This window comes from Dromaius novaehollandiae, chromosome 28 (genome assembly GCF_036370855.1).
Source record: "Dromaius novaehollandiae isolate bDroNov1 chromosome 28, bDroNov1.hap1, whole genome shotgun sequence".
NCBI lineage: Eukaryota > Metazoa > Chordata > Aves > Casuariiformes > Dromaiidae > Dromaius > Dromaius novaehollandiae.
In genome coordinates, this window is record NC_088125.1 from 5,532,380 (window position 1) to 5,670,758 (window position 138,379).

At 56.4% G+C, this 138,379-nt stretch overlaps 5 protein-coding genes across 13 annotated transcripts; 3 read left to right on the forward strand and 2 right to left on the reverse strand.

Annotated features, from left to right (window-relative positions):
• Nucleotides 1-5,445: 5,445 nt before the first annotated feature.
• On the reverse strand, nucleotides 5,446-11,117 carry STAC3 (SH3 and cysteine rich domain 3). The gene is made up of 11 exons (XM_064498663.1): nucleotides 9,169-11,117; nucleotides 8,542-8,803; nucleotides 8,327-8,424; nucleotides 8,019-8,094; nucleotides 7,840-7,937; nucleotides 7,682-7,748; nucleotides 7,380-7,429; nucleotides 7,150-7,253; nucleotides 6,617-6,668; nucleotides 6,286-6,423; nucleotides 5,446-6,194 (listed from the first exon to the last, which is right to left on the reverse strand). The coding sequence occupies exons 1-11, from the start codon at nucleotides 9,256-9,258 to the stop codon at nucleotides 6,096-6,098; spliced, it is 1,134 nt and encodes a 377-aa protein (XP_064354733.1). The 5' UTR covers nucleotides 9,259-11,117; the 3' UTR covers nucleotides 5,446-6,095.
• Nucleotides 11,118-11,250: 133 nt separating this feature from the next.
• On the reverse strand, nucleotides 11,251-78,370 carry R3HDM2 (R3H domain containing 2). Of its 7 annotated transcripts, XM_064498657.1 has the most exons (26): nucleotides 78,125-78,370; nucleotides 74,093-74,364; nucleotides 50,110-50,168; nucleotides 37,371-37,569; nucleotides 36,348-36,389; nucleotides 35,010-35,096; nucleotides 33,168-33,294; nucleotides 31,929-32,007; nucleotides 31,122-31,181; nucleotides 30,288-30,428; nucleotides 29,790-29,898; nucleotides 28,478-28,573; nucleotides 26,907-26,938; nucleotides 24,178-24,410; nucleotides 21,097-21,314; nucleotides 18,882-18,971; nucleotides 17,981-18,223; nucleotides 17,214-17,340; nucleotides 16,508-16,743; nucleotides 15,945-16,099; nucleotides 15,515-15,615; nucleotides 14,529-14,698; nucleotides 14,200-14,344; nucleotides 14,012-14,112; nucleotides 13,401-13,485; nucleotides 11,251-11,847 (listed from the first exon to the last, which is right to left on the reverse strand). In XM_064498657.1, the coding sequence occupies exons 4-26, from the start codon at nucleotides 37,536-37,538 to the stop codon at nucleotides 11,504-11,506; spliced, it is 3,189 nt and encodes a 1,062-aa protein (XP_064354727.1). In that variant the 5' UTR covers nucleotides 37,539-37,569; nucleotides 50,110-50,168; nucleotides 74,093-74,364; nucleotides 78,125-78,370; the 3' UTR covers nucleotides 11,251-11,503. The 7 variants fall into 7 exon arrangements, with proteins under 7 accessions (XP_064354727.1, XP_025971711.1, XP_064354726.1 ...); XM_026115926.2 differs by lacking the exons at nucleotides 50,110-50,168; nucleotides 78,125-78,370 and adding an exon at nucleotides 77,391-77,882; XM_064498656.1 differs by lacking the exons at nucleotides 50,110-50,168; nucleotides 74,093-74,364 and having other exon boundaries at nucleotides 78,125-78,369.
• A 1,109-nt stretch (nucleotides 78,371-79,479) lies between these two features.
• On the forward strand, nucleotides 79,480-82,145 carry LOC112992710 (inhibin beta C chain-like). The gene is made up of 2 exons (XM_026115940.2): nucleotides 79,480-79,963; nucleotides 81,389-82,145. Exons 1-2 carry the CDS (start codon nucleotides 79,645-79,647, stop codon nucleotides 82,129-82,131), a joined length of 1,062 nt encoding a protein of 353 aa, XP_025971725.1. The 5' UTR covers nucleotides 79,480-79,644; the 3' UTR covers nucleotides 82,132-82,145.
• A 6,718-nt stretch (nucleotides 82,146-88,863) lies between these two features.
• LOC112992704 (inhibin beta C chain-like) lies at nucleotides 88,864-91,115 on the forward strand. Its single transcript, XM_026115920.2, has 2 exons — nucleotides 88,864-89,195; nucleotides 89,904-91,115. Exons 1-2 carry the CDS (start codon nucleotides 88,907-88,909, stop codon nucleotides 90,662-90,664), a joined length of 1,050 nt encoding a protein of 349 aa, XP_025971705.1. The 5' UTR covers nucleotides 88,864-88,906; the 3' UTR covers nucleotides 90,665-91,115.
• A 6,201-nt stretch (nucleotides 91,116-97,316) lies between these two features.
• Nucleotides 97,317-121,378, forward strand: GLI1 (GLI family zinc finger 1). 3 transcript variants are annotated; one of them, XM_026115942.2, is made up of 13 exons: nucleotides 97,317-97,640; nucleotides 108,869-109,047; nucleotides 109,255-109,350; nucleotides 109,889-110,084; nucleotides 110,358-110,520; nucleotides 110,719-110,820; nucleotides 110,947-111,087; nucleotides 111,710-111,859; nucleotides 112,349-112,513; nucleotides 112,969-113,217; nucleotides 113,399-113,678; nucleotides 113,984-116,278; nucleotides 120,948-121,378. In XM_026115942.2, exons 2-12 carry the CDS (start codon nucleotides 108,951-108,953, stop codon nucleotides 116,254-116,256), a joined length of 3,912 nt encoding a protein of 1,303 aa, XP_025971727.2. In that variant the 5' UTR covers nucleotides 97,317-97,640; nucleotides 108,869-108,950; the 3' UTR covers nucleotides 116,257-116,278; nucleotides 120,948-121,378. The 3 variants fall into 3 exon arrangements, with proteins under 3 accessions (XP_025971727.2, XP_025971726.2, XP_025971728.2); XM_026115941.2 differs by lacking the exon at nucleotides 120,948-121,378 and having other exon boundaries at nucleotides 113,984-116,925; XM_026115943.2 differs by lacking the exon at nucleotides 120,948-121,378 and having other exon boundaries at nucleotides 110,722-110,820; nucleotides 113,984-116,925.
• The last annotated feature ends 17,001 nt before the right edge of the window (nucleotides 121,379-138,379 follow it).

Genomic DNA, 138,379 nt, shown 5'->3' on the forward strand with positions numbered 1-138,379 from the left:
AGGGGTCCCGGGAGCCCTGCCTGCTGAGGAGCCCCGGTCGCGGGTCCCCCCAGCAGTGGCTGCGTCAGGGGCCCTGCCACCCAGACGCCTGCCACTCTGATGTGCCCAGCTGGAATCAGTAATTCCGATGAACCCAGGCTAGATTAATTTTCATTTTCCCATGCAAATCACCGCTAATTAGGATGGATTTAGTTCACATCACAGGGGCTGCGGGGACAGGAGCTGCACACAGCCGTCGGTCCCCAGCCAGGCTTTGGGGCGGCTCATCCTCACTTAACGATTTGGGAATGACTTTGGGGAGCAGGAGCCAGGTGTGGGGGGGCACCGGGAGGAGCAGGGCTGGTTCTGGGTGAGTCAGTGCCTCTGGCTGCACTCGGCCCCGGCCCGGGCGTCTCACTGCCCGCCGGGGCCAGGCTCGGCGCACGGAGCAAGCGGCAGTGGAAGGGGGGTCCCAGAGCCCCTCTTTGCCAGCAAGCTTTTAAATGCAAACAGAGGTCTCGTTTGGCGGTTGAGGTTGTCCTGCACTGGGAGAAGCACGGTGGAGCCTGGCAGGGTTAATTGGGGCCTGGGTCCAGCCCCACCCAGCACAGCACAGCCCACCCTTCTCCCCCTCCCAGCTCGTTCTGATGCTGCCCATGCCTCCTGCCTTGCCAAATATTTAACTAATTAATGCTGCCCGCGGGCTCCTGCTTATGCAGCTTGTTGCAGAGCCAGGAAGGACTCCTGGCTGCCTCAGAGCAAACAAGGTGCAAACGGGCCCTCCCCTCTCCTCCCCAGCCCAGCGCTGTGCAGCCCCCAGCACCGGGTACCTGCTGGGTACTGACCCCCGGCATCACTCTACCCCACCCAGGGGTGATGCGTTGCGTGGCTGCATCAGCGCCGGCAGTGCCAGAAGGTCCAGCGCTGGTGCAAACCCTCGGGGGGGGGGAGGGTATGCAACCCTCCCCCCGATGTCCGTGCCCAAGGGGTGCAGCTGGGGCCACGCTTGGCCCGAGGGGCCTGGGAGCAGGATGGGAACCTGGTTGCCGGCCAGGCAGCTCCAACGCCATGGGGACAGGCGCAGAGCGAGGCGGGGACCCCCAGTCCCCTGCCTGTCTGGGGCAGGCAAAACATGGGGCTGGGTTAGGGGCACTGTGGAGGAGGGGAGATGCAGGGACGCAGAGGGGCCTGTGCTGTGGGGGGCTGCACTGTGCTGTGCGGCTGAACCGTGGGGCTGAGCTGTGCCGTGGGGCTGTGCCATGGACCTGAGCTGTACTGTGGGGCTGCACCATGCCGTGAGGCTGAACTGTGCTGTGGGGCTGTGCCGTGCTGCTCCGGATCCAGGTGTGACACTGTGACAAACAGCCAGTGGCAGCACCTGCCACCTGCCCTCATTAAATCCCCCCTAACGAGCTCAGCGCTGAGCCCTGGGGCTGGCTGCACTGGCACTGGTCATTACTGCTGGCAGGGATCTGCCAGCACCGGAGCCACCGTGGTCCCCTGGCCCAGCCCCTGGCCCCCCAGCCCGGCCAGCACCACGAAGCAGGGCACCACGGCGGGGACCCCCCAGCCTGGCGCGGCAGGGACAGGGGACGTGGACCACGGAGCAGCTGTCCTGGAGATGCGCAGGGCCACAACGGCTGTGCTCCGATCCAGTCGCCAGCCCTGCGGCTCCAGAGCCCCTGCCCTGGCTGCCCCACTGCAGCCCTTCTGCATGCGCGGGTGGGTGGCAAGCATGCCCCCCCCCCCCCCCCTTCCCAACACTAATATTCACACAGGGCTGCTCCTTCCCGGGAGCATCCCAGCACAGATAAGGAGGCTTGGTGATCCCCAGGGCGCGTTTAATCTGGGATGGGACAGTTAGTGGATAAATACTATGAATATGTAAATTGCATTTATGCTGATTTATGGCTGGGGGAGGGGGGGAAGAGTTTAGTTTAATGCATTTATTTCCCTGCCTTGAGATTGAGAAGGGCCCAGGAGCAGCAAACCCAGCAAGCTGGAGGAGGTGATGGAGGCAGAGCCAGGCACGGTTCGGGGGCAGCCTGGGGCCAGGTTGGCTGTGACAGGTCTCACCTGCGGGGACAAGTGATGGACAGGCCGCAGGCGCTCCTGCAGGGCGTGAAGACCCCCCCTCAGCGTGCTCCTGGAGCTGCACTGCCCTTGCACACCCCCCCCACCCATCCCCTGCCATGCCACTGCCACTCCCCTGGGATGATATATGGATCCAGCACAGGATCACTGGGATTGCAATTAATTCCTGAGTCCTGCAAAGACTCCTGACCTTTCACGCAATGCACAGAGAAATCGAGGTGATTAATCTGACAGGTCAGGGTGGGCCACACTGATGTTCCCTGTGGGATAGGCAGAGCCCCTTTGTACAAACCACCTGCAGAGGATTTTGCACCAAGACACCCCCCCACCCCCACCCCCACCCCCTGCCAGCAGGGTTACAGCTGTGTGGCTGCATGGCACCAGGCACAAGGGCGGCTGCAGAGCGAGGGCTGCCTCCCCGGCCAGGACCCCGGCTGCATCCTGGGCTGGGAATCTGGCTGCAGCCCCAGGCTGGGGCAGCCAGAGCCCCTGGGAGAGGCTGCTAGGGCCCAGCCAGACTGCTCCTGGCAGAGTGGGGAGGAGGGGGGGGGGATTTACCACTTGATTTCCTATTAACTGCTAATCAATCCAATTAAACCACACATGTGGTGAAGGCCATCTGCTTGGCTGCCAGTGGTTGGGCAGCCCCAGTGCTCCCCCCAACCCAAAGCGTGTGCTGTCCTACACAGGCCTCCCTAGAGGCCCACAAGCATTGGGGGAAGGCACTGGGACAGCTGATGAAAGGGGGTTACCCAATTTTCCAGATGACTCTAATTAAGTTATTCTCTCCATTTGTTAAATTAGCTGGAGCCTCCCCCCCTTCCCAGAGTGGTTCCTCCTCCCCACTTCCCAGCTGCAGCAAATCAGCTTGCAAACACACCCACCCACACACCCACCCACCCACACACCCCACACCCCTGCAGGGCCCTGCAAATAAATAAATAGACAGTCCTGGTAAAATTAACCATATGAGAAGCAGCAAATGAGCTGGAAAATTTTAATGGTTCAGCATTTAAAAGCTGCCTGGCAGAGGCAAGGTGGGGACACAAGTGAGCAGAGGGGAGAGGAGCAGTTATGGGAGATGTTCATTGCTCCCTGCCTTGTGCATGGGGCAGATGTTCCCCCCGCCCAATGCCACAGCAGTGGGAATCTCTCACCCTTTGTCGACGCCTCCAGACCAGCATCTCTGGCTGCGCTTGGGGAGGCCCTTTAGGGACCAGGGGCACCAGCACTGGCATGTGCCCATACCTGTAGGTTCTTTCCCTCTGCCCTAGCCCAGCTGAGTGATGAGGGCCACAAACTTCCCAATTAGCTTGTAACAAGCTCACCTGTGCCCAGATCAAGTGATGGCTAAGTGCTCGCTTTGGTGCTCCATTGCTGGGAGCTGCTTCTGCTCCCAGGCACCAGTGCAGCCCCTGAGGCCAAAGTCCCTGGGGCCCAGAGCACCCTGGATCAGGCAGAGCTGGGCTGGAGCCAGATCATCCTGTGCTCACTGCCGTGGGGCTGTTCCTGCTGCCCCATCCCTCACACCAAGGCTGGTCCCTGCAAGTGGAGCCACTGCGTGCAGCACCCCTCGATGCATTTATATGTCCTGATTATTTCCCAGGTGGAGAACATAGGAGGGAGGAAGGCGGAAGCAGTGCTGCGACTGGGGAAAGCATGAGGCTGGGAAGGCAGGGGGGGAATGGGGACCCCCCGTGGGCTCCCTGGGGCAGCCTGGGCTTTGGGGTCCCCACACAAGGGGGGTCCAGGCTGTTCCTCATTTCCACTCTGAGCCTCGCGGCCTACAGACTGGGGCAGTGACAGACGGCCGAGGGGGCAGAGGAGCCATATGCTGCCCCACAGCAGGATGGGGTGCTGGGGGCAGGGCTGGGCCCTGTCCCTGCATCACTTGCGCCCCGCAGCGAGGCCAGGCCTGGCGCTCGCGGGAGACAAGGTTCCCTGCACACACCGCTCGATGTGCACTGGTACACACACGTGCACAGCCCCACCGCGGTGTGCGCAGCCCCAGCTGCAGGCGCACGAGGCAGGCAGCCCCCCCCTTATGTGCCCCCTCCCCATACCTGGACGCACACAGACACCCCTGTGCGTGTGCACGACGCCCTCCGATCGTGGGCTGGGGGGCACCTGGGCAGGGGGCTGTGCTCAGGCTGGGCCGGGGGGGGGTCTCCCCACCTGAGGCAGGGGGGCTCAGCTTACCCTTGAAACCCCTTGCGCTCCCCCGCTTGGAAGCAGCGCTCCCCAGCCATGCATATTCATGGGGGGGGGGGGTTTCGTGGTGATGGTAATGGCGTGTGACAAGGACAGGCTCGGTGTGCGCCACCTGCATGGCAAGCAGCTCCGGCTGGCTGGTGCCAATCCCCGGCAGCGACAGGCAGCGGCCCCGGCCCGGCCCCGGCCCCAGGGGGCCCATGCCGAGGCTCTGCGTGGTGAGGGGCAGGCAGGGGCCCCTGGGCACCTATGGGGGGCTGCCCAGGGGGATGTGGAGGGGCGGCTGGGGGGTGGTATTTGGGGGCTGCCTTAGGGGTGCCTAGGAGGACTTTGGGGGTCTGCTTTGGGGGTTAGCGGGGGTGTTATTGGGGCTCTGCCTAGGGAACGTTGGGTGCTGCTTGGGGGGGCTATAGGGAGGTGCCCGGGGGGGGGGGTATAAGGGGTGTTATTGGGGCTCTGCCGGGGCGGGTACCGGGGGCTGCCCAGGGCGTTACTGGGGGGCTACCTTGGGGAGTGCCCGGGGGGAGTATTGGGGGGTGCCCGGGGGGACATTGGGGGCCGCCCAGGGGGCTACAGGGAGGTGTCCGGGGGGTTATCGGGGCTGCCCGGGGGATGCAGGGGGACTGCCCGAGGGGGCTTGGGGTGCTGCCCTGGAGGTTGCCGGGGAGTTATCGGGGCTCTGCCGAGGGGATGTTGCGGGGTGCCGGGGGGGCCATAGGGAGGCGCCAGGGGGTATCGGGGGCTGCCCGGGTGGACGGGGCGAGGCGCCCGCCGTCCGCCAGGTGGCGCCGCCGCCGCTGCCCGCCGCGCCCGGGCCGCTGCTCCTTTCCCCCGGATGCGTCGTGGCGGCGGCGGCACCGCCCGGCCCGCGGCCGGGGACTCCGGGCCCGGAGCGGCCCGCGCCGAGGCCGCCCGGTGCGGCCGCCGCGGGGGGGGGGGGCCTGCCTGGCCGTTTCCATGGCGACCGCGGCCTTGCGCGCGCGGCAGCCCGGGCTCCCGGGCCGCCCCGCTTCCCGCCTGCCCCCGCCGGTCGCCATGGCGACGGGCGGCGCGCGGCACCGGGGCCCCGTCGCTATGGCGACCGCCCTGCCCATCGCCGCGACCCGCTTCCGGCTCCCGGGGGCGCCGTCGCCGTGGTTACCGCGGCCCCCGGGCCGGGGCGGCCCCGCCGGGGCCGGGGCAGCGGGGCTGCCGGAGCCCCGGCCCGGCTGCGCCCCCAGCGCTCCCCGCCGCCCGGCCGCAGCACCTGTTTCCGCTGGATGAGCGCTGGGCCCTGCTTTTCCGGCAGCTGAACGCGCCGCGCCAGGCCGCGGCACCTGTCGCCTGCCCTCCCTGTTCGGGACCCGCGGGGCTCAGCGCCAGCCTCGGCCCCGCTGAACGCGGCCCTGGAGCCCCCCCCGACCGCGGCCCTTGAACCCCCCGACCGCGGCCCTGCCCCCCCCGGCAGGGCCTGCAGTAAGCTCCCCCAGGACATGCAGAGGTGATGCCGGCTGGGGAACAGACATGTATTGCTAACACACAGACCTGCACAGCCCGCGCCCCGGGGCGGGACCCGCAGGCAGCCCCCCACGGGCCGGGGCAGGCGGTGGCCGCGGTGTCGGGGGGGTGGGTGGGTGGGTGCCTCCCACTGTGCACACCATGGCGGTGCAGGCGCTACAGCCCAGGCAAGGAACAGTCCCAGCGCTGCCCCTCGCCGGAGCCCCCGGCCTCACGTTGCCCAGCGGAGGCGCCTGCCAGCCCGGCTCCATCCTGGCCCCAGCAGCTCCAGTGGGCACCATTCATCCGCCGCAGCTTGAGGCCAGCACCCCGACTTAGATCTCCTGTAGGAAGTCCACAGGGAAGAGCCCCACTTTGCGGCCAGTGTAGACTTTCACGTAGCCGTTCACCTCCTCGCCCTTCTGCACCACGATCTGGGGGGAAACGGGGGTGAGGCTCAGGTGCCCCATGGGGCAGGGACAGGGCCTGAGGGGCCCGGGCTCTGACCCCGCGGTCCGGCCTCACCTGATCCTTCTTGAGTGTGATCTGCCCGATCTCCCTGTTGCCCACAAAGGAGCGTGTCACCTTGTGCACCCGCTCACCGGCCCGCACTCGGATGATGAAGTTTGGGGGGAAGTAGCCAATTTTTTCACCAATCTTCCCCTGCAAGAAGTCAGTTGACGGGGGTGTGTGTGTGGGGAACAATCTGTAAGGCCCCCAGGCTCCTCCCGAGGACCAGCCTGCGGGAGGGCTGTGCCAGGGCTGGGCTGTGCCCCCCTTCACATGCAGCTTGCACTGCCAGGTCACCTCTCCCCCTGCGTCCTCCCGCTGTGTGCCTACCGGACCCCAGCCTCACCCGCCACCACTCCTCGTTGGAGTCATCCACCACTGTGATCTTCTCTCCTGGCCTGTAAAGGGAAGGAAGGGCATCATCGGATGTAGACCCTGAGACTGACACGGAAAATTACTCTTCCCACAGCTTCAGCTCCAAGAGCCCAATGCTGGGGGAGGTCCCTGGGGGTGCGCATGGCCCTCAGGCTCACGGGCAGGACAGGTCCCATGCACAAGCAGCTCGGCCTCAAGCTCGGGGCGCAAGAAATGGGCAGCACTGCATAAAGACAAACAGCAGCAGCCTCAGAAATGGCGCTTGCACACAAAGCCTGGAAGCTAGGGAGCAAGGTGGCTCAGCCAGAGCCAGGGCTTATCGTCTCGGCACTGCTAATCAGGGCAGAAAAGCCGCAAAACCCAAACCACAGCCAGCACGGCTCTGATTTCTGCCCTTGTTCGTTCATGGCACCCTCTGGGCCCAAGGGCCCTGTTGAGGTGCAGACTTGTCCCTGTCCGCAGCGCACACCCCGCATCCCTGCCAGCCTCCTGGCTGGGACTCACGGGAAGTCCAGGTCGTCTTTCTCCAGAGCTTTGAAGCGATAAAGCGCCACGAAGTAGTGAGACTGCAGATAGCCGCCACGCATCCCCGGCTGCGGCTTCTTGTTCTGGGGGGGAGGATAAGGGGGCTCAGGGCCAGGGGGCCGGGGTAGCCCAGCGGGGAGCTCCCTGCCACCTCCGATGATGTCTGCCAGTGGGGGGCCAGCAGGTAGGGGGGTGAGGAAGAGGGGTACCTTGTCATCTGTTGTGCTCTTCTCGGTCTTCTTGTCCCCTTCGGAGGTGCCTGAAAATGGGAGAAAGGGTCACCTCATGCCCCCACCCACAGCACCAGCCTCCCCTCAAGGACCTCCCATGCCCATGTCAGTGGGGGAAAGCAGGGAGCCCCAGGCTGAGCCCCAGGCTTGTGGCCCCTCTTCAGGATGCAGCCCACTCCACCACAGCCCCCCCATCCACAGCCCACCCCACCAGCTCCCTGTCCCACCCCAGGAGGGAGCTCAGCCCCACAGCCCCAACCCGGCCTGCTTGTAGCACTCACTGCCCTCTGTTTTGCCCCCATCCGGCTTCATGGCCTCGGGTTCCTCATCCATCATAGCCGCCAGCGGCTGCAAGGCAGAGTGTGGTCAGGGGTGGGAGGGGGCGGGGGAAGAGGTGGCGGGGGGGGGCCTTGCAGCAAGGTGCCAAGCCTGCACTCACATTTTTCTTGTCTTCTTGCCCTTTCTTGCGTTCTTTGTTGGCCATGATGACGCCCGTCCGGAGGGTCTCGAATACTGGGTCGCTCCTGTTGGCCGCCGCTGGGGTGGGGACATGGCCAGAGGGGCTCAGTCAGGGGGTGCAGGGAGACGGGGCCCACCAGGCACAGGCTCAGTACTTACAGAGCAGCTCCTTGACGCAGGCATACTGCTGGTCACTGTACAGGGGTGAGCTGTACGCCCGGCGAAACCCTGGGGGCTGGGGGATGAGGAGGGGGGGTCAGAGCCCAGCCCGCCACCTGCGAGCTGGGGGGGGGGACGGGTGGGCACAAAGCACTGGAGGGCAAACACCCCAGTGCCAGGGGTGATGCCCAGGTCCTTCCTGCAGGGCCGGGGGGGGGTCAAGGCACCTGGATATGGGGGGGCATGCCACTATGGTGCCTCCATGTCCCTTCCCAGGAGGTGCCACCACGGCCGGCGCGAGCACTTACGATTTTGCCGAAGCAGCGCTGCATCTCCACGTAGGACTGGCAGTGGTGGTGGATGTTGGTTTTGCAGTTCTTGCACCTCAGGCCAAATTTGTTGTTGACTGGGGGCGGGAGGGGAAAAGGAGAGGTGGCATGACCCCGTGACTGTGGGAGTGGCAGGCTGCAGCCCTGGCCCAGCCCTGGCCCCCAGCCCACCGCCCCAGTGCCCCGCGACTCACGGACGATCATGCGGGCACAAACGTCGCAGAACTTGGGCTTTTTGAAGTAATGATCCTTGAACTTGTGGGGTTTGTCATTGACAAGTTTCTGGGGCTCAGGAGGAGGCTCGAGCTCCTCCTCCTCTTCCTCCTCCTCCTCGTCCTCATAGATGTAGTAGATGGGCCCCCCAGAGGGGCTGACCAGTTCCCCATTCGGCTGTGGCTCCGGTGCTGCCTCCTCCTTGGGCTTTCGCCGGAAAAGTTGCTTCAGCTTCTGCAGCTGCTGGAGCAGAGGAGGCTGCATGGTGCACTGCGGGCATGGGGCAAAGAGCCGGTGCCCAGCTCCCAGCTCCTTTGCTCTGACCCAGAGACTCCCCTCCCCAGGTGGGGGGAGAACCCAGGTGTCCTGGGTGCAGCGTGGTGGCACAGAGACCCTCTCTCTCCCCACGAGGAGCAAGTCCCGGACACTGCATGGATGTAGGCACCCTGGGGCAAAGCCAGGCTGGGCAATGCCCATCTAGTGCCCTGCTCAGTTGGATCCCACCAGGGCACCCCAGCCCCACAGAGGGTCCTGGGGCTGAGGCAGGGACCATGCGGGGAAGGTGGGTTCCCCCTCTCACCCAAGCTGATGTGTTGGCACCCACTTACCTGGCTCTTGGGTTTCCCACCTGAGGCAGGTGAAGCTGGTGGCTCTGGCGCCTCCTTCTCTGTCATGCTACAAGGGGAAGACAAAGACATCGTCTCGACTGGGGCTGAGTCCCAGCCAGGGCAGCGGTGGCCTGTGCCCCCAACAGCCCCATGGGGATCAGACCCAGCTGGAAAGCAGCTCCCAGGCCAGCACCTCCCGCCGCCCTGCCCACGGCTCCTGCCCACGGCTCCTGCCCCAGCATTGCTGCCGGGGAGCCCCAGGACCCAGCCCAGGGCCCGGGGCAGCTGCCCAGCCCTGCTGCTGGGGATCCACTCCCAGCCCAGCACCTGCAGCTCCTCGCCATCCCCGGCTGCTTCGCGGACGTGGCGCCCAGCGCTGCCCGCAGCCACTGAGCTACCTGCACGGGCCCATCTGCCCAGACGCCTCCGTCCCGAGATGAAGTGGCAAATGGCACCACTCTTGGCCTGCCAGAACAAGTGTACCCATGGCACTGCCTGGCACCAGGGCACAGCTGTCCCTGGCTTTTCTTCCACAGAAACCCAGTGCTACCACGAGGGCAGATCTGCTCCCACACCCCCAGGATGTGCCTGATGCCACCTTTGTCGGTCGACCATCCTTACAGCCCTTCCACCAGACTTCACTATTTTTGGTGCTACCGTAACACAAGACCCCCCCTCCCCATCCCCCCCCGGGGAAACGACAGGACAACTGTCCAGGAGACGGCAAGGGGGGCTGGGGACTCCTGGGACCACAGGCACAGGGAGGAGGGGAGAGCCGGTGGGCCCCAGGGTCCGTCAGTGGAGCAGGGGCCCAGCAGGGTCGGGGCCGCCAGAGAAGGGGAGCCGCGCATGGAAATGCACTTACGCCACGTTTGGAGCTCGTGTCCCCTGATGAAATGCCCCACAAAGCTGGCGGTGGGCTCACTGCTGGGGAGCCGGTGCTGGAGCCCCTTGGGCCGCAGAGCCCCCAGACCCAGGGCCAGGCGCAGGGAGGGGGCAGCTGCCCAGCACTGCGGAGCGCCCAAGTGACAGGCCGGAGGGGCACCGACAGCTGAGCGCTGGCGGAGGCTGACGCCGAGAAATTGGAGCCTGTGCACGAGCCAGGAGGGGAGCGGGGTGGAGAGGCGCTGCTGGCTATTTGCGTTAGTGGGTTGCTGGGCGTCACAGCAACCCACCCACCCTTGGCACGGGGCAGCACCAGGGCACGCCGAGTGCTCCAGCCCTGCCGTCCTGTTTGCCCTCGCGCTGGAGGCCACTGCGGGTGGAGGGAAGGGGTGCAGCAGTGGGTCCTGCGCTCGACACTCACTGCTGCCCCACGCCCTCTGGCCCCCGTCCGGAATCCAGCCCCTATCATCCTGCCCTGCACCAAGTCCCGGATCCCAGGGGCTGGATGGGCCCCCAGGTGCCAGAGCCCCTGGAGCTATGTCCCCGTCAGGCTGTGGGTGGCAGTGGGGCCACCCTTACCTCCAGGCAGCTCTTACCTCTCCACCAGCGCCGGCACTCCAAGGCTGGCTCCAGACACGGCAGGAAGCTCCGAGGGCTGCTGCGTGCAATGCCATGGCGAGGCCAGCGCCAGCCCAACTCCTGTACCCACGCGGTGGGAGGACACGGTGGTAAGTCAGTAGCTCAGGGGCTGCTCCCCTTTACCCAGGAGAGCTATGTTCACCTGGCAGGGGACGCAGCTGGGGGCATGCCCTGCTTGCCACCACGGGCAGGTTGGGGCCAGCAGCCAGGAAGAAGAGGCTATGAGGATCTGAAGGGCAACCAGCCCCAGCTCAAAATGCTCCGTGCTCCTCTCCCAGCCTCAGCAGGGCAACAAGGTCGCACCCTCTGCATGTGCTGGGCGTGGAGCAGGCTCCGTGCAGGGACACACTCCTGTGCAGGCCCCCGACTGCCATCCCGCCCCTGAAGAGGGGGCAAGGACAGCCCCTGCTGCCAGCCAGCACCTAGCACTGGCACCGGCAGAGAACAGGAAAGCAGCATTAAAGTGACGGACAAGTTTTCTTTTTATATTTAAAAACAACCCCCCCCCAAAAAAAAACAAAAATAACCCCCCAAATAATAATCAGATTAAATAAAATGTGCAGTGAACATACCAATCAACACCTGTATGTGCGGTTCAACACAGTGCTTAACAAAACAATATACACAGGGTAGGGTGGGCGGGCATGGGCATCACTCCAAAAATTAAAAAAAAAATCAATTTCTTGTCTCTTAATTATGTTCATATAAATATATCCAGGAAGGAGGGCGAGAGGAAGGGAGGGAAGAAAGGAAGAGAGACGGCAGAGGGAAGTGCCCGCAGTCCAGTGTGCTCTGTGCCCATACATGAGCCCTACTGCGAGCTGGCACGTTCCAGCACCCGCAAGTCGTAGTTCTTTTTGGCCACACGCAGCTTGAAGCGGCTGAGGGAGTTGTTGAGGCGGAGGGAGGCGTTCTGGGCGGCCAGCGGGCTGGGGAACACGGCCACAATGGTGTATAAGGCAGCAAGGTCAGTGTGCCTGCCGTTCTCCGGAGTCCCATTGTTGTCCCCACCGCCCCCGTCTCCGCGCCGCCCCTGAGTCTCTTTGAGCCACTGGATTTTGGCACCAGCCATGGCGAGCTGGGTAAAGAGCTTGTCAGCCTCTGTCCGCGTGATGCCCTCGGGCAGGTCCGTCACCTCCAGCACTCGGCCCAGCACTGCAGTGGAAAGACAGCATGTGTCGGCCACAGGACGTCGGGCGGCGACAGCATGGTGGGAGCTGAGCTGGTCCCACATCAGGGATGTTTTTTTCTAACCAGTTACTTCCTCCTCCTCAAACTGCCCCCGCCTTCCTGGTCCCTACAGTGCTCATGCTGATCTTTCCGATACCCCCATCCTGGTCCCCATGTGCCCCACTTCAAGAGGAGACAGATATTTTCTGTTTACCCAAGGCTCTAGCAGCACCAAGCCCTCCTTGATGCCCTTGGGCTTGGCTTTCCAGTCAGGGCTTTCCTGGGTGCTCTGTCCTGCTTTCTTACCCTCATCCTGGGTGCCAGGAGGGGAGCTAACCCAGTCCTGCTGCCCTCGGGCAGGCTACACGCAGGGGTGGCAGCTGCACTCTGAACACGACCTTTCCCCATGTGCTTCGTCACGGGGAGGATCCCTTCCTGAGCCCAGGCCAGTGTCACACCAGCCTCTGTGCCTCTGCTCTGTGGTACCCAAACACCCCTGCCGCCTCCTGGCTTCAGCGCTTTGGGGCTCCACTCCAGCACTGGGGCTTAGTGGAGGCCTGGCTAAATGGATTCTTTGCTAATATTAACATGGCACATAACGAACATGCCAACCACTTCCCTGTGGCGGGGAGGGGGCCAGCTCTCCGGGAAGCAACTCTTAAAGGGCCCCCTGCAAACAGCTGCAGTCGGTGGTGGTGACACAGAGGTGACATGGCAGACAACTCTGAAGTCTCCCTTCCAGCCTGTCTGGCTCACACCCACTTAGCAGGTTCTGCATTTGTTGCGGGAAGGAGCCAGACATGTGCCTCTCCTCCCCTCTCTGACACAAGCAAGTGGAGACACCCTCCCCACCCCAGGGAGGAGGAACAGGGGAGTCCTTCCCCCTTGGAGAGAAATGATCCACCAGGGATTTCAGCCCTGGAAGCCACCTGTGGAAGATCTCAAAGCCCCACAAATATGGGGGCTGTGCAACTCCTGCCCCCACTGGGAAACTTAAGCACAGAAGAGAAGGGTCACTTTGGAAGTCAATGGTGGGAACAAGACCTCATGGGTCTGGACAGTCGCTTTCTGCTGACAACCAGGAAAAGTGCCAGGAGTTCTGCCTGCCAGCCCTACCTGCTCCACACCCCGCCAGACTTCAGCCCTCACAGAGGCAGGAATAGGGCCCAGGTGTCCTGGTGCTCATCACTGACTCCCCAGAAATAGCTCCCCACTCTTCCCCCAAAACTTTGGTCAGTGCAGGCAGCACTTAACTGGGTTCCTGAGCACCTCCTGCTCTCCCACCTCCCCCGGGGTACAGCCCACTAGGACTGGCTCTGCACCCACCCCCAGCCAGGCCTCATGTGGGCTGGGGGGGCGTTTGGGGGGAGCGGGGCGGGGGGCAGGAAGTGTCCTCCACAGCCACCCCTAGCAATGGGTCCTGGGGGAAGTCAGTGTGAGCAGAGAGGGGAGCGGAGTCTCTGCCAATGCCAAATGCACCCATGCAGCAGAGACCTGGCGGAGGGCAAAGGGCGAGCTGCCAGAGGAAGGTCACTTGCCTACGTCACTTGTCCCAAGATCAGTGGACGCTGACTTGAGGGCCTGCCTCTTGCCCCGGTTTCCATGTTTCATTCCAGTCTGTCCCTTAAAGAGTAAAAATGGTAACGCGTCACCTGAGGAGACACTGGGGCCTCACAGTGCCCACAGAGCATCCTGGAGGGGCATGCAAGACCAAACATGACTAGGCCATGACTGTGCAGGGGAATGGAGACACGTGGATGATCTTTGCACCCCTGGCACCTTTGGGATGACACCATGGTGGTATGGGGAGGTTGGGTGAGACCAGGGCACAGTCACAGCTCCAGGACACTCAAAGGACCTGGGGCTGACATCGCTTCTGGGCAAAGCTGAGAGCAGGGTGAAATTTTGGCCCAGTGTCAGGCTCCAAGGAAAACTGTTCACAATGGCAGTCCTGATGTACGGCTGGCAAGAGCATGGGGCAGGCAACCTGCCACCCAACCCAGGGGTGCCCGAGCGCAGGGCAGATGTCAGGTTCACTTCTGAACTGCCCCTGCTCAGTCTTGGGCCCTGCTCAGAGAAGGGTGCTCTGGGAGTCTTGCTCTGCTCCCAGGACAGTGAAGAGGGGGGTGGGGATCTAGCCCAACCTTACCTGGTGTGCACTGTAGTTGGGCTGGTTGTGGAGCAGGGGCGGCGGACAGATAGACAGATTATACTGCAGCGGCTGACCCAGCAGTGAGTAACGTCCGTCGCCTGCAAAATGGGAGCGAACATTTGCAGAGGGCTAAGGGAGCCACAGGAAAGTCCCGGGCCTGTGCTGTCCCCACGCCTTCCCCTTACCTTGTGCTGGGCCCATGGGCCGGGGGAACTGTGAGAGGACCGGGAGGGGGCTCAGCCCTGTGCAGACACTGTTGAGGTTGGTGACAGGAGATGGCGTCGGGGATTGGGTGGGGGATGTGATGGGGCTGTTCAACTGTGCGCTGGCCTGGGAGAGGGAGAGGGTTAGACACCCCCAGTGCTTGTGACCAGCCCCACGCCTGCCTCACCACCATGGGCTGAGCCCACTCCCTTCTCCCAGCCCATCCAGACAGTGTGGATGCTGGGGACCTCTTTCTCCCACTAGGCTGCTCTCAAAAGATGAGCTGCCTTCTTCCCAGTCCTCTCAATACCTGAGCACTGGTGTCGGGGTTGTACAGGTCTCCTGGCTTCTGCCCCCGCTGGTCCAGGCTGTAGTACTTACAGTGGCTCCACTGCACCACGGGGGGATTCTGGGGGGGCTGGGGGCCGTTGGGTACATTCAGCTGCATCACAACCACACCAGGGCCCGATGGAGACACCCCTGGGGAGAGAGAACAGCAACAGTATTGCCCAGGCTCTGTGCGTTGCTGCTGCTGCTTGCCGTGGAAGAAGAGGCAGCAACGACAGCTTTGCAGCGTCCCTCATAACGTCCCCACTGTGCTCTCCTCCACCATCCCACTTGCTCAGGTGGGGTGAAGAGAGGCCCTACCAATGCTCTACAGAAAGAGATCCCTCTCTGATATCACAGCGTACATCAGCGAGTGAAGACTTTTAATTGAGGAAAAATGCAAGCAGAGGGAACAACTTAAAGGCAACTCTGGTCACCCCTCTGAGCATCACACCAAATCTTTAGGCAAAGGGTCTAATCACAGAGCTGGGCATAGAGCCCCCAGTATCTAGTTTTGCAGCTCCAGCTCTTGCGCTAATTCAGCAGGCCCCAACTCACAACCCTGCACTGGGGACAGGACACAGGAATCCTGACTTCCGGGCTGTTCCCCTCATCCACAGCGCTCCCTCCAGTCCCATGAGCTGCCCTAGTGACACTAAGCCACGTTGCCAGCAGAGGGAGTCCACAGCCCATAGCAGCTCCCTGTGCCCACTCCCACCTTGCCTGCCTGCCATGGCAAGGAGAAGCCAGGCCCAGGCCAGCAGCTGTCCACAGCAAAGTCCCTGTGCCACATGCTGTTGACTTGCAGGCAGCTGTGAGATGTGTAAGACGAAGGAAACTCCCTGCACAGAAGCTGCTAGACTCAGCTGTGAATTGGCTGCTCTGTTCGCTGCAGCCCCCACACCTCTTCCAAAACCCAACCCAGTCTGTGCAAAATCAGTGTCAACACCAACCAGCGGCCCCTCTTACCTGAATACTGCTGTTGCATCTGTGGCGGGCTGCAGGGTGAGGGGGACTGTGGCATCTGATACTGTTCAGAGCCAGGCGGCTGAAGAAACCCCACCGAAGGGCTGCGAAGCAGAGAGTGTTCTCGTGAGGTGCTGGGGATGAGGGAGAAGCAGTCTGCCTACCTGGGCAGGCAGCCACCAGCTCCCTCAGCACATGAGATGGCTGGAAACAGCTGCCTCTGGGAGGAGCACAGAAAGCACCACACGCTGCTGGGCAGCTGTGGCCAGGAGGTGCTGGCTATGGGGGCTTGGACCTGGCAAGGTCAAGAGAGGACAAGTATCTGTGGTGCCCAGCTGCCTCCTTGAGCTGCAGAAATAGGATGTGACGACCTTCCAAGCAGGGCAGCAGGTCCCACTCTCCCCAAGGCAGGCCAGAAATACAGAAGCTTTACCTGGTGCCGTTCTGCTGGGCAGCTGGGATGACGCTGTAGTAGATGGGAACCCCTCCAGCTTGAAGCCCCCCCTGAACAGACTGGCTGGCCGGTACAAGCACTGGCTGCTGGAAGGGCTGCTGGACCACACTCTGGGACTCATTGGCCACAGGTACCTGCATGGGGAAGAGAGGTGCAGTACTGTGAAATGACAGTCAAGGGAGAACTGGCCTCAAAGAGGAGCCAGTGAGGTCCAGACAGGGTAGAAGACAGGCCAGGTTGTTGTCTACTGCAGCCGGGAGCAATCTTGTCCAGGGAAGGGCAGCCCCTGCCAGTTTTTCTGCGAACACAAAGGCCAAGGGACCAGTCACACTCCAGACCAGACCTCCTTCTCAAGAGATGCCCCACACAGGCTCAGATGCAGACACACCGCCAGTGGGCAAGCATACACGATCTTGTCAAAGTGAATGGGTCTGGGTCTTTCGCTCCATCACTCACCCACAGGAACAGGGTGCTTCCTGTGAGGCCTGCAGCGCTGAGGCCTCTCCCCAGCATCCCTTCACCTAAGCACAACTGATGCCTACCTGGTACGAAGGCAGTGGAGTGTACTGGACCATCAGGCCTTGCATCTGGCTCCCCATACTGCTCCTCTGGCTGCTGAGGAGGCCGGGGGGCTGTGCCTGCTGCACTCCCATCATACTCTGCATCTGGCCCCCCATGCTGTTCCTCTGGCTGTTGAGGAGGCCAGGGGGTTGTGCCTGCTGCACTCCCATTACACCTTGGTATGTTTGCTGCTGGTTGGACATCATCGGCTGTAAACCTGTCAGAACAGGGTTTAAATGGAGAACAGGGTTTAAATGCCTCCTGGTCACAGGAGGCAGCCAGGGACTTGGCATATAACTAGTCAAGTCCTGCTTTGCCCCCATTTCTTGCTAAAACAATGAGGAAAGGGCTTCGTTCATGGCAGACATGTGCAAAGACCTGAACAAAGCTCCTGGCTTTAAATCCACCTTACAGCAGCTCAGTGCACGCTGCTGCGTTTTGATGCCCATCCTGCTTGCTGAGACAGAAGGAAGAGACTAAAAGAGATTTAGCAGCCAGGTCCGGTTTCAACTTGCCTTTGCACAGCCCAGGGGTACTCTGCAGTCAGCAAGTCCAGCAAAGAGTAGGGGAATGGCACCTTAGGGCAGGGAAGAGCAGTCCTGCCCCAGACAGTACATGGGAGATCCTTAAGAGCCAACAGAGCTGCAGTGAAGGGAAACATGTCCACCTCCCTCCACTCCCCCTTACCAGGCTGCTGGGACTGCTGGGGGAGCTGCTGAGTGCGCTGGGAGCTGTAGGCCACTGGGTGACTGAGAGATCGGTATTGCTGGCTGGAGTTCGAGTACTGCCCAGGAGGGTAGTAAGAAACCTGAATCTATCAGAATCAAGAAAATACATGGTGAGAACACAAGAGGGAGTGGGACCAAGAAAGCTAGTCCCCCAGGGCCAGTCTTCTCTCTCACCTTGCCTGGTTTCTGCTGAAGGAAACCAAGCAGGGCTTTGGCTCTGGCCAGATGACAGCTCCTCAGGGAACTGCAGCCCCTTCCCACTCCTCCCAGCCTGCACATCCAAGCCTTTCCCAGCACAGCAGTGCAAGAGCAGGGGAGCCACAATTCTCAGAGACCAATCCTAGGGGTCATAACACCCTGCAGGACCCCACAGAGAGCTTAGAAGTGTCAGTCCTGAATCTGGGCTCAGATGGTCACTGTCCCTCCCCCAGCAATCTGTCAGGAATGGCTGGAGAGATCCCCAGATAAGCACCCTGTGAGCTCAAAGGGACAAGGGGGCAGAAATCATCCTGTGCCTAGCACGGGGCAGGGAGCTGACTTGGTGTTCTGACCTGTGTGCATTGATCTATTACAAATGAGCAGCAGCAGAAGAGGGGACCCACTCTCAAGGAGCTGGAGCTTTTTTCTGGGCTGCTCCCCAGCCTCTGTGCTGCTACCCAGCAACTCCTTGCCCTGGCAGATTTGGGCAGAGGTGCACATCCCCCCCAGGTTTGTGCATATCCTTACTTGCTGGGGAGGCTGAATGTAGCTCTGGGGCTGCAGCACCTGCTGCGTGGGGGCCGTGTGCCCTGAGGCGGAGTAGTTGGAGGTGGGAATGGGCTGCCCAGGGGATGTCATGATGAATCCTGTCTGCTGAGGATGCTGGGAGATGAGGGATGACTGGAACATGGCCGAGGAAGGATCCGGTGCTTCTGCAGAGCCCTGCCGGCTGAGGCTGATCTGCCCAAAGGGGTTGCTGAGTTCATCACCCTGCATTGGGGATAAGTGGGAGGGATGGAGGAAGGAAGCACGTAGGATGTGGCTGTTCCCAGCAGAGGGGTCTGCTCTGCTTGGAGGGCCTCTGGAAAAGTCCCAGAAACAAGACACAGCCCAAGGGCATTTTTCAGGAGCAGGGCGGGGGCACACAGGCTGCTAGGGGAGCCCAAGTGCTCGGGGAACACCTGCATTGCGGCGTCACCCCTGCGCTGCCGCCAGCCCAGTGGCCTGGGCCCCTGGGGGCTGCAGGGCAGGACCTGCTGGCAGTGCCCCCAGGGCCGTGGGCTCACGGCACCACCCGCACTCCGCTCACTCCCGCGACGGTTCGCGCTCCATAGGGCAGGGGCTGACCCAGCCCCCCGGGACCCTGGTGCTGGGCACAGGCAGCTCTTCCTGGTGCAGATCTGGGCTTTGCACTTGCGTTTCCCCCGCCCCATTCAAGACCAGTCACTCCAGCAGTGCCTAGCACTGGCAGTTCCCACAGCCTCGGGTGTCCCCTGGCCTCGGCCCCGCTGCAGTGCAGGGCCTCCCTGAATCCCAAACCCACTGGGTGCGGTGTCCGCAACATACCTGATCAGCAAAAGCTCATACAACACAAACACATCACATGAGTACAACAGAGACAGTGCAGAATAGGAAATGGGGTTTATACCATGTTGTACTGCTGGGGTGGAGAGACTGGCAAGAGGACTTGGGGGCAGGAGCTTGGAGAATACTGAACAGGCTGCAGCGCTGGGACCGGCTGAGACCAGCAGAGAAGGGAGCAAAGGAGAGAGATTTGGGTGGGAAAAGGTGTGGGGGAAGGAAGGAAGGAAGGACAGGAAAGGAGGAAGGAGAGAAAGAAGGAACAATAAGGTTAGTCAATCGAGCCAATTGCAAACACACACAGAGGGTGGGGGCATTGCAGAGGGGTGGAAAGCACAGAGACCAGAGCAGGAGAGCATTCATCTCTCTATGAAGGAAGACACACAGCCAGGCCAGTTGCTTTGTGGAAGCCGGGAAGGCTGACCATGTCCGCAAAGCAGCTCTTGTCTGGCATGAACAGTGACACAAGTTCACAAAGGTCAGCTACTGCTAGGAGCACCAGGAGAGCCGTTTCCTCCCAGTACAACCTTTGTGTCTCTCCCTCTTCACCATCCACTCGTGTGTGGCCCTGGCTCCCAGCTCTCTCTGCAGTGCTTCTTGGCCTTCCCTGCTGGTAAAACTGACTTTTTTTCAGTCTCACTCTCCCGTACAGGCCCCTCTTTTGTCTCCTGGGGGACCCGCTGATGCCTGCTTATGACAACACCTAACTTCAGCACCACAGACAGTGCTTTGGGCACTCCACTTGTAATCAAGGGACAGCACTGGCTTCCTTTTGTTCATCTGATTTGTCCTTTGGTGGGGCAGAAGGTGCATGCACATGGGAGACATTGCATTTTCAGACCTTTCACCAATAGCCAAATGAACAAGAACAGTTTTTTCAGGAGCTAAACCATTAGAAGAGCCAAACAGCAGAAGATGCAAAATAAAACCCCAGCAAGACACAGAGATGCTGCACAGCTCTGATGCCAAAGTCTCTGAACTCTACTAGGGCAGACTCACCTCTGCTGCTGAGAGCAACCTCACGTCAGCCAGAAAAGGGGGGGAAGTTCCAGAAACCTGTTATGTGTTCAAACTGCCCACCCAGGGCACTATGCTCAGTCCCATGTCATGCCACAACTCCAGACAGACATCCCTGCTAACTTTAGCTTTAGACCCTGGCTACCTCAGGAGACACCTCAAACTGAGTTGTTTCCCTTGAATCTCAGTATCCTCTGCAGACACATCCACATCCCTGGGAAGTAATCATGAAGGTCTGGAGTCAGTGCAGAGCCCGAGAACTGCAAGTTCCCTCTGTCCTCATACAAATGGTGACAGACAGCAAGGATATGGAGGAACACAGATCTACTCGCATTATCCGCAGTAAAAGCCATTCGAGGAGGCTTGTTTTCTCTTCCCACCCCAAATCATTGAAAGCTCTTGAAGTTCATCACTTTAGGAGACATCATAAGTATGGGACAATGCACCAGAAAGGATCCCTATAAAACTCAAGAGCAGGCTGTGGTCCAGCACAGACACGCTGCTCTGGTAAGGGCATGATGGGAGGATACTGAGGTCCCTTCCCATGCACACCAAACAGCTCTGCACCCACTGAACATTAGGCAGCTTTGCTCTCCAAATGTGTCCACCAGGGCTAGCTCCCACCACTTCTTCAATCCTGCAGTGATGCAGGGTCAGCTGTTGTGCTGTGCTTTCTTACAGACTCAGGAACGGAAAAATGTCTATAGGAATGACAGCCATGAATGCTTTCCAAAGGGCTCCATCCTCAGAAATAGCCCTGCGAGGCTGTGAGACATCATTTGGGTTTAACTTGGCAAGGGTCTGGAGAACACACCAGGACCCCACCCCAGGTCTACCTTTCCCCAGGACATCGGGTGACCAGCCATAGGATTTCAGCATTGGGGAACTCAAACTCAACTATCATTTGTGACAGTCCCTCACCAGGAAGGCAGCTGGTCCCAGAGGGTAACTCTGCCACTCACCGAAGTGCTACAGATCCCTTGCCAGGAGGGCTGTTGGCCTGAGCAGATATGGAAGAGGCTGGTGAGCTGAGATGTCGTGCAGCACCATAGGCAGACACAGCAAGGCCCCTTGACCTTCTCCTGCTCTGCCAATAGCACAGAGGGACTGTCATTCCCTAACAGGTAGCAAGCGTGAGGCCACCCAAATCCCACAGGGCAAGGGTGAGTCCAAGGCACCCTGGGCGTATGGTGGGTCTCTGTTTCTACCTCCCACGTCTGTGCCTCAGGAGTTGACAGAGCCCTGGATGCTGTGCAGCAACTCACCTGCGATATCATGTGGTTACTCATGGCTGGCTGCTGCTGAGCTGTGGGTGGAAGTCCTTGTGGCTGTGGTTGAGGCTGTTGTGGTGACTGTGGTTGAGGCTGCTGGGCTGCGCAGGGCAGGAGGCCACGGTTGGGCTGTGAAGAGGAGGACTGGCTGCATGTGTCAGGGGCACCTAGTACCAGACCTTGAATAGAGAAAGGCATGGCAGGGTTGGTACCTGAGAGAGAGAAACATTGATGTTGGGGGGGGTGAGTTAGATCCTGTCACTGTCTCCTGTACTGCAGCTAGATTGCATTCTGTCTGCTGCCCAAGTGGGAGCTTCCAGGCAGACAGGGTGAGCGGACTGCAGGCCAAGGCACTAGTTTGCCTTTATCTCACAGCAAAGCAAGGTGTTGACACCCTCTGGACTCCAAGTGATCGCCCCTCTCTCTTCTCCATGTCCGTGTCCACCCACTGTGTTCCTCCGTAGTTGTGCACAGCATCTTCTCCCCACCTTGACCTGTGCGTGCCCTGCCCACGCACGGAAGACCACTTTGCAATCTTTGTTCCAGACAATGTCCACAAGTCGTACAGCTATCATACCCAAGGCAGTGCCCTGACACCAACCTAGCATGCTCACAGTGCATGGACAGCCTAGCCCAGCAGTCCCCATGCAGAGCTATCAGCAACGGCCATTTGTGTGATGCTTCGACACTGCTCAGAACTGCAGGAAATTAAAAAGCCAATGCCAGGCTCACAGGATGAGCCTGGCCTGTCTTTGCCCACACAATAGTGCTTGCTTGGCGTAGCTGCTGGTAGGGTTGGTGCAGGGTGGTAAAAATAGGTCTGTGTTGCAACCAGTTCTTTGGAGGGATGTGCCTTCTCTTGTGTCTGGAAAGCACCTGGCACGAGTCAGGCCTTCTATAAATGACATGGGCTTCCTGCTGGGAAGAGGAATCTGGCTGTAAGAGCAGCACCTGCCTGATGGAGGGTACCCCACCCCAGCGTGAGGCAGAGTTTACAAAAGAGGAAGCTGCTGGGTACACTCAGGTCAGCTCAGTGTCATAAAGCAGTCTGCGGAAAGAAGCTGGAGGGCTGTTCCCAGCCACAGCTCAGCATTGCAGCTAGGCAAGGCCCCTGCTTGGACACTAATATGTCACCAAGATTAGCCCAGTTTTTTGTCCAGAACAAAGAGTGGAGTGAAGGATTCCCATTTTATGGCCATATAGACCCGGTACATGCACATCCTTTGAGTAAAGGGCTGGGGGGTCGTCTGGCTGAAAGCAATTCTTTCTCATGGCAGAAAAAACTGTTAGGAAGGCGTGCGATAGACACTGCAGGGCACCTAGCTGGCAACTGCCCTCTTCAGTATTTCAGTCATACTTCCCGAAATAAAAGGGCTGTGAAACTATCGCTTGAAGGCCCAGTAACTAACTCTGCCTCTGATCTACTGCTTTTCAACAGCCAGTCTTAAGGCACTCTGATAAGGAGCTTTGTATCGTCACCCACACTGCAAAGGGGGAAATATTTTGTTCACAGTTGCCCAGAGGCTGATGGCTGAGATGGGAAAAGAACTGTCAAGTCTTAGGCACTTCCTCCACTCTGAACAAGCAGTAGGATATGGTGGGTTTTTTCAAGAGAAAATTCTTTTTCTTTTTCTTTTTCCCCCACAGCATTTCTAATTACTCGCCATTATACAGAGCCTGAAGAGCAATTGGCTTCTGTTCCCAGGGAAGACCTGGAGGAAAAATACAGAAAGAGCAAAAAATAGATCCTCTCTTGCTCTGCTTTGCACATGCCTGGGCCAGATCTTCAAATAACTGCTCCCATCAGTTGATGAATCAGTGCCAGAGGTGGTTGCAAGAACCAGAATAAGCACAGCCCTGAGTACAATGGAAACAGGGTCCCAAGAGATGATATAGGCACCTTCAAATTACAAGACGAATGTGTGGTTTTCAAAGCCAGACTGGGTGCTAGAACAGCAACCTCGTTCCTTTTAGGCCCATCCCTTCCATTTGAATGGATTCCTGTGGAGCAGTCCAATCACCCACAAGCACCAACTTGCTTCCCCTACCAAGTAAAATGACAGCTCTCAAGCATTTGGGGACCTGCTGCCTACCAGAGAGAATGCAGGAGGGTAGACACTGAGATACCACTGGATTTTGCTCATTGATGTTGCACAGGAATTCTAACCAGCTACCATATGGCTCCTCAGTTATCACCAGACTATTAAAATGACAGCAAAGATCTGTGCTGCCTCTTCCACAAATGCCCTTCCCAAGCAGCCAGTTGAAAATAAAGTACTCTGCTCCCCACTGACAGATGGCTGGTGCTGCACCAAGGGCAGCACCTATCCTCTGAGGAAACGGTTGTGGGTAACAGACTACCAGTGATGCGTCACAATAATGTTCTGCGTGCACGGACCAGCCCTTGTGTGATCCAGATGGAAAAGGAAGAACTGATCTGGAGCAGCCAAAGTGGTCCCAGTTCCCCTTGGTGCTCCTGGAATCTTGAGCTGTATTCAATAGCTCTGGAAGAGCTGCAGCCCCAGCTCCCTGCTGTTATGTTTGCTCTCAGGACTATGCTGAACCATTCTGAGAGAATATCTTAGCCAGATACTGCTTAACACAGCCTTTGTCCGATGAGATAGACTAATTAGTAGCACCCTTCCTGGGACCTTCTTTGTTGGAAAGCAAGGAAAAGCGCTAGATGGTTTACCCTGACTGAGGAAGTCTCCTTAGGGCTGTGAGAGATCATGGGCAGCAGAAAGGAATGGGAACACAACTTGCAGCACAGCATGAGAGGGAAACGATAAAAAATTCATAGCTTGAGTCCCAGGGTATAGAACTAAACAGCGTCCTGTGTCTTGGACAACTCTGCTAAAGGGAAGTGAGATACGATAATGTGTATTGAAAGAGCAGATGATAAACCAACTGGCATATTCCTGGCCAGGTACTGAACACACTGAGATGATGCCCACCATGTCCCATAACCAGAGTCACTGCCCAGAGCTTCACAAGCACCAGTCCCCCAATCCCAGCCCGGCAACTGTGTCTGCTAGATGTCTCCTGGCAGAAGGTGCACGGGAAACTATACGGTACCTGCCCGGGATGTTCTGCTGGCAGTGCTGCCTTTGCTGCTTCCAATGCTGTCCCCCCGCGTCAGGATGGAGATTCCACTGAAGCTGCTGGCTTTGGTGACAGGTGGTCGCAGGTTGCGGATGGAGCCATCTGAGTCTGTGCTGCTCCACGGCCGAGGCTCCAGAGACTTTATCTCACTCTCTGTGCTGCTCTGACGGCTGCCCGAGGCCCGGTTCAAACTGTCCCGGTTGCCCCTGCAGAGATCAGAGGAGTTGCGCCACACCTTCAGGGGAAAGGGGCAGGAGCAGGACCCACATGAGCTGCATCAGAACTGTCACACCAGGGGTGGCAACCCTGGCCAGCGGCTGGCTCTGTTACATGGTGTGCTGGCACTGCATACAGGGATCTGCCAGTGAACAAACGCCCTGGTTCACAGCTTGCTTGAGCATGCACTGTGGAGACTCAGACACTGCTGCTCTTCCTTGGTCTGTGTTGAGAGCTTGCCCCTCACCCTTTTCCCTAGCCAGACCCCAGTCTGGAGGCAATTCCAGCAGGGTCAGAGCATGATCCCTTGCTAAAGCCCTCCTTGTCTCAGAACAGAGGCTTCTCTATGGATAGCTTTGCAGAGTCTTCGACATAAGGATGACTGGGAGCCTGCCAGACCACTTTCCGCACCAGCCCTGGTAAGGCTTCTCGCCAGTTGGAACAGCCACAGGCCAGGATATTGCTTCACTCAGAGCTCCCACTCTTCACCCTCCCTTAGGCCCAGGCCAGGTCTGGACAGAATAGGACCTTATTGAGCATCAGTAAAACACCACAAGCAGTGAGCCTGGTTTGTCAGCCCAACTGAGGAACATAAGCACAGTCCTGGGTTCCTGGGCCTCCACTGAGGGGGAGTGTTGAGGAAGGTGACTTTGGAAGAGATGCTTATACTGAGCCTGGCAGCAGCTCCAAGCAGTTGTGGAAGGGAAAATGGGAGCTTGCAATGAACTTCTGAGGTGATGTCCTGGGCCGGCGGGAAACACATGAGAGGAAAAAAAAAACTTCCTTGGAAAAGCAAGCAGCACAATTATCCCCAAACTGGTGAAAGGAACTTGACTAGGCATCCTCAAAGCCAAAATTATAGCTGACCTAACAAGCATCACCTTCGGGCTCTTGGGCTCTCTCCAATGTAAACTCTGAAGGCTGGTTTTGGGGCTGTTCAGAGAGGTGGGGGGAGAGGGAAGGGGAAGGAGAAAGGGGGGACATGTCAAGGCCTCTGCTCCAATTCAGCTGCAAACTCTGGTTCCCTGAGAACCCTGAGAACCTATCAGGCTGGTTGCTGCCAACCCGGAGCAAAAAGGTTCTCCTTTTTCTGTGGCTAAATGCTCCTCAACCTCCAGGCACACTACCACTCTGAGAGCTGCTGTGGTAGCTTCTGCCATGCTTGCTTTCCCTTAGCCTTGCTACAGCCAGTTTCCAAGTATGTCCACCAGCAGAGCTCTCTGCAGTCAGACTTGTGCTTCAGCAGCATTAATACAGGACTTTCAAGCAAGTGAAACAGCTTTGTTTGCTCTGAATGCTAGGCTTTAAGTGCAGCAAGTCTCTGGAGTTCACAAGGACATCATCTCCAGCATCAATGCTGAGGGAGCCCCAACTTCCTCAAGAGCTTATCTATCCCTGTCCAAAGTCCCAAATGATCCTGAGGCCCACACAGCCTCCCCTTCCCCACAATGGGAACCACAAAACAGTCAACAGATTAACCAAGCTCTTTAGGCTCCTAAAGCTGCAATCACAACAACAGCTTTCTTGCTGCTGGCTGGGTGAACTTTACTAAAGCCCCACAGCAGATCTGAAAACTCTACCCCCTGCCACACTACTGCCACAGCAGATTCCAACACACGGTCCCTGACATGTTAGGAGTAACCACGCTGAGGATACCAGTGTCCCTCCAAGGGTAGCCTGAGCTACGCCAGGCTGGTTCTGCATTTCCTTAGATCCTCCTGTGCTGTTCATACCCAGAGATGTTTCCTCTCTAGAGTTTTGACTATCAAACAAGAGGACAGCAGGCATGAGGGTCACTCCATTTTCATCCTGTTCTTTATCCTCTCATCCTCAGCAGCCACCAGTGCCAGACAGGGATCTGTGCAAGGTGACTCCTCAGGCTAACTTCATTCTCCTACCCCTTTCATCCACAGGAAAACAACTTAATGAGAAAATGCTGCTCAAACATGCTCCCAGTGCCCTCTGCAGCACACTCTGGTTGAAATGGGCTCCTCAAACACTTCACTGTCATCATTAAGCAATTCAGCTATTAAGATCAGGGATTAGGGACAAACCCACACTGTGAGGATGTTGATCCTGTCACTGTAAGGGCAGGGGTTTTCCTACTCTGTGGGGAAACGAGAGGCAGAATGATTTGAGAAGTGTTGGAATCCTCTGGCTTCCCCATTCTTCCCTGCCATTCCCACCTTCCACCCCTCCATTTTAATTGATGAATCAGCAAAGAAGGACTCAAAAATTGATGTTGCAAAAAATACAACTTGAATAACTTCACAAGCAGCCATGCATGGGGCAAACTTACTCAGCAGGACAATGTACAAAATAAGTCACACAGAGATACCTAAAAATCTGCCTCCGTTTGTGAGAACTAGAAGAAAAGCCTTCTTTGGAGATTCTGTCGGTTAACATCAGAAAAAAGCATCATTATAGAGTCATGCAGTCCTCCATAGAGAAAGCCAGAGATACAGTGTCCACTGAACACTACTAACCTGCTGTCAGTGAGATATCCATTCTGGCCAGTCTGGAGGCAAGGAGAACACATGGAGACAGGAGGGAAAGAAAAGGGACACTTAATAATTTCGAAAACAACAAACCCAGGCAATTTCAAAGCAAAGAGGAGCAAAGCACTAAGGGTCTGGGACTCAGGCAGAGTCTGTATTGTGCACGAGTTACGTGCTCACTCAGGAGTCTTGTTGAGCCTTTGGCACCCCAGTCCCACCTGGGTCTCAATCCAGACACATCAGGAACCTTCCCTGATGGTGGTAACTCTGAGATCTCTCAGGAGTTTGCAAATCTGAGTCCTCAACTCCCTATCCCATTGCTCTAAAGCTGGATTAGTGATGGTTGCTTTACCAGTGGAACAATCCAGGCCAGACGTGCAAGGGTCCTTACTTGCTAAATGCAGGAGTGATTATCAAAGACATAAAGAAAAGGCAGAGGGCTCAAAGCCAGCCCAGCCCACCCTGTGATAGTCACTGCTGCCTCTGGACATCAGGTGCAAAGCACTGGCTTAGCCCATGAACACAGAGCAAGGGCAGTTACCTGCCCGCCCCATGTTGTGCTAACATGGGATAGTGCCTGCCCTATCCTCTGACTGCAGGCAGAACTGTTTACTAACGTGTCTGGATGGCTTTGGGCCTGTGTGTTTAAGAAAAATCTATGGCTACAACCGGTCAGAGAGTCATCGGCTGAAGCCTGGGACTCAGCATGGTGGATGCCTGAACACCCTCCTCGGCCAGGCACATGGCAATTCCCCTTAGGACAAATGAAAGGGCTGTCCCCCAGACACTCAAAAGCAGCAGGCAAGGAGCTGGACTTTGAACATGTCCCAAGGCAGACTGGCACTTGGCACTATCCCTCATTCCATCAGTTGCCGCTTGGCATAGGATGGAGTCCTGCCTTCAGCTGGCAGACAGCACCCAACACAGCAGGGCACAGCAGCCTCTCTGTGAGCCAGATGCGTGCAAGGAGCACAACTCAGGCTTAGAGGAAGTCCATGTAGGGAGCAAAGATCTCGAGCAAGCAATAACCAAGCTGGACACTTTGTAAGAAAGGAAATAAATACGCTGCCCAGATTCATCCTCTAAAGGCACAGACCTCTGTCTGACACTCTAGGGCCAGCATTGCTTGTTCAGAAGATTGAAGCTGCAGCAGCAGGGAAAAAATGGGGAGAAGGCTGCTCCTTTTAGGTTCAGTGATTGATTTGCTGATCATCCCAGAACCCCCCTGCATGAGCTAATCTAATCTAATCTAATCTTGCTGGGCAGCAAGGGGTAAGCCTGCCTCCTCTGTCAGTTCCCACACTTCTACTGCCATGTAAAGTGGGAGAATAACTTAGGGAAGGAGGGAAAGAGCAGACTGGGGAGTAGAGGCATAGCTTCTCTCTATCTCAGTGGCTTAGACATCTTCGTTAGGACCCCTATTTCACTGGCAGGTTTCAGAAACACTGAGAAGTTTGTAGAAAATGAAATGACAAGATCTGACCTTTTAATTTACTCAAAGACACCTTCTGCCACAAAGTTCCAGTAGGGCGCGTGGCAAGTGAGTCACTCAAGCTTACCTCTCGTGCAAATATCCGCTCCCTGACTCGCTGATACTCTTCCTCTCGCTCTTCTATAGATTTGCTCCTTCTCCCATCCTGCAAGGGGAGTCTGATCTGAAGGGACAAACACAGCTCAGCTGGTCAGCAGTTGCCAACAGGAGAAGGGGGCGCAGTCAGTTGCTGGTATTTCTACATAGCATTGTAAGTGGATGTGTATTGGTGTGTCTGTGCATGATACCTGGAAGCCATGACACAGCCTCTGCTCTTTGAACCTACATTCTGGATACTTATTAGGAAGAACATCATGGAGGTCTGAGCACATCTGACCTTCTGGGTCAAGCACAACCACTATGCCTGGACTCTGCCTGATTTGGGAAGGACAGATTGGGAACATGTCACCAAGTCCTTCTGAAAGACATTCTGGTCCTAAGGAGTCAAAAGCTAGAGGCCACTCTTTAAAGGCACATGGCCAACAGCCAGCTCCTCCTGCTCAGTGATGGGTTCTGTGCTTCATGGGTAGCTGCCTTACCTGCAGAGTGCCAGCATGGGAAAAACAGACACTGATACTGATTGCAATGACCAGCTCCTTATCCTGACAACTTTTAAGTTTCAAAAACATGACCCAAAGCAAGGGTTAATGGCACGTTGGGGTGATATAAAGATGGGAGCTACAACAGCAAAGAGCATGAGATCCCTGGCAAAGAGGTCTGCCTGCCTCCTGCCCCTTTTTGACATTCAAGATTTTGTCTAGAACAGGCTGGGAAAACAGCCATGGATGGACAGGCCAGCTCTGCATTACAGGTGTGGTGCCACCTTCCATAGCCTGAAGGGAGCCGAGGGTTCAGGAGGGTTTCAAGCTCAGGTGACTGGCAATACTGCTGAGCTCAAATCCTAGAGTGTTTCATTTTGCTGATGGCTTCCTTCCAGCAGTGCTGCCAGGCCACAACGACTTCATGGCTTGCCTGGCTGTAAGCCCCAGTAAGGGGTGGGAGGAACGTTTGGCAGTGCTCAGCTCTGGGGCTTTTCAAAGGAACCCTAGCAAAACATTTCATCTTAAAGCCTAGCCCAGCCACCAGTCGCTATTCAGGGTACAGAAATGTGTTACCCTGCATAGAACCTGCACAAGTTCTTCCCCCATTTCCATGGTATTTTATAAAATCTTCATGATATGTCTGGATGCTGCCATTTGGGAGGGGTGGAAGCTTTTACAGACTACTTTTATATTCCTATTACTGCAGGAAACCCAAGAGAAATTTAGAGTCATTCTGATCTTAGAAAGGGCTCATCTGACTTCCACAAAGTGTGCAGGCACCCCTCTCCTACCCCTTACCTGATTATCATCTCGGTCCATGCTGGTATCATCCCGTTTTAGGATGAATCTCTGTGGGAACTCCGCATTCTTCTCATCTTTGATGTGCTCAGAGAACCTCTGCTCAGGGCTGCAGAAGGAACCAGCCCTTGTTAGAAGCGTAAAAATGGACATGGAACTTCATCATAAAACCATTCCTTGCAGAGAGGTGGCAAGGGGCGCACAGAAGTTGCGCCATATCTCTCCTCTATCTGACGGCAAAGGGAGGAGCTCCTGCCTTTTCTCTGAGAACTGTAGAAAGCTGGGAAGGACTTGCAGATACATACACTTAGGACTGGAAGTGAAAGATTCTTCAGGCCCCTCCAGAGGAGATCAGCCTTTCTTATGGAGGCAAAAAAATTGATGCAAAATCCATCCCACTCTGGACCACGCCAGGGATCTGGGGCTGGGGGTCATGTAGCACCATGAAGGGAAGGGAAGGGGATACCAACCCAGCTGTTCTCACTCCCTCCCCCTTACATTCGTGTGTTACTGGTCTTGTTGATAATGACTGCTTTCCCAGTTTGGTCAACGTTATGGTCCATGCCGAAGTAGGCAGCTACCCGGTGCAGCAGCATCCTGTGATATGAGGTCATCTGAGGGAACTTCTTAAACTGATTGCTGAGAACAGGGGAGAAAGCATTAGGACGTAGGAGACTGAAACAGACAATGATAATCTGACATCAAAAGGGAGAAGGGAAGGGAGAAGCCAGAGATGCTTTGACCAGATCCCAGACCAGACAATGTCACCTATTCAAAAGCGGCTGGTCAGGACTCAAGTACTGCTCTTTACACAGCCTGAGCATAGGCTTATGGTGTTCTGCCAGCCAGAGCTGGGCTGAGTCAAGTCTCTAGCCGAAGAGGCCTTTCTTGAAACAAGACCAGTTTGTGCAGAAAAGCACATGCTTCTTTCTGAGCAGAAACAAGAGGCACTATTAGTACTTACACTATGACTTCTCCAGCCCTATTAGGTAAAAAAAAAAAAAAAAAATTGCAAGCTCTGCTGCAAACACTTACTCTATCACATATTCTGGGATGTGAATCCTGGTTTCTCCTCCCCCAGTTTATGCTAGGAATAGCTGCACAACAGCACTAATCTCCTTCACAGTGGATATGATGATAAATCAACTGATACCCAATTAACATGGTATTCAGACATCTTGTGAATGGCAAGGGGAGGTGGAGGATGTACAAGAGAACAGGCCTCATAAGCAGCATGTCCAAAAAGACACTTTCTTCTCTCCTGGGAGCCCAAGCTCCTAAATTGTAAGCTATAAATCTGTTTTGCTTGACACAAACTTGATGACCACTTACTTGTTATCGCTAATAAATTCCAGAATCTCCTGTTCTAACTTTAGCAGCATCATTCTATCCCTGTCAAGAAAAGAAAGAGAAAAAAAAAAAACACCTTTAGAGACAGTGAAACACAGTTTTCCCTGCTTGGTACTCATCTGCCTGCAACAGAAAAAATTCACAAAAGCCTGGAATGAGCAACACCATTAACCAATCAGGCTTTACACACCCTCCACAGCAACGAATAAAAAAACCCCACATTTTTTCATAGATAGTAAATTAATAGCCAGACTTTTTTCTGTTTAAAGTTGATGTTTTGCTAATGGTGCTTGGCTTCCGTTAATATTGAATCTCTGCTCTGCTGGAAGTCCCATTGGTAGCGATTCCAGCTTTGCTATTCCTATGTCAGCGTTTGGCTTGATTATGTTTATTACTGACACAGCAGCAGTTCCTTTAGAGGCTTGGTTTTGACAACCACTTATAGGAAGGGTTTTAGAACAATCAAGACTCCTCCCTGCTTGCATTTAAACAAATTATTTTTCCTCTCTCTCTCTCCATAATACACAAGTATATGTTTTGCTTGACTGCAGTATATAAAGTTACAGTTGTGCTTTTTGTTTCTACACTGCTCCAGGTTCTGTAACCTTCTCTGAATTCCAAAAAGTAAAACACACTTTCAGGTACTTTCTGTAGCTGCTTCTCCTCCAAGACATACGAATACATACCCCTCCCCCCCCATGAGTTTAGAGTCAATCAGAGAAGCATTGGTTGCCAGGTTCTCCCTCCTTTCACTCCATTAGCTAGTTGTTTTACTGACTAGGGACCTACCTTGGGTTTTTTTTCAGTGTATTTACTAAAAATTCATGCAAATCTATTCCAGTGGAGTCTGTATATTCCTGGCTGGAATCTGAAACAACAACAGCAGCAGCACAAATTAGCAAAACACTGCAATAGAATAGCTTGAACGAGAAGAGGTGTGTGTCTCTCAGCAATGACTCACTTCACGCATGAGGATGATGTCCCTACAGAGCTGCCAGAAGAAACTCAGCCTCATTCTCAGCACTAACCAGTCACAACACAACGAGAGGAAGAAAGACCCCTCCTTCTACAGAACTGCAAGGGATGGGTCCTACATCTCTTGGGCTCAAGTCCAGTTTCTAGCACGGCTCTGAATGTGACTTCGAGGCCCAGTTTCTCAATCTGTAAAATGGGGACTATACACCACTGCTTGTTGTGGGCGGCAAGAAGATCAGTATGCTATGTACAAGGCATAATTAGCCAAGGCTCCGTTAGGAGGACCACAGAAGGAGGGAGAACAGATCAGTTCATGGAGGGAAACCTTGCCCCTATGACTTGCCATGGTCAGAGCACATTCTGACTACTCAGAGCACACTCGGGATAGTCCATGTTGCTACAGGAGGCCCCCGCCAGTGCTCCCCCACAATACTTCTGCATAAGCAACTTCTGCACCTTCAATCCTGCAAGTTATATAACTGGAGAGTCTTGTTATCCCTGTTTCCCCCTTTGCCCTTTTTAATTTTAGAAGTAACTGCAGAAAAAATAGGAAGTGGAACTGAATCTGCATCAGAGCACAGTTGCTGCCTGTACAAGGTTTTTAGGTGCATTTTCCTCCCCAGATTAAATGCACATCTTTTAGCCATTTCTATGGCCCAAAAATCACACGCGCAGGATCATACAGCAGAAACTTAGCTCCTCCCAACCTCAAATCTTACGCTTGTCATCTTTCTGCAGGTTTTATAAAATCAAAACAAAACTGAAACCGAGACTATGGTGGGTCTTTTTGGTTTTGCAGCTGCATATTTCGAAAGGCACCAGATCACTACAAACATGCAGGAAGCCTGCAAGTCTGCTGGGGCACGTGACAATCTAGAGAAACTCTCCCCCTCCTTCCCCATGCTTTATTCCAGAAAGGATGTAATAAAGATGATTCATTCATGTGCAGCCTTCAGCAGAGATAACCCTTCTGCTTCCAGCAGTTGTACCACCGGCCAGCAGAATCCTAAAGGCAGATAAGACAGGACCTGCCCTGTTTAGAGGGCACCTGACCTCGAGACAGCATTTTCCTTGGTGCCTTTTCTTTATTCTTGTCTTTTTCTTCTTTTTCAGTCCCATCTTTTGTGGATTTTTCCTCTTCCTTGTCAGAGGGGCAGCTAATGTGCAACTGAATGACGTCCTGAAATGAAACAAAGCAGACTGGGTTGAGTGACTTGGACACTCCTTGGAATCTCTACCATTGCTGGAGATGCTGTCAGCAGAGAAAAGCATCAGGGAAAGGCAGGGGATTCAGGTCCCAGATCTGAGACATCTCATACCAGGCCCTGTCCTGAGAGTGGACAGAGCAACTTCTCTCCCCACCCTCCACCCAACGAGAAGCTTTCAGCAGGCTCTGATGGGACTCTCAACAGCATTTCCCACTGCTGAAAACCTGTCTTGCTGGGTCACCTCAGAATCTAAGTCACATGCTTCCCTGTTTGATGCTGATAAAACACTATTATGCTTTGGACTCAGGAGTGCCCAAGGTGAGTTAGGTTCTGCTCCAGTACAGTAAGATATAAACTCTACCACCCACCCTGGAAAGAGAAAGGGCCTGAGGGGAGAACAGAATATACAGCAAAAGCCATGTGTGGTGCAATGAGTGGCCCCTGTGCTGCAAAAGCATGGGGCTTTCTGATGTTTTCTTTCATGTGCTCTCCTGAATTACATCATAGCATGGCCTGTGGATTCACTCTGCTCCATGGGAAGAAATGCCACAGGCCATTAGGATTGTCAAAGGCACTTCCAGAGGATGTGCTGTTCAAATTCATGTTAAAACTGACAATAAAAACACCAGCCTGTGTGCCAGCTGATCTTCCTTCTCCTTCTACCTGTAGACTAGCACCATTTTACTTTGTTCTCTGGCACTGTTATGTGTGCATATGGTTGCTCTAAAAGTCCTCCTAGTGAACATATGGTTCTAATGAGTGAAACCCAAACAGAAGACGAGAGCAGTCTCTGGAGTAGGAAGCTTCAAGACAAGGAAGGCTTAGAGGCTAAGTACCCATTCGCTACAATGTAGAGCTGGGTTGGGCAGCACCCAACCCTGGCACAAGCCAGGTCTGGCCTTGTGAGTGGAAAGCAGTGTAGAGATCCCTGATCTAGCACAACAGACCTAAGCTGGTAAGTCTGCGCGGTGCAGTACTATGTCAGCTCAACAAAGCTGGGCTGTAGCTAGCCACAACCTGATTTGCAGCGAGGCAGCTCAGATCTCTGCATGCTGCACCATCCTGTTTCCAGAGCTTAGGTGGGCTGAGCAAGCTCAACCCACCTGCCCTTCCCCGGGCAGACGGGCTCTTAGCGCTTCACCGACTGCTGCCCACCTTCAGGCTTTGGCTTCTCAATCACTGCTCACAGTGACCATAGATGGGGATCATCTCTGCAGAGCAGCATACGTCACTTCTTTGTGAGGTAGTTCACCATATGGTAGGTACCTGAGTTAAATAAGCATGTCTGATGTGCTCCTACTCAGCAGCTTGATTAACCTTTGATGTTTTCCGTCACTGCAGCTTGGTCTGCGTGGAGAGGGCTTGCACAGAAACTTCCTTCCCATGGTCAAAACCCCAGAGGCTTAGTGAAAGCAAAGTGCCTTTACATTTTGGGGGACACAAGCCTGCACAACTTGAGCAGTTGTGAGTGCCCAGTGAACTGATGCAGATGATACCTTGTCAGAGAAGGGCTGTGAATGTACAGACATACGCAGCACTCACCAGCACGACTGCTTCTCTCAAAAGCAGTCCCTTGTGGGAACTTCTTGGCTCTTATAGGTGCAGGCCCAGGGAAGGACACCACCTCTAGCAAGAAGTAAATTTTCTGGACTTTCACATTGCACAGCTTGTTTTATACTAGGCCTACCTGGGACTCCAGCAGCCCATCTACGAAGGGGCTAGACGACTCTTCACATACAGCCAAACTTCTGACCAGTTTAAGCTTTGAATTAGACTGGGGAAAGAAGAGAGGAAAAAAAAAAAAGAGTATAGTTAGGACACCTCAGCCAAGATGCACACACTTAAGTTCATGCTGGTGCATTACAAAGCTATTCACCCAGTCAGTCCTAATTAAGCTGCTGAAAAGGAGGACTACCAATCCAACTAGCAAACAGGAACATGCACAGGCTTGGATTCCTACAGAAAACCAGTTATTTTCTTCCTTCAGTCTTTGACTAGGATTTGAACTAACCACATTTTAGGTTAGAAAGCTCCTTGTCTTAATGCATGGACTTTTTGGCCTCTTCAGTCACAGCAATTCTAGCCTCTCCCCATCTCACCTGACAAGAGCTAAAGCCATTAACAAATAATATGGCTGAAACCAACCAGTTTTTCTAAGATGTGAAGTAAGGATTGTTACTTTTCTTAATTAAAAGGCTGCCATCCCATTTACACTTTGCCTGCCTGACCTGACAACTTTGGTTATTTTCGGTAACGTAGTAGTGCTTAGAGAAAATGTTTAAAATAAAACCAGCACTTTCAGGACACTTGGCAAGTTGACTCACTTGGATGACAAAGAGGAAAAATATGTCACCCAGTCACATGAGATCCCAGGCAAGTTCAGCAATACGGACAAAGGCCTGAGGGGCTCGGACACAGTCTGCCCCATGCATAGAAGGGCAGGAATTGAATGACAGCCTGTTTGGATGGTGCATGCAGTCCTGGCTTTTAACATCAAACAGGATCCTTGAATATTTAGTCTGAATACCCTGAATGGCAGAAGTGGCACGTCTCTTTCATACATTTTTGTCAAAAACAAAACTAGAAAGAACCATTGTTATAATTTTAACTGGTCTCCTCTCTCTCTCTCATGCCTCAGTACAGAACCTGTGTTCATTTGGGTTTGAACTTTTGGGAAAAGAGAAAAGAGAAGAGGAGAGAGGAGAGAAGATCCTCATCCTCCCCAACCCAGTTTTAAAATCAAGCTCTGAGCATCCTAGTTGGATCTCATAGCTGACCTTCTTTTGAATAGGAGGTTGGACTAGATAAATCCTAGCTGGATTAGACGGACCCCTGAATTACGCTATGATTCTAAAATTGCCAGCCCTGAAGAAGATCAGCCATGAAGCGGAAGATCGCTGTCCTGAACCATCATGTGCTGCATGTTGCTTCCAGAGACAGGAGGACTTGAGAGGACCATGCTAACGTTGGGAACACAGCTCAGCTCAGAATGGCCAGAAGAAGAAAGGGACAGATGATCTCATACCTTGGCTCTTTTTCTGGCATGTCCATGACTTGAAGTTCGTCTCTGTGGAGAGAGGAAAGAGTAGGCAAGAAGTTTAATCTGAATCTGACAGCCGGCACTGCCCTACTGTGGGAGGGGAACCTGTAGAACAGCAGTGGGAAGAGGCAAAAGGAAAATGAAAGCCTAAGACTGGCATAGCGTTACTGGAAGATGCAGGAAAAGAAGAAGCCATATGAGGTAGGAAGGGGACTATAAGGCACTAGATCTTGCGGGGAACACTGTGCTGCTCTGATTAAGAGACAGTGAGACAGCTGTTATCACTGCCTTCTAAGCACCCTCTCCCTGCTCACCATTACAAAGTGACCAAAGTCAGGCTTTCTGAGCAACACTGGCATCTGCTCAGGCAGTGGTTGAACAAATCTGGCAGTAACCACCAACTTTAAATGCAGAAGCACTAAGCAGGTTGTTGAGGGTGGGCATTTCTTTGAGTTTAACACTAAGCTGAAAGAACGTGTGACAGGAGAGGCAAGCAGCAGGAATCGGTCCAAGCACTCTCCAAATGATGGCTTCACAGGCTTGTTTTCCCTTGCCAAAACAAAACCCCAAAACATTAATTTCCTATTTGGGCACTTTTAACAGCAGCAAAGCAAGGGCCAGGCACCATTCCCAAAACCAAGCTCTCACTGGCATGCCTCCACTTCACATTATGTCATTAAATGTTCTTTAGGCCAAAGAGTGGAATAAGGGGGAGGTAACAGCCGTGGGGCTGGAATTTGGTGGTTGAGCACAGGTGCCTCTGGGAGCAGACCAGTCTCATTTTCCCCCTGGCCCAATGAATATTTAAAGTATTCCATCCAAAGCGAAACAGATTCAGCCAAAGAGAAAGAGAGCAGCCTGTACGGCACGGTCTCCCCTTGTGAGGTGGAGGCATGGGCTCAGGCCCCTTTCAGAAGGGATGGAAATCAGATTGCATTTGCCAGGTGGTAGGAAGGGCCCGAGTCTGCAAGCTGGCAGGAGAGACTACCCACTTATCTGCACGCTTACCTGAGACTCCTGACGCATGTTGATCTCCTCCCCCCCATCCTTCTCCACCTCCTCCTTGCTTGGTGACCTGGATACAAATTTGGTTTTGTTCACAGATTCTTCAACCACCTTTTTTTCTGACTCTTTCATTATTTCCAGAGTCTCCTGTGTCGTGTTGCTATTGGACATCTTCAGAGTCCTACAACGCAGCAACGGGCACCTGCAGGGAGAGGTGACAGAATGGGCAGAAGGGAGTCAGGGGGTGGAGTTTCCATTTGAAGCACTAACTCTTGCACACATGGGCTGTAACTTCCTTGTAACTCATCTTGTGTACAGTAACCCCAAAGCAAGCACCCTAGTGAGAGCCAACCCATTCATCCCCCTGGATGCTGCCCCTTGTAGCACCTTGCTCAAGGGTGCCTCACGAAAGCTCCACGATTCTCACTCACCAGGACTCTGAAGACACCGGAGGGCTGATAAAAAAAGACTGAGGTATACGTAAGTCCCCGATGCAGCCACCCTGCCCTTTAACTTCTTTGATGTGAGTGAGAAACAGAGGGTAGTGTTAATGCTTATAAACGTGCAAAGGCAGGGAATTCAGTAGGTGAAATAAACTCCAGCAACTGGAGGAGGTGCGCTCTGTTCCAGGACAAAACCCCAAAAAATCTCCTGCCCTTTCTTCCCAAATCCCAGCCCAGTCCTTCTTGCAATTAATTCGATCTTCAGTGAAAGAACAGCTTGATACCCAAGAGGTTACTCTGGTGTTTCTAGGGAAATAAAGTAACACCTCATATTTTGTTTCTAACCACCTATGGTTTGATACTTCAGAAAAAGTGCCAAATTACAGATTAAGAAGAAAAAGAGTCCTTCCTAACAAAGTTGCCTTTTATTGTTTCTTTTTGACTAGCAAGAAAGACACAGTCAGCCCACAAAGCCCCTGAAACCACCTGAGCTAGAGCAGAACCTAGACAGGGCAACAACACGCACCTCCGTCTGCTGACAGTCCAAAACAGGAGACAGGAACATGTCACACATCCATTCATCAAATTAAGAGTTAACTCCAAACCTATTGCCAAGAATTGAAACTTCAGCTTTCTCAGCTAACTCAAAGCAGGCCTCTTTAAGCTTGTGTGAGGGATAAACCAACTTATACAGGAACGCAGAGATTCTTGTACCGAGAAACATGTTCACAGAGGCAGTGACAGCACAGAGCCTCACGTTCCTCCTGCTGACAGGCAAAGAGGCTGGGTAAAGGCTAGATAAAAGGCAGGCCCATCGAGACAAGGCCTCCAAAAGGAAAAGGGGAAGCCTAAATTTGAGAGAGACTCAAACAAAAGGCTTGGGCACTGGAAAACACAGATGATGTTTATCAACTTGTTTTATTAATTGCTTTGGAAGAATATGGCTGAAAGAGAGTCAGATTTCACAAAGGTTTATTGACTCTTGGCTCTGCATGGGAGTGCTAATACGCACCAACCAATTCAACCTCACTCCCCCTTAATTTGTAGGGCTGCTGAACATAAAACATGTGTTTTAATTTTATCACAGCTACTGTACCAATTTCTAGTTCCAGTTCCAGTTCCAGTTCCAGTTCCAGAGAGAGAGAGAGAGAGATGCTCCTCCCTTTGGCTCCTGTATTCTTAGGCGGTTTTGAAACAAACTTGCTAACACATCCAGGGCAGCAGTGTCCCTGCTGCGAATGGAGAACTGCACTTTGGAAGCAGACTCGCACGGCAGGGCTGCAGCTGGAGAAAGCATAGTGCCACACAGCGAGAGCATGCTGCACTGGATCAAGGTGAGACTGGATGGGACGGGACACTTGCTAAGAAAGGAAAAGGGAAGCTACAGTCACCTTAGCCTTCCTTCATGCCTAACATCATCTACTTCAGATTTAGGATGTGCTTTCCCCCCTGCTGCCCCCAGCTTCAAGATTTGCTGCTGTTGGTTCAGCCACAGTTGGGAGAAGAGAGAAAGAAAGAAGTTACTTAACCCAAGGCCTTGATGAATCAGTAGCACCTTGAGGGTGTGTGGGCAGGACCCAGGTGACCCCATAAAACTGATGGAAAAAGGGGGTGGGGAAAGCAAAGAAAGCTGTCAGGGAAGAAGCCGATGGGGTAGCACTGTCTGGCTCATGCACAGGAACTGGTATGTGACAAGGCAGATGTCTATCTGTAGAAGACAGTGACTGTGGATGCTATGGCTGGATAAGGACAAGGGGATACGTCCCACCGCTGTCTGAAAACAAGGTGTTTCTCACTATGGAGAACTGTTAAAAGATCTCAACCACTGTTCATGCGTGTTCATCCTGGAGCAGAAAGGTTACAAGAAACCGACTGTTAATTCCACAGCAACTTTCCATGGAGCACAGCAGAATGTGGCAAGATGAGGACACCAGAGGCTGGAGTAAGGGTCTTTCCCATCTGAGGGGTCAACAGCAAACAAAAATAACTGGGCAAGATCCCCACGCCCACTGCAGTACTGAGCCAGGATCCTCCAGGCCAGCGTCATCACACTGTACCAAGCAGGCTGTCCCCCAGCCTGCTCAGCTGTCAGCCACCTGCAACCTTCTCCAGGCAACCTGGCAGCTCCTCGCAGGCAACAGCTGCCCCCAACAGCTTCTCACAGAAAAGGGAGCAGAGAGCAGTCTGCCACTGATGTTAGCCTAGCGAGAGGAACCTGCAAACACCTCTGCCCTCCTGTTGCTAACAATTCCCAAACACGGATGGGACCCCAAATGCCAGATAACTTGCAGTGTGGAGGAGAGGATTAGACAACCTCTACTGCCCAGGTCTGCTATTCTGGCTGCTAATCAGTGTGGATTCTTGCACTGTATGGATTACCTGCTGCTCCCTACCCTTTCCTTGCGCAATTCCATGGGATGGTGTGCAGTACAACAGTTGTTCCCTTCGGTAGGTATCTCTTAGAGCGCACCGGCAGGAAGAGGCTTCCCTCAGGAGTCACTGGGACATCCACCCCCAGCTGCAAGGGCCTGTTCTTCACCCTCAGCAGGTTGGGAATCCAGCAGACGCCAAGAGGAACTGCAAACGCTGGCCCAGGCTTACAGCAAACACATCGTGCAGGGCACGGTACCCCAACTTGTGGGAATCATGCTCAGCTGTGATGCCTCTGATGGGAACTAGGTCAGAAAAGGCAAAGGGAGCACTTGTCCAACTTATATGCCAACCTCCATAGCAGGAGCCTGGATTACACAGGGAGTGAAGCTGGCAAACTCTGCCCCTATGCCCAAGCATTCCCTGCTGCAGGGAAACTACTCAGCCTCTTCGCATCCACACCAGGGGCCTGGCCAGCAAACAGGCCAGAAGGATTCGTAGCAGATCTGGAGAGGGAAAAACCAACTCTCCTGCCAGAAGGAGGCACCTGATCGACACACATGAAACCTGGCTTTGTTCTTACAAGGGGAAATTTCTGCACTAGAATCAGTGTGTAGGTTTTGCACAACTCTCCTCTCTGCAACAGCCACACTATAACAAGTGCTGGCCCCCATGCCAAGCACCTAACGTCAAATTCAAGAAGTGTAAGCGGGTCCTGGCCCATCATGCTGCAACACAACTTCTGCATCACAGCAAGGGGAGAGTCGTCAGTTATCCTCACCTCATTCACAAAAATACACTCAGAGCCACTGAATGCACATTTGTGTGCTGCCCTCTCCTGATGAACTTTCCCTCCCTGACAGCAGTCCTCCAGAATATTTCCCCTGCACAAAAAATTCAAAGCAGAGATGTGTGCTGCTCACGCTTCTCAACAGAGATGCCTTCTAGAAGAGGTTTCCTTTCTGTATGAGTGAATCAGCCTTGCTCCCCCCGGACAGGCGTGGGATGCAGCAAGGGGGAGGCAGAGATGATCTGCTGTGACAGACCACAACTTGCCAAGAAAGTGAAAGTTCAGAGGACTCTGTGGGGGTGTATGGAAGGTGCGGGGTGGCACTGAGCTGCGCTTTGCCAGGGAGATGAAAAGATTACGTAGATATAACATCAGGGAAGCCACAAAATCTGGGTCAGAAAAAGAGAACAATGGAGCAAGAGGAGGGGGAGCTGCCATTGATTTCTTGATTTGGGTTTGGAGGCTGGCAGAGCAAACATGACAGTTAAGGCAGTGACAGTGTGGACCATTTGCGGGTGCTGGCCAAGGGCCAGGTGAAGGGGTGGCCAGGATACATTTACACCCTCCTCCTCACCCCCAAGGAGAACATTTAATTCCACCTCTGCTGCCTTCTTGCTACATGCAATCTGCAACTGCCAAACCATGACAACACAGGCAGTGGCAGGTTCTGGTTAGGCAGGGAGTGAAAGCAGGAGACTTCAGCATTTACTGTTAGGATGGATCCTGCAGCAAATCCAGGAAAGGCAGGAAGCCTACTGCTAAATACACTCTATTCCTAGACGTGTTTCTTAGAGTACAGACATTCTGTGAGCTATGTGAGGGTACAAAGGAGACATATGGCTGTAGCTGCCTGCATGCACACTCCTGTGTTGCAGTAGGACAGAGGCACCTGATGGAGCTTGTCCCATGACACAAGAGTGAAGCTGCCTTCCATGGGGAAAGGGCACAAGTGCGAATGGGCTCATTTTCCTCAGTTCCTGCTCAAGCGTTGACCTCAGCAGTCAGTTTGCATGCTTACAGCCTTTTTGACCAAGCTTCACGATTTGCCTCGAGGGCAAGAATCTTGACTCACTTCCTCCCATCTCTTGTCTAGGTTAATAACCAATCCTTATTTTTGCTTTCTGAGACCCCAGTCCAAAAAGCATACGATAGGGCAGAGTATAATCCTGCCAGACAGACTCATCCTAAGCCATCAATGCTGCACTGTATTAATGGGATACAGGGTTTCCGCAACAGAAAAGGCTGCAGTCCGCTCACGGCCAAGAAGAAACCCTGACACAGCCATAGGAGGAGCAGCTTTCTCCAGCCTCCGGCTGGTTATAAGATACAAAGAAGGCATAATTAGAACAGATCCAGTCACATACCAAACAGACTCAAAGTGCTCTGAGGACTCAGAAATAAACAACCTGAGGCTGGCGACTCGTTGGCAGGCAGGACAGCCCCCACCATGTAGCACCAAGGGCAGAAAGTTGATTGTGAACACTGAGAGCTTGGGCAGGAAGAGCTGGCCCAGCCCACGGGAACTTCGCTGCTGCAGCCAGCAATTAAAACCAACTGACGACCCTGCCCATAAGAGGGAAGGGGGAAAGCAATAGCCCTTTTCCAACACTGAAGTGTTTCATTTCACCACTCTGTGTAAGGCTTTAGTATTAGCATCGCATATCACTGAGCAAGCACCTCCTGCACAGTTAAATGATGATGCTCTCACAAACAACTTGCTCATTGGCTACCAGGTCAACCAATCTGAATCGCAGCTCCATGGCAACAGGCTCTATCACTATGAGCAACCAGACTAGTTTGGGGGTGATTTAGCTTCCCCCTCCTCGAGCACTGCTCACGTCTGCTGTAGAAAATGGTTTTTCACAGGAAGAAGTGGGGGTGGCAAGATGGAGAGGGTGCTGCAAATTGGAGGCATTAAAGCCTTCTTGGTCCTACTGACTAACATGCTCAAGGTATTTGAAGTCAGGCTACGCAGTGCTCCCTCTCTGCACTGAGAAATCTTCCGAAAGGCTTTTGTTTTCTCCTTTTCTCCCAGAGCACAGCAGCTGCTAAAGCTTTTGCTGTATTAAAATTTACCTACCAGATGCATCAAGAGGCTATAATAAAAGGCTTTGCTAGTAAGACCACTAAGGCCATGGAGCTCCCTAAACACCTCCCTCCTAGGCTCTGTCTGGGCTTCCAGTCTCCTCTGCAAAAATGTAAGCTCTCTCCACCAACTGGACAGTACCCAGCACCCTGTAGAAAGTCAGAAGCCATACCTTGAAAACAAACACCTAAAGAGCCTTTCAAACACACCCCCTTTCCCTCCTGTTGGAGGAAACAGCTCCCTATCACAGGTAACAGCTCTGGCTAAAAGGAGCACCACATTCAATGAGAAAGCCCTGAAACCCTCTCTGAACAGTCACAAGCTGCAACTGTCTCAGCCAACAAAGCAATCTCTTTAGGATTTTCTCCATTGCTTTTTTATTATCAGTTGAAGAGAGAGGTTTAATTTTGCAGTACCTTACAGTTCCTATTTAAAAAAAAAAAGAAAAAAAAAAGGGAGGCCAGATGTATCTGACTGCACAGTGCACAGGCTCCCAGTGCTTAGTCATTGCTTTATATCTTAATCTCCACCCCCACATTACATCAAAGAGGTGAAATTGTGATGCAGATGGAAGGTTCTGACTTCAGGTGGAAAGGGGGGAAATAACCTTATCTGAATAAGGAGACAGGAAATACAGGCAAGGTGGAAAGCTAAGTTAGCTGCAGAAAATTGGCAGGTTTCCAACATGTCCCAAATAATTCCAAGGTGGGTTGGAAGACACCAGTTAAATTGGCTTCACCCGCAGCTGTGGACAGCCACCACCTCAGGCTCTACTTCTCATTTATTGAGCACATAGCCTAGCCGTGGCAGCCCTGGGTCTCCGGGGCTCACCTGGCAGAGCCCCACAAGAACTAGACCATCTGTATCCCTCTGTGGCTGAATGCAGGAATTGGAGCTCAGAGAGCAGGTATAATCCTAGAGTTCTTCATCATTTCTAATACCTTTGAAAAGCTGCTCACTAGTGCAGGTGCAGTCAGCTCTACCTGGAACAACAGGCAGCAGGACTGTGTGTTATGGAAACATCTGAATTATCACCACAGCAGTACTCCTTGGTTATGCGCACATGGTACGCTGATTTCATTATGTGGAATAATTCAAACAACTGGATAACTTAAGGAAAAAACTGTTATTTTTGTTACCTCCCTCCCTCAATCAATACAAGCTCTGAAACCAGGACAGGGATCAACTTGCTATTCTTATACTCCAAGAGTGTGACAACCAGTGTCAGGACTGACAAAATCATCTTCCTGTGATACACAGGCATCAAATGTGCCAGAATAATAAAGGTGCATTGGCATCTGAGACAGGAAAGAATCAAAAGATATAGCATGTTTTGCCTGTAGGCTTAGAAAAGTCAAATTTTATTAACCTGTCATTTCTATCTGGATGCAACTCAGGGTTTCTACCCAGAGCGCTGCCTTCACAGTTGAGTCCAGCCCCTTGGAAGGCAAGGAGCATGACACGCACTGCAGCAACAGGGCCTTCCCAATACTGTTTTGAAAAGAAGCCGTATTTCTGGAGGCTCATTGCATGTTTGACAAACAGCAACCTCATGAGCAGGCTGCCACCTCCCTAGGGCAGGATCACCTCCCTCAGATTTGTGAATTACCTGCTCTGTCTAGGGCTCTTAGTTCATCAGAGTAACACAGACAGTAACATAGTCCCTAGGCAGGCATGGAAGCAGCAAGAATGCAGCAGGGCCTCCCTACAGCCAAAGCCTCTGGGATCACATCATCCCAGGGATGGGTAGACATCTACACTGTGCAGTCTGAGAGTTGCTACTAAAACTACACATCTTTCCTAGACACAATGGAGTTGTTTTCACTGAAAATGAGTATTTCAGCAGAAGATAAACAAACAAACAACAGTTAAATGAAAACACATGAGGCAGCATGAGCTGTTGTGAAGGGAGCACCCAGCAGAGGTAACTGCCTGCAATGGAGATGATGAGTCCCAGAAAGGAAGAGGGCTCCACCACATGATGTCCGTTGCTCCAAACAGTTAGATAAACGCCACTTTAACTCAAGTCATGGTTGCTTTTCTTTTCGTCATCAACACGAGAACAAGGCACTCATACTGGATATGAAGAACAGCAGCAGTGGCTAAGACTGAAACTTCATTAGACCTTGTAAGGTGCTTGGGCAGTACATGGAAGGCAGAAATCCTTTCAGGAGTGGAAGGGGAACTCTTTCTTCCCTGTGAGGGAAGGAAACGGAAGACGCTGTTGAACTGTGCCTGAAACATGAACATGTTCAACTATGTACCATTGCATCAGGGCATTGTGCAGGGGATTCTGCAGTTTTTAATCTGGTGCCTGTTGTGCTGAGATCCAGCCTCCTGTGGAGGATAAACTCCAGGGTCTGAGTAGTCATGGCAGAACTCTTTGCACTTGTCCCAGGATAGAAAAAAACAAAACAAAACAAAAAAACCCCCAAAACCACGCAAAACAATTCATTTCTTCCTCCTCTAGATTCCAAGTGTTCCCACTCAAGACAGGCCTTTGCTTCCTGCCCCAAACTGCCACACTGTTGTTTCTGTGCAACTTTAATTGCTGGGTGGCTTTCATGCCAGAGGTGGCTGCATTTCAGTAGCAAAGGAGATAACCTCCATTCATAACTTAGAGCTTTGGGATCCTCTGGATGGGAGCGAGTATCAAACCAAGCAGGATTATTATTATTAGAGGGTATTCCAGCATACTCAGCATATCCTGCTAGCCCAGGCATAATGCCTGGTAACACCCGTGCCACATGAACCAACATGAAGGGAAGAAATGACACTTCAGTTAAGTAACACAGATTCTATTCATTTGCCAGAAACTCAACCCATGCTGTGCCCATGCCCAAAACAGATTTGATTAGATTTTAAAAGCTGCTTGGCCATAAGTCATTCACACTATTTACTTTTGAAGGCTTCTTTCTCCCCAAAGCACTTCTAAATTCCTTCATTTTTCTTTCCAGAGCTGTTGGAAGGCAGGAAGGGTAGCAAACACATTGAGAAAAAGAGCAAAGACATCACACAAGTACTCTCTCTGTACAAAGCTCTTGCCTCCTTTATGTGAGAAAGACCTCTGCTGTTCTCCCACCCAAAGTCATTTATACATCACGCACACCCCACACAGCCCAAGGGTCACCCAGACCTCTGGTTCCTTTGGGCATTCTCACTTGATCACTTCAGTGCACACAACTGCATCACTTCTCTAAAGCAAAGCCAAGATTTAGCAGGTTCATTTCATCCTGCACTGCTGGCTTCAGAGAAGGGAGGCTATGGCAGCAACAGCAGAAGTCTATTTGTAGTCCAGCCAGTTTTGCTTCTGAAATATATTTAGTAGGAAATTAGAGAGGGGAATAGGACCTTCACCTCCAGTCTGAATTTGTAATTTCCTAAACTACACAAGTGACTCAGTGATAACAAGAGCTTTCTTATGCCCACAAGTGTCAAATGTTACTGCGTGCTTAACTTCATAAAGTGTTATTTTAATCCAAAGCCTTGGTAAAGTATGGTTCTTCTACCAAAACATTTCAGATCACCCAAGTTCTTCCAGGGTCAAGCCTAACCATGAAAACATCTTCTTTCAAGAAAACTTCAGTAACAAATAATCCAGATTGCATACTGAACAGTAGGACAAGCTTTACTGGATGTAAAGGAGAAATGTCTCCATTTCTTCTCAAGCTACTGCCATTCTCAAATTCCCCAGCTTGCACCTGCCTGGCTCCACCCAGCCATGCAATTCCAAAGCAGCTGCGTTGAGGATGGCGTCATCTGCCGCACAGTGCAGTCAGCTGTCATCACTGAGTCAGCTGAGGGACTCAGGGGCTTGCAACCAAAGGAAAACAGCAAGCAGACAAGGGAAGGTTCTTTCTAAACATGAAAATTTCTGACTGGGAGCAGTAACAGGAAGAAGAGTTGCCACATGCCTGACAGGTAACTTCAGTGAAGAGTTGACTGATGTGTTCACAGCATCCAGCCTGCATATTCAGTTCCTTTCTTTTTACTCCCAGAGCAGCCTATATGCTACACAAGATCAGAGCTCCCATCTCATTTCTGCTGCGAAAAGTTGACGACACAGGAAGAAGGGAATCATTGGATTGAGGCATGCTTGAGATCTCCTGGGGACAAGAATTCAGTTCAGCACCAAAGCCAGAGGCTGTGAAGATACCCAGATCCCTCTGAGAGCCTCCCCCCACCCCAACTATATTTGCTGCTCAAATTCTGATGCATGTTTTCTTTTTAAGCATCAACAGAAGAAATAGTGTGTGGGGGGAGATATCTCATGAAGGTGCATGACAAATTGTTAGAAATCCATTTAAAATAATGGATCTGCTAGCGACTGTTATGGCACCCTGCACTGAAATAGCTTTTATGGTCAAACAACCAGACAAGAAAGAGAGAATGGAGTTCTACCTGCACACACAACAGTGGTACCTGGTCCAGTCTCACCACTGGGACCTCTTGATACTAGCTCTTCGCAGCACAGTTGACTTTCATTTCAAGCCCTCTAGTGTCTAGCTGGAAACAGACTCAGTCAGCAACCCAGTACACATTCTTTGCAGCACTATACAGCACTTCTGGACACAAAAATCTCAAAGCGTTTTGAACAGGATAGGTAAATTTTGCTTATTCCTGTTTTCCAGGAGATGGAGAGAATTCCTGCTACAGTTATTAGGCACCCACAGCTCTACACCGCTTCCAAAAGGCTGATGGGATGGACAGACAGGACAACATGAGGAGAAAAGAACCTATTACACAAACAGCATAAACAACAGGAGGGTTTGCAAAGAGAAGCGCTTAAATGATACTGGAGAAAGTGGGTTTAAGCAGTCTCAGTATCTGGCTTACGCAGTTCTCTTAGCCTGAAGTTCACAGCAGTGGCAGCCATCCTCAGTTTTACTGCTCTCCCTCTGTTAGTCTAAGAGAATACCATTTATCTGATGATTAAAGTGATGATGTTCTTTTTCTTTCAAGTTGATTTTGGGGGCTGCAATCAAGCCAAGTGAGAACCCCTCATCCTTTGTTTACAAAATCTGGGGGAGAAAAAAAATAGCCAATAGTTAAAAAGTGAAAGGACCAGAGGAGCCATCTATATAAACAGTTCTTGAGAAGGAAGAGCTTAAGTTCAGTCCAAATGCAGTATTATAAATATTTGTGGACAGGTCCTCTGAGGGTCCTTAGGTAGGATGGTGAGAGAAAGAAGAGATCAGTTTGAAAAGAGCATCTCCCCTGTCAGAGGGGTTCCCTTCTCCATTTCACACTGGTTTTCCTTTCTCCATCGCAAGCTATTACTGTATTCATCTGAAGACTAGGGAACTGCTCCAGTGACGTCAGAGCTGTTTCCCAGCAACAATTAATGAGGGTTGTCCACCACAGGGGTTTCCTGAAAAGCTAGCAAGAAATTATCCACCTACTTTCTACAGTGTCAAGATGCAGTAAGACGGCACTGAACTGGAATTTCTGTTAACCCTTCTAAGGCTGAGAAGCAAAATCTTGGCAAGAGTTCCCACTGCTACAAGCCCTAATTCTTTCACATAATCCTAAGCAGAATTCCCTCCATCTGAACTCATCCGTAATGAAATATCACACTGGGCGGGAGACCCACAGATACAGGGGTGGCAACTAGGCTCAGGAAAGAAGCACGAGATTAGAAATAGCTCCAGACCTATTGCTGGCACACTTCTTGTGTGCCATGCCTGTGCTAATCAGAAGCATAAGCACAAATAACCCTAAGAAAAGCCGGCCGAGAGAGCAAAGCATTCCCCAGCCCAGCTTGTCACTTCTGAGCTGACCTGGGCTGGCAAAGCACAGATCTTCAAACTTTACTAGATCAAACCCAAAGCATGCCAGCTCCTGGCACACTTCCCTGGGGAGGAGGGAAAAAGGAGGGTTGCTACCTATAGCATTTCCCCTTCCCGTTTTTAAGGCTGATGCTCCTGTTTATTGCCATACCAGCAGATGATAGTCCTTAACCACTTGATGCACTAAGTACCCAACAGGTATGGAGTAAATACAGACACCGTGTCTGTTTGCCAAGCAAGATCCAGAAATTGATTTGATCACTGAATGAAAGGGGGAGTGAGGATAAAAATCAACTGCACATTTGTGCTGCCAGCTGCAGAAGCTGGATGTGACAATGAAGGGGGAGCCTGAAGAGTAGGTGAAGTATACCTCTTCCTACTTTCCAAAATGGCTTAAGCTTTCTGCAAGATGAACTCAGCCTTCACCTGCTGAAATGTTCACCACTCATTGCAGCAGATGCTACTACTGTTTGCAGATCCTTAAGCCACAGGTGATGCTTCCAGTTCTAAATAAGCACTTTAAAGAGATGAATGGAAACGAAACAGGTCCAGCACACTTAGATGAAGATCCTGTAGTACTGTAACTGACTAGTGCATCAAGCCCAGGAAACCAGTTCCTAGCACTAAACCTCAAATGAAGGGAGCATCATTTCCACTGCCTAGCATTTTAGGCAAGGCCAGAAGATGAGCGTGTATGGAAAGGAAGTAAAGGGTATCTGAAGTCCTGATTCCACTAAAACCAAACCCAGTTCAGTGAGAGGTTTAAAATAATAAAAGAGGGGATTAAAATATACGTGAACGCAAATATGCATAGTCCTATAAAATATCAAATTGCATATGCTAACCTGAAAATTTCATACGGCATGTAGCCAATTAGCTAGTCAACATTTGCCAGCAACTAGCCAACTTCAAACAAGCAAATCTTTTAAATTATAACCTTGCAGAGGAGCAGGGGGTACTTTCTCTTTGCGAAATGAACAGAAACTACCCAGAAGCAAGTTGCATAAACACCAAACTAAGACACCAGGAGATCCCATGAGCCTGGCACTGGGAACTCCTTAATGACATGGAGGAGTACAGTATGCTTATCGGGGATTCCCCTGTTTCCTGTAGGTGCATTCCCAGCAACACAAAAAGAGGAAGGGGAAAGCTCAGCTCAAGCTCTCAAGTCCTGAATGGGATCAGAGAGTCATGCATTCATTTTAGTATAGAATCTTTTTTAAATTAACCCCATTAAGAAGCAGAAATCCTGTCACTTACTTACCAGAGATGAATGATGTCAGGTCCCCATCCCTGAAACACTCGCTCGCATTTATACCTGTACTGTATTTGCATGGTGGGGGTGTGCAGAGAGGAAAAGAAAAGTCTCTGGTCAATCTTTCTCAAGCCCAAAATAATTGGGGACTTAATGCTAAGAATAAACTCACCCTGGTGGTTCTGCACTCTCAGAAGGTCATCTGTTTCCTGATTTCAACGGAGACTTCATTGCCACAACCAGTTCAAGAGGAATTTTGCCAGGGAAATTTTGCTTCTTAGAAGGCTTTCCCCCCCTCACCCCCCTGCTCCCACCCCTGAATGAAATGCTAGCGATCTTTGCTGCTGCTACAGCAAGCTAATTGCTCTGACAAGCAGCTCTGAAGCAAAGCAGAGCCCAGCTGTTCAGAGGGATGTCATACAGAGCTCTGCCAATAGCCACATGCACACCCCCTTCTTGCTCTCATTCAAATACTTCAGTGGAACTGCCTCCGCAAAGCCCTGAGAAGGCTTTAAAGACACAGCATCCTTCCATTGCCAGGCACTGAAGCAACGTGAATGCAAGTGCAGGAGCAAAGAGGAGGTATCCCAGTAAACAAACATCTTCCAAAAGAATTCAACACATGCACTGCACTTTGTAGAATGCCTTACAAATGCAGAGGTAGGTTACAGGCAGCCTTATTTCCCTGCTAGTGTTGTCACAACTGTATCTAAGGGGTCAGTGCGCTTAATGATTCCATTTCAACTCGGTTATTTTTTCTTGATCGTTTATCAGTGATTAAACGCTGACAAACATGGGAAACGAGAAATGCAAATGGCCCTAAAGAGGTTTGGAACTACTCACTTGCTTATACTTTCCCCACAAAGGGGTTTTCTGTCCTGGACCTGGGAGCTCCACAGAGACAGGCTGCAGAGCCAAGTCCCCTCGCCACATACAAGAGCTTACTCTCACATGTACAAGGCAGTCCTGCTGAGTGACCTGCACAGGCAGACCCAGCGACGGACCTCCAAGCAATACCTGACCCTGGCCAGGCTCAGAACTCACCTCTTGTTAGACCCCCCAAGACCTTTTGACTAGCACTCTAAAAGCTGGTAAACAGCAGGTCTCAAGCTCCCCCCCCCCCTTCTTGTTCCCATGGGGCACAAGCCTATCTTAGGCAAGGTGCAGCCCAGAGCCAAAGGGAGTGCCCTCTGCAGAGCCGGTGCTGTCTGCACACACGATCAGCTCCGCCAGCGGCTGGTCTCGAGGAACCTCCTCGCTCTGGCTGAGTTCTGGCACTGCCAGAGCTGGCAGCAGAGCAAGGAGCAGCAGGGTTCACAGGACGGTGGTATAAAGACAGAAGTGTTGAGAAAGGAGATGAAGATGTGAGGGCTGGATCAGCCCTGGGCTCAAGGAGGTAGAGAGGCTTAAGTGAGGCAGTTATAAAACTGTTTCCCAACCCTTTTGTCTGACAAAGTCAATAAAAAAAATCAGAACCAAATCATGAAGGAGTATAGGGCCATGCTGGTAAAGCCTCCTCAGAGCTTGCCTCTACCACTTTTGCTAACTTAATTCAGTTTCTTTAATGATCCTTTTCCACAGCCAAAGAAATAGTCCAATAAAGTTTTTACAGAACAAGGAGATGGACACTAAAAACCTGATTATTTCAGCTCCATGACAAATCAAAGTTCAAGTTTGTAAAGCAGCTCTGCTCTGCAAAGCACTTAAACACACACACGAGTTTATGTCTTAACCTGTTTCAAAGCCCTCTGAATCAAGCCTGTCATGCCCATGCGAACAGCAGGGTAAATGTTCCTGGCCAGCTGTCCTTTGCTTCCTGACGAAACTGCTGCGATGCTGGCTACAGTAAGTAGCTCCCTGCTGCTGCCCACAGCAATACTGACATTTGAAGAGGGGGCTAGAGAAGAGGTGAGAGAGGAATGACAGAGGGTCAAAACAGAAGGCAATAATACAAAAGTCACTAGGCATTGCAATACCCCTGTTTTCAAGAGGGTGGCCACAATTAATAAATCCCCGCGTGGGCTGTATGCAAAGGCTTCATCAATATCACATGAGAATCCTGCATCAGAAGATGAAAAGCAGAGCCAGATTCAAAAGATTCAAGTTCCTTTCATGCCTCCTATTTCTGGCCATTTCAAGCCTCCCCCCCCCCCAATTCATAAAGAACTTTTTAAATGGTGATACCTGTCCAAGGGAACCGGACCCGCTCTCTGAGAAACAGTCACCACTACCCGAGTCATGCAAGTTTGTAGGATCAGGGCCTTCAGCGGAGCTGAGGGGCTCCACATGGACGGTAGGTTTCTCAGCATACTGCATAGCCAGCGTTGAGCGGCAGCAACGGACTGCCTTTGCGACAGCTACATACATTGCTCAGCAGGAAGCCAGCGCAGACATACCTGTTTCCCCAGCAGAAAGCATGTGCTCAGAGTGACTCCCTGTGGCTGCTGAACCCAGCAGAGCTGCAAGGGTCCAACAGAGATTAGATTAACAACTCAACATCAGGGTTTTTTCTCCTGTATAACTTATCTATTTTGGGTTTGTTTATTCATGTCACCTAGCACCCAGGCAGCCCCTTCAGAGGTTCAGATCTGGAGTTCATAGCCCTGAAGAAGCTCCAGCAGCTACTTTGCAAACGAAGAAGCAACAGAAAAGGGGCAGCAGAGTTCAGCTCAGCAGTGCTCCAGCACATTCCCAGGCCAGGGATCTTTGCTCCGCACAGAAAAATGTTAAAGTCTCCACCAAACCCAGGGAAACTCACAACGCTTTATTCTTCTAAGGAGAATCTCTGGTCTGTTGGATTTTGACTCAGGATCATTAAGGACAATTGCTGATACCCTCTGCCGTGGAGCTCCGCAGCAGCGACATTAGTACTACAAAAGGAGGGAATTTTGGATGTTCTTCTTTCCTTCTCTCAGGTCTTCCTGCTTTCAAAGAATCCCACCTGGCAGAGCATATTAAGCAAGCAAGGACATACAGACAGCTTGGGGCCTTCTGCTTAAACCCCACTGTCAGTTCTTAACATTGTCACTAAAGCAGAATGAAAAAAAGTTCCACAACGTGAGCCTGGGCTGCAAACCTGCACTTAGACCTCTGGCAGGCAGCTCAGCAAGGACAGATTTCAGAGCAAGAAAGCCTCGCACCTCTAGGACACGAGCACCTGCCCCAGACAGGACAGAGGCAGCCTCCTGGGGGCTTATCAGGCTCTTCAAAAACCACAGCCCATTATCAATACAAGTCAGCAGCATTTCACCTTCATGAATCGTACGTCTGAGAGGATTTCCTAAGCTGCATCCTTCTCCTTAGATGGGGAGACGGTAAATCCTGGGTAGGAGGAGAAGGAAATGAGTCAGCCCCACCAGCAGCCTTGGCTGCCGCAGCAGGATGGATAAAGCCCTACAGACAACTTGCAGGGCTCCTGCTTTTCACACCTGAGACACATTTGCTTAGGTACAGTGTATGTGCAATAAAACTAGGTCGGGGGGGACATGGACCAGAAAAGATGCAGCAGCACTAAGTATTATCTGTGCTCCCAGCTTGCAGGGAAGGTGCTTATGCCTAACAGTAATACTGCAGAGCAAATATCAGCAACAGTAAGCGCAAAAAGCAACAAGAGAAAACACGCTTATTCCCTCCCTGGCAGACGTATACCAAACGAGCCTAGGCTGTAATTTGCCGAACCCAGCTTCTGTTGAGAGATGACAGTCAATTAGGTAGTGGATATAATCCCACCAGAAGGGGAATAAAACTCAGACCTGTGATACTGAACTGGTGGGATGGCATTGGTATAAACAGTTATCACCAGCCCAGGACAATGCTCCCCGTGTAATGGACATGTACCAGACAGCCTGCAGCGGAAACCTGCAGCAGCTGGAAAGGGAGGATAACATTACTGATGGATTTAAACGCATTCATTTATCCACCTAGACCAGAAAGCTTTCCCCCCTTTCTAAGGGGAGGGGGAAAGTCCAGAACAAATGAACCTGGGATAGACTCCCCAGTGCAGGCATGACGGACGCTAGCTCTCTCACTTCCGCCGGTCTCAGCCACTGCAGCGCTGCACAGGGGAGAGGGAGAGGAGGAGATCTTAAGGAGCTGGAAGACTATATCACAGACTGTTCTTTGGGTTGAAACCAGCCCTGCTCGTTGCAACCAACGGCACAGGTAGAAACGCTCCCTCCACAGAAATTCAGCATACAATTCCAAGGATGTTATGGCCATGCGGACTGTAGGAGGGTTTTGGACAGCTGGCCTAATGTGACTTGACTTCAAGGTGCTGGCAGGCACCTAACTGGCATCTGAGCTAAAGGCTCAGCTCAGAGGGTCCATTCTTAGGCAGACACAATCACACACAGCAAGCTGAAGACCTTCTCTAAGGCCCTCAGGCCACAGGATCTTTTTTTTTTTTTGGGGGGGGGGGGGTGGGGGAGTATGCATGCAGCAGAGAGATTTCTTGGTGTTTGGAGCCAGGAAGTGGGAAGGATGAGAACTGCAGCACATTACTGCTAAGGGCTACCCTACTCTAATACATCCCCTGGAAAAAGCTCCACAAACATCCAGACCCAAAGGAGGTACCCAGGAAAAGCTGAAGGCGGGAGGCCAGCAAAATCGCCACAGCTGGGAGCAAGGGATGGTCCGGTCTCACTCATCCTTTCTCATGTGGCACGTAAATGGGGCAGAGGGAGAACAGCCGGTGTTCCTCCACCCGACAGACCCCTCCACGTACAAGCCCGGCAACCAGCGCGTTTTCCTGATGAGAGGCTATGACGAGGGAGCGAGGGGGAGACTGACAAAAAAAAGTGGAAGAGCCCACTGGAGACTCCACCTCCAGAGCCACTACGAGTGAGAGAGAGGTGTCACCCCCTCACAACCGAGGGGGACAGAAAACCCCAGCCATCAGCAGCTCCAACTGGCTGAACAGCCTCTGTCTCTGCTACCATAAAAAGGCAAGTTTCATTTATGCCCAAAGCAGCAAAACACAAGAGTCGAGGCCTGGCCTGGCCTGTCCTCAGCTCACCCTGCTGCTGGGAATCACTCTGTCACTCAAGGCGCTGCAGGAACACACTGACACACACAAATTAAAGGCACATGCTACTCCTACAAGCCCAGGACCTAAAAAACAATGTAAGGGCAGGGCCGAGGCTCCTAAAACCAAGATAAGCAATTTAAGAAAACTTGAAGAGGCTCATCGGGCCTAACAGAGAAGAGTTCTGCAGCTGGGTCATAAGGCAGAATTAGCGCTTTACTTAGGAGCTTACCAGAAAAAGTGCATGCCCCAGAGCTGGGTTTCAGTGAACTACAGCACCTTGTTTAGGATGAATCACAGCAGCATTTTCACAGCGCACTGCAAACTGTCTGCTGCTCAAAGCCACGGTGCTAATGGCAAGCGGCATCCACTGCACTTTGGCATTTAAGATTACGCACTGCCAAGTCCCTTGCTCAGCTATTAGTGGTACAGCTTGATTCCCTGCCCCCCACCCCTCCTCCCAGGGAGGCAGAGGCATAGCAAATCTCGTGTCACTAATGAGCCAGCATACAGAAGTACATGCTCGCTCCATGTCAGCAAGGCACTCCCAACGTGGGCACAGAACATGGTGCTGAGTTTTCTGGTTCTGAACATTTCTGGACGAAACTCCCAGACTCAGAAAGGGAGATCCAGTCCGGGTCAAGGAGGTCTGGGCCTGGCACACCCCATAGCTCAAGCTTCCAACACCAGTGCTCCTTCACATATCCCTTCCCCAGCATACCACTACTGCTTCTGGATTTTATTCCCAATTCCAAACCTCAAAGACACCCAAAAGCACTTCAATGCCTGCGCAGAGCTGGGTTTCCTCAAGTGCACTATGCAGTAGCATCACTCTCTGCTCATCCACTGTTATCCAGAGCCTGCCTCTCCCCTTACTGCCCATCATGGGCACAGGACTTGTCCTGTCCTTTCCTTACAGCCTTGAGAGCACCTCTCCCTCTGTCCGGTACACAGTCAGAAACAAGATAGCTACAAAAGACATGGGGTGGGAGAAGAGCAGGGAGAGGCTAAACGCAGCTGCAAGACAGCCACACTGGCAGGACCATGCTTCTGGCATACAAGTCACAGCAGTGCAAGCATCCAGCTTCTCCTGCAAGGGAGGCAAGGAGGAACGGCAGCTGCTGCTGCCTCTTCCCTCCCTCTGATACCTCTCCAAGCACAAAAGTGACAGTGCACCTCTTTCCTCCAGCAAGATCCTTCCCTCCTCTTGCTTGACTGAAAGGACGGAGTCCGCCCCAACTCCACTGCCACAACGTCCAGAAGCAGCAGGGATACAGAACAGCCAAATCCATCAACACACACAAAATAAAGGCAAAAGGAGAGATGGAAGAAGAGGAGGGAAAAAGAGAGGTATAGGAGCAAAAAAACAAGTGCTGAGAGACATCCATGCAAAGAAAGGGGAAGGGACAAGTTATATCTAGTGAGTAGCTGGAAAATCCCTCAGAGATAACATCCTGTCCACCAGCCCCTTTTAAAGGCTGTGCTGCCACCTCCCTGGATAAGGGTGTCTGTACTGGGGGGGGGGGGGGGGGGAAGGATTCAGATGTAACAAAATTACCATTTTCTCTCCTCCTTCAAGACAAGTAAAAATTAAAACCCTGCCACCAATAAGCTCTGAGCCAAGCTCAGCCATGCCCACACAGTCTCTGATGCTGTCTTCTCCTCCGCATGCGCATGCACACACAAGTGCACGGGGGTGTCATCTTCCCAGGCAGAAGCCACTCTCCAGGCAGTGAAAAAGAATTAAAAACGGGGCCTTCCATTCAAACCCGGCTCAGCTAAAATCTGAGGGTATGGTATCATGGCAACCACCACCTCCCCTCCTGCTCCAGCACGTAAAGTATTAAACACACACGGATTTGTATGGTCTTGCATTAGCACAGGCCATGACCAAGCCCCTGACATCCCCTGCAGCACCTCCAAGCTGAGGCCAGGGAGATTTGACACGAACCAAATCTGTCAATGGCTCGAGACAGACACGTGGGCAATAACGAGCAGTGGAAAAAACACAGTGCTCCATTCAGCTCCAAACACTGATAAATAATTCAGGAAGAGAAATGCCGCAATACAGAGCACAGCACGGTTTAAAAATAGAACATGCACCGAAGCCAGAAGAAGAGAGGGGAAGGAGAGGAGAGGAGAGAGAGAGAGTGAGAGAGAGAGAGACAGAGAGAGAGACAGAGACGGCATTAACAAAAGGATGCGTGGCAACAAGCTGGGCAGCCAGTGGATGCTGCAGCCACGGCGTTCAACACATTGGTCCCAGCAAATGTTTATTTGCTTAGCCTGTAAATTAGGCATCCAAAACAGTTATTAAAATGGTGACAGCAAGCAGGGCCACCCCTTCTCAGTCAGAGCCCTGCAGCAACGCACAGACCCAAACAAGGGGGCGGCCCCCGCACCGGCGAGCCTGCAGCAGCGCGGGGTGAGCACCTGCACCAAGCACGCGCTCGCCCGCGGCTGTCGCACACGCGACGGCGACTGCAGCAGCATGGGCACCGGCACAGGTCTGTGCAGCCCTGCCCGCTGCCCACGCGCCTCGCCAGCCAGCAGCCGCAAAGCTTCTCCATCATGTCGGCCTTCAGCAGCTTTTTTGGTAACAAGGCTTTCTATGGGGTGCAGGTAAAACAAGCGCTGACTATTTTTAACAGGAACGCTGTAGTCTTTTATCTACTCAACTGTTCTCCTTTAAATCCAAATACCTCAAATTCACACGCTTCCACTCATCATTTGTAACATCGATTGCTGGCCAAGCGTCCCATATTTATGATCTATTACCCTTTGTACCGCACTACCGACAAACGCCGCCACCCCCAGCCTGCTCAGCAGCGAGCACAGAGCGCCCAGAGCTGTTAACTTCTCTCCGGATCCCATTGTTCCCCCTGCATTAATAATCGCGTGTTAAAGACTTCCCTGATGGCTTGTAACACCTAATTGTCCTAACAAATCTGCAATGTAGATGCCACCTGTATTTTCGTGGGTGTACCAGCAGAAGTGATGTGAGGAATACTAGAAAGGTCATTATCGGATCAAAGAGTTCCTAATTTCAGTTGCAGAGCATAACATTTTTTCACATTTACCATTAGTTATGAAGGAACCTTGGTCACAGATACAGTCCCTTTATTCACTTTGCCATAGGGCTGCTTTAAAGAAAAAGATGGTCTCTCTAGCTTCTGCAGAATATGTGAAAATACTTGGGGAAAAAAAAGCAGCCATCTGTCTCAGTTAAAAAAAAAAAAAAAAAATATCACCGAAAGGCACCAGTCTCTCCCTGCTTCCTCCTGAATGAAGGATATCGGTTTTCCAAATATTTGTAAGACAGGAAACTGCCAATAATAACAAAAAAACACAGAATAAATTTTTGATACAGAAAAAAGTACTATCATGAGCATCTAATTCAAAAACTTACAAATCTGCAGACAAAACAAGCTGTCCACAAATACTGTTTTTTCTCCCTGACTATCCAAAAAAAAAATTATTGAAGAGGTGAGAGGAAAAAAAAGAGTGAAAAAAAGAGTTAAAATGTCACTGAAAGGAGGTTCAAAGGACAGACATTTGGATGCCTGCTTGTAAGAAACGGTTCCTTTGGTTCCAGATCTTAAACGGTTCCTTTGGTTTAAGCAAAGATCTTCCAAGATGCATTTTGCCCTAGATTTGAGTTGAAGTGAACAGAACTGTGTTACTCAGTCTTAATCACTGAAGCACTGCAAGGCAACATCCGTCTCCTTCTCAGAAACGTGATATTAATGGAAAGCTTGGCTAGAACTGAGTATGTTGACATTCTGCTTTTAAATGTGGTCCTATCTGTTATCTTACTCAACTATTAAAGCAGTTTTAATTACATGATCATATTTTTAACCTAAAGCATGAACTGCTATTCAGAACATACTGAAGAGAGGCTTTAAAGAGAGACAGGAAAAAAACCACAAGCTTGTGTTATAGTTCAGAAGCCCATGCCTTAATCAATACAGCATTCTGAAGAGCTCTCCCACTCTTAGGAAAATTTATTCATTATCACTTACAACTAACAGCTTCTCTGTTAGGAGACGGCTGCCTGAGGGAGTGGGAAAGGGGAAGGAGCCCCGGGCACCCTGCGAAGCCTCCTGCCGCTCCAGCCTGGGGAGCTGGGAAGGACCAGCCTGCTGCACAACATGCACCTGCATTCGCCAGGCAAAACCACAACTGCCACGCTATGTCTAATTTTAGGATTTTCACCGCCTTGCCTCAACCAAACTTGAACTTTTCATGATACTATTTACATCTTCTACAAGCAGGGGTCACACATTGGCTGGTGTTATTGGACACTGCTGTGTAAATAAGACTTGCAAGCCTGGCAAAGAGTGGCTGTGAATTATCCACAGAGTGGGTGATATTGTCTTACAGTCAGTTGCTATTTCTGGAAAGCATGTAATGTTACTTTACAGTATTAAAGGAAGATATGATGGAAGTACTCCAACCACCATCCTGGGAGCTGGGAATTTTATATACATTGTCTGAATTGCAGTTATGAAAGGAATAAACCTCCCAATAGCCTCAGAATTCCAAATTTCAAAGTTTTGTACACTATAACATTGAAAAGCTCACAAGCTCCTGAAGTCCATCCTGCGTACAATGGATTTTCACATATTAAAAAGCCCTGTAGGTCTCAGCCCCTCAGGAGAGTACTGCCTGCTGAAGAAAAGGAGTTGAATTTGGTCACAGCAGGTATCAACTTCTCTTCCCCACCTCCCAGATGGAGAATTTTCCTGGATTACTTTTAGCCATCAATATTGCTCAAAGGTTTATCGCTGCAATACCTAACCACACAACTCCTGAACGAATTGTTACAAAACATTTCCTCTTAAGATCACTGGCATTTTGCAAGTCCATTGGATACAAGCCTAGAATTATCATAGACAGTAACCTTAAACAGACGGAGACGTCCTGAAGCAGAAGGTATTGTGGTGCTGTTGGTTCACATTCTGGTAAGTTTTTAACACCAGACACGTGCCGTGCCTGTCATGACGGCTCCTCTAACCAGGAGAATGACTTGAGAATAAGGTAGCCTGTGAATTAAGAGTGAAATTTAAAAAAATATATATCTCTTCCCATGACGTATCTAACCTTCCTCCCTAGCAAAGACTACCTTAAAACTGCAAATTTCTGAGAACAGTTGGTCTGAGAAGGTGCTGATAGCACTCCTCTACCAGAGCTTTTCCTTCCAAGCCGCTTTCCTCAGATTAACTACATATTACATTGCACTGACACCAGCAAACACCAACCTGCTCTCAGATGCTGAAGATCTCAGATGCAGGTGGGACCAACAGCCCTAACCTGGCAGACAGCGCAGATGTCTGAAGGACAAGACAGTCACACAAGGTCTAAAGGTCAACACAGATGTGAAATGATGGGGGAAAGCTCCCTGAGCTTCCTCCACTAAGTGCAACAGAGCATTCACAACAGGCAGACTACCACTGAAAGGAATCTCTCACTGAGATCCTCTTTCAACCTAGGTCTCTCAGCCTAAAAATCCAGTTCCCTATCAGCTATCAGCCTTTACAGAGGGCAGCTACAAGGGAACAGAAAACATTTCTGGAGAAGCCTCATGCTGTGCTAAGCCAGTCTGCTGCACCCACAAAAGGATCACAAAAGATCTCCTGTGAAGGCCCACCCAGCCTTGTGCAACCAGCCTGAGGCCCACCCAGTAAAGCCCATCTCCCCCTCCCCTGCAGCTGGGCATGTTTCGCACCCACAGTTTTAGAGCAGAACTGTCTTGGACGATATTGCCCGAGGATAAGAAGGTTCCTTTGGGCATCACCAAAGCCCCTTCCTTACCCAGAAAGCCTGTAACACAACCCATTTGAAAAATGCATTGAAAAGAGACAATTCACCACCTAAACACAACACAAAAGTGGGGCTCTCCTATGTAACTTTAAGCTGTATCTTAAATTAAGGATCCTTTTTCTGGTGAAAGGAAAATAAAAGCAAGCACAGTAGTAACTCCTGCAAGGGAGTTCAGAAGAAGCCTTACGCTGTCTGACTTCTACACACGAGCAGCAAGTATTGCATCAACAACGGTGGTGGGCATTACAGAGGCAGCCACAAGTCAATAGCCCTGCCCTCAAAAGCAGATGAAATCAAAGCCAAGAAAAATACCCTAAACTAACAACAACAACAAAAAAAAAACTGAGAACAGCTTTTTGTTCTTCAGAATAGCCAGATGCCTCATTAACTTTGACAAGAAAGGTAAGAATGTGCCTCACTGTTCCAGTAGGCCAATCCTTAAGGACCCCCAGGTTCAAACTCCCTCTCCACAACCAGGAGGATACTGAGATGTTCGGTTTTGAAGTGTGCAGAATAAGGTTTTGCAACACCTTCCAGCCAGAAGCCTTATGGCTTAGCCAAAGTTTATTTGATCAGCTTGGTACACGCTGTTATTAGGATGCTTTCCTAATATCAAGGCTCACGCAATTGTGCTGACTGTATTTTTGTTCACCTCTTTACTCATCCAAGTGACTTTGGAACACAGTGACCACTGTGAATATACTCTCACAGAACAGTGAAAATCTCACAGAATAAATCCTGATAAGAGACCAGATAAAGCGATCCTATTAGTGCTCCCACTGGTGGCAAAACTATATCATGAGATCAATCCTTAGCAAAGAATCCATCTGCAAGCAACTGACCTGTAAGAAGCCAGGCTCATCAGTTCTGCTGCTTCTGGAAAAGCTCATTTATTCCTAAAATTATGTTGGTATAACCCTGAGCAAAGAGTCAGTTATAGGGTAGAGGTTTCATTACTGGAGTAGCTTTTTCCCATAAGTAGCAGCTGTATCAGATTAAGCACATTTGTACCAATACAAATACAGCATCAGGCAAAAGGGCAGAATTGCTTTCACTGTACCAGCATAGCAAAGTCACACTGCTTAGTTTGCTAAAAGCCCATAGAAACATCGCTTGTGTGAAAGCCGAGATATTTGCCCGTACTGTTTTCCCAATGTTACGTGCTGGGGAGTCCACATTTGACAGGCGCACCACACTCAGGGCTTTGTGTACATGCAGATAGTGCCGATGAGACACGCGGCTTCTGTAAACCCGACGTCAATGTTTAAATCAAGTCAAACAACCCTGATTAGAAACTGGCCTGTGGTCAAGGGTTCGGGGGAGACATGGAGGAGGGCAGACCCTCTGCTTTTGGGTTACTCTGCAGAGGTGCAGAGACAGGAACACACCCACCTCTCTACACCTGTCCTATGTTTTGGATCTAGCAATCCACAATGATCCTCTTTCCTGTCCATGCTCTCCCCTTCCTCTCTCCTAATGTCAAATCATGACAGAACAATCAGGCTCAAAGCACCAATTCATTTAGCTTTGGGTATAGGGAAACAGACAGGACAAGCTCCTACTTGCTAAAGGACAGTATGCCTAAAGCCTCCCAAAAGACATTGTTTCCGAGATATACTGAGAACATCTTCCATAATAAAGTGGCTCTTGTATCTAAACTCAGCTCAGGAGAAATTAGTTTCTCAAAGAAAAAGATGTCAAAGCAACATAAAAATTTAAAAAATTCATTAAAAAAGAGAGAGAGAGGGAGGCAGGCAGGCCGGCCGGCCGGCCTGGCATAAAGAGTAGGCTGCATCTGCCCACACACAATCATCAGAGAAATTCACTGGGAGGCAGCAGTGACTCAGCCTGCAGTGCACAAACACATCTTGTGTTACCACTATGTAATGAAACTGGGCTTTATACGAAATCATAAATCTGCATGCACCCAATTGACAACGCTAATGTAGGGGAATCCCAGCACTCAGAGACAGGCTTGGAATTATCAGCCCTTCCTCGTGGTGCTACCCCCCTTCAGGCACAAACAAGGCTCTGTAGAAGCACGCCTCACCTTTGCTTCAGTCTGAGAAGTAGGTCATGTTGTCTTCTCCTGGGTTTACCAGGATTTAGAAATCAAGAGAAGGCTCAAAAAGATGGAGGAGAGTGCAAAAGGAGGACAAAAAGGGAGAGGAGCACTTTTAAAGAAACCAGAGTCTGAGACAAGACAAGCTGGAGTGGTAGAGATTTACCTCCCTTCCACACACACCTTTCTCAGACCCTTGGAGATGCTGCTTCACATGCACCTGGTTATCAAAATACTACCAATGCACTTACACTAGCCAGATCCCCCATGAAACTTTGAAAGGGCTTTGACAGGGTTTCTCTCTCCTTTAGATAGGGGAGTAAATGCATCAGCCATTACTGAAAGCAAGAACTGTTTGATGTGCCTAGATGCCTCACTCAACCAGAAACACTCTGATTTGGGTATGTTCTGCCTTCTAAGCTATCAAGTGAGTTGTGCCAAGACCCACTGCAAAGTCACCTTGATGGAGAAAACTTTAATAGATGCCAGCCCTTCTGTGAAACACTGCTCTGAAAGCCCCACTCATTATTTCTAACAAATCTCAGGTTGGAGGGAGAAGCTAACATCACCTTATTGGAAGGGTTTGATTTAGTTTGTTGATACACTCAAACATGCCGTGTGTGTCCAAAGACAAATCTATTGAGAAGGTACCCACTGTCATGGAAATCACACTTAATTCAGAGGCCACTAACACAGACTGGGAAGATCTAACCTCTCTGGTGCTGTCATTTGGAGGCAAGTCTTGAGGTACCCCGACCCCAGAACAACATGCTCACAGCTGCTCACACATGCACAGAGATAAGCACATACACATTGGATGTCATGTTCTACCTCGGAAGCTTTCTTTTTGTCTTCCAAAGTAAAGCCACAAGGTCAACTCCAACTTCTTCACCAGCTCGGCAGCCTTAATACAGACACTGAAATAGAGTGAACTCTCCAGGTTTGCCTATCAGGCACCTTTCTCTCTACCACCACCTTCATCTCAGGTCAGAAAACATACTCTCAAATTCCAGTGACCCTACATAGCCTGAATTACAGGCAGACTGTTTAGTCTTCACTTTATGGAGCCTTTTCACACTAAAATATTCCAAAACCATTAAAACAAATCATGTCCCAATCTCCTACTCACTAAGAATGTACAGCTGAGATGGTCCAAGAAGCTTTCCAGCCAGAGAGCAACAACCTGTTTTCCCTGGGAACTTCTAAAAATTCAGGCAGAACCTTACACTTGTAAAATATTTAAAGGGAGAGGAAAACTAACTCTGGTCCTCAGCTACATCCCACTGTCCTTTCAAATGTCACCTCCTGCTCAAAAAAAAAAAAAAGTCTATGCATGGTTTTATTAAATCATTCCATTGTGTGGATGGATTAATTATACTTTCAGCAAAAACCTTAAGATAAACAATTACTGCAATTCACTCCCTTCCCAATAGTCACAAGGAACATAGGGCTTTGCTCCAGATTGCACCGTTTGCCCCCATACCTGTACTTCCACTCCTCTTATGAAATACAACATTTCTCAGAGAAACTTTCCATACTGGCCTCCATAATGGTTCCTCCATTCAGGCACCCTCAGCCTTTTTCTCAAAACAACGACTAGCTCCCAGCAAAAATCAACTGATACAGAAGGGTGCTCAGCAAATGAAAAATCTGTTTCACAGAATCAGGACCTCAGAAGCAGCCCAATCCATTTGTGTTACACACACCTCTACATGCCACACATCTGCTCACAGCAAGGCACTGGCCTGTATGCCAGAAAAACGCAGGACTCCTGGGTTCTGGCCCTAGCTCAGCACCTGCTTTTTATGCTCTCTCAGTCAAATCATTTCCATTCCTTGTTCTTCAGATTATCTACCTGTAAAACAGGAATTACATTCACCTACTCACAGTGGGGCAGGAAGGATTAATGCATTAAGGCTGCAAAAAAAACCTTCTAAAACCCTCAGTGCACAGTCCTTGGGGGTGGGGGTGGGGGGGAGAATGACCCCAAACAACCTTTATTATTAGCTCCTGCTGTGGCATTGGCAGTGAAGGCATCCCTGAACCTTCCCATGTTCCTAGCTCAATGTCCCAGTGCTTTTACAAGCAGTTCTGGCCACCAAAGCTCTTAGGATTTCTACATGCTTCCTGCAGCACGTACTTGCCCTGTGCTCAGGGCAGAAGAGGGGATACACAGGCCTGAAAAGCTGCTTTGAAGGAGACTTTTCTGTGGATAACCTACACATCAGTTTTACTTTGTATACACTGTGGGAATATGCCCACTACCCATGTTCTCTCATACCTATTTACTCCCTATGAGCTCACTTATTCAACTGTAAGTGCTCACACAGCATGAGAGGGGTGCAGCTGTAGCTAAATCTTCAGTAAAAGCCCTCTCGCTGCAATTCTGATGTGGGAGGCACCTTTCTGACCTGAGTCCATCTAGCATCGGAGTCACCAGAACCGGGTTGTGTGCCTGGAGCCTCCAGGCTCTTCTGAGCTGCAAAGCCCAACAGACTCAGTTTAACTCCCCACCACACAGCTGCTCAGCAAACACTGCCAGTCTTTTTGCCCTCATTCCAGTTTTGCCCATCTGAAGCCACCTTATGCCACTATTACAGCTCCAGGCATGGCTGTAGCTGAAAGGACATTCCTAAAGCTGCAGTCAAAAGAGTTGGGGAAGGGAGTTTCAAAATAAAGTAGGTGATCTGGAAAGGAGGTGGCAACCTGAGTGCCCTCCTCCTCCAGGGATGTTCTGACCTCAACAGAGTATTGCCACATCCTTCTCATTTTGTCCACTGCTGCTACAAGTTGTCTGTGCTTCTTTACATTATCTGTCTCCACACAGAAGTGCTTGAGTGCGTTTATGAAATGCTGGGTATACTCCTGTAACACCCCATAGCAGTGATAGGGCCTGTACAAGTGTTTATTTTAGGTAGTCACTTTGGATACATTTTTTCAAAAGCACATGCACTTTGAGGCCAAAACAACAAGGATCTTCTTGTACTCAGGGATTGAAGAGGGCAGCCAGTCAGATTTCCAAGAAGTATTTGAGAAAATTTAGGAGTTAGGCACCTGTTAGCTGCAGGAAGATCTCAAGTCTGAGGGTTTTGATTGTTTCTAAAAGAGGCCAAGGTGCCCAATTCAAATTCAGACAGTCACTGAAGCCGGGTTTTGAGTGCTTTTGAAGATGTTACCCACTAACTGTAAATGTTGGTTTTCCTTATCAGACACACAGAGTGCAACTCAGAACTAGATATCCTCTGCTTATACAGAGCCCTTCCTTGCACAATCGCAAAGCTTTTTTCTATAAGCATTTTCTCCTGGAGGAAAAATGTTTTGTTACACCCATTGCACAGACTGCCACAGTGCCTTGCCCAGCTGTGCCCGTATCCTGAACAAAACCTGGTATACCGACTCCCATTTCCTCTCTGAACACTCGAACAATATTTCTCCAGTATACAAAGAAACAATAATAATCAAATCAACAAGAAGATAGACAGCAAAAGGGCGGAAAGCTAAACTGCTTTAAGAAAAACGCCCACCGAAAGCCAAACTCATTTGTTCAGCAGGCCATCAGGATCACTCAAAGATCTGGCAGTAGCATGACTCCACATCTACTTTTGACAGAACAAGGCAGCTCTGGGACACGAGGAAGGGAAGGTAGAAAGGCCCTAGCTGGAAAGTTCTTGTCATAGGCAATGAGGCAGGAGAATTACATTGGGTCATCAAATCAACCTGTCACCTGAAACCAGGCTGTTGGGAAGTTTATATTGGGAACAGGCAAGCACATTGTTCTGCTTTTGTGTTGAACTTGGGTTTAATAAAACCACTTGGGCACCAGATGCAAGACTTATCTGAGGCTACCTACCTCTCTTCTCTGCTGCTTGGGAGACTGGATATTATCTGCCTTGACTTTCATTAAAATCCCCGGAGATCTGTTCTGCTACTGCTCTACTTGGGCTAAATTTAGCATGGTAATAAAAATAGTTGAAAGGCATGCAATTCATTTTAATATCTGTGCTTTTATGTTGCCAGGCAGCTAATTTCTGAGTGATCCTAAAGCAGTCATCCAGAAAGAAAAAAATTATCAGGATACACTCTAGATTATCAATGGATCTAGCACCAATGATCCAAATTACAAGACTTCAGGAGCTTGAGTCACCCAAGTCTCTACAACAATGCCAGAGAAGGTGGGGAAAGCAACAGCATTTGGGATGTTTTCTAAAGAAAAAAAAGTGTTAAATTATGGAACAAGACAGAGTAGCAGCAGCTCTTTCACCAGTGCTTTTGCATGTTGAACAAGTCAAATATATTTTGAGTGCCTTATGTCTGTCCAATGCAAGAGTGCTAAGAAGTCTCTTAGCTGGTTTTCCACAGACTCACCATAATTGGTCCTCAGAGCTGGGGTAACCTAATGGACACAGGGACACAAAGCAAAACCTCCTACTAGAGAAAGTTAGATGACATTAATTATCTCTAATTCACAGCCCAAATAACCCACAGATAAGCCAGAGACCTAGCCTTCAGGCATAAAAACAAAGACATTGCAAACACCTTTGTTCATCTTTTCTAAAGTGCAGGGAAGGATCAGCTAGAATTAAAGACCAATGCATAAACATAAGCCAGGTAAGCATGGTTGCTTGCTGGAAACAAGAGTTTATCTGGACACCAACTCTCTTTTTGTATTTCATTGCAAAGAACAAGGTGCCCCACAAGTTATATCAGCCCACATCTCCCACACATACACCTTCTCCCCAGAACCAGGATCACTAGCAGAAGCATGGAGACTGTGCCACCACGAGCTGGAGGTGGTGAGATGTTCAATCCATCTATGAGGTCCATCAAAACAAGCATCATCCAAACACTGATATCCAGGGTCTTCAGTACCTCTCCAATAAAGAAACTTCAGTACTCTACCAAGAACTTACAGCAACAAAATAAGCTAAGCACTCTAAAGAAAGTAGTACTTGCTTTCCTAGCATTAAGTTCCAGAAAATTACACTTTAAAAACAGCAATGGTCATGTAAAATGACACCAGAAAGGCAAAGTCAGCCTTTCAGTCATGCCTGGCACCAGGAAGCGGAAGTTTTGATAACAGTTCATTCAGGCAGAGGAGGTGACTGAAGGTCAGGACTCTGAGCTTTTCTTAAGCCCAGTCACTTCCCTGCTACATGCTACAAGCTCCCTAACAGTACCAGAGTGTTACTGATGCCTCATCTCCCAGGGCAACTGTTGTTCCTAAAGAATTTTGAGATCCGTAGATGAAAGAAACCAGGAGAACGTCAATGCGTCATTATCAGAAACTAGTATTTACACAAGCTGGAAACAGCATTAGAAAACAAAGCTAACTATTCTACCTGTTTAAGAAGACTGATGCTTTAGCCACAGTTAGCAAGATGCAAGCATAGCATCAGCTAAAGTGCCCCCTTCCTTTGCCACAGACCTAGCAGCATTAATCAGCACTGCCACTTATTTCTCTGTCTTCAAGTCTTTAATGTACACCACCGGCTGCAGCTGTAGACACTTCCAAAGGACATTAAAGAAGAAAGATTCAGACCAAGGTAAATGTTAAACTCAGTTGGCTTATTTTTATTTCCCCCTTAGATTAAGCTTCTCTGCCAGGGCTATGTCAACAAGCAGAGACACACACGGGGCTGAAGGACAGACTGCAAGTCCTGATGCCACTGTCGTGGCAAGTGTTTTGTCATTATTTCAACAAGCACAAAATCAGGCTCATCAGCAATGAACAGGTCAGCAATTGTGCAGCAAAAGTGACCCCCACTTTTGATAGAACTGTTCTGGCTCAAGAATTCAGTTCACCCAGCAAAGAGACACTATGGAAGTTCAGCATAGATCAAGTATTTTATTAAAGACACTGCTCATTCAAAGCAAAAGATTAACTGGAGTGAGGAATTTCCTGCTCTCACTGGCAAACTGCACCTAATGAATTAGCAACATGAAAGAAGTCAGCCTAAAATGAATGAAAAGCCAAGGACAGTTAGTAAATGCTGCCTTTCCATTGACTGATCCTGGAAGCATGTGGTACTCAAACACAGGCAGTGACATTCAGTGATACTGTGTCCATGCATATTTTACTCTTCCTTCATTACCAATAGAAGATCTCAAAGCCTGCACCAACGGGACAGCACAGAAGTTTGCTTTCACAGAGATACAGTTACACAGACACATACGGATGTCTAGTTCAAACCAACAAGGCCAAAACTTACAAGACGACTATTTTGGATTTGCAAACCGGCCCCTAGAAAGCCCCATTTCCACACAGAGGCTCAAATGGTCAGAGAGGTGGTGCCTCTCCCAAAGACTCCTCCTCACACCTGCGCATAAATCAGTCCTTCCAGCAAACCTGGCAGATGCACAGTTTTACGTTGATGGCAGAAAGTAAGCAAGTCAAACTATGCTCAGAACTGTGCAACGAGATCTTACTGCTAGGATTCGAGACCACGTGAAAGAAGTCTCATATTCAAAGCAGCAAGGCATAGCTGGAAGAAGGATGAAACCCCAAAGAAAAGCGTTTCATTTTGCTGATGCTTGCAACATTATGAACTCCAGAAAAGATGACACCAATCCCTGCATGTACAGGAAGAGGCAGAGCATTGAAAGAGAACATATGCATTTCTCAAGTAGACCTAAGCTTAATTACATACTAAGAAACCAACTTTGGTAATCTAATCACAGTGAGGACTGTTGAAGCCCTGTGTCAGTACGCAGCAATTTACATTCAAATCCTAACTTCCATGACTTCCTGTGTGAATCTGGAGGCAAACAGAAACAGCTAGACTCCATGAATAATGAATCCTTTCCTCCATTTTCTCCTCAGCCTTGTCTGTGTACAGTGTATGTTCTTTGAAGTACAAGGCTGTTTTCTACTATACACATGTAAAACATGAAGCATAAAGGGTTTCGATCTCTGCTGGGGCCTTTGGATCAGCTACAGAAGTATGTTTGTGAAGAATTTAAGGCAGGAAATGCAATTCAGCACAGGAATGCATAGGAAGTTCCAGTGGCACAGAAATTCTTAAAAAAAATGATCTTGTCAATATTATCTTTAGCCTTAGCTTTGCAAAGTCTTCAGCATTCAGGTGCCAAGTTGCATTTCCTGCCTCTCACTGTACCATTACATTGGACTTCCTGCTCTGAAGTACTGAGAAAATAGCAGCTTGCCGAGACACCAAAACCAGCTGCACTTGAGGAGAGATTGAGGCAGCGGGGGAAGACAGTTCCAAAACCTATCCTGAAAGATTGGATATACATCCGCTTATTTATCAGACGTTCATAAAATACTAGAGGAAATTCCCACTGTCTTCTGATAGCACCCAGTGACATTTGTAAAGGCTGAGAGTTTGAAAATGAAACTTAAGAACCTTGACCTCCAAATCCCTGCATTCAATACTTTCACTGGTCTCATCTCTGTTTATCTTCTCTGTGCAAGGGACAGCAGTGAGAACTGACCAGGACCACACCCTCAGAAAATGCTTCTTGATACACTGGAGAACACAACTGTAACAAGTGTCACTTGGCTACAAGGAATGGAAGGAAGGAGAGGAAAGAAGGGGGAACAGTTACGTAAGAATGAGAAGCTGGCTTTACAGTTGTGTACCAATAAAACTAAAGCAATCTAAGGTCTTGTCAGTGCTGAGAATGATTCAGAAACCTAGACTACAGGCACAAAATAGAGTGGATTTAAACTGCATGACTGGATGCGTGGATTCTTATGTGGTGCACGGGGCTATCAATAAGGTGATTGCAACTTGGAGCTCACTCAGTCAGTATCTGAGAAACCAAATCATGGTCCCTGTTGTGCTGATATTTGCACCCTGCAACGCAGTGTCAGCACCCGAGCAAGTTAGTTTATGTAGGCGCTTAGTGAGATTTAATGTCAAAGTTATAACCTGACAGACTGGAGAGAGTCAAGCTTCTAAGATTGTCGGACACTTTGAGTATGTATTAGGAGAGGCTGAGGAAACTGGGTTTGTTCAGCCTGGAGAAAAGACTAAGGGGACAACCTAACTATTGTCTTTAACTATCCAACAAAGGGGAGAATCACTGAGAAGATAGGGCCAGACTTCTTAGATGTGCACAGCAAAAGGACAAGAAACAGTGGTCACATTGCAGCCAGTGAAGTTTGACTAGACATAAGGAAAAAAAACTTCCACAGTAAGAGCGGCTAAGTGCTGAAACAGGTGCTCAGAGAAGTGGTGGATCCTCCATCCTGGGAGATATTCAGAACAGGGCAAGGCCCCAACCAACCAGACCTAGCTTTAAAGTTAGCCAGGCTTTGAGCAGAGGATTGGACGAGACACCTCCAGAGGTCTCTGCCAACCTAAATTATTCTTTGATTCTAAAATAAGGAAGCAAGTTCAAGCTGGCAGCCTTGATGGAGAAGCAATAGCCTCTGGCTGTTGCTGCTGCTACTTAAAATTTATACCTGGGCTCCATAAAGGAGAGGGGTTGACTAAACCAAAAACATTGCACAAACGATGAAAGGAAAGAGTCACAAAATTTTAGACTGATTACAACAGTTTAAATAATGGAATTTATGTGAAACTAGCACAACTTTCTTCTCCTGACAAGTCTTTAACCAAATGGATGCAGGCCACATCTAGTGCAACCTGTTCCTAAATGCCTTCAGCTGAACAGCAATACCCTCAGTTAAAACGGAAATAGGAATGCCTGGCCTTTAACTAAATGGATATAAAAAACACATTAGAAACTGAGTACATCTCCAGTACACCTACTGTAAGCCTGCCTTGAAAAGATTAAAATTCATCCCTTTTCAGCACCTCCTAGTTGAAAAAAGATCAAGTTCTTAAAGTAAGTATCGATCTAGCTGAAATTCACTACTTAGCAAGATGAAGTACACTGCACATGTACATACATACTAGCAAACATCTTTGCTGGGATTACATACATGCCCTCTTCACACAAGTCTGCCTATTTTCGCATGAAAGCACCCTCTGCTCCCTCACCTGACCCTAGGCAGGAATTATGCAATGCCAAAATGACTTTTAGCTTACATTTCTGCACTACACTGATTCCTTTCTTTATCTGTCAGCATCTAACAGAGGAAGACAAGAAATGGAAGTTAAAATAGATAAATCAAAACTCTAGAAGACATTGGGTGAAATCCTGACTCCACTGTGATCAGGGCTTTTGGTCAATGCAGCTAGGACTTCATACATTGCACTTACAAATAATGGGGGGGAGGGAAAAAGACAACAAAAAAGCTCAAGCGCTGAACTGAAGCTGAGCCTAGGAACAGTCCAACAGACAGGGTTTTTTTTTATTATTTTCTTAAATAGCTTATTTATAAACCTTCCCTGTGAAAATGGGGATGAAAATGGAAGCACTAACACAATCTTAAATTTAGCAACACAAATGGCATCACTACTGTAAGGGGAACTTGATGCATCTGTGCTCTGACAAGGGGGTAGGATATCACAGGCAGAACAGAGGCACTGCAGCATGGCTGGAAGAAGGGATGCGGCATGGACATTCCCCATTGCTCTGCTCCACAGGCCAGCCCTGACCAAGCGAGTCTGCTTTATCCACAGCCTGCTTCTCGCTGTCAGTGTAGCTCTTTCCTTCCTGACTAATTCAGTTGACTGGGCCCCTCTACTCCTCCTAGGCCTTTCTCAAGGCCTGTTACAAACAACATGCGACAACTACAATGGCAGCAGGCAAGAACAAATGTTTCTTTATCTTCTATGGAACTGAGCCATGCTTCTGCCCCTTCTCCCAGCATCGACTGCTCCAAGCAGTGGCAGAATCTCAAGTTCATGTGGGACAGTTTCCTAGCCGCAGAGAAAGCGGCTGCATGTACTTTGCTTCCTATATACACCCACGTTACCATAGAAGGTGCTGGTTTACTCACAGGCCTTAGATTTTATTTAAATAAAACAAGACATGCAAAGTTACAGCAGTTTAACTTCTGTGATGACATAGCACCTGATACTAGTTAAGTCAATGCAACTTTGGGCATGTACGATACATTCCTCTAAACCTGGTTTCCTGGGTTTAGCTCATACTTGTCACACAAGCCAAAACAACCATATGCAGCATCACGCTATTTAAACGAGCAAACATCACATTACTAGTTAGATGTGATGCAGAGTGGTGCAGTCATAACACCCTGGGACTGCTCTCAGTCACAAAGGAAACCTCAAAAATTTGAGCCCAGCATAACCAATTCTAAAATACCTAGCAGCACGTCTGTAGGGAGCCTGGAGCAACTGTTTAGAAAGACAAAAGGATGCTTAATTTGCCCCAATAAGGGATTAACTTCAAATGTCAGCATAGAACAGTTTTGCAAACCATGCAGCAGGCTGCCGAGAGAGGCCCAAACTAATGCTGGACCTGGAAAAACACAGCTAGTTTAATACAAGAACACTTGCCTAGGTAATTCCGATCGTGTCTGGGATCCCAGGAAGCACCACCAAATGAACACGTGGACAGATCAGCTTCCTTTGGCATCTCAGCAAGAGGCAATCAAAAGTATATAACAAATTCAAATGCTGGAGCTCACCGGATCTAAGAGGCCAGTCTGTTGCACAATGCACTATGTTCCGACAAGTCAGACAGCTAGAGTTTGGAAGAATCCTCTTCCTCCAGGCTCAACAATTGGTACCCTGGGAGACTGCAGATATTGTCCCAGAACAGCAGCAAACAGTGAGGATACACTACAATAAGAAATCTGAGAAACTAGTTCCTTTAATTCCACTCAGCTGAATGGACTGCCAGCCTAGAGTCTTGACCCTCACAGGTCAGATGGCTGCAGCTCAAAGCAGCACTTGACTAACTAGCAATGCATGTGTCTGAACAGAGGGTAATCCAGCGACAGCTACTGTTAACACCACAGAAGAACTTCTCAGCTTTGATCCTAGGAAGATCTGAGCAAACAAAGATATTAAGACTCAGACAGAGAGGAAAACAGTGCCATGAACCATTGTCTGATATTGTCATATCACTCCAGGTTTTGTTTTGTTCATGCTGTAGCACTAGCTCAAACTGTTTGTCAGGAAGCACTGAGCAAAAACTGCAACACTTGATAACTAAGGGGTCAATCGGCTCCATATCCTACTCACCTCTAGGGCACCAGTCCCCAGTCAGTCCCCACTCCTGAGCAGGGGGAGAGATCAGAGAACGGACCATATCCAAGTGATGTTGCTCCTTCACAACTGGCATGAGTTGAGTTGGGAGTCTTAATCCAGCTCCTCAAAAGCCAGGTGGCTGTCTCCAGCAAAGCATCATCATTGCAAGTAACCTGTTGAGAGTCTGATCCATCCTCACTTGTGCAATCCCTGGAGTCATGGTTTACTATCCAGTGAAGCTGCCATCAAACATCACACTGTGCCAGCTTGGTGGACAGAGAAAAAGAAAATCAGTCTAACGTCTTTCCTCATCATCTAGATTGTTCCATTAAAAAAAAAAAAATCTTATAATTGTAAATATATACACGCACATATACTGGAATAAGCTTCCAAAGTTTCCTAGGTAGAAGGAATTTGTCCTTGCTTTCCAGTGAAACAGGAATGAAGGGGGGAAAATCTTTAGCAATATATTTTTAACAGCTCATTGAAAATACAAAGAGCAACGGATGGAGAAGTGAGACCCTAAGAGAACATCTATTGAACAAAGGATTTCAGCAAATCACCTACAAACTACTGAATTGCCATTCACTCAAGAAGGAAGATTACTTTTTAGTATCCCTGATATGATTTAATACAAAGTTTCAAGCATGAATTCAAGGAGAAGGGCACAGAGGTTACGTCAATCAGACTTAATGTGCTGTAGGTGGCACACAGGACAGAAATGAAAGTGAATGGAGCATAAGGAATCAGAGCTATTCAGAGTGACAGAGGGGAACCAGGTCCCAATTCTCAAAGGGAGTTGGAGAACAGGTCAAAGCAAGAGATGAGACAAGATTCTCAGCAAGTGCCAGTGACAGAAAACTGAACTGAGACCAGCCATGGGTGAAATTTCTTTGCATGTTGTCAGCAGCAAAAGGAGCACTGAGATAGAGACTTAGACTTAGAATTAGCAATGACACTGTGTTTTGATTTGTACACAGGCATGTGTTTGCCTACCTTCTGGCAAGAGGACCAGGTCCTACAACATACTCCCATTGCTCCCCAGGGAGATGGAGTAGAACAAACCTTGTGCACACCAATGACTTGTGATATCTGTGGCCTGCCTACATCCTGCTCTCCACCACAATATCCATTCTTTGTTACACCCGTTTTCTTAATGGCTTGGCAGGTAAGGACACCTCTGCTGTTCCATGGGTCTTGAAGAAGTAGCCACACACAAAGCTCTGCCAAGGCGCTTCCCAGCCCTTCCCTTGGAATACGATTCTTCAGCCTATCCTTTGTTTGGTGATAAATAGGCATCAAAGCATGACAACTGTTTCCAGTTCCCCAAGAAGGTATCTCCCCTTAAACGAACTCTTCTTTCCAGCACTTCTCCTTCCCAACCCTTTAAGTTTCTTCCACTTTTTACACTTTGACTTTGCTCCAAAATGAAGACAACCAGTAATCTGCACCTACTCAGCAATACATGCAGGATTAACACCAGATTCTCATGGACCACTCTGCATGAACAGAGGCTGGAAAAGCAGTAGAAGCCATCTTAAACTCAAGGTTTCTTTCTACTCACAGTTACAGGGGCATCCTTGAGCTCTAAAGAAAATAAAGGTTGTTCTGGAGAGCTGGAAGTTCTGCACATCACCAGCTTCTGCCAGAAGCTTCCCTGACAGTGAACCTCATTCCCTTACCATCCCCACTGCTAAGAGACAGCTAGCTGCATTATCAACATAAATGTTCAGAAAGACACCTTGGTTTTCCAGACACCTTTTGTGAATACTGAAGCCAAGACTGAAGCCTCACAAAATACAGAAAGTATACAGAGAGCAGGCAGGGTAGAAGCAAGTTGGGTTCAGCTTGAAATGCTCTGGAGAAAAGCTAATACGTTTCTGAGCTGACCAGTAACTATGTTAAGCAGTTACCTACAAGCAATAGGTCATTCAGCACAGAGATGCACTGAGCAGGACACCTGGTAGTGTCTGCAAGCTGGTACATCAATCAGCTCCCAGGGACAGGAATCACTTCACCCCTCTGAAAATCTAACATCTGTTTTGGGGCACAACTATGCTACGTGAAACCACAGCAGACAGATCTGGGGCAAAACAGGGAGGGCAGGGGGTTAGGTTATCACCCACGTCACTTTTTATCTGAGATACAAAACTGGAAACTTATGTGGGGGGATTTTAAATGCCCCAAGAGGTCACAAGTCAAAGCGTTAAGAAATGAACAGCAAAAATTCCAGTGATTCCTTCCAACAATTTTTTTGTATTACTGTACTGGGGACAAGGGGATGTCTCACAAAGAACACTTCACGATGTAGGGGACTACTGGGTGTAGCGCTGCTTAAGGGCTGAAAAGAACGAGAACGTAAACCTTATGTTCAAATTAAAACTCAAAACAAGGTCTAGAATGGCTCTGTATAGCCAGCCCTGATGTCCTGACTGCTGCATCTTCATTGCTTTGGGTAGATAAGCTAACTGCAGTACAGGTCAGCCAGGCTCACCAACATGTAGCATACTCACAACAGTGAACACTCAACTTGAGGTTGCGTGGGAAACAGGTGAAGATATAGCGGAAAAGGGCATGTCACGGGCCAGAATGAAACAAGAGGAATCTTACAGCAAACCCTGTGCAGGACAAATAAGACAAACTCAAAAGGTCATAGCTGTAGCAGGAGCAAACAGAGACCTTAGAGACAAGAGAGGCAAAGAAGGACTTTACCGACAAGTTGAGATTCTCCACGGCTTAACAAAGAGCCGAAGCAGCTGCTCACTGAGGAACAATCAATTGGAGAAATAAAAGAGGCAGCAGAACTCCAGCAGGATGTGCAACTCACCTCTAATAAACCAGTCATGAACTGGCTAGAGCCTTGCCCACCATTTAAGGAGCTGGCACAGCCTTTGCACAGCATTACCTCAGATCTAGGATGCTCTTTTGAAAGGCAAACACCCCCATATAAGCAGTTTCTGAAATATGGGGAATCATCAAGCCCCTTATAAAACCACAGAGGCCAGTGCAGTAGCGCAGGCCTGGGCTCAACTTTGTTGCCTATCTCAAAACAAAGAGAAAGTCAGAAACAGAAAAGGCTGCCATCAATGAAGGAGACTCTCTAGACCAAATTCTAAAGGAAATAAGGAAAGGGACTAGAAAAGGTTCATAAAATGAGTGAGAGAAGGTGGTATTAGTCCACCAGGTGCTCTTATGCTCATGTTGCACCAGGAGCTCAAGAGGACACCACTGACAGGCTGCAAAGGCCATTTCCCACAGGTCAAAAGGAAGACTTGAAATAAAATCAACTTACCTGTGAAACTTGCTGCCAGACTACAGCACTGGCAGGAATCAGAGGCAACTTTGATACTTAGGCAGAGAACCCAAATATCAACAGTTACCCTAAAAAGTATGGTGAGGATTTAAATCTGTTACAGGGCAGAGCACACAGAGCAACAAGTAACAAAAGGCCTTTTCCAGGCAGTCTATCCCGCTAGCGGGCTCTGTCACGAAGCTGCCAAAATCCCTCCTGAAAGCATCGTGACCAAGTCAGAGGATAGTAACTCCAACGTCTTCACTCCCTTTTCCACACACAACACGGCCCGGGAAGTCAGACGGGTTTCAAAGCAAAGCCCTTCTCTGCGAGGGAACCGAAAGCCTCGTTATGCCCAGACCCTAGGGAGCCCGGCCATCCCCGGCCCGAGGGCTCCGCTCCCGCCCGTTGCTCCGCTTGGCCTTCAGCCTCCTTCACGCTGGGAACAACCCGGAGCCCGGGCCGGCGCCACCGGCACCGCGGCGAGCCACTCCCGGCAGCTCCCCGGAGGGCAGCGGCACGCGGCCCCGCGCCGCCCGCCCGGGACGCCGCCTCCGGGCCGGGCCGGAGCCCCGCTGAGCGCGACGGCCAGAGCCCCGGGGAGGCGGCCGCAGCGGGCGGGCAGGCAGGGCCGGGCGGGGGACCCTACCGCGAGGCTCCCCGGTCCCGGTCCCGGCTCTGGCCCCAGTTCCGGCCCCGGCCCCGCCCGAGCCCCCGAGGCGGCGCGCACTTACCGTGCCGGGCCCTTCGCCGCGGGGCCGCCGCCACCGCGGGCCGGGCAGGGCCTGGGCCAGCGCGGGGCCGGCCGGGGCGGGGGCGGCGGGGGGAGGGGCGGGGGGGGAGGAGGGGGAGGAAGGGACCGAAAAAAGGAGAAAAGGGGGGGAAAAAAAAAGAAACAGAAAAAAAAAGGGGGGGAAAGAAGCTGCGGGCCCCTCCCCCGGCGGGCGTGCGCGCTGCGTCACCGCTCGGTGCGCGCTGCGTCACCTCGCCGCGCCCACCGCGCTCCCCTCCTGCCTTGCCGCCCGTTGCCACGGGCAACCCGTCCGACGCGGCCGCGGCGCGGCGCCTCCCGCCGGGGGCGGCGGGCGGGGAGCGGCAGCGCGCCCTGGCGGCGCGGAGGGCACCGCGGCGAGGCGGGAAGCCGCCCGCTCCCGGGGGGCGGAGTCAGGCCGTGGGGCCTCCTTAAGGGAGAGGACAGGGGAGACACCCGCCGCCTCCTCCGGGCGGCCGCTGTGGAAGGGCGGGCGAGGCGCAGCTGCCGGTGGCGCCCGGCTCGGGGGTTCCCGCTCCGGCCGCGGCCGGTGCGATGCCGTGATGCCTGAGGAGCGGGGCCCCACACGGCGCCTGGGGGGCCCCATGTGACACACTGGGGCCCCCCTGACCCCTGGGGGCCCCGTGCGACATCATCAGGGCCCTGTGTCTCCTGGGGGTCACCACGTGCTGCCCTGGGGACGCCTCCCTCTCCTGAATGTCCCCGTGTGACACCCCAGGCGCCCCCCCCGGCACCCGGGGGTCCCCACATGTTGCCCTGGGGAGCCCCCGTGTCCTCGGGGTCCCCAAACAACACCCTGGAGGCCCCCAGCCTCCACGTGACAGCCCAAGCACCATCCTCTAGGCACCCGCAAAACACCTTTGGGACCCCCCATCTGCCTGGGGTCCCCACACAGCACCTTTGGGACCTCCCATCTGCCTGGGGTGCTCCCTGCGACAGTGTGGCTCCGGCCTGGCCCCAGCTGCAGCAGCACCTCGGCCTGGCCCGGGGCTGAGGTGCCTGGCACTGGCCCTCTTGGTGCGGCGCGTCCCCAGCAACGCCTCAGGACAGCTACACGAGGCCCAAAGCAGCAACCACTGGCTGTTGGGCATGGAGCCCCGAGCACCGGCCCTTGGTTGGGCCCTGGCACCTCGGGTGAGGGCCTGCCAAGCGCCCCAGTGCAGCTGGGCTGGGGCACCAGCTGCCCGGGTCTACCTTAACCTCGGGGAGTGCTGCGCCATGGCTGCTCCCTGCACAGGAAAGGCTCCTGTGGCATCACGGGGCCCTTATCTTGCCTGGGATCAGCCAATATTTGTGGTCGCAGGGGGAAAACAAGCCCTTCCGTGCTCTCTGCTCCCTGCTCCGCACCGTGCCGCCAGCCCGCCGCGGCTCACCGCTCTTCCAGCTCCAGCTGCGCTGTCCCGGCTTGACTTTGGCTTATCAGCCAGTTCAAGGAAATCCGCTCACTGGGACCCGCGAGCCGCTGCCTGCCAGCACGGGGAAATGACAGCCGCCACAGTTCTTCTGCTCCTGAGCCTCCTGAGGGTGGCGGCGCCCGGAGGCGCCTGGTGCCCGACCTGCGGCCTGGCAGCCCTGGCCCCCGGCGTGCAGCGGGATGCCCTCATCGCCCTGGCAAAGCAGAACATCCTTTCCAAGCTCCGCTTGCAGGAGAGGCCCAGCATTGCTCAGCCTATGTCCCGGGGGGCCCTGCTGACAGCGCTGCGCAGAATACGCGCCCGGCGCCCGGAGCACGCCACCCCCCCGGGAATGCCCCCCGGCACCGGCGCCCAGCAGTACGAGATCCTGAGCTTTGCCGAGTCAGGTCTGTGCAGATCGCGGGCCCATGAGCGTGACGGGACAGGACGGTCCCTGGCCAGGAGGGGGCATGGTGGCCAGGAGGGTCTTGCTGGGGGTGGGGGGGTCACGAGAGGTTCCCCCAACCGGCCACCCCCTGCCACCGAGGTCGAGACTCTCATTTACGTCGCAGGGGACCCATGGTGGCACAGGGTTAGGCACGGGAGCAACGGTGGGCTGCCACATTACACGAGTGCATTTTTGTTGGACTCTCCCCACTTGTGCTAGAGAAACGGGTCAGGTGTCCGTGTTGATCTAACCATGATTTTAAGCCTGGATTCAGCTTGCAGTCTGTGAAGTTGTGTCCCAAAGCCCATTTGCTCCCTGGAGCTGGGATGTGTCTCCACTTCCTACCCAAAATGATGAGCGGCCACTTTCCACCCCTGAACCAGCTGCGTTCCTGGGAGAAGAGGGCTTCCCAAAACACACTAAGGGATCCTTACAAGTATTATCGGAAAAACAGGGTCCTGTTCCCCCCACTGCTCCCAGGCAAATGCAGCTTTCTTCGGAAAGAAGCCGAACAGCCGCTCCACCCCGCGGTGCATCCTTCTGCGCTGTCACTTTGCCCTGCCCAAACTGCTGCTCGGCAAGGTGTGGGGGCACACACTCCCCTCGCAGGCCCTGGTGCGGTTTGCAAGGCTGCTGGGGGACGGGGAGGGCTTGCTGTGTCCTTGAAGACCTCCAGGAACAATGCTGCTCTGTGGTACATTGTGTTCCCACACACGAGGACAATAGGGAGTTGTCTCCTGGCTCAGCAGAGCGTCTGATGGAAATGGAGGAACAGGCATGAGCCATGGGGCTGAGCCCACCCTCTCGCCCTGCTGCGCTGTGCCAGACCGCAGAGGAAGAGGTCTGTGTGCTCACATACCGAGCTGTGCCACGGGGCCCAGCACTGCTCTCTCAGTCACAAGGAACCCTTCCTTTGTGAGGATGAGAGGCGACTCTGCCTGCCCCAAAACACAGCCAAGGCTGGGGTGGGATGTGCTGGAGCAATGTCACGCAGTGGTTTCAGCTGTGGAAAGCAGAGCGGGTCCTGGTGCTGTATATCAGTGTGACTGCCTTAAATCCAGGGCTGGTTTATGCAGCCAGATAACCTGCCCCAAAATCTTCCAGCAACTTCCCTAACTAAGGCAATATTAGGGCAGAGAAGGTGGATCTGAGCTGGTTGCTAAAGTTAAGCATGAGGCCCAGAGGCAGCTGAATTACAATAGAGTGAAAAGGAGAAGCAGCAGCAGTGCAGCGAAGCAGGGGGCAAATGGCTCCTCCAGGCCCCTATGTCCTGTGTCCTGCTCCCTGGTTTGGACATGCTTCCTGCTTGCTTGGACCCTTGAGCCCCCAGGCTGGGGGAGTCCCCCCCCTCAGCTCCTGACACCGCTCCCCATTCTGTTCACAGGATCCTCCACTCCCGGCAGAATTCGCCTGCATTTCCGCTTTGCCCAGGAGCTGGGCAGGAACATCGAGATACTGCAAGCCAGCTTGTACCTCTTCTGGGCATCCCCCGGCCCTGGGACGCACCAGGTCACTGTGAAACTATTGCAGCCTGACCTGGCTGGGCCAAACATGACCATGGTCAGCAAGACATGGCTGGAGGTGCAGAGGGCTGGCTGGGCCACACTGGATGTGGGACAGGCTGTCCAGAGCCTTTTCAGCGAAGGGAGACAGAGGATCACTGTGGAGCTGGAGATGGCAGAGAATTCAAGGTCTCCCCTCTTGGCTGGCCAGAGTGATTCCCACTGGCCATTTGTGGCAGCCCAGGCCAGGGCCAGGACACCCCATCGGGTCCAGCGGCGTGGCATTGACTGTAGCGGAGACTCACGGATGTGCTGCCGCAAGGAATTCTTTGTGGACTTCAAGGAGATCGGCTGGGAGGACTGGATCATCCAGCCGGAGGGATATCACATGAACTACTGCGCTGGGCTCTGCCCCCTCCATATGGCTGGTATCCCCGGCCTTGCTGCCTCCTTCCATACGGCTGTCCTCAACCTCATCAAAGCCAACAACGCCGATGCTGCCGTGGACTCCTGCTGTGTGCCCACACAACGCCGTCCCCTGTCCCTGCTCTACTATGACAGGGACAGCAACATTGTCAAGACTGACATCCCCGACATGATCGTCGATGCCTGTGGCTGTACCTAACCTGCCTGAGGAGGCAGGAAGGCAGGACCTGTGCTGAGCAGGGCTCCTCTCCTCCCCAGCCCCTCTCCAGCAGTGGGAGACCTGGAGAGCTGCTGAAGAATGGGAACCCTGCCATGGTGTTTTCTCCTCCCAAGACTGAAGCATCAGGGCGATGCTGAACCTGCAAGTCCTCTCCTCCCTGACCTCCTACACGGCTCGCTCCGAGACCGCAGCCTGAGAACTGCTCCTGTTCGAAATCAGCCCATTCTGCCTACAGGACTCTGCAAAAACCACATAGCTAGCTGGTTCAGAGCAACCTCTGCCCTCCCCAGTGCTGGTCCCGTGGCCAAGGCCATGGTGCAGCCCTTGGTGCTGCAACATGAACATGTGCTCCTCAGGGAACGTGTCCCAGCCCTGGCCAGTGGGGCCAGGCTGCCAGAGAAGATGAGAACCTGAGAACAAGCTGGGGGCTGACTAGGTCAGAGTGGAGAGAGCCAGCCACAGGGCCCCACTCCTCAGCTGGACTTGAGGTTGGAGAGAGCGAGGAAGGGGGAATTGATCCCCATGATAGGGAAGTGCCTCCCTCTCAAAGCATCCCAGCTCCCTGCTATTCAGTAAAAGAGTCCCAGACTCAGTGTGTGCATATGTGTGTGCACATGCGTGGGCCCTATCATTAGCCAGCATGTTCTCTCCCCATCCCCACAGTGCAAGGTGCTGGATAGGCCCTAGCACAGACAGTCCCAAGATGGCATAGAACTGATCCGCTCCCCTTTCCCTTTCCCCTCACTCAGCCTGGGCTGGGAGCCTTTTTGAGGAGTGTCCCTGGGGCTTGCACAAGCAGCTGGGAACATGGATGGTGCAGGAGGAGACACGGGCCAGGTTGCTTGGGAGCCTGCTCAGAGACAGGAGGACTGGGGGGATGTAGGGAGGTTTGTCCCTGTGCCCAACTCTGCCATGCACAGTCCTCTTCTAGCTAACAGCTTGGTATAAAACCCAGTCGGCAGGGCTGGACATCCACCAGCCCCCAAAGGCTGCAAACCAGCTGGCCCCAGACTGCTGTCACACTCTGCCCCTTCGCTGTCTTCTCTGGGCAGGCAGAGCCCCTGGCTTGTCTTGACCAGAACCAGGGCATGGGAGGGAGACCCCGGCCATGGGGTGTTTGCGATTCTCCCCAGGGAAGGTACCAACTCCTTGGCTGGGCCAGATTTCCCATCCCACCAAAACCATCTGTATGTGGCCTTTTTTGTCCCAGTTCAGGACAAAATCGAGCAACCCCTCTCCCTTTTAGAGTGGACAGTGACTCCCACGCAAGACCGCCAAAGCTGCAGTGCCCACAGCGCCCGCCTTTGCCCACGACCCCACAGCAGCTCCCTTGCTGGGGAGCTGCCAGCACGTCTCTGTCCTGGGGCCAGGAGCAGAGCAACTGCCCCCTTCCCTGCCCCTTGCCAGCCTGGCAAAGCAGGACGTGTCCGTGCCGTGAGAGCTAGGGACAAAGGGCGGCTCTGACACATCAGCTCCATTATGTAATCCTGTGTTCAGGTTTCTCCACTGCTTCACACGTGTCCCTCGTGTGAGGACCGAGAGAACAGTAAGGGGTGCTGGCGCTGGGAGAGGGCAGCTGATGACGGGAGCTCCTGGGGGTGTCTGGGGCTGCGAGCAGCTCTGGGTGGAACAGGAAGAGGGGCGACATTGCCCCAGAGGAGCTGCAGCCCCTTGAGGAAGGACAGAGACACCGCTAGCAGCGGACAGCGTTCACCTGTGCTGCGTCGGGGGGCAGGCGCTCCCGCAGAGCCCTGCCGGGGTGGGGGACCCGCACCGCCCCACCAGGCCCAGCAGCCGCCACGCCGGGAGCAGGGTCTCCCAGCCCCGGTGCCTGCAGGACTCAAACCTGAAGGGTTCCCACTGGCCCAGGTGCTGCACAGGCAGGGTGGAAGACTTGGGGATCAATACTGTCTGGGACCCAAGGCCACTTGCGCAAGCCCAAAGAGAGTTTGGTGTTTGTTTTTTTGTTTTTTTTCCCTTCCTTTTCCAATGCCTCTTTTCACTGTCTGTGTTTATTCAACAAACAGCTTTCCTGGGGCCAGCGCGCAGCTCTCCAGGCTGCAGCAGGCAGGGGCAGAAAGGGGCCAAGAGAGGGGGCAGTAGGAGCTGCTGACATGTGGTGAGGGTGCCCTGCCTGAAACAGTGTCCTCAGCACCCGCCCCCGGGGCTCCGCTCTGCCCTTCGCCGGCTGCACACGTGCACTCTGGGTGCAACCCAGCACATGGCAGGGCCAGCTGCAGAGACACAGCTGCCTGCTGGGGATGGAGCATCTCCTGGTGCCTACGAGTTTTCCCCATTGCTGCCTGCCCTCGCCTGGGCTGCCACGCAGCCGGCCCCAGCACCACTGGGCACATGTAGCCTGGGGCACGTGAGGGTCTGGTCGACTCAGGGTGCCTGGAAAAGCAGCCACCCCCAGGAGGGGCCCTGCCACTGAGCCCCCTCCCTCTCCCTGCGAGGTTGGAACCAGGGCAAGGCACATTGTCCTGGGGATTTGCCCGCCATCGGAAAACATATTTCCTCAAGTGCCTTCAAGCGATGGGTACCCCAGACCAGCAGGGCTCAGGGCCCCACACCACAGGCTCTCTGTGTATGTGGCTGGTCCATCTGCAGCAAGAAACAGGACATGGGGGTCTATTCCACAGCCCCTGTCCCACATGCAGAAAGTGTCAGGGACCACCATGGCTGGGGGGGATGGAGCAGTAGCAGCCTGGCCCAGGGAACAGCACAGGTGAGGGAAGGGGCGCTTAGGGGCAGGGGTCCTGGGAAGCTGGGCACAGCCACCCCCCTGGTCTTCTCCCTGTCAGACGGGCTTCCTGCCCTGCTGAAGATGCCTTGGTGTGAGCAGGAGTGAAGAGTGCCAGGCCAGGTTCTCCTGGGAGCGGGCTAGAAACCCTGAGAGCAGCAGGGTGTGGCAACCTGGCGCAGTTTCTCAGTGGGCACCATCCCTCCATGGCCCTTACAGGGCCCCCTCTCCCTGTGCCGTGACACCGCACTTCTCCCAGGGGTCCCTGCTCAGGCAACAGGCTCTGGAGGGAGTGATCTCAGGCAGCTATGCCCAGGCTACAAGACATTGCCTTGTTTGCCCCACTGCGCAAGGGAGGCATAAGCCTGGAAGGGGGGCCCAGGCCCCACAGCCACCACATTGCCCGCCCAGGCCAGGGGCAGGAGATGCCATGCAGACAGCATCGACCCGTCACGGGCTCTGTGCCCTTGGGTTGTGCCAGGTCGGGCGCAGAGGGGAACGTGGGGCTTTGCAGGGTGCTGTCCCCTCTGCCTCTGGTCCGGGAGGAGATGGGAATTTGCAGCTGCTGCTGGCGGCTCCTGGAAGGAGCCTTTGCCAGTATCAACAGACCCTGAAGCAAAGGTCCAAGCGCGCACTGTGCCAGCAGCGACGCAGGTGTCTCTTGGCAAGGCCAGGCTCACAAGGGAGGGGTGGGAATTCCTGAAAGCCTCCGATGTTGCCTTGAAAAGGGCTAATTTTTAATTTTCTGTCTCGCGGGCAGTTTCCAACCCACAGCCTCTGGCTTTGGAGGCCCCAGGCAACCCCTCGGGCCGGGTCTTCGCTGGAGCAGGGCGCCGTTCGCCCGCAGCCGGGCGTGGATCAGCGCAGCACAGCGCCCGCGGGCAGGCGCGGAGCGCTCCCTCGGCACGGCCGCCCGCTCGGCGCGAGGGGCTCCCGGCGAGGCCCCGGGAGCAGCCGCCGCGCTCTGGGCGGCCCCGCGCCGCCGGGTGGCGCCCGCGGGCCGCGAGAGGCGCCGCCGTCGGGGCCGGGCCGGGATCGATGCACCGCGGCGGGGGCCGGTGCGCTGCACCGCGCCGCCGGCCTCGCCGGCCGCTGCCCCGGGCATCCGCTCCGGCCTGCGGCTTCCAGCGCCGGCTGCAGGGAAAAGGGGCCTGCGGGGGGGAAGCCCCCTCCGGAGCCTGGCCGGTGCCCTGGGTGAGGGGTGCAGCTGCTTTCTTGGCTGGAAGCAGCACCCAGCTGCTGGGCAGAGCTGCACGGGAACGGGCACTCCAGTGGATGCCGCACTCAGATGCTGGTGCATGAGTTTTGGAGGGGGGGGTCCTACTTACCCCAGGCCTTTAGCACTGCTGGATCGGGTCATCAGGTGCTGCCCCTGCCCCACTGGACACAAGGTCGGAGGCCCAAAAGCCATGTGTGCAGTGAGTGCTGGGCCTAGGGGGACCTGGGGGGTGTTTTGGTCAGGCTGGTCCCTGGGCTTTGCTTTCTGGGAACTGCTTAATCAACAACACCGTTACGCAATGGATGCAAGAACAGCTAGCTCACAGCTCTGCACTGACCCCTGGCCTAGATCCGGCAGCCGGGGCACAGGGGGCAGGCTGATCGGATGCTCTCACTCAGCTGGAGGTGAAATTGGGGCTTATGGAGGTACCTGCATGGTGCTGGCCAGTCCTCAGGGGTCCTGGCAGATCCCAGGCATTTAATCTCTTTGGGGAGACCCTGCTCCCCAACCTCGAAAGGAGAGCTGGGTAGAGCGTAATTCACCCTCTTTGTTCCAAACCTTTGTCTCCTCTGTCATGCTGTGCCCCAGCCCTGACTCTGCAAAGCTTGCAGGGAAGGAAGAATTCAGCAAGATGGTGTGCCTCAGTTTCCCTTTCCCGTGTGCATGGAGCGGTGGTGTGGTTGCTGGGAGGTGGAACTGACACAGAGCCTTTAATAGTCCCTGGTTCCTTGCCACCTGTCTGGCACCAGGATCAGCGTTGGTCCATGTGCCAGCTCAAGGTCCCTCCAGCCTCCTGCACGTGGGAAGAGTATCAGACACAGGGACCTGGTCCCCTCCACAGGGTGAAGGCAGGAGCACCCCTACCCTGGGAGGAATTTAACCTGCCCAGAGAGCCAGGAAGAAAATGCTCCAGTCAGTGGCATGGGAACATGGAATAAAAGACAGGGGGATGTGTGTGAGGTGCACATGAGTGCATGTCCACAAACTGAGCATGCGTCCAAAGGAGTGTGTGTGGGACTAAGCATTTGTTTGCAAGGGAGCATGCAGGTGCATGTATACCACCAAGCATCTGTGAAAGAGCATGCATGCTGCAGAGCACACATACACAAAAGCAGGCACATTTGCAGGCATACACGTGCATCCAGACACGGAAGGGGGGTTTAGCTGTTGACGCGCATGTGTTTTACATGCGAACATGAGTGAAAATGTCTCTGCGTGCGCAGGTGCATGAACATGAACACCACCACTACCCCTGTGCTGGAGCCTGGGAGGATGCACCATCTGCACAGCTTTGCTGGGGCACAGGCAGTGCTAGCTACCTGCTGCCTGCAGCCAGAGCTCACAGGCTCTGTGGGAGCTGTGCTCCCGGGCCAGGCTGTGCCCACTCTTTCCTCCCTGTTGACATTCCTGGGCTATTCTGGGAGCTGCCAGCAGGCCCAGCCAGCTGAGGACTTTGCCCCTTGCACTATGGTTGCATCATCCCCAGTGGGTGCTTTTTCCCAGACAGCCCACTCTGTTTACCTGTCACCTCTGCTTGACCAGAGGCAGGGGCTCTGTGTGGTCGAGACCTTGAAGTCAGTGCCGCATGGCACAGCGGGCATGGGACGCAGCTCATGGGCCAGCTGGGCGTCAAGCTCCCGCTGCACCCTGTGAGGTCCCTGCTCTGGCACAAGACTGCTGGGCTGTCCCACTGCCCCAACAAAGTGGCACTTTGCATCACCTTTGGGAGTTTTCCACAGCACCCTGCTCTGTGCTCAGGCTGTGCCCTGCTGTGAGCACTGTATCTGGGGCTAAGACTCTGAAGAACCTCTTCAGGTTGCTGTGACACTGCCTCTTGATGAGCCCTCAGTATAGGCAAACACCCGTCTTAATTTGGGGGAGAAGAGCGTGCACAGTACACGGCTTTCTTTGCCCTGCCCAGCTCTGTCCTGGGGTGGAGCTGGATCAGGCAGTCCCAAGGGGTAGGTTGAGATCCCCAAACTCATCACATGCTGGAGGTGACAAAAGCCCAGAGCTGTGAACAGTCCCCAGGGAGCTGCAGGGGTCATTCTGGGAGAAGCTCCCCCCCTCCCCGACCCTCTGCTGGGTCCCCTATCAGGGAGAAATTGGACCATGCCCGGTGGGATGGCCGGGGAGCGGCGCAGAGGCTGGGGGGGCAGCGAAGGGCCCACGTCAGGGCCGGTCCATAGGCTCACGGCAGGCAGGTGGACCAGGCTCCATTCCCCAGGCTGCTCCGGGACCCATCCTCGCCCACCTGGGCAGGATTTGCCCCAGGCCCCACTGCCTGCAGTTTTGGGACCCCGCAGAAGAGCCCGGCGCCCCATTCCCTGCAGCCTGGCTATGGGCGCAGCGGGGATGTCCAGTCGGACCCCCCCCGCACCCCCCACGCGGGACACCAGGGTGAGCCGCAAGCACGCAGCGCCCGTGCACACACTCGTGTGCAAACCCCGCGGGCGTAGCCCCCGCGGGCGCGGGAGGCAGAGTGCCGGCCCTGTCGGGCCCCCTGCCTGGGGTCCCCCCCGCGGGGACCCGACGGCCTCGCACGGGGCGGCGGCGCCCGGTGCTCCCAGCGCCCCCTTCCCTGGGAAGGCAGGGCGCTCTCCGCCACCCGCCCCCGCCGCGGGGGGGCTAATCCCGGTAATCCCCCGCCCCGGCCGCGGCCCGACGGGACGGGCAGGTGAGCCGGCCAATGGCGGGGGGGCGCCGGGCCCGCCCCCGGCCGCAGGTGCCCAAAGCGGGCGGGAGGCACCGCGCTGCTCCCGGGTCCGTCCTGGTCCGTCCCGTCGGTGCCGATGGAGGCGCGAGGCGCGGGCTCGTGGCTGCTGCTGGCGGCGGTGCTGTGCGCGGCGGCGGAGCCGCGGTGCCCGTCGTGCGCCGCGGGCGCGGAACGGCGGCTACTGGAGGAGGTGGCCAAGCGGCAGCTGCTGGAGAAGCTGCGGCTCCGCGAGCGGCCGCGGGTCGCCCATGCCGTGCCCCGCGCCGCCGTGGCCCGCGCCCTGCGGCGGCTGCAGGCGGCCGGCACCCGCCGCGGCCCCGACGACGACGAGCAGGGCTACGAGATCATTAGCTTTGCGGAGCCAGGTGGGTGTAGGGGGCCCCCGGGGAGCTGGGTGGGGCGGTGTCGGCCGCCACACCGGAGGTTTTGTGCGAGCTCCTGCCGGGCGGGGACCAGCCGTGGGGAAAGGTCCCCTGGGCTGGATCTGCCCCGGGCTGGTGGGGACCCCTAGGCATGTGCACTGCATTCACCTCGGGGCACTGGAGTCTGACCGTCTGCCCCCTTGCAGTGGGGTGAGGGTGCAGGGAGCCGTTCAGCCTGTAATTAAATCATTGAACAGCGTACCTGCTGTGCTCCAGTGACCTCCCTGTGTGGCTGATGCAGCAGGCTCAGACATGAAGGAAGGGGATGTGGTCCCCCCATTGCTCCTGCACTGGCTGATTGGGCTCCTGCCCTCTTCTCAAAGAACGAGGGAACATAGGGTGCTCAGGGTGCCTGGTAGTGGGATGGGGGCTGCATGGACCAGCTCTATGGGAGGCTGGAAGCGCCCTGCAGCACCACCCTGTGCAGAGCAGGGAATGGGCCAGATAAGAGCAGGGCCCCCCTGCCCGCTCTGGTGCTCCTTCTGTCAGGCAGGGAGGAGCAGCTGCCCTGCGGGGGCAGGCTGGGGGTCCTGGGGTAGGGGGGAATTGGTGGGTCTGTCCTGAGAAGCAGCTGGGGGGGATTGGCCCCTGTGTGCAGATGCCAGTGCAGCCTCCTGCAGTGTTTGCCTCCTCACCCCTCTCTCCCCTCAGAGCCTGTGTCTCCCTCTGGCACGGGGCTGCGGTTCCAGTTCAGCCGTACTCAGGACCAGGACATTCACATCCTGCAGGCCCAGCTCTGGCTCTACCTTCGAGTTCCCCGAGACCTGGCAGCCAACCTCACCCTGAGCATCTTTCTTGCTGGCGGGGAGGGCAACTTGGCCAGGGGCAATCGCACACTGCTGAGCGAGAGGCGACTGAGCGCCAAGGGCAGTGGCTGGCGTGCCTTCTCCCTCATGCCTGCCCTGCAGAGCTTCTTTGGGGGAGAGCACAGGACCCTGCGGTTGGAGCTGGAAAGCCTCGGGGACAGGGGCGAGAGCGTGGCTGTGGTCAATGCCAGCCGGTCCCACCAGCCTTTCCTCGTGGCCGAGGCAAAGGTGCAGGAGCCGGGACACCACGTGGCCAAGCGCAGCCTCCGCTGCAGCCAGAACTCCAACCTCTGCTGCCGCAAGGACTACTACGTGGATTTCCGTGACATCGGCTGGAATGACTGGATTATTAAGCCTGAGGGCTATCAGATAAACTACTGTGTGGGCCAGTGCCCTCTGCATGTGGCTGGCAGCCCTGGGATGGCCTCTTCCTTCCATACAGCTGTCTTCAACCTCGTCAAAGCTAACAACATCCAAGCATCGGGGCACTCTTGCTGCGTGCCCACGCGGCGCCGGCCGCTTTCTGTCCTCTACTTTGACCGCAACAGCAATATTGTCAAGACTGACATCCCTGACATGATTGTTGATGCCTGTGGCTGTAGCTAGGGGTGGGTGAGCAGTGTTGGGACCCCTCTGCCTCTTCCAGGACTGGCTTTCTGGGCACCGGGGGTTGGGGGAAGTGTCTCCCTTGGGCTGGAGTCAGACTGTGGTGTGATGGGCCCATTTGGGAAGCTTGTGGGGGGGTCTCATTTTGGGGAGCAGTGTTTTTTTTGTGGAGAGCACCCCAGGGCAGGGGGCTGTGGGGCCATGTGGGATAGAGCAAGGCCATGTTGCACTGCCTGGGTCTGAGCTGTGGGTGGTCGGTGACTCTGGACATCTCTGCCCCGATGGCTGCGTTCCTGGGGTGTGGAGCTGACCCCACACTTCTGGGGGATGCATCCCCCTCTGTGCATGAACCAGAGCTTGGGGGTGGGGGGGGGCCCTGCCTTGTTCAGGGTGTCTGGTGGCAGCTTGAGACCCAGCCTCCTTGGGAGCAAAGTGGATTGGGGAATAGGGTTTGTTTCCTCCAAGCAGGAAAATGGGGTGTGGAGGGGAGGGGAGGGGAGGGGGGGCAAAAAGCAGTCCTGCTTTTCTCCCCCACTGCAACAAATCTTCTTGCATCAAGTTTGGGCTGTTGTGAGGGACAGATGAAGTGAGACACAAATACCAGATCTGAAAAATGAGGTTGGAGAGGAGACTGTCAGGAACCCCAAAAACACAGTGACTGGACCCAGTCCCTGTTCCCAGGAGGACACAAAGCTGTGAAGGATGGTCTTGCTTCCTGGCCAGGTTCCCTCTTATGTTCCCTTTCATTTCCTGGGATTTCTGCTCTTCTTTCCTGTCCCCCCCCCCCCGCCCAGGTCTCTTCCAGCCCAGTGCCTCCTCACAAGGAGGCTGGAGTCAGACTTTGCCTTTAAGGCCATACTAAAGATGCAGTTTTATTTGCAACTTTAGTTTTGCAACTACTACTATTTTATTGTGGAGATTTCTGCAGCTGTTGGGACTCCCTGGTGCTCCATCCTGACTACCCACCTCTCTACTGAAGATCCCACTCTGCCTTTGCCTTCCTGATACTCATGAATGCAACGTGCCCGCATGGACTGTGCTTTTAACTTATTTTAATACTTTAGTGCAGCTTCCCCAATAAATGGGTGGAAACACAACATCCAGGCTCTGACTGCTTTCTCCTGGCACCACCTGCATGAAGGGGGTGGGGGAAATGGTCCCGCTTGGCCAGAAGGTCCTACCCTTGGCCCTGGGCTCACCCCGCCCCTCGGGCTCTGGGGCTAGAGCAGCGTGGGGGCTACAAGCCACTGGCACCTGTGGGCAGCGCTGCTGTGCTGGGGGGCGAGGGGATTGGTGAAGCTTTTGGCAGCTCCCCAGCTGCCGTGGGATGTTGTGTGTTGAGCCCTGTGCAAGCGGGGCCACGCAGGAGGCTCTTCCCCATGCGTGCCTGGCGGTGGAGGCCCTGGGGACAGGGCAGGGACTGGGAACTGGGCACTGGCCCAGGGCATGAGCATCGAAGTAGCCATCTCCTGGCAGAGCAGGTGCTGCGGGAGAGCATAGCCTGGCCCGAAGGGGCTGTTTACCACCTGACTCAGCCCCGAGAGGAGCTCAAAGTGTCACAGGTCTGGGAACACTGACCCCAAGTGATAAGCCACAGCCAACCCCTGAATCCTGTGATCCCACTGCAAATACCAGCAACCCCCCTGAGCACCCCACCTACCTCCCCAACCCCATAACCCCCACCTGCCCCCCCTCCCTCCCCACTGAGCCCAGTCCTGGCCCCATAGGGGCCAGTCTCAGAGTCTGATGATGGTGGGCTGGGGGGATGATAGGGAAATGCCTGTGTGTTGTTTTTTTTTTTTGGGGGGGGGGGGGCAATGCCATCTGCTCATCCCTCCAGGATCCCACATGGCCAGCCTGGGGCCTTGTTGCGCAAACACCCGCTCAAAGCTCAGCTTGGGGCCGCTTTATCTGGGGACAAACCCACTTGCTCTCTCAGCTTGGCCCCACGCTGCACCCTGCAAGCGGACAAAGGGCAGCTTTCATCAGCCAGCCGCAGCAGGCACCCCCTGGCTAGGGGGGGGGCGCGGCCACAGCCCGTGCACCCCAAAATAGCTCTGCTAGTGGGGAAAAGCTGGCTGCACCTGCAGGATGCTCCGGCCTTCTGGGCTCTCCTGCAGCCCCAGCACATGTTGCTGACATGACAGGGGACCCTGCGGGTGTCCGTGACCCCACGGGTACATGCTGCCATACACGTGCCAAGAGAGGCAAGCATGCAGCTCACACAAGTGCATGGGGATTATGCACAAAAATGTCGCAGTCTCCCAACTCCCTCCCCGTATTGGCATTATTGTTCTAGCTAGCATGATCAATGGGGGGGACATGCCACAAAGATGCCAGATTCCCCCTCTTTTCCTTTGCCAGCAGCCCAGTGCCTTCCCCGTGGCAGCGAGCATGGGGAGGGGGGCTGTCCACACGCGTGTGCGTGTCACGCTGACTCACTGACACACTGACACACTGACCCACCAGCCCAGAGGCAGCGCGCTGAGTGGGCTGGTGGTAGTGTTAAGTCTTTAATCTGCAGGATCATCTAGCCCTGCTCTGAGCTGCTTTAACTTTCTTAAACAGGAGGCCAAGATTAGCTGTGGGGGCAGGGGGATGTGGCGGGGCTGGGGGCTGGTGGTCAAGAGCCCTAGGGTGGAGGGAAGGACTGCCCACATGCTGTTTCCACCCGGGGGGCTCAAAGCCCAGGCAGGGCTGACCTGGCCTGGGTGGCTGTGCGTGTCACCCTTGGGTGGCTCTGGGACGCTCCCAAGGCACCAGAGGTGCAGGAGGGCAGGGCTGGCCCCACACAGAGCCCAGGGCTGGTGTGGACCTTTCCTGACAGCTTGGCCGGGGTCACACTTGGCTCAGGAGTAAATCTGTGCTGAGCTGCTTATGCACGTTACAAAACTTGCATGCAGGCAAACCCTCTCACCCTGCACCCACCACCTTGGCCCTGCCTCAGGGCTGATGCCGTGGGGCTGAATCCCACTGCAGCAGTCCAGGGGCACCCCAGGGACACAGCTGGTGGTTCCCCTTTCACACCAGAGAAAGGGGAAGGCTGTGCAGGCATCGCTACCTCCACTTAGTGCTGGGGCCTCCCTGGGGAACAGAGATATCCTCTGCTTGCCCCTCGCTGGCTTGTGTTGGTGTGACCGGCAGAAGAAGGAGGTGCTCCCAGGCCAGGACAGCGGGAAGGGAAACTGAGGCAAGGAGTGGCCTTTTGCAGGCCACGGTGAGAGTTGAGGTGTCCTGAAATCATACTGTAATCTCCATGTTGCTCCCTGCTCTGGGGGTCCTGTGTGCTCAGCGAAGGGCATTTCCCAGGACTGTGGCTTGGGTCTTGTGGGAAAGCTGCTCCAGTGGCACTCTGGGCCAAGTGCGTGATGACAGGCAGGGGCACAGGGAGGACAGGCTAATGCTGAGGAAGGCAGAGTGCCCACAGCCCAGGTAATCCTTCTAAGAGGCTCTGAGGTCAGGCTGGGAGCATGGCACTGCTCCCATCACCTTCGAGGCTCACACCAGACACAGGCAGCATCTTCCCAGGGAGCAGGATGGGGCTGGCAGGATCTGTGAACAGCTGAGTGCTGAGGCAGGGAGAAAACGGGCATTCCTCCCCAAACGAGCATGCCTGGGTCTCTCCTAAGCACACACACCTGGGCTGCATTTGCTCTGAGCACGCTCTTCTCTCCTCAGTCTCCCCTGGGGAAAGCCCTTTACCTCACCTGGGACGAGGGGAAACGGGGCAGTGGCAGAGCTGCAGGGAGGGGGTGGGTCCCAGGCGCATGAGCAGGTCTTGGGGGGGCACTGCGGGATCACCCTGTCTCCCCCACTGTGCCCTGCTGGCACCAACGCGTGGTGTCACGTTCTGGCCAGGAGCAGGTGGGCAAAGGCCACTTTCCCTGAAATAGCTGCTTGTGCCTAGGGCCAGCCTGGCCCTTCCCCTGCATTTGGTCACTGTGGCAACCCACCAGCATGATGGGGACTGACCTTCAGAGTGAAAAACAAACAGTGAGGAAAAGCAGGACTGCCCAGGTGAGAAATTCATTTCCCTCTTATTCCCCCCCAATTCCCGGAGTTCCCAGGCCCCATTTCCAGCTTTTGCTTGGGCACTTGTGTTCTCTCCTGCCTCCCTCTGTTGCGCAGGTGTTGCCCTTGCTCTGGTTTCCCTCCTTGTGCAACAGGACCTGGCTCCCTGCAAGCAGGATGAGGCTGGGCCCTGCAGTGGGTTACGCTGGGGAAAGGGACTGGCTGGCCAGCATATCTGGGGTGTGGGTGCGCCCCTTTGGGAAAGGGGGCAGAAGGCTTTGCAGTCTGCTCCCCAAGCTGCTGCAGCTTCTGCTCTCTGCTTACCATTCATTCAGTGACACAAATGCCGTGCAGGATTTGACTTTGCCCCAGTGGGAACGTACAGATGCGGTGGCAGGTGGGGCACCCGGCTGCGTGTAAGGGAAAATCACGGCTGGGCCCTCAAGATGACCTCAGGCACCCAGTGTTATCCTCATTCCTTCCACTACTGGTGCCACCAGAAATGAGACATGGTGGAAAAACAGCTGGGTGGTGGGCAGGAGGCTAAATGACAGGGACTGGGGCTGCGCAGGGGTATGGCTGGCAGAGCTGGCGGGGCAGCGCAGCCAGGTGGGGGCACAGCCAGGGGAGCTTTCAAGGTGGGAGAAAGCTGGCAGAGCCACAGACATCGTGGCCAAGCAGGGACGTGTGTAGGGGACCCGTCAGGGTAGCCCCAGGACTGCTGGGCACCTCGGGGACTTGCCAGGAAGGGGAGGCCAGAGGTCATTCTGGTGGAGGGTGCTCATCTCCTGAAAAGGCTGAATGGGGTAGCCCCACTGTGCAGGTGGTGGCGTTAATTTAAGCGGAAGGAAGAGGCCACAGAGCATCCCCACAGGGATGCCTCCAGGGGACATGCCTCCAGGACACAGCCAGTGCCCAGCACATCTGGGTCTCTGGGCAGCCAAATAGGGCACAGCTCCCCTCTGCCACGCTGGGGAGCCTGGAGGGGAGAGGCCCTGTGCCCCCCCTTGCAGCAGGACTAGGACAGGGCAGGGTGGCCCGGGGCTGCTGCAGCCTCAGGAGACAGGCTGAGATGGACATGGGCTTCCAGGTGGAGCGGGAGCCCCCCGGTGCCACTGCCCCACCCCCTGAGCCCCCAACCCGTCTGGATGGGGAAGCCGGAGGAGTCCCCGGGGCCTGTCGCAGCCCCAGCCTCAGGAGGGGCTCGGGGTGCTCACCTCCCCCTGCCCTGGGGGGCTCAGAGCCCAAAACCCCAGCCTCCCCCGACCTTCCCCCAGCAGAAATGAGGTGAAGGGAGCGAGGCCCAGACGCGTCCCGGCCCGCGTGGCCGGGCGCGCGGGGGAGTCCGGGCCGACGCGGCTGCGGGCGGCCCCCGTCCCGGCCCGGCCCGGCCCGGCCCCGCGGAGGGGCCTGCGGCCCGGCCCGGCCTCGCCGGCGGCGGCCACCAGGGGTCGCGGCCCGCCGAGCGCGGTGGGGCGCGGCGCCCGGGCCGGGCCGCCCCGCCGGGGACCCCGCGCCGCCCGGGGCGCGCGGCCGGGCCCACGCGCGCTCGCGGCGGGGCGGGGCGGCCCCGCCGCGGCCCGGGCCTTGCCGTCTGGCAGCCGCCGGAGCAGCGCGGCCCCCACAGACCGCGTGCAGCGCGCGGAGTTTCCTGCCGGTCCCCGTCGCGCCTTCTGGCAGCGCCCCCCAAACCGCAGACCAGCGCGGGGCGCTGCTCCAGCCGCCCGCCCAGCCCGTCGGGCTCTCGCGGGAGAGGCCGGGCCGCCCTGCCCGGGCAGGCGAGTCCCCGTGCCGCAACCCCTGCGCCGTGCTGCCTCTGCCGCAGGATGCTGAGCCTGTACCGCCCTGAAGCGCCCCGCGTCTCCCCGCTCCCTCCTCGGGGTGCCTCACGCACTTCTCGGCCTCCCGGCTGCTGCGACAGGCAAAGCAGGGGGGTCCCGGGGCCGGTGTCCACTACGCCCCATCCCTCAGCGGGGGATTCGACGCCTGGGGGTGGCTTCTGCTGGTGGCTGCGCGCCCTGTGTGTTCGGTGCCGTGGTCGTGCCCTGTGTGCTCCGTGCACAGGCGTGTACTCCATGTGTGTGTAGTCACAGGGATGTACTGTGTGCATGCTTCAGGTGTGCATGTGTGCTGCTTTCTGTGTGCATGCGCATCTGTGTGCGCATGCAGAAATGGATATGTGTGTACACTTCTGTGCATGCATGCACACACATGCACGTGTGTAGGGCTGTGTGCATGCCCTCTGTATACATGTGTGCCCTGCGCATGCATGCACAGGTGCATGTGTGCATGCGCACATGCCCTCTGTCTGCATGCACAAATGTGTGTGCACATGTCCCACTTGTGTGCATAAATATATGTCAGTATACAAGTCCTTTGTGCGTGTGTGTGCACCCTGTGTGGGTGCACGGACTCGTGGGTGCACAGCTGTGTGCACGGTGCGTGTGTGCATGGACCCGCGCGTGTGCATGGGTGCATGCGTGCACAACTCTGTGCACGGAGCAGCGTGTGCGGGGTGCGCGCGTGGCCCGCGCGTGTGCAAGGTCGTCGCGTGCGCGCGTGCCCCGCGTGCGCGCGTGTGCAGGATCCAGCCCGGGTTTTCGGAGTGGCTGGAGCCGGCGGCGCTGCCGGTCGGGGTCTCCGTCCCGAGCGCGCTCGGCGCCGCCGCCGCCGCCCAAGTTGGCGGAGCGGGTCCCGCCGCCCGGCGGCTCCGCGAGTTTTGCCGGGACGCGCCGCCCCCGCGGGGCTCCGGCAACTTTCTCTGAGCGCCCGGGGCGGAGCGGGAGCGGGAGCGGGGCAGGACGGGCGCTGCGGGGAAGTGCGGGGGGCGCCGTCCCGTCCCGTCCCGCCCCGACCACCGGCGTTCCCCTGGATGTGCCGCTTCTCGCTAGGACCGAGCCGCCGCCGGGAGCCGCGGCAGTGCGGAGCCGCGGGACGCGCCCGCTCCGCCTGGGGCCGCTCGGAGGTAGGAGCCGCCGGGGCCGTCGGGCAGGTCGGGGCTGCGGGCCGGTGCTGGGGAGTCCCGCGGGCCGGGGCTGCGCCCTGGCGGCGGCGCCGGCCCCGCGGCCGGGCCGAGCCGCGCCGGGGCCGTCCCGTCGGCGCCGCGGGACGCCGGGCGCCGAGCCGGGGCCCGCGGCGGGGCCAGGGCCGTCGCGGGGAGCCCTGGCGCGGGCCGCGCGCACGGCGCGGTGTCTCCGCGCCCCCCCGGCCCCGCCGTCCCGCGCTGTGGGTGGGCCGCGGCGCGCCGGGCGCAGCCCCTCGCCGGCGGCGGAGGCCGGGCAGCAGCAGCGCGGCCGGCGCCCGCCTGGGGCGGCTCTGCGGGGGCGCTGGACGGGACGCAGCCGCCGGCGGGACGTCGCTGCTCCCCGCCCCGGCGGCAGCGCCTGGGGCTGCCTGTGGCGCAGGACGGTCCTGGGCGCGTGAGACCCTGCTCCCGAGCCGCGGCAGTGCTGCAGCCGCTGCTCCTGTGCCCTCCTGTCCCTCTTAAGGTCCTCCTACCCTGGGCCCATCGCAGCTGCGGGGGCTCTGCCCGCCACTTCTGGGGCCTCCGCGCCCCACTGCTTCACAGGGCGAGGGCGCAGCTGGCCCAGCCGGCGCCCTGCAGCCCCCAGCCAAGCGCTGTGTCTCTGAGGCTCTGACTCCCGCCACCCCCAGGGGCCCAGGCCCAGCCTCAGCAGGGAGCAGGAATTGCCATTGGGATGGCGAGGGTCTCCCTGCTTCCGCCGAGGCCCTGCTCCGGCAGCTGGCCAGGCCGTGCCGGCACCCTCTGGTTGGGGCGAGGGGTGGGGAGGCTCTGTGCACCCCGACGAGTCTCCTCAACCGTGCGGCACTGTGCCCAGGCCCCACTGCACCCTGGCTCTCCAGCTCTTGACCCACAGGGCCCCTGGGGCTGTGCTTCCACCCTCCCCACCTTGGTCATGGTTGCGGCTGCCATGGAATCGTCATGCGTTGGGCGAAGCCTCTCTGCTTTGGGTGGGGGAGGCAGAGCTGCTCTTCCATGTTGTTTCTGAAGTACCTTGGTTCCCTACTTGCGCTGGTTTTGGGTGTCCATCTGTCCTTCTGCATGCTTGCACAAGGAGAGCTGCTGCACTTTGATGCTTGGAGGGCTGTGGCTGGGGTCAGGAATAGGGTGTTAGATGGTGGAGTTCAGCCCTGAGTTCCTCTGCAATGGTGACCAAGTCTGACCTCTTTGTCAGAGGGCTCCAGGCGCCCCTGGGTGCCCCCACTAGCTGCCAGCCCTGCAGCCACCCTTCTAAAGCCTCTGGGACTCTGCATTTGGGCCTTGGCTGTGTGTCATCCCCCTGGCTGGGGCGAGGGATGGATGGGGCCCTGAGCAGTCTGGGATGGTGGAGCAGGCAGGCTGCAGAGGAGCATGGGAGGTGCTGTGGGCTGGGGTCAGGCACAGCACGGGGGAGTGGGAGGGAGCCAGGCACCACCTGAGTGGGGGCCGTGTGAGACCCAGTCACCCTGACTTGTGGGTGAGCAGGAGCTGCTTGAGCCTGTGCCTGCACGAATCATTCTTTCTGAGGTCTGGCTAGAATGGCCATCAGGGCACCCCAAAACTGGTACAAGCCCCCAGTGAGCTGGGAGAACTGGGAGTTTAAAGGCAAGGGAAGCACCTCTTCAGAGGGTGGACTAACCTCACTGCTGTCAGGGTCCCCTTGGCCAGGCCCTGCTCGCACATGTGAGGTCCAGGTGGTCCTATGGATGCCACGCAGCACTGAGGTAGCTGCCCCTCTCCTGCACGGATGGACAGTCTGGCAGCTGAGGCCTGAGTGGGGCTGCGCTGCCGGGGCTGGGACACAAGAAGATGCTCTAGCAACAGGGAAGGTCCTGTGCCTGGCTCCAGAGGGAAGGTGGGGGCCCAGCAGGATACCCAGATACCTGAGTCCTGCCCCCGCCATGCTCCATCGATACCTGTAATGAACCCGAGCAGATGGTGCAGCATCCAGATGGTGGGCATTGGGTTTCGGTGTTGTGAAGAAGCAGCTGGATGAAATTTCTCCTTCAGACATTCAGACCTAGGAAAACTTTTCCCAGTGTGGCTGGGCCTGCCATCTCCAGCTAGGGTAGAGGCTGCTTCTGTAGGGATGGGCAGAGGCAAAGGCACCCGCTATCCCCTTCATGCTGTTGTAGGTGTTTGAAGCTGGATTATTTGTGCATTTGGCTTTGCGTAGTATTGGCTGGCTTGGTCCATGCCTTCCCTCAAGCCTTTCCCCAGCAAACAGTGAGGGTCCATGCACTCAGCAATGGTCTTTGAGGGGAAGAGGTGTCTGCTGGAAATTGCGGCCCTGTGGCAGGTCCACACAAAACCTCCCTATGCCTGCCCCAAACTCACCAGCTGCTGAGGATTCCAGCCGCTCTTGGGAGACTGGCACACACCGAGCTGGGTCAAACTGCCCACCCTCAGGCCCAACCCAGCCAGCTCCTGCCATACGCATGCACGAGTTCCTGGTCATGCTTGGGAGAGGACTTGGGTCGGGCACCTGCTCATCACCATGTCACTAGTTGCTTGTGGGGGGTTCATCTCCCCCACATGTACCAGGGTCTTTTCCATGACATACATAGATGAGCCCAAAATCAGGAGCAGGTTGGGAGCTGAAGGCCATGAGACCCTTATGGCTGGTCTAGTGGGTGGGGGTGAAGCAAACTCAGCCCTGCTTTCCCCTCATGGTGCTGGAGCTTGCCAAGCTGGGAGGATCTCCCGAGGAGCAGAGAAGTTTCCGTCTGGGGGAGTGAGTCAGCGCAGACACCTTGTGACGTGTGCTGTCATGTTGGGGCAGCCCGAGGAGAGGCGGTTGTTGAGCTTGCGCTCCAAGGGACATTTGCAGCTCACTGCCCCAAGTGTGGAGGGTGGGTGGCAGGTGGGCTGGGAGGCGTGGGGGCTATTAGTGACATACCATGGCTCAGGACTCCCGCCACAGTGCTGGGGAAGCTGGTCAGCCCCCAGACCCTAAGGAATAGGCTTCCCCCTGTTGTTCCAGTGTGCTGTGCAAGTGCACGCGTACTTGCACATGCATGCACCTGCACACACATACACCCTCATGCATGCACATAGGTACACTGGTGCACACATGTTCATTTATGAGCACAGACTATGCCCACCTCTGCACATACTCACAGTTGTGGTACAGCTTTCGCAAAGGGATGTTCGTGATGCCTCCTTGCCTTTCTTCCTTACGGGCCATGGTGCCTGCCCTTGTCCATCTGCATTGACATATGAGAAGGGGGGAACCTCGGGTGTCCAGCAGTGGATCAGGAAGGGAGAGCTATCTACCTACACCTGGAGCGTCCTGTGAGAATGTGTGTGAACACGTGTGCACACCTATGGACATGTATGCAGAAGTGCCTGTGTGCGTGTATACATATCTGTATGTGTTGTGCACACAATTATCTGCGTATTTTGCGGGGTTCCCTACCTGGTTGGCATTTTGGAGTCTCTTTGTCCATGTGCCTCAGTTTCTCTTGGTTTCTTCTCCTGGTGTTTAGATATCCCAGTGATGTGGTAGATGACAAGGGTCCCCAGCGTGGGTACTTGGTGAGGGATGAGGGGATTCTTCTACAGAAACACTCCCAGGGACATTGTAAGTGTGGCCCCCCCCAAATTTTTACAGCACATCAAAACCCTTCAGAAGCTGCAGGATAACAAGGGGAACAGCTGATAAAATAGCAGCCACTGAGTGGGAACAAGCAGCAAAAACACAGAGTCGGGTTTCAGCTCTGCCGCATCCGGGTCTGAGGCTGGGGGAGGGGGGTCCAGATGTGGTGCAACCCCACATCAAACCTCCCACCCCTGCTTCCTACCCCTGGTCCAGGGGGAGCAAGCCCCAGTGGCTCCCAGCGCTCCCCGAGGTGGCAGCAACCATGGCTCTAAGTAATGGGGTTGCAGCGTACAGGGGATGGAGCAGGCCTCCAGGCAAGCAAGAGGAAAGTAGGGGTCTGTGCTGACTGTCTCAAGAAGTGGCAGATACTTTGGGAGAGACAAAAGTGCCCCAGTAGGGAAGGGATTGCTGGGGCCTTGCGTGGTGGTGGCGAGGAGGATCAGGGGGACACCCCTCACACCTCTCAGCAGATAGAGGGGATCTCTTGTCCAAAAGGAGGAGCAACTTATGCTTCCTAAGTGCTCCATTAGTAGTGCTGTGTTTGTTTCACTGCCCAGCATGGTCACGAGACAGGCAGTTCCACAGTTTAAAAGGGGCTGGTATTGTGTTTTTAATGTTTTAACCCCTGCTGATGTCCCCGTCAGGTCCTGCGCCTCCTCCTGCCCCCATCCGCTGAGGAGTCCTGCAGGCGGGAGCTGCTGGGGTGGGAACAGGCTTGGTATGGATTGCCCTGGCCATGGTGGGAGGACAGAGGATATTGCAGCTCACTGCCTTCTCTGCCTCAGGAACACAGGGTTTCCTGCATTGCAGCCCCTCTTTCGGGGCTGTCCCTCCATATAGCACATGTGTGTGCTGGGGTGGGAGGTAACGTCCTGGTGCCAGGGGAAGGAGCTGTGCCCGGCATGGGCTCCCACAGCAGTGACTCAGAGCTGGGTGTTTATGGGTCCCACATGTTCAATTTTGCTGTTTCCCTCCAGCGCAGGGAGGGGAAGGGGGAAGTATAAAAATTCCTATAGCAGCTGCTGCTGCTGCTGTGTCTGCACCCTCTTTACCCCCACCCCAAAACCTTGCCCCCACCCAGACCCTGCCCCAATGTGGGTAGGGGCCAGGGAAGTGGCTTTATGGGAGCAATTTGCAGGGATAGTGCATGCTGGTGGCCAAAGCAAACAACATGCAAGCCCATGACAATTGCCTGCCTGCCCTGGGACCACCTATCAAGCGCCACCACTCCTGCCCGGCTTGCCGTGGCTTCCTGACTGGCTCAGCCTGTGGTTGAGGGCCAGTGGTCCCTGCCTTGCAGGGGGAACCAGCGCAGGGAATGCAGAGAGGTGAGCTCTTGCCCTGCAGCCCTCCTCCACAGGCTACCTGTGCCCAGGGATGCACCGGAGAGTGGGTGGCCAGGGCTGCGCCCCAGGCCGGCCTGCCTTCCCCGCTTCCCAAAGCACACGTGTTAGCATGTGCTAACGTGTCTGGAGGCATGTCAGTGCACAGTCATGAGTGGGTGTGGGTGCATGCGGGAGCAAGGGGCTGGATTTTTTTGCCCCTCTGCTGGGACGCGGCACATGGGTGGTGGTGTACTGCGGCTGGTGCAAGGCTGTGCTGCTGGAGGAGTGGGTGGGCAGGGAGGGAGCTCTGGTCCTTCCTGAAGCAGTGCAAAGGGCAGAGAAGGGCTTTGGCACGAGGTGGAGAATGAGGATGTGTAACATTAATGAAGAGAGCAACTGGGGCTGGAGGGAGAGGTAGGGAGGGAAAATGGAGCAGAGGATGTCCTGAATCTGTCCTGGCATGGATGTCTCTGCCCCCTACCCTCTACATGCACATCTTTCCCCCAGAGCTGGCCCGGTCTCTGCCTTGTCTTTTCCAGGCAAGAGACCACCTTGGAATGGGCTTGGCAGCCCACACCAGCATGGGATCACGGCCCTTGAATTGTCCCTTTTCAGACCCTCTGAACCCGAAGCAATGTGCTTTGTGGCAGCTGCGGTCCCCGGGCAGATTAGCTTCCCTGAGCGGGGGAGCCTGGACTCACCGAAAGGCCTGGCCCTACAGCGGGATCAGATGCACAGCGAGGCAGCTGGGAGGGAGGTCTGCACATCAGCTTTGCCGGAGACAGAGATGGGAAAGCGTGCAGAGATGCTCCCACCACATGGACTGGCCTGGCCCTGACTCAGTCCTGGGGCAACTCCTGTGTGTGTGTGTGTTTGGGGGGGGGGGGGGTTGACCCTTTTTGCCCCACCGTCATTGGCCTTTCCCTGTCCCCAACAGGACCCTGGTGCCTGGGGAGGGTGTACAGCATGGGGAAGACCTCATAGCTGGGGAGGAGCGTGTTGGCGCTGCCAGACCTCCCCTGCCCTGAGAGGTGGCTGGGAGGCATCCCCTTGATTCTGGACTGCTGCTGGCACGGGGGAGGGTTAGCTCCCCAGCAGCTCTCCCTCAGCCTTGCTCCTCTTGTCCACATGCTGGGGCTCAGCCTGGCCCTCCACCACCAGCGGTTCCCATTCCCGGAGCTGCTCTGGCCATGGCTCTGCTGTCCTAGCGCGGGAATGCAGAGCTTAAGCCAGATCAATGTTTTTCCTAAGGCCCTGTAGGGTTAAACCAATTGGGCATGTGGCTGACCCTGGGGTCACAGCGGCCAGGGAGGGGATGGGAGGACAGCCGCCTGGGCTCTGCACCCATGGCCAAAGCCCACCTCGGGGTGGGGTGGGATGCCCAGCCTCTGATCCTGGGGGAGGAAGAGATAATGCAGGGATGGCCTCCTGGGGCATCTCCCCACCCTGGCCCATGCCGCACCCACGGCCCAGCCCTCCATCTGCTTCTCTGCTCTGGCCCTCCCTTGTTCCCTTGCTGGGGCAGGGATGGGAGTGACTGGGCTTGCACCATGTAGTGGTCCCCCCCCCCCCACTGCTCTTGCAGCTCACAGTGCATGTGCTCACGTGCATATACATGCATCTGCGCAAACACATGTGCAGGCATGCATGCAAACACACATGCCTATGCACACATACATGTGTGAGTACATACAGGTGAGCACAACGCCCCCCCTCAAGAAACGTGCCCTCACACACAAACACAGATTGCTCCCCACGCATGCAGACACGTATGGCCAAACTTGTGCATTTGCACATGCTTACAGAACTACAGATGCCCCCACGCATGCAGACACAGAGCCCTCCCCCAGGCCCCCCACGCTGGGGGCCGTGCTAGGCGGGTTGATGGATTGTGCCACACACAGCTCAGCGCTGCTGGTCTATCGGCTGGGATCTCGGCCGCGCGGGCTAATCCAACCCTGACATCACATTCCTCCGCAGTGGGACTCCGGGGCTGTTAACCCTGCTGGGGCCGGGCCTGAGTGGGAGGTGCTGGGGGGCAGAGAGGGGCCACCGCGCGGTGCTAGCCTTGGCGGGAGCACCCCTGCCCGGCACTCGCTGCACCCCATTGCCGTGAGCTGGCCGGGCCCGTTGGCGCCGGGCTGAGCGTGCTGGGCTCAGCGCGCCAGGGAGGACGGGGCATTTACCCAGCTCCTGAGCTTGGCCTCGCGGGGCAGGGGCTGGGGCAGCAGCGTGCCCGGGCAGCAGGGCGGGGTGGCTGCAGCCCTGCACCCTCCTCTTTCAGCCGGGTTTCCTAAGGGCAAGTGATTCCCCAGCCTGTCCCTACATCGCTCCATCTCTCTCCCTCCTTTCCTTGGTTTCTTTGTCTGCCACACCATCCATCGGTGTAGGTATCCCAACTCCTGCCGCGCAAACTCCCTGTGTCCTCCTTCGCTTTCTGTCTTTTGCCCCTTCTCTGTCTGCTTCGTCTGCCCCCAACGGTTCCCCAGTGTCCTCAGGAAACTGGAGCCAGATGACAGATTTCAGGCATGTTTGCAGGAAATAAAAGGCGAGGAGCCGGGGGGATGGCCGGTCCCGACCCCCTCCTGTGCGGCGTTTTCTCGTCTGGAGCCAGCCCTGCTTCAACTGCTCCTGCCGCTGGCTGCGCTCCTTGTTTTCTTGGCAGAGAGGAGGAGGAATGTGTTTCAGTTTGAGTTTCTTGGCAGGAGGAGACCAAGGGAAGATTCCCCTCAATCCCGGCTGCGCCTGGCTCTCAAATTTATGCCCATAGGCTGCGACTTGGGTGGGCCGCGGCAGTGTGCGGCGGGCGGGGGAGGCGAGCGCGGCGGTGGGGGAGCCGCGCGCTGGTTCCCATTGGCTCCCTGTTCCCCCTGGCCCCCTCCAGCTCCGCTGCTCGGGGGCCTCCCGGGGCCAGGGAGCCCCCGTGGACCCCCCGGGCCCAGGGGGACCATCCTGCAGGCAGGGTCCGGGGACCTGGGATGTTTTCACTCTTGCATGACGTGCAACCCCCACCCCCACCCCCCCCCGGTGCTCAGCAGGGCAATGTGCGGGAGCTGGGGAGAGCCACTGTGGTCGTCGTGCTCGCCCGGCATCCGCCTGCCTCCAAACTGCCCCACTGGCGAGAGCCCGGCCCATGCCAGGCTGGGTTTAGTGGCCAAACTCCTTCACACTTCCCAAGTCCGGGAAGGAGAGGATGTCTTGGCACAGTGGGACCCTGACCCTCCTGCTGTACCGGGGGACCAGGCAATGGGCACGGCCCTGCCGAACTGCCCCCAGGCCTGCATGGTGGGTGCTGTGGGGGGGGCAAAGGGGACACCCCTTCCAGGCAGTGAGATGATGCACCAAGCCTGGCAGTCATAGGGAGGGAGTGATGTGCCTTGTGCTACATGCCCGTGTGCTCTCCGCACATGGTGGTATGCCATGCACCCAAGCGTGGTCTGTATGTGCCCCTGTGTACGCCGTGCATGTCTGTGTGCACAAGTGTGCTGTGTGCATGTACTTGCAGTTTCTGTGGTGGTCTTTCTGCATGTGTGTGCACATGTGCTCTGTATGTGTGTGCATGTGGTGGTGAGCATGGCAAGGGCTGGTGAGCATGGCGTGGGTGTAGCCGGGCACGTGGCAGGATGAGCATGGCTGAGGGTGGCCATCGTGGAGGGGACAGCACAAAGGCTATAAACGCATTAACCCCATTCCTGCAAGGGGTAGATGCCCCGTATGGTGCCCCCGCCTTCTCTGGGACTCAGGGTGGCAGGAGCAGGGTAAGTGAGGCCCTTCTGTGTCCCCAGCCCGGATACTGTACCTGCAAGGAGCAAAAGGGTCCCATGTGCTTCTGCCTCTTCCCCCCTCCCAGTGGCAGGAGGCCCCAGAGATGCCAGGTGAGACCCACAGCAGTTGTACCCCCTGCAGGCCTGAGAGCTTTGGCAGCTATGCAGGCAGCAGTGCAGGGACTAAAGTCACATGGGTGTGCACAGGTGTATATATGTGTATGTGCATGTATCTGTGCGGGTGCACAGGCACATGTGCACACGTGTGTGTGAATGTGCTTGTATGTGTGCATGTATCTGTGCAGGTGTTAAGTATGTGCATGTATGTACACGTGTATCTATGTCTGCATGTGCGTGTGCATGTGCTCGTTTATCTGTGTCTGTACATGTGTGGGTAGGCATGTGTATGTCTTTGCTCATGTGTACACATGCCTGCATGTATCTGTGCATATATGTGTATGCATGCATGTGCACATCTGCCCGTATGCCTCTACAGATATGTGCAAATGTATGTTCATGCATCTGTGCGTGTGTGTCTGTGCACGTGCGAATAGGCACGTGCATGAAAAGGCTGGGGTCCGTGATTGACTCAAACTTTTGTGAGGGACCTGCACTCTCTTTTCTTATTAGATGCTGTTGCTGGGATAGGGGGACATGGGGGGCTTTCCCTGGAGCTACTCCCCCAATCCCCCCATCTTTGCTGTGAGGTCCAGGGCCAGCCTCGCCCCCATTTCTTACTCTTCCTCCTCATCTCTCTTTTCCTTCCCTGCCTCCAGCCCTTCCACCTTCCCTGGGTGCTCCATCCCCCTTTGCCTGCCCTGCCACCCCCCCACCCCATTCTTCCTGACTGACACTCTCACAAAGCCCCGAGAAAAGCTTTCAAAGGGGCAACTCAAGCGGAAGAATCACTACCCCCCTCACCCCCCCCCCCCCCCCCCCCGTGCTCCAAATGCAACCCGGCACTTTCCCAGCGGGGCAAGGGGCTCCCGCCCCCCCCAGACCCCTTGTTTGGGGTGATTCACTCCATTTCTCAAAGGGGGAGGGGAAGGGTGTGGGAGGCCTAGTCCGTGCGCTACCCGCATGCAGCTCTCCCTCATGCTCTGGTTCTTGCTTCTCCCAGAGCCACTCTCCCTCTCGCAGGGGCTCGGGGTCGAGGGGCTGGGACGAGAGTTGTGGGCTGGGACCTGGGTGCAGGCACTGGAGCCGCGGTTGCAAATCTGACTGTGGGCAGGGCCAGGCAGAGACAGGTGGAAATGAGACCCAGCAGCTGGGCAGGGACTCACAGGCAGGGATGCGGGAGTGGGCTGGGCTGAGCCCTGTGGGCAGGGGTGGGATGTATGTGTGGGACAGGGCAGGGTTTTGACCTGCAGGCAAGGCGGGGACCCATGAGCAAGGCAGGGTTGGGTGGGACCTGCGGGCCTGGCAAGGACCCATGAGCAGGGCAGAGCAGGGTGCCAGCTCCGATCCCTTGGCCAAGAGCTGTTCTGTCCGTGTGTGCCTCAGTTTCCCCTTTTGGCAGTTAAGGCTTGCAATATTTACCTCTCAAAGCATGTTTGACTGAGGGTGTTTGTCCAGGTGTCTGGGTGTACACGTGTATTTCATCCCCCTGCAGCAGATATTGGACTGGGCTCAGGACTCTTGCTGAGGCAGGACCCTCTTCCTGTAGCACCGAACACCAGGCACCCTGACTAGTCAGTGCCTGGGGATGTTCGTGATGTGGGCTTGACTGCAGGGCGCCCTGCAGCAGCAGCATTGCTTGCGCCGAGCTGTTGGAGGTTGCCTTGCTGCTGGGCAAGGGGCCCATCTGCACTGCTGCTCTTGTGCTCGGGGGGCAGTGACCCCCCACTCCCCGTGCAGGTGCTGCCAGGGCCTGGGGGCCTGCTGGTCGCTGGGGGAATGGGATCAGACATGCTGGCTGCGGAGGGGGCAGCAGGTCCTCTCTAGCCCAGTTTCTCTGCCTGGGACCCTCCTTGTTAATGGCTGTACCCCAAAATGGGGGGGACAGGGTGTCCCCCCTTGTCACCCGCCCTCCCAGGCTTGGCTGTGCCCCCAGCCCCGTGGGCTGCCCCTTGCCGTGGGCTCCGGGCAGAGGTCTGCAGCCGGGGGAGCGGCAGGAGCCATGGTGGAGTTGGGGCGCAGAGGCGGATAGCACGTGAGCGGGTGGGCAGGTGGCCGTGGGATGGGTGCAAGGCTGCGGGGAGGGCCTGGGGCCCAGGCCTGGGGTGCTGCGGTGCCGTGGGGGAGGCTGCGGGCCGCGGGTGGGCAGGTCCCGCGACCGCGGCTGCACTGCGGCGTCCCCTGCTGGACACAGGCCGGCGGTGCCGCGTGCGGCTCTGGCTGCAGCCCCTGTGGGGAGCCCACAGGAGCAATGAGTTTGCTGGGCCTCTGCCTAGCCTTGGCACACGGGATGGGGGAGATGGAGCAGGTGGTGGCTGGGCCCAGAGGGCAGGGTGAGGAGGGCTTCTCTGGAAGGCGACATGTGCTCACCTTTGTCTCCCTCAGGCTGGCTCCTGCACTGGGACCTGTGTCTACGCATCTGCAAGGACCAGATGTGCCCCTGAGCCTGGCCAGGCCCTGCTGCGTCATGTTCAACCCCATGAATCCCCCAGTCACCAGCTATGTTGAGCACTGCTACCTGCGCCCACTCCATGGACCGGCACCTGGCACCCAAGGGCCACAAGGTTGGTTGCAGAGCCCTCATGCTGACCAGTGCCTGGCCTGGCCTCACTGGGGTCTGGCCAATGCCTGGCACAGTCATGGAGGCACCTGATTTGTGTTTCAGTCCTTGGGTTCACAGATGCTCATGTGTGAGGGCCTGGGGCTGGCTTGTCCCCTTTGTGTCCCCACACCCTAACAAGTTCTCCCACTTTTCTCTTTCCCTCTGCCAGGACTTGACTTCTCCTTGTGTCATCAGTCAAACCTCATGGGCAGTCACCATGGTTATGGACTGGTGGCAGGCACTGAGCACCCAGGCACTGGTGATGGTAAGTCCCCCATCTCTGGGGGAGGGTAAGTAGGTGTGTTGCAAGGGATTTAGGCACCCCCAGGGGATGGTGTTGATTGCATCAGGAGCACAGGTGTGTGTGGTGAGGGGATAAGACAGGGCAGGAGAATCCGGGGGGCTTTAGGTCCCTTCTTCGGCACAGTGATGCCTGTGAGCAGGAGACGGTTATGTGCCAAGAGGTTTATGCATTTTTTTTGATTTGTTTGGATTGTTTGGATTTGCTGTGGCTGAGGGCAAGTGTTGGCCAAGGGATTTAAGCATTTTTCTTAGGATGGCATTGGTTGTGGCAGAGGAAGTAGGTGTGTGCCAAGGGGTTCAGGTTCCCCCAGAGACATGGATGGTTGTGGGAGGAAGGGGGTGGATGCTTTTAAGCCTTGCCATAGCCCAGAGCCAGCAACTGGCACACTCTGGGTACTCCTCCAGGCTCTGTAGCACCACGCTTGTGTCCTTGGGGGCTTTTTTAGCCTCCTGGGACCCAAGCTAAGGGGAGTGCCCCCCACTCTCTGCCGCCATCCCAGGCTCACGATTCTCAACACCCCGTGGTGCAGGCAAGCTGGGCAAGAAGCGGGCACTGTCCATCTCGCCCCTGTCAGACTCTAGCATTGACCTGCAGACAGTAATCCGCACCTCGCCCAACTCCCTCGTTGCTTTCATCAACTCCCGCTGTGCTTCCACCAGCGGCTCCTACGGCCACCTCTCCATCAGCACCATCAGGTGGGCACCAGACATCAGCCCTGCTGGCTTGCGCACAGCCTCTCAGTGTGGGAGCCTGGATGCCAGTTCCCAACTTGGAGAGTGCCTGGGGGGACTAGGGAAGGGGGGGGAGCAGTTATCCCAGAGTGGCTTACCTGGGGAGGGCAGCGGGGGCTGTGGCTTAGAGCAGGAGTGGCTGGGAGCTCAGACAACTGGGTTCTCTGCCTGGCTCAGAGGGTCTAAAATTTCTGTCTTATGCTGGTGCCATCTGTTCATCCGTCTTGCTCTTTGCAGTCCATCATTGGGGTACCAGAGTCCTCCAGGTCAGCAGAAGGGCCAAGGGCACCTGCTCGGCCACACTCCATCGCTGCCCCCATGTAGCTCCCACGAACATCTGCCGTCCCGCCCAGGACTGCTGCACCATGCCTCAGCTCGCGGCACCCTGAAACACTGCCAGGTAAGGGGATGTTTCTGGTGCTGAGCACTGATGCCACTGAGCTCTTCTGAGCTGAAGAACACACTGGGGACAGGGAGTGTTCCACCCGTATGCATGCCCTCAACAGGGTCTCTGCCATGCATCCACTATAGGGGGTGGTCCAGTGGGCATCCCACTGCTGACTACTTTTCACTCTCCCTCTCCCCCCTGCCACGGTAGCAGCTGAAGTTGGAGCGGAGCCTGAGCAGCCCTCTGACAGCCAAATACCCAGAGGAGAGATCCGAGGGTGATGTCTCCAGTCCAGCCTCCACAGGCACCCAGGTACACCACAGGCCTTGAGACCACACCCTTTCCCCAGGGCTCCACACTCCTCCCCAGTGTCACTCCCAGTGACAGAGAGCACAAGGGGTCACGCTAGGAAGTGCTAATCTAGCTGTGCCTGCCTAGGACCCCTTGCTGGGGATGCTCGATGTTCGGGAGGATCTGGAGAAGGAGGATGGGAAACCTGAGGCTGAGACTGTTTACGAAACCAATTGCTACTGGGACGGATGTGCCAAGGAATTTGACACGCAGGAGCAGCTGGTTCATGTGAGTTTTAGGTCCTGCCTGGGCCCCTGAGCCCTAGAACTTGCCCCTAGACTGCTGGCTGACATCCCTCTGTGTCAGCTTTTGACCCTACCTTGAGACTGGCCTATGCTGGGCTGAACCCCCCTAAGAACTCACCACACAGGTGAGCGATGTTGGAAGTTGTTCCTAGGGAGGGTGGGACATGCATCCTCCACTTCTTGTAGGTAAGTTCACTGGTGATCCCCCCATGCCATGTCCCATGGGGGACCCCCCACTCTGGCCTTTCCTCACCGCTGGGGCAGCTCTCCTGAACCCCTGGTGCTTTCCAGACTTGCTCCTTCGCTCTCTGTGTCTCCCTCCAGTCACTCCAACTCCCTTCTATGCCCTTGATCACCCCCTAGATCACCTTGACCCCTATGTCTTCTCTTGGTCCTCACAAGATAACCCTCAGCTATCTCCTGTATCCCCTGCCTCCTCCAGACTCCAGCTGACCACTCCATACCTCCTTAATCCCCTGTGTCTCCACCAGCTGTCCCAGTCTTTCTGCATCCATCTTTCTCCCACGATATCCTCTAAGATGCCTGTATCCACTGATCCCCTGGTGCCCTTCCCAGTGCCCTCAGTGATGCCTCTCTCTCTGCAGCACATCAACAATGAACATATCCATGGGGAGAAGAAGGAGTTTGTATGCCACTGGGCAGCCTGTTCCCGGGAGCAGAGGCCTTTCAAGGCTCAGTACATGTTGGTGGTGCACATGCGGCGTCACACAGGCGAGAAACCTCACAAGTGCACGGTGAGCTGGCCTGGGTCTCTGCATAGCCCTGGCTAAGCTGTGGTGCCTGGTGCAGAGTTTGGGGCAGGGTGGGGCTGGCCCATGCTGGTATGTGGCACTGAAGGGTGGGGAAGATGGGGTGGGAGGTGGGACAGACAGGGTGGTCAGGAGTGTGGTGGTTCATGATAGGATGGGGTGCATGTGTGGCAGGCCAGGGCCCATGTGATAAGTGTATGGGCACAGAGGCATGTGAGGTAAAGGGGTATGTAGCAGGCTGGGCGCACTGCGGCCATGTGGCCAGTGTATAATGAGGTGCCGTGAATGTATGCCAGAAGGGTAAAGGGCTGTGCGGTGGGGTGGGGACATGCACCTGCAGGTGGGCAGGTGTGTTGTGTGTGGGAGGCGTGGTACGTGTCCATGGCAGATGTGTTATGGGTATGTAGTGTGGGGGTGATGTGGTACAGGTCTGTTGAAGGTATGTGGCATGTTTCACCCTGCCTGCCTGCACAGTTTGAGGGCTGTAACAAAGCCTACTCACGCCTGGAGAACCTCAAGACACATCTGCGCTCACACACGGGTGAGAAACCCTACGTGTGTGAACACGAGGGTTGTAACAAAGCCTTCTCCAATGCTTCTGACCGAGCCAAGCACCAAAACCGCACCCACTCCAATGAGGTACAGTTCATCTGGGGCTCCTTTGCACCCCTGGGGCTCCCTCTATGACCTCTGACTCATCCTATACCTCCTAAACTCCCTGTATGCCCAGGTCTTTCTCTGTGTGTGCCAACTCTCTCCTTGCCTGTTCCAAAAAGTATGGCCCCCTGTTCCCCTCCTAGGGTACCTGCATACTCCCCAAGGCCTCCTTACTCCCTGCCCTGCTCCCATGCAGTACAGCGCTTGCATTACTCCTCAGGGTTCTCAGTGCCCTCCTTCAAGGCCCTGTGAAAGCATCTTACATGCCCTTGCAAGGGGATACAGCCTCCTCAGTCCCTTCCCACCTCCAGTTCCCAGGTCTGCTGGAAAGGGGGAGGAGGGTGCTCTACTCCATGTCCTGGGGGTGCTGTGTTGGGAGGGGTCTCTGTTTTGAGCTGACACACTCCCTCCTCTATTCCTACATTTTCCCCTGGCAGAAGCCCTATGTATGCAAGATCCCAGGCTGCACCAAGCGCTACACAGATCCCAGCTCCCTGCGCAAACATGTGAAAACTGTGCACGGCCCTGACGCCCATGTCACCAAGAAGCACCGAGGCGATGTGATGCCAGGCCGCGCACTGCCTGCTCCCAGCCTCCCTCCAGATATGAAGCAGGAAAAAGACACCAATGGCCCTAGTGAGGCCCGGAAGGATGACAGCAAACTCTTGGTGCCTGACTTGGCCTTGGTAAGGAGCTGGGGGTGTGTGAAGCCACAGGGACACTCAGCCAGGCCTGGCAGAGGGGTCACCTTGCATGGTGGGGTAGACATCTCCAGATATGGCAGGGTGGGGGTTCCCAGTTTGCATTAAGTGTGTAGTGATATCCTGTCTCAGCTTTTTCCCTCGTTAATGTTGTGGGTCTCCCCAGAAGCCACAGCCCAGCCCAGGTGGGCAGTCATCGTGTAGCAGCGACCACTCCCCTCTCGGTAGCACCACCAACAATGACAGTGGGGTGGAGATGACCGGCAATGCAGGCGGGAGCTATGAGGATCTGTCCACGTTGGAGGAGGTGGTGCCTGGGGAGCCCATGGGCACTTCAGGGCTCATGGCCCTCCACAAACTAGAAAATCTTCGCATTGACAAATTGAAGCAGATGAGGAAGCCATCAGCTACCAAAGGCCTGAACTTGCCAGCCATTCATGGAGCCGGTGAGACCATGGTACCCTCCCACCTGGATACAGGGGCAGCCCTGTGGGCACTGTGTCGAGCAAGGTGTTGTTTCCAGTCGAAGTGGCTTCTGCACCTTCCTTTTGCTAGGGTAGGACCCCCACATGTGGGCTGTGCCCCATCTTCTGCCCCCTCCTCGTTGCCACCACTTGACCCCGTTTCCTGTCCTAGTAGGCACCAACCATGGGGGAGGCTGCATGCTGGTACTGGAGATGACTGCATGTTCCTCCTCTAAATGCTGATGCCATGCTGTGCTCTGATGTAACTGCCCCTTTCTGTTCTCCAGGTCTGCCTGGGGAGATGCCTGGGATCTGCGTGCCACCCCCAGCTGCCTCGCACCGCCGCATCACGGAGCTGTCGGCTGCGGAGCTGGGCATGCCACCGAACGAGCGCCGGAGCAGTGCCACCAGCACTGTAAGCTCAGCCTACACCGTTAGCCGACGCTCTTCTGTGGTGTCCCCATACCTGCCCGGGCCATGTCTGGGGGGCGAGGCAGGGGTGCTGTCCAGTGGGGCAGGCCTGGCAGACGGCTATGACCCCATCTCTCCAGATGCATCACGACGCTCCAGTGATGCCAGCCACTGTGGGGGGCTGCCAGGTGTGGGCAGCCTCACGCCAGCCCAGCGCTACCGTCTCAAAGCCAAATATGCCGCAGCCACAGGTGGCCCCCCACCCACCCCACTACCCAGCATGGAGCAGGTGGGCATGGGCAGCCACAGCAGCTTACCTGGGGACTACCTTGGGCCAGCTGTGCCCTCCTTCCTGGCAAATGGCTCACTGCGAAGGCATAGCTCCAATGACTTCCCTGGCTATGCAGGCAATATTCATCCTCACCTGGTGCCAGGGAATGGTGTGCGACGGGCCAGCGACCCTGCCCGGACAGTGGCCAACCCCCATGCTGTGCCCAAGGTGAATCGTTTTAAGAGCATGGGTAATGTGAATGTGCCAGGAGCGCGCAGAGTTGCCCTGCAGCCCTTGGGCGGTTCCGATGCCAACCTACAGCGCCATGTCTTCTCCCCACGCCCACCCAGCATCAGTGAAAATGTTTTCCTGGAGACTGTGAGCGTGGAGGGCCCTGGCCCAGGCACAGAGTCTGGCCTGCTGGAGATGGAACAGTACTTGAACTACCCTGAGGACCGCTTCCCGTGCCAGGGGACAGGCATGGAGCTCCAGGGTGAAGGCCCCTATGGCAGTGCTTACCGGACCACGGGGGGTATGCAACTGAACCCAGGTGGGCATGGGGATATGGAGGAGGGCTTGCTTCAGTCTGAGTTTGCCCTCCCTCAGTGCCAGATGAATCAGCACTTCATGAGTATGCGTGCTGGCAATGAGACCGTGCCAGCTCCTTGGGATGAACCTCCCCAGGGCAACCTGGAGTTGAATTCTGGGCAGCCAAGTGTCATTACCCCCACCACTCCCATGTCTGGGGGACACTGTCACCATCACGGTACTCAGTACCCACTACCCAGTGCTTGTGGGCAGCAAGCCAAACTCGTGAGCACATGCCAGGACAGTGGATTTTCTGGTGGGCACCGGCTCAACCGACTGCAGATCAAATCTGAGCAGCATTACCCAGCACCCGCCCCAGCGCTTGCTCCCTGCCAGAATACCAACCCCCCCGGGCCCATGCAGCCTCCTGCATCCTTTGGCCAAGCCATGAATGTGAGGCCTGGTGGTTATCAGTCCGAGGAGCAGACAGGTGTCGGTTACATGGGTATGTTGAGCCCTGGGGGAAAAAGAGCCCAGACTCCCACCCTGCAAGCCAAAGAAGTGATGGTCCGTAGCTATGTGCAGGCCCAGCAGGCTCTGATGTGGGGAGACCAGCTAGCTTCCAAGGGAGGAGAGGCAGGCATGGGACTGGGCAGCGAACCTGGACAGTGCCAAGCCATGCAAGCACCGCTGTACCTCAGCCCCAAGTACTCTGGTTATCAAGAAAAACCGGATCACCTGCAGGGTCTGGCAGAAAACCAGCACCTCCTAAGCCCCTCATGCTTTAGCCCTGAGATGGTGCCGCACCCACCTGATGGCCCCAAACCACCTGGGCACCAAAACAGTCTGGGCTATGCAGGCAATCTTGCGGAGTCAAGCCATTCCTATGAGGGAGTGGAAGCCAGCCCCCGGCGCCTACTTCGCTTGCCTCCTGTCCGCCCCACACCCCAGGGACCCAATAATCCCCTGCTATATTACCCAGGCCAGGGTACACACACGGAGGTGGGCAAAGGTGGGCATAAGCTGCTGGGCCATATGGCAGCAAGCTGTGGGGGTCCTGGACATTATGGTGGAAGCTTGGAGGGACTGAAGGGCAGCTCCTATCCCTACCTGGATTCAGGGGAGCAGATGGCCAACAGCCTGGACTCGCTGGACCTGGAGAACACGCACCTTGACTTTGCTGCCATTGTGGAGGATTCAGAGGCATCTGCACTGCTGCCTGGGCCCCCAAGCCCTACTGGTGGCCTCCTGCTTCCTGCATCTGGTGGTGCCAACATGGCTGTGGGTGACATGAGCTCCATGCTGAGCACTCTGGCAGGGGAGAGCCATTTCCTCAACTCCCTGTCTTAACTGGGGAGGCACAAGCTATCAGGTTGGCATGTCTGCAGCTGGGGGGGGGGGGGGTGGTCCCCAAACCTTACTTGGGCAGAGGCAGGAGATCCCCTGGAGCTCTGTACCATCTGTGCTTTGGGGGCTGGAACACCCCTGCAGTTTCCCCTTCCCCAGTTCGTGAGTGTCAGGCTTTTTCATGGGAGGGACCTTGCTGAGTCCAAGACACAGCTGCAAGAGGGGCTCCTGGGCACCTCTGCAGGGGGTAAATTGTTATACCTGGCCCCTCCATTCCAGTGCCACCTTTCCCTGCCTTCCCCAGGCCTCTGGACCAAGCGGTCCTGTGCGAAGTCTTAATGTCAAAACCAAAGAGTTCCACCCCTGCAGGCAGGCTTCCTCCCTATGTCCCTGCTGCTCCCCCTCAAATCCTAGTCTTTGTCAGGACTTCAGCTGCTCTTTGCTTGACAAGACCACCCCCCCCGCCCCGCTCGAGGATGGGAGACAGGGGAGGCTATTCTCCAGCACAGGGATGCGAGGTGTGGGGGGCATGGGGTGCCTGGAGCTGCCTGCACCACTCTGTACATAGTGTGCATATGTGTATGTCTCCCTTGCGGGTGTCACCCCAGCCTTTATTTTGTTTGAAAACAACCACAGTGCCCCTCCCTCCCCATTAAACCCTTTCTCAGGGGAGCGTGAGCTGTGTGCCTCTTTATCCCTGCAGGTGGGCTCCAAGCTGGCCCACTGTGCCTGGTGCTATTCCCCTCCCCTCAGCAGGGACCAGGATGGCCCATTTGTGTCAGGCCCTGCAGAAGCACCCGCCTTTGGATTGGGCTTCTGCCTGCAGCATTCTCAGGCAGTCTGGGGCTCTTCCTAGGTCTGTAGGGATTCTGCCAGAGCCCCTGGGGCTTTCTAGGTGTTTCCAGGGACTGTGGGATCTCCAGCCATTTCAGGGTCTCCAGGGTAATGTGGGCTCTACGGGGCCTTTCCAAAGCATGCGGGGCTCGTCCATCTCCTGTGGGTCTGCTTTCAAAATCGCAGGTCTCCGGGGCCTGTTATCTCTCCATCTTTTCCCAGGGTCTGTTTCGGAGACTTCTAGCGGGGCTTCCATCTTCCTTCCCTGGGGCTCCGGCGTTAGCCGTGGCTCCGTGGGGATGGCGATGGCGGGCGCTAGGACCGCGCAGAAGGGGTCAGGGCGGGGGGCGCCTCGCCTCGCGCGCGGCATGCTGGGGGTTGTAGCCTCTCGGGACTTGGCCGCCGGGTGGCCATGTGTTTCCGGGCCGCCGCCGCCGCGGGGTCCGGCCCGTGTTGCGGCGCTCGAGACGGGCTTCCGGCAGAGCGAAGGGGCCGAGTCTGCGAGCCTGCCAGTAAGTGTCTTTGGAAGAGGTAATGAAGTTGCAGTAGCAGGGCGCTGTGTCATGAGCTCTGCTCCGTTGGAAACGGGCTGGTTTTTGCTCAGCTGTTTGTGGCTTGTCAGTGATTGCCACCTCCTTCCCAAAGGGCTACGGCCAGTGCCCTGGAGTGCTGAGCGTGCGAGCCTTGTTCTGCTGAAATCACTTACATTTTGGGCTCCTACTTGAGTATTGCAGTGGTTATTATGTTCTCATGGGTGGTTCTTGAAGTAATGAAGATGTGCATTTTCTTAAGCATTGAGAAGTAGGGCTGGTCACAGGAGGTAAGAATGATTTGGGGCATAATGGTGCTGAATTTCTGTGGTGAGAGGCGATGTTTAACTATGTAGGGAATGGGGTGCTGCCTGTGAGAAGAGACATGCAGCTGCATTTTCATTCACTGGGTCAGTGTGCATTCTGTTCTGTATCCCCTTCAAACAAATCTTAAATACGAATGTTTTTTTCTGCTTACTTGTGGAGGCAAAGAAATAGGAACAGAATACACAGTGGTGAATATAAGTGGTAATGCAGGTACTTTTAAACTTGTCTGTATCTTGCCTGTAGACCGGCCTCAGTAGACAAAGAGGCTTAAATTCTTGGATCTTTGCTGAAGCTCTGTCCAGAACTCTAGGGAGGACAAAAAACATACCTTGAACGGCCTCTCTGAGCTTTACCGTCAACCTGCAAATGACATTTGAAGTAAAGAGAATGGGGGAACTACAGTGAAACAAAATGTCATAACTAGCACTGCAGAGGGCCAAAGAAGACCCATCCCGCCCGCCGCCTCCCGGGGTGAGCAAGAAGGCCAACCGCCATGTCTGCCGTCACGTGACCGCAGAGCGGGACGGCGGCCGCAGGGAGCATGCGTGTGCGGAGAGACCCCCCCCCCCCCCCCCCGGGGCGCAACGCGGGATGGCGCATGCGCAGAGCCTCTGGCTTGGCTCACAGCTCCGCTCTGCTGGTGACGCTGCGACACTGCGGGCAGGGAGCGGACGACCCGGCGTGCTCACCACTGCTATCTGCTGAGCACATGGCGATGGCGCTACTTCAGCCAGCCACTGGACGCATGCGCAGTGTGTCCGTCCCTAAGGCCCTCCCTCGACTACCTTCTGGTACTGCACTCTGTCGGCGCACGCATGCGCAGGGCGACGGGCGGGGCTCAATGCTACTATCTATTGACTAATAGTATTGCACCCGTTATCTGACGCACGCGTACTGCAGCCGTTAGAGCGCACTGCTGCTCCCTCCTGACAAAATACAAGACCTGCAGCCAGCAGCCTCACGCAAGCGCAGTGCAGCCATCTCGTGACTATATTCAAGTACTGCAGGCAGCGGGCTCACGCATGTGCAGTACAGCTGGACAAACTCACTACTGCCATCTCTTGACATTTAGGAAGCGCAGCCACCCGGTTTAGGCATGCGTGTCGCATCCCGCGGCGCTCACTGATCCGTCTCTTAATTCCATTCCCGTACCGCAGCTGCCGTGCTCGAGCATGCCCAGTGCGGATTACGGTGCTCGCTGCTGTCCGCTGTTGTTTATATCCGTGTACTGCAGCCAGTTAGTTTGCGCATGCGCAGTGCTTCCCATTATGCTGCTCACTGCACCGGGGCCGGGCAGAGCGCGCGGCCGGGTGCGGCGCCGGTGTGCGGTCACCCGGGGGCGGCAGAGAGCGCGGCCGGGTGCAGTGCCTGGCTCTGAGCACCCGGGGGCGCCATTGCCCATCCCTCCCCCTCCTCATCTCCCTTGCCCCGTCTCGGGCAGCGCATGCGCAGTGTCTGGAGCACAATGGCGGCGAGGTGAGTGAGGTTTTTTTCCTTCTTCGTGGGTGTTCCCCTCAATCCAGCCTCCAGAAGCCTCTAACCATCCTCAAATTTAGTCCCAACGACCCCTAAACCCCACCCCGACACCCAAAAAGACCCCAGCATTCCTCTAGACTGCCCCCACACTGTCACTGACTCCAGGCCTTCCCCCAAACACTGTCCCAACAGCAGCAAGTTAGTCCCGTGAAGACACGTTATTCCCAGTTAACACAGATGTTCCTCCAACGTGATGTATTACGTGATTAGTTATCCATAGTATGTAATAGCAGCCTGGTTTTATTATTAATAACATTAATTTACAGAAGGTGTTCTCATCAATATCCGTTGTGCTGTGTATCTCCCCCCGTCTCAGTCTCACTTTAGAGAAAAGGGAGTTTACAGCACCTCTTGGTGAAGACTGGTGGCGGGTGAACGCACAGATGACAAACAGATTTTTTTCGTTTCTCCTGAGCCACCTCTCACTGACCCACCCCTCTGACACGCTGAACGTGGCCTATCTGCAATAACAGTGCTGTGCACAGTGCTTAAGGAGAATGCAAAGATAAAATTGCAGGCCAAGGAATAGCCTAAAGGAATAAAAAGCTCAGGAAAATGTGACATGAACACTGAAGGACTATGGGAAGCCCCAACACGGTGTAGGAAAAAACCATGAGCTTTAGGCACATCCTCAGAAGAGGAGAAATGTCTTACTCCAGCCTATAGGACAATGGGTACTATTAAGTACCACCTTTAGTTGCCAAATGTGTTGTAAAAGCAGAAGGGACTAGAGATGATGCACAGCAGGGTATGGAGCATATGTAAACATATGTTAACAAACAGCAGCCCCCTCTTAAAATAGAAACAGTTCAGACTTAAGTAATAGATGAATGGAGCTTTGACTAATGTAAAGAGAAGTGGTTATGTAAATCACACTGAAAGCCTTGGAGAAGCAATCCAAAAACCTGATACCCTCATGGCCTCCTCAGTCTTTTTGGTTTGTTTGGCAGGGTAGTCCATCAAAGGGGGACATCTTGAAGAGAAGCAGCCAAGACCTAGTGATCCAGTTGTTCAGTTTGGTCATCGCCTCTGAGGCAAGCATCCAAGGACAGGAGGAATCTAGGAGCTGTATCAGAAAGGTTATATGTTTGAAACAGAGGCAAGCAAATTAAGTGCTATCATTCTTCCATGCAGTTAAAGATGGAGAGAATTGTGGGTTAAATGTGTGTATAGAAGGGTTTGAGAAAGGATACTGAACAGTACAATAATACTGAAGCAAAAAAAAAAGGTTTCATGGAAGATGGCGTAGGTAAGTATTAGGTGATGTGCCTGCCTGTCTAATAAGGTAGCCCTAATTGCTGTATGTAATGTTTCCAAACTGTTTACCCTGTAATGTATAATGGCAAGTGCTGTATTAAGACCTTTCCTTTAAGGAAAAAAAAAAAACATGGTAAAGAGAAAAAGAACATGCATGAATTAAACAGCGTTTCATTGAAAGTAAAATGCAAGTTTATCTGTTTGTTACAGAGGTGGAACCACGACAGCAAATGCTGACAAAGAGAAAAGATGGACAAGCAAGTTTTTTGTGATTAATACCTAAGGGACAAGATGAAACAAGGAAGCAAAAATGCAGTTTAGCCGGACCCTTGATATCACCAGAAACTGATACAGAACAAGGTGTTCCAGCATGGGTAACTAAGTTAACTATTGATAATGAATGTCTGTTATTTCTGTCTCACAGAGGCAGCACTCAGAACTAAGTAACTCATTCCTACCCTGTGGCTATTGTTAACTGTATCTGCCTTAGTTTTTGTTTGGTTGTTTCTGCTTTGTGTTATCTTATATGCATAGATGAAAAGCAAAAGGTACAATACTTTTTTAGATTAAATGCCATGGCTGAAGTTGAAGAGACCAGAAAAATGTAAGCATGCTGAAGTAATAAAATCAAATGGAACCAACTGTGAGCTGTCTCTATCTCGCAAAAAGGGAAAGGCAAAAGGCAGCCTGTACAGGCTCGTGTGGGCCTGTATGGGCTCCTACAGACTCGTATGGGCCCGTACGGGTTCGCATGGGCTCGCAGCAGTCTCTACGGGCTCGTGCGGGGCCATACGGGCTCCTATGGACTCGTACGGGCCCGTACGGGCTCGCACGGGCTCGCGGCAGTCTCTATGGGCTCGTGCGGGCCCGTATGGGCTCCTACAGGCGTGTGCGGGCCCGTACGGGCCCGTACGGGCCTCTACGGGCTCGCACGGGCTCGCGGCAGCCTCTATGGGCTCGTGCGGGCCCGTACGGGCTCCTACGGGCTCGGGCGGGCCTCTGCGGGTTCGCATGGGCTCGCGGCGGGCTCTACGGGCTCGTGCGGGCTTGTACAGGCCCGTATGGGCTCGTGGCGGCCTCTATGGGCTCGTGCGGGTCCGTACAGGCTCCTACGGGCTCGTGCGGGCCTCTACAGGCTCACACGGGCTCGTGGCAGCCTCTGCGGGCTCGGACGGGCCTGTACGGGCTCCTGCGGGCTCGGGCGGGCCCGTACGGGCTCCTATGCGGCTCTAGGGACTAGCGGAAGCCTCTACGGGCTCGTATGGGTTCCTATGGGCTCGTGCGGGCCTCTATGGGCTCGCACGGGTTGGCGGCAGCCTCTACGGGCTCGTGTGCGCCTGTACGGGTTCCTACGGGATCGTACGGGCTCCTGTGGGCCTCTACGGGCTCGCATGGGGTCGCGGCAGGCTCCTATGGGCTCATACAGGCCTGTACGGGCTCCTACAGGCTCGTACGGGCCCGTACGGGGTCATGCGGGCCTCTACGGGCTTGCACCGGCTCGCGGCGGGCTCCTACGGGCTCGTGCGGGCCTGCATGGCCTCGCACGGGCTCGTGGCCGGCTCCTACGCGCTCGTGCGGGGCTGCATGGCCTCCTACGGGCTCGTGCGGGCCTGCATGGCCTCGCACGGGCTCGCGGCAGGCTCCTATGGGCTCGTACGGGCCCGTACGGGCTCCTACAGGCTCGTACGGGCCCGTACGGGGTCATGCGGACCTCTACGGGCTCGCACGGGATCGCGGCGTGCTCCTACGCACTCGTGCGGGCCCATACGGGCTTGGGCGGGCCTCTACGGGCTCTACGGCCTCGCAGCGGGCTCGTGCGGGCGCGTACGAGCCCGTACCGGCTTGTGCGGGCCTCTACGGGCTCGCACGGGTTTGCGGTGGGCTCCTATGGGCTCGTGCGGGCTCCTACGGGCTCCTACGGGCTCATTGGGGCCTCTACGGGCTCGCACGGGCTCCTATGGGCTCGTACGGGCTCGCGGCGGGCTCCTACGGGCTCGTGTGGGCCCGTACAGTCTCCTATGGGCTTGTGCGGGACTCTACGGGCTCGTGCGGGCTTGCGGCGGGCTCCTACGGGCTCGTGCGGGTGCGTACGGGGTCGTACGGGTTCGTTTGGGCCTCTACGGGCTTGCATGGGCTCGCGGCGGGCTCCTACGGGCTCGTGCGGGCCCGTACGGGCGCGTACGGGCTAGTGCGGGCCTGTATGGGCTCGCACGGGCTCGCGGCGGGCTCCTACGGGCTTGTGCGGGCCTGTACGGGCTCCTACGGGCTCATGCGGGCCTCTGCGGGCTAGCACAGGCTCACAGCGGGCTCCTATGGGCTTGTGCGGGTCCGTACGGGCTCGCACAGGGTCACAGCGGGCTCCTACGGGCTTGTGTGGGCGCGTACGGGCTTGTACGGGCCTCTACGGGCTCGCACGGGCTCGTGGCAGGCTCCTACGGGCTCGTGCGGGCCAGTACGGGCTCCTACGGGATTGTACGGGCCCGTATGGGTTCGTGCAGGCTTCTATGGGCTCGCACGGGCTCGGGGCGCATTCCTACTGGCTCCTGCGCGCTTGTACGGGCTCGTGCAGGCCTCTACGGGCTTGCACGGGTTTGTGGCGGGCTCCTATGGGCTCGTGCGGGCATGTATGGGTTCGTACGGGCTTGTATGGGCCTCTACGGGCTCGTACGGGCTCGCCGCTGGCTCCTACGGGCTCGTGCGGGCCTGTACGGGCTCCTACGGGCTCATACAGGCCTCTATGGGTTCGCACGGGCTCCTACGGGCTCCTACGGGCTTGTGCGGGCCTCCACGGGCCCGCACGGGCTCGCGGCGGGCTCCTACGGGCTCGCAGCGGGCTCCTACGGGCTCGTGCGGGCCCGTACGGGCTCCTACGGGCTCGTGTGGGCTCGCGGTGCGCTCCTACGGGCTCGTGCCGGCCCTTACGGGCTCCTACGGCCTTGTGCGGGTCTCTACGGGCTTGCACGTGCTCGCGGCGGGCTCCTACGGTCTCGTGCGGGCCCGTACGGGCTCCTACTGGCTCGTACGGTCCCGTACGAGCTCGTGCGGGCCTCTACGGGCTCGTGCGGGATCGCGGCGTGCTCCTACGGGCTTGTGCGGGCCCGTACGGGATCCTACGGGCTTGTACAGGCCTGTAAGGGCTTGTGCGGACCTCTACGGGCTTGCTCGGGCTCGCGGCAGGCTCGTGCGTGCTCGTACGGGCTCGTACGGGCCTCTACGGTCTCGCACCGGCTCGCGCAGGGACCGTACAAGCTGCTACGGGTTTGTACGGGTCCGTACGGGCTCGCGCGGGCCTCTACGGGCTCGCATGGGGTCGCGGCGGGCTCCTACGGGCTTGTGCGGGTGAGTACGGCCTTCTATGGGCTCGTATGGGCTCGTACGGGCCTCTACGCGTTCGCACGGGCTCATGGCGGGCTCCTACGGGCTCGTGCAGGCCCGTACGGGCTCGTATGGGCTTGTACAGGACTCTACGGGTTCCTACGGGCTCCCTGTGGGCTCGTGCAGGCCCGTACGGGCTCGTACGGGCTCGTGCAGGCCCCTGCAGGCTCCTACGGGCTCGTGCGTCTCTCTACGGGCTCGCATGGGTTTGCGGCGGGCTCCTTCGGGCTCGTGCGGGCCCGTACGGGCTCCTACGGACTCGTGCGGGTCTCTACGGGCTTGCACGGACTCGCTCCGGGCTCCAACAGGCTCGTGCGGGCCCGTACAGGATCCTACGGGCTTGTACAGGCCTGTACGGGCTCGTGCGGGCCTCTACAGGCTCGTGCGGGCTGGCGGCGGGCTCCTACGGGCACATGCAGGTGAGTACGGGCTTCTACGGGCTCGTATGGGCTCGTACGGGCCTCTACGCGTTCGCATGGGCTCACGGCGGGCTCGCTGCGGGCTCGTGCGGGCCTCTACGGGCTCGCACGCGCTCGCGGCAGGCTGCTACGGGCTCGTGCGGGCCCGTACGGGCTCGTATGGGCTTTTACGGGACTCTACGGGTTCCTACGGGCTCACCGCTGGCTCCTACGGGATCGTTCGGGCCCGTACGGGCTCGTACGGGATCGTGTGGGGCTCTACAGGCTTCCGCGGGCTCACGGTGGCTCGCCGCGGGCTCGTACGGGCTCGTGCAGGCGCGTACGGGCTCGTACGGGCTCGTGCAGGCCTCTACGGGCTCCTACGGGCTTGTGCGGCTCTCTACAGGCTCGCACGGGCTCGCGGCGGGCTCCTACGGGCTCGTGTGTGCCCGTACGGGCTCCTACGGACTCGTGCGGGTCTCTACAGGCTTGCATGGACTCGCTGCGGGCTCCTACAGGCTCGTGCAGGCCCGTACAGGATCCTACGGGCTTGTACGGGCCTGTACGGGCGCGTGCGGGCCTCTACAGGCTCGCGCGGGCTCGCGGTGTGCTCCTACGGGCTAGTGCGTTCCTGTACGGCATCCTACAGGCTCGTGCGGGCGCGTACGGGCTTGTACGGGCTCGTACGGGCCTCTACGCACTCTGACGGGCTCGCAGCAGGCTCCTACGGGCTCGTACGGGCTCGTACGGTCCTCTATGGGCTCGCACGGGCACGCCGCGGGCTCCTACGGGCTCGTGCGGGCTCGTGCGGGCTTGTACGGGCTCCTGCGGCTCTCTGCGGGCTCGCACGGGCACGCGGCAGGCTCCTACGGGCTCGTGCGGGCTCGAACGGGCTCATACGGGCTCGTGCAGGACTCTACAGGCTCGCACGGGCTCACGGCAGGCTCCTATGGGCTCGTGCGGGCCCCTATGGGATAGCACAAGCTTGTATGGGCCTCTACGGACTCGCACGGGCTTGCGGCGGACTCCTACAGGCTCGTTCAGGCCCATACGGGCTCGTACGGGCTTGTGCGGGCCTCTACGGGCTCGCACGGGTTCGTGGCGGGCTCCTACGGGCTCGTGCGGGCCCGTACGGGCTCGCAGGGGCTCGCGGCGGGCTCCTACGGGCTCGTGCGGGCCCGTACGGGCTCGTACGGGCTTGTGCGGGCCTCTACGGGCTCGCACGGGTTCGTGGCGGGCTCCTACGGGCTCGTGCGGGCCTCCACGGGCTCGCAGGGGCTCGCGGCGGGCTCCTACGGGCTCGTGCGGGCCCGTACGGGCTCCTACGGGCTCGTGCGGGCTCGTGGCGCGCTCCTACGGGCTCGTGCGGGCCCGTATGTGCTCCTATGGCCTTGTGCGGGTCTCTACGGGCTTGCATGTGCTCGCGGAGCGCTCCTACGGGCTCGTGCAGGCCCGTATGTGCTCCTACGGCCTTGTGCGGGTCTCTACGGGCTTGCACGTGCTCGCCGCGGGCTCCTACGGGCTCGTGCAGGCCCGTACGGGCTCCTACTGGCTCGTACGGTCCAGTACGAGCTCGTGCGGGATCGCGGTGTGCTCCTACGGGCTAGTGCGTTCCTGTACGGCATCCTACAGGCTCGTGCGGGCGCGTACGGGCTTGTACGGGCTCGTACGGGCCTCTACGCACTCTGACGGGCTCGCAGCAGGCTCCTACGGGCTCGTACGGGCTCGTACGGTCCTCTATGGGCTCGCACGGGCACGCCGCGGGCTCCTACGGGCTCGTGCGGGCTCGTGCGGGCTTGTACGGGCTCCTGCGGCTCTCTGCGGGCTCGCACGGGCACGCGGCAGGCTCCTACGGGCTCGTGCGGGCTCGAACGGGCTCATACGGGCTCGTGCAGGACTCTACAGGCTCGCACGGGCTCACGGCAGGCTCCTATGGGCTCGTGCGGGCCCCTATGGGATAGCACAAGCTTGTATGGGCCTCTACGGACTCGCACGGGCTTGCGGCGGACTCCTACAGGCTCGTTCAGGCCCATACGGGCTCGTACGGGCTTGTGCGGGCCTCTACGGGCTCGCACGGGTTCGTGGCGGGCTCCTACGGGCTCGTGCGGGCCCGTACGGGCTCGCAGGGGCTCGCGGCGGGCTCCTACGGGCTCGTGCGGGCCCGTACGGGCTCGTACGGGCTTGTGCGGGCCTCTACGGGCTCGCACGGGTTCGTGGCGGGCTCCTTCGGGCTCGTGCGGGCCTCCACGGGCTCGCAGGGGCTCGCGGCGGGCTCCTACGGGCTCGTGCGGGCCCGTACGGGCTCCTACGGGCTCGTGCGGGCTCGTGGCGCGCTCCTACGGGCTCGTGCGGGCCCGTATGTGCTCCTATGGCCTTGTGCGGGTCTCTACGGGCTTGCATGTGCTCGCGGAGCGCTCCTACGGGCTCGTGCGGGCCCGTATGTGCTCCTACGGCCTTGTGCGGGTCTCTACGGGCTTGCACGTGCTCGCCGCGGGCTCCTACGGGCTCGTGCAGGCCCGTACGGGCTCCTACTGGCTCGTACGGTCCAGTACGAGCTCGTGCGGGATCGCGGCGTGCTCCTACGGGCTAGTGCGTTCCTGTACGGCATCCTACAGGCTCGTGCGGGCGCGTACGGGCTTGTACGGGCTCGTACGGGCCTCTACGCACTCTGACGGGCTCGCAGCAGGCTCCTACGGGCTCGTACGGGCTCGTACGGTCCTCTATGGGCTCGCACGGGCACGCCGCGGGCTCCTACGGGCTCGTGCGGGCTCGTGCGGGCTTGTACGGGCTCCTGCGGCTCTCTGCGGGCTCGCACGGGCACGCGGCAGGCTCCTACGGGCTCGTGCGGGCTCGAACGGGCTCATACGGGCTCGTGCAGGACTCTACAGGCTCGCACGGGCTCACGGCAGGCTCCTATGGGCTCGTGCGGGCCCCTATGGGATAGCACAAGCTTGTATGGGCCTCTACGGACTCGCACGGGCTTGCGGCGGACTCCTACAGGCTCGTTCAGGCCCATACGGGCTCGTACGGGCTTGTGCGGGCCTCTACGGGCTCGCACGGGTTCGTGGCGGGCTCCTACGGGCTCGTGCGGGCCCGTACGGGCTCGCAGGGGCTCGCGGCGGGCTCCTACGGGCTCGTGCGGGCCCGTACGGGCTCGTACGGGCTTGTGCGGGCCTCTACGGGCTTGCACGGGTTCGTGGCGGGCTCCTACGGGCTCGTGCGGGCCTCCACGGGCTCGCAGGGGCTCGCGGCGGGCTCCTACGGGCTCGTGCGGGCCCGTACGGGCTCCTACGGGCTCGTGCGGGCTCGTGGCGCGCTCCTACGGGCTCGTGCGGGCCCGTATGTGCTCCTATGGCCTTGTGCGGGTCTCTACGGGCTTGCATGTGCTCGCGGAGCGCTCCTACGGGCTCGTGCGGGCCCGTATGTGCTCCTACGGCCTTGTGCGGGTCTCTACGGGCTTGCACGTGCTCGCCGCGGGCTCCTACGGGCTCGTGCAGGCCCGTACGGGCTCCTACTGGCTCGTACGGTCCAGTACGAGCTCGTGCGGGATCGCGGCGTGCTCCTACGGGCTCGTGCGGGCCCGTATGGGATCCTACGGGCTTGTACGGGCCTGTAAGGGCTTGTGCGGGCCTCTACGGGATCGCTCGGGCTCGCGGCGGGCTCGTGTGGGCCTGTACGGGCTCGTACGGGCTCGTACGGGCCTCTACGGTCTTGCACCGGCTCGCGCAGGGACCGTACAAGCTGCTACGGGTTTGTACGGGTCTGTACGGGCTCGTGCGGGCCTCTACGGGCTCGCATGGGGTCGCGGCGGGCTCCTATGGGCTCGTACAGGCCTGTACGGGCTCCTACAGGCTCGTACGGGCCTGTACGGGGTCATGCGGGCCTCTACGGGCTTGCACCGGCTCGCGGCGGGCTCATACGGGCTCGTGCGGGCCTGCATGGCCTCGCACGGGCTCGTGGCCGGCTCCTACGCGCTCGTGCGGGGCTGCATGGCCTCGCACGGGCTCGCGGCAGGCTCCTATGGGCTCGTACGGACCTGTACGGGCTCCTACAGGCTCGTACAGGCCCGTACGGGGTCATGCGGACCTCTACGGGCTCACATGGGATCGCGGCGTGCTCCTACGCACTCGTGCGGGCCCATACGGGCTTGGGCGGGCCTCTACGGGCTCTACGGCCTCGCAGCGGGCTCGTGCGGGCGCGTACGAGCCCGTACCGGCTTGTGCGGGCCTCTACGGGCTCGCACGGGCTTGCGGTGGGCTCCTATGGGCTCGTGCGGGCTGGTACGGGCTCCTACGGGCTCATTGGGGCCTCTACGGGCTTGCACGGGCTCCTATGGGCTCGTACGGGCTCGCGGCGGGCTCCTACGGGCTCGTGTGGGCCCGTACGGGCTTGTGCGGGCTTGTGCGGGACTCTACGGGCTCGTGCGGGCTTGTGGCGGGCTCCTACGGGCTCGTGCGGGTGCGTACGGGGTCGTACGGGTTCGTTTGGGCCTCCACGGGCTCGCAGGGGCTCGCGGCGGGCTCCTACGGGCTCGTGCGGGCCCGTACGGGCTCGTACGGGCTTGTGCGGGCCTCTACGGGCTTGCACGGGTTCGTGGCGGGCTCCTACGGGCTCGTGCGGGCCTCCACGGGCTCGCAGGGGCTCGCGGCGGGCTCCTACGGGCTCGTGCGGGCCCGTACGGGCTCCTACGGGCTCGTGCGGGCTCGTGGCGCGCTCCTACGGGCTCGTGCGGGCCCGTATGTGCTCCTATGGCCTTGTGCGGGTCTCTACGGGCTTGCATGTGCTCGCAGAGCGCTCCTACGGGCTCGTGCGGGCCCGTATGTGCTCCTACGGCCTTGTGCGGGTCTCTACGGGCTTGCACGTGCTCGCCGCGGGCTCCTACGGGCTCGTGCAGGCCCGTACGGGCTCCTACTGGCTCGTACGGTCCAGTACGAGCTCGTGCGGGATCGCGGCGTGCTCCTACGGGCTCGTGCGGGCCCGTATGGGATCCTACGGGCTTGTACGGGCCTGTAAGGGCTTGTGCGGGCCTCTACGGGATCGCTCGGGCTCGCGGCGGGCTCGTGTGGGCCTGTACGGGCTCGTACGGGCTCGTACGGGCCTCTACGGTCTTGCACCGGCTCGCGCAGGGACCGTACAAGCTGCTACGGGTTTGTACGGGTCTGTACGGGCTCGTGCGGGCCTCTACGGGCTCGCATGGGGTCGCGGCGGGCTCCTATGGGCTCGTACAGGCCTGTACGGGCTCCTACAGGCTCGTACGGGCCTGTACGGGGTCATGCGGGCCTCTACGGGCTTGCACCGGCTCGCGGCGGGCTCATACGGGCTCGTGCGGGCCTGCATGGCCTCGCACGGGCTCGTGGCCGGCTCCTACGCGCTCGTGCGGGGCTGCATGGCCTCGCACGGGCTCGCGGCAGGCTCCTATGGGCTCGTACGGACCTGTACGGGCTCCTACAGGCTCGTACAGGCCCGTACGGGGTCATGCGGACCTCTACGGGCTCGCATGGGATCGCGGCGTGCTCCTACGCACTCGTGCGGGCCCATACGGGCTTGGGCGGGCCTCTACGGGCTCTACGGCCTCGCAGCGGGCTCGTGCGGGCGCGTACGAGCCCGTACCGGCTTGTGCGGGCCTCTACGGGCTCGCACGGGCTTGCGGTGGGCTCCTATGGGCTCGTGCGGGCTGGTACGGGCTCCTACGGGCTCATTGGGGCCTCTACGGGCTTGCACGGGCTCCTATGGGCTCGTACGGGCTCGCGGCGGGCTCCTACGGGCTCGTGTGGGCCCGTACGGGCTTGTGCGGGCTTGTGCGGGACTCTACGGGCTCGTGCGGGCTTGTGGCGGGCTCCTACGGGCTCGTGCGGGTGCGTACGGGGTCGTACGGGTTCGTTTGGGCCTCTACGGGCTTGCATGGGCTCGCGGCGGGCTCCTACGGGCTCGTGCGGGCCCGTACGGGCGCGTACGGGCTAGTGCTGGCCTGTATGGGCTCGCACGGGCTCGCGGCGGGCTCCTACGGGCTTGTGCGGGCCTGTACGGGCTCCTACGGGCTCATGCGGGCCTCTGCGGGCTAGCACAGGCTCACGGCGGGCTCCTATGGGCTTGTGCGGGTCCGTACGGGCTCGCACAGGGTCACGGTGGGCTCCTATGGGCTTGTGTGGGCGCGTACGGGCTTGTACGGGCCTCTACGGGCTCGCACGGGCTCGTGGCAGGCTCCTACGGGCTCGTGCGGGCCAGTACGGGCTCCTACGGGATTGTACGGGCCCGTATGGGTTCGTGCAGGCTTCTATGGGCTCGCACGGGCTCGGGGCGCATTCCTACTGGCTCCTGCGCGCTTGTACGGGCTCGTGCAGGCCTCTACGGGCTTGCAGGGGTTTGTGGCGGGCTCCTATGGGCTCGTGCGGGCATGTATGGGCTCGTACGGGCTTGTATGGGCCTCTACGGGCTCGTACGGGCTCGTGCAGGCCTGTACGGGCTCCTACGGGCTCATACAGGCCTCTATGGGTTCGCACGGGCTCCTACAGGCTCCTACGGGCTTGTGCGGGCCTCCACGGGCCCGCACGGGCTCGCGGCGGGCTCCTACGGGCTCGTGCGGGCCCGTACGGGCTCCTACGGCCTTGTGCGGGTCTCTACGGGCTTGCACGTGCTCGCGGCGGGCTCCTACGGTCTCGTGCAGGCCCGTACAGGCTCCTACTGGCTCGTATGGTCCCGTACGAGCTCGTGCGGGCCTCTACGGGCTCGTGCGGGATCGCGGTGTGCTCCTACGGGCTCGTGCGGGCCCGTACAGGATCCTACGGGCTTGTACGGGCCTGTAAGGGCTTGTGCGGACCTCTACGGGCTTGCTCGGGCTCGCGGCGGGCTCGTGCGGGCTCGTACGGGCTCGTACGGGCCTCTACGGTCTCGCACCGGCTCGCGCAGGGACCGTACAAGCTGCTACGGGTTTGTACGGGTCCGTATGGGCTCGTGCGGGCCTCTACGGGCTCGCATGGGGTCGCGGCGGGCTCCTACGGGCTCGTGCGGGTGAGTACGGCCTTCTATGGGCTCGTATGGGCTCGTACGGGCCTCTACACGTTTGCACGGGCTCATGGCGGGCTCCTACGGGCTCGTGCAGGCCCGTACGGGCTCGTATGGGCTTGTACAGGACTCTACGGGTTCCTACGGGCTCCCTGTGGGCTCGTGCGGGCGCGTACGGGCTCGTACGGGCTCGTGCAGGCCCCTGCAGGCTCCTACGGGCTCGTGCGTCTCTCTACGGGCTCGCACGGGCTTGCGGCGGGCTCCTTCGGGCTCGTGCGGGCCCGTATGGGCTCCTACGGACTCGTGCGGGTCTCTACGGGCTTGCACGGACTCGCTCCGGGCTCCTACAGGCTCGTGCGGGCCCGTACAGGATCCTACGGGCTTGTACGGGCCTGTACGGGCTCGTGCGGGCCTCTACAGGCTCGTGCGGGCTGGCGGCGGGCTCCTACGGGCACATGCAGGTGAGTACGGGCTTCTACGGGCTCGTATGGGCTCGTACGGGCCTCTACACGTTCGCATGGGCTCACGGCAGGCTCGCCGCGGGCTCCTACGGGCTCGTGCGGGCCCGTACAGGCTCGTATGGGCTTTTACGGGACTCTACGGGTTCCTACGGGCTCGCCGTTGGCTCCTACGGGCTCGTTCGGGCCCGTACGGGCTCGTACGGGATCGTGTGGGGCTCTACAGGCTTCCGCGGGCTCACGGTGGCTCGCCGCGGGCTCCTACGGGCTCGTGCAGGCGCGTACGGGCTCGTGCAGGCCTCTACGGGCTCCTACGGGCTTGTGCGGCTCTCTACGGGCTCGCACGGGCTCGCGGCGGGCTCCTACGGGCTCGTGTGTGCCCGTACGGGCTCCTACGGACTCGTGCGGGTCTCTACAGGCTTGCATGGACTCGCTGCGGGCTCCTACAGGCTCGTGCAGGCCCGTACAGGATCCTACGGGCTTGTACGGGCCTGTACGGGCGCGTGCGGGCCTCTACAGGCTCGCGTGGGCTCGCGGTGTGCTCCTACGGGCTAGTGCGTTCCTGTATGGCATCCTACAGGCTCGTGCGGGCGTGTACGGGCTTGTACGGGCTCGTACGGGCCTCTACGCACTCTGACGGGCTCGCAGCAGGCTCCTACGGGCTCGTACGGGCTCCTGCGGCTCTCTACGGACTCGCACGGGCACGCCGCGGGCTCGCGGTGGGCACATGCGGGCGCATTCGGGCTCGTACGGTCCTCTATGGGCTCACACGGGCTCGCGGCGGGCTCCTACGGGCTCGTGCGGGCTCGTGCAGGCGCGTACGGGGTCGTGCAGGCCTCTACGGGCTCGTGCGGGCCTCTACGGGCTTGCACGGGCTTGCGGTGGGCTCGTACGGGCTCGTGCAGGCCTGTACGGGCTCGTGTGGGTTCGTATGGGCCTCTACGGGCTCGTTCGGGTGCGTACGGGCCTCTACGGGCACGCACGGGCTCGCGGCGGGCTCCTAAGGGCCTCTGTGGGTGCGTACAGACTCGTATGGGCTCGTACGGGCCTCTACGGGCTCGCACGGGCTCGTGGTGGTTTCCTACGGGCTCGTGTGGGCGCGTACGGGTGCATACGGGCTCGCGCGGCTCTCTACGGGCTTGTGCAGGCTCGTGGCAGGCTCCAACGGGCTCGTGCGGGCTCGTGCGGGCTCGTACGGGCTCGTGCGGGCTCGTACGGGTCCGTGCGGTCCTCTACGGGCTCGCACGGGCTCGCGGCAGGCTCCTACGGGCTCGTGCCGGGCTCCTACGGGCTCGTGCAGTCCCGTACAGGTTCGTGTGGTCCTCTACGGGCTCGCATGGGCTCGCGGCAGGCTCCTACGGGCTCCTGTGGGCGCGTACGGGCGCGTACGGGCGCGTACGGCTTCGCGGCAGTCTCCTACGGGCTCGTGCGGGCCTCTACGGGCTCGCATGGGCTAGCGGCGGGCTCCTACGGGCTTGTGTGGGCACGTCCGGGCTCGTCCGGGCTCGTCCGGGCCTCTGCGGGATCGCACGGGCTCGCGGCGGGCTCCTACGGGATCGAGCGGGCCCGTACGGGCTCGTGCTGCCCTCTACGGGCTCGTCCGGGCTTGTGGCGGGCTCCTAGGGGCTCATGTGGTCCGTACGGGCTTGTATGGGCTCGTGCGGGCCTCTACGGGCTCGCATGGGATCGCGGTAGGCACCTACGGGCTCGTGCAGGCGTGTATGGGGTCATGCGGGCCTCTACGGGATCGCACGGGATCATGGCGGGCTCCAACAGGCTCGTGTGGGCCTCTACGGGCTCGCACGGGCTCGCGGCAGGCTCCTATGGGCTCGTGCGGGCACGTTCGGGCTTGTACGGGCTCGTGCGGGCCTCTATGGGCTCGCACGGGCTTGCGGCGGGCTCCTATGGGCTCGTGCGGGCGCGTACGGGCCTCTACGGGCTTGAGCGGGCTCGCGGCAGGCTCCAACGGGCTCGTGCGGGCCCGTGCGGGCTCGCGGCAGCCTGTGCGGGCCTCTACGGGCTCGCGCGGGCTTGTGGCGGGCTTGTGTGGGCTCGTGCGGGCCCGTACAGGCTTGTATGGGCTTGTGCGGGCCTCTACGGGCTCGCATGGGCTCGCGGCAGGCTCCTACGGGCTCCTGTGGGCGCGTACGGGCGCCTACGGTTTCGCAGCAGACTCCTACGGGCTCGTGCGGGCCTCTACGGGCTCGCGCGGGCTCGCGGTGGGCTCGTACGGGCCCGTACGGGCTTGTATGGGCTCGTGCGGGCCTCTACGGGCTCGCATGGGCTCGCGGCGGGCTCGTACGGGCTCGTGCAGGCCCGTACGGGCTCGTACGGGTGCGTACGGGCCTCTACGGGCTCGCACCTGCTCACGGCGGGCTCCTACGTGCCCGTACGGGCTCCTACGGGCCTCTATGGGCTCCTACGGGCTCGTGCGGGCCCGTACGGGCCTCTACGGGCTCGCACGGGCTCGCGGCGGGTTCCCATGGGCTCGTACGGGCCTCTATAGGTTCGCACGGGGTCACGGCGGGCTCCTACGGGCTCGTGCAGGCGCGTACGGGCTTGTACAGGCTTGTGTGGGCTTCTACGGGCTTGCATGGGCTTGCGGTGAGCTCCTACGGGCTTCTGCAGGCGCGTACGGGCGCGTACGGGCTCGTGTGGGCCTCTACGGGTTCGCACGGTCTCGCGGCGGGCTCCTACGGGGTCGTGCGGGCCCGTACAGTCTTGTACGGGCTCGTTCGGGCCTCTACGGGCTCGCATGGGCTCGCGGCAGGCTCCTACGGGCTTGTACGGGCTCGTGCGGGCTTGTACGGGCTCGTGCGGGCTCGTGGCGGGTTCGTGCGGTCCTCTACGGGCTCGCATGGGCTCGTGGCAGGCTCCTACAGGCTCGTGCGGGTCCATACGGGCTTGTGCGGGCCTTTACGGGTTCGCACGGGCTCGCGGTGGGCTCCTACGGGCTCGCACGGGCCCGTACGGGTTTGTATGGGCTCGTGCGGGCCTCTACGGGCTCGCACGGGTTTGCCGCAGGCTCCTACAGGCTCGTGCAGGCCCGTACGGGCTCGTACAGGCTCGTGGCGGGCTCCTACGGGCTTGTGCGGGCACGGACGGGCTCGCCGCAGGCTCCTGCGGGCCTCTACAGGCTCGCATGGGCTAGCGGCGGGCTCCTACGGGATCGAGCGGGCCCGTACGGGCACGTGCTGCCCTCTACGGGCTCGTCCGGGCTTGTGGCGGGCTCCTACGGGCTCGTGCGGGCCCGTACGGGCTTGTACGGGCTCTTTCGGGCCACTACGTGCTCGCACGGGCTCGCAGCGGGCTCGTACGGGCGCGTACGGGTGCGTACGGGCCTCTACGGGCTTGCACGGGATCACGGCGAGCTCCTACGGGCTTGTGCGGGTGAGTACAGGCTCGTGCGGGCTCGTACGGGCCTCTACGGGCTCGCACGGGCTCGCGGCGGGCTCGTACAGGCTCGTACGGGCTCGTACGGGCTCGTGTGGGCCTCTACGGGCTCGCAGGGGCTCACAGCGGGCTCCTACGGGCTCGTGCAGGCCCGTACGGGCTCGTGCGGGCCTCTACAGGCTCGTACGGGCTCGCGGTGGGCACCTACGGGCTCCTGTGGGCGCGTGCGGGCGCGTACGGGCTCTTACAGGCCTCTATGGGCTCGCACGGGCTCGTGGCAGGCTCCTATGGGCTCGTGCGGGCACGTACGGGCTTGTACGGGCTCTTACAGGCCTCTACGGGCTCGCACGGGCTCGCAGCAGGCTCCTACGGGCTCGTGCAGTCCCGTATGGGCTCGCACGGGCTCGCGCGTGCCTCTACGGGCTCGCATGGGCTCACGGCGGGCTCGTTCGGAATCGTGCGGGCCCGTACGGGCTTGTATGGGCTCGTGCGGGCCTCTACAGGCTCGCACGGGCTTGTGGCGGGATCGTACGGGCTCGTGCGGGCCTCTACAGGCTCGCACGGGCTTGTGGCGGGATCGTACGGGCTCGTGCGGGCTCGTACGGGCTCGTGCGGGCCTCTACAGGCTCGCGCGGGCTCGCGGCGGGTTCCTATGGGCTTCTGCGGGTTCGTACAGGCTCGTACAGGTTCGTACGGGCCTCTACGGGCTCACACAGGCTCGTGGCGGGCTCCTACGGGCTCGTGCCGGGCTCCTACGGGCTCGTGCAGTCCCGTACAGGTTCGTGCGGTCCTCTACGGGCTCGCATGGGCTCGCGGCAGGCTCCTACGGGCTCCTGTGGGCGCGTACGGGCGCGTACGGGCGCGTACGGCTTCGCGGCAGTCTCCTACGGGCTCGTGCGGGCCTCTACGGGCTCGCATGGGCTAGCGGCGGGCTCCTACGGGCTTGTGTGGGCACGTCCGGGCTCGTCCGGGCTCGTCCGGGCCTCTGCGGGATCGCACGGGCTCGCGGCGGGCTCCTACGGGATCGAGCGGGCCCGTACGGGCTCGTGCTGCCCTCTACGGGCTCGTCCGGGCTTGTGGCGGGCTCCTAGGGGCTCATGTGGTCCGTACGGGCTTGTATGGGCTCGTGCGGGCCTCTACGGGCTCGCATGGGATCGCGGTAGGCACCTACGGGCTCGTGCAGGCGTGTATGGGGTCATGCGGGCCTCTACGGGATCGCACGGGATCATGGCGGGCTCCAACAGGCTCGTGTGGGCCTCTACGGGCTCGCACGGGCTCGCGGCAGGCTCCTATGAGCTCGTGCGGGCACGTTCGGGCTTGTACGGGCTCGTGCGGGCCTCTATGGGCTCGCACGGGCTTGCGGCGGGCTCCTATGGGCTCGTGCGGGCGCGTACGGGCCTCTACGGGCTTGAGCGGGCTCGCGGCAGGCTCCAACGGGCTCGTGCGGGCCCGTGCGGGCTCGCGGCAGCCTGTGCGGGCCTCTACGGGCTCGCGCGGGCTTGTGGCGGGCTTGTGTGGGCTCGTGCGGGCCCGTACAGGCTTGTATGGGCTTGTGCGGGCCTCTACGGGCTCGCATGGGCTCGCGGCAGGCTCCTACGGGCTCCTGTGGGCGCGTACGGGCGCCTACGGTTTCGCAGCAGACTCCTACGGGCTCGTGCGGGCCTCTACGGGCTCGCGCGGGCTCGCGGTGGGCTCGTACGGGCTCGTGCAGGCCCGTACGGGCTCGTACGGGTGCGTACGGGCCTCTACGGGCTCGCACCTGCTCACGGCGGGCTCCTACGTGCCCGTACGGGCTCCTACGGGCCTCTATGGGCTCCTACGGGCTCGTGCGGGCCCGTACGGGCCTCTACGGGCTCGCACGGGCTCGCGGCGGGTTCCCATGGGCTCGTACGGGCCTCTATAGGTTCGCACGGGGTCACGGCGGGCTCCTACGGGCTCGTGCAGGCGCGTACGGGCTTGTACAGGCTTGTGTGGGCTTCTACGGGCTTGCATGGGCTTGCGGTGAGCTCCTACGGGCTTCTGCAGGCGCGTACGGGCGCGTACGGGCTCGTGTGGGCCTCTACGGGTTCGCACGGTCTCGCGGCGGGCTCCTACGGGGTCGTGCGGGCCCGTACAGTCTTGTACGGGCTCGTTCGGGCCTCTACGGGCTCGCATGGGCTCGCGGCAGGCTCCTACGGGCTTGTACGGGCTCGTGCGGGCTTGTACGGGCTCGTGCGGGCTCGTGGCGGGTTCGTGCGATCCTCTACGGGCTCGCATGGGCTCGTGGCAGGCTCCTACAGGCTCGTGCGGGTCCATACGGGCTCGTGCGGGCCTTTACGGGTTCGCACGGGCTCGCGGTGGGCTCCTACGGGCTCGCACGGGCCCGTACGGGTTTGTATGGGCTCGTACGGGCCTCTACGGGCTCGCACGGGTTTGCCGCAGGCTCCTACAGGCTCGTGCAGGCCCGTACGGGCTCGTACAGGCTCGTATGGGCTTTTACGGGACTCTACGGGTTCCTACGGGCTCGCCGCTGGCTCCTACGGGCTCGTTCGGGCCCGTACGGGCTCGTACGGGATCGTGTGGGGCTCTACAGGCTTCCGCGGGCTCACGGTGGCTTGCCGCGGGCTCCTACGGGCTCGTGCAGGCGCGTACGGGCTCGTGCAGGCCTCTACGGGCTCCTACGGGCTTGTGCGGCTCTCTACGGGCTCGCACGGGCTCGCGGCGGGCTCCTACGGGCTCGTGTGTGCCCGTACGGGCTCCTACGGACTCGTGCGGGTCTCTACAGGCTTGCATGGACTCGCTGCGGGCTCCTACAGGCTCGTGCAGGCCCGTACAGGATCCTACGGGCTTGTACGGGCCTGTACGGGCGCGTGCGGGCCTCTACAGGCTCGCGCGGGCTCGCGGTGTGCTCCTACGGGCTAGTGCGTTCCTGTATGGCATCCTACAGGCTCGTGCGGGCGCGTACGGGCTTGTACGGGCTCGTACGGGCCTCTACGCACTCTGACGGGCTCGCAGCAGGCTCCTACGGGCTCGTACG

What these genes read in the sequence shown, in the direction of transcription:
- STAC3 (XM_064498663.1), bottom strand. Translation starts at nt 9,258, where the DNA reads ATGTCTTTGTCTTCCCCTTGTAGCATGACAGAGAAGGAGGCGCCAGAG. An exon ending in AAAGACGACCTGGACTTCCC is followed by an intron (nt 6,669 to 7,149) that starts GTGAGTCCCAGC and finishes TTCCCTTTACAG; the next exon opens with GCCAGGAGAGAAGATCACAG. An exon ending in TCACACTCAAGAAGGATCAG is followed by an intron (nt 6,195 to 6,285) that starts GTGAGGCCGGAC and finishes GTTTCCCCCCAG; the next exon opens with ATCGTGGTGCAGAAGGGCGA.
- R3HDM2 (XM_064498657.1), bottom strand. Translation starts at nt 37,538, where the DNA reads ATGTCCAATAGCAACACGACACAGGAGACTCTGGAAATAATGAAAGAG. An exon ending in CACCCCAGCAGTACAACATG is followed by an intron (nt 18,224 to 18,881) that starts GTATAAACCCCA and finishes TCCCCAATGCAG; the next exon opens with GGTGATGAACTCAGCAACCC. An exon ending in TCTTGGGACAAGTGACGTAG is followed by an intron (nt 11,848 to 13,400) that starts GCAAGTGACCTT and finishes TTTCCACTGCAG; the next exon opens with TGCTGGGCCGAGTGCTGGAG.
- LOC112992710 (XM_026115940.2), top strand. Translation starts at nt 79,645, where the DNA reads ATGACAGCCGCCACAGTTCTTCTGCTCCTGAGCCTCCTGAGGGTGGCG. An exon ending in CCTGAGCTTTGCCGAGTCAG is followed by an intron (nt 79,964 to 81,388) that starts GTCTGTGCAGAT and finishes TTCTGTTCACAG; the next exon opens with GATCCTCCACTCCCGGCAGA.
- LOC112992704 (XM_026115920.2), top strand. Translation starts at nt 88,907, where the DNA reads ATGGAGGCGCGAGGCGCGGGCTCGTGGCTGCTGCTGGCGGCGGTGCTG. An exon ending in CATTAGCTTTGCGGAGCCAG is followed by an intron (nt 89,196 to 89,903) that starts GTGGGTGTAGGG and finishes CTCTCCCCTCAG; the next exon opens with AGCCTGTGTCTCCCTCTGGC.
- GLI1 (XM_026115942.2), top strand. Translation starts at nt 108,951, where the DNA reads ATGTTCAACCCCATGAATCCCCCAGTCACCAGCTATGTTGAGCACTGC. An exon ending in ACCGCACCCACTCCAATGAG is followed by an intron (nt 112,514 to 112,968) that starts GTACAGTTCATC and finishes TTCCCCTGGCAG; the next exon opens with AAGCCCTATGTATGCAAGAT. An exon ending in GCCAGCCATTCATGGAGCCG is followed by an intron (nt 113,679 to 113,983) that starts GTGAGACCATGG and finishes TCTGTTCTCCAG; the next exon opens with GTCTGCCTGGGGAGATGCCT.